Source organism: Saccoglossus kowalevskii, chromosome 5 (genome assembly GCF_978046115.1).
Source record: "Saccoglossus kowalevskii chromosome 5, keSacKowa6.1, whole genome shotgun sequence".
Lineage (NCBI taxonomy): Eukaryota > Metazoa > Hemichordata > Enteropneusta > Harrimaniidae > Saccoglossus > Saccoglossus kowalevskii.
Genome location: NC_140645.1, coordinates 34,027,815 through 34,169,924, shown reverse-complemented (window position 1 = coordinate 34,169,924; position 142,110 = coordinate 34,027,815). Strand labels below are relative to the sequence as shown.

At 36.7% G+C, this 142,110-nt stretch overlaps 1 protein-coding gene and 1 long non-coding RNA gene across 2 annotated transcripts in view; one reads left to right on the top strand and one right to left on the bottom strand.

Moving 5' to 3' along the window:
- Window positions 1–22,919: 22,919 nt before the first annotated feature.
- LOC100313559 (BBX-like transcription factor) lies at window positions 22,920–92,783 on the bottom strand. Its single transcript, XM_006821367.3, has 9 exons — window positions 92,735–92,783; window positions 87,747–88,067; window positions 83,017–83,188; window positions 38,474–38,664; window positions 35,176–35,963; window positions 34,465–34,634; window positions 24,204–24,338; window positions 23,871–24,014; window positions 22,920–23,255 (listed from the first exon to the last, which is right to left on the bottom strand). The coding sequence occupies exons 2-8, from the start codon at window positions 88,035–88,037 to the stop codon at window positions 23,878–23,880; spliced, it is 1,884 nt and encodes a 627-aa protein (XP_006821430.1). The 5' UTR covers window positions 88,038–88,067; window positions 92,735–92,783; the 3' UTR covers window positions 22,920–23,255; window positions 23,871–23,877.
- Window positions 92,784–141,410: 48,627 nt separating this feature from the next.
- Window positions 141,411–142,110, top strand: part of LOC146746085 (uncharacterized) — a 2,101-nt gene continuing 1,401 nt past the window's right edge. The window contains exon 1 of the long non-coding RNA XR_014929570.1: window positions 141,411–141,532. This is a non-coding gene — a long non-coding RNA (uncharacterized LOC146746085). The remainder of the gene's footprint in view (window positions 141,533–142,110) is intronic.

Here is a 142,110-nt window from a genome sequence, read left to right as displayed (position 1 = left end):
TTTTTGTCAAGGTTTCAATGGTCCAGTCAGATGTAGATGTAACTGCTCCATCTGATGGTAGATATACTCAGTTGCTTTCACTCCTTAGTGATATCTTTGCCGATGTCAGCAGGTTGGTTCTGTGATTTGATAACGGAAGTGAATATCCGCAATGCAGATTGGGGAATGGTCCTGTTCCTCATATCTCAGAACATGTAGAGAATGTGAACACCTCTATTGAAACTGAAAAGTCACACGTCATCATTTCCTAACATAGTGCTAACATTTAGTGCTTGGATTGTATAAATAGAAGCGTATTTTTTTATATACTTTTACTAGTTTGCCCCAATAAAAATACTTTCATGATTTATTTCTATGTGTCTAAAGAATCGGTCACTGATACGACTTGTTGACTGTTTTAGTTTACATTCCCATAACTTATCACTATTTAGGCTCATGTAGATCTTAGACGGAACTTGAGTCAGCGAATGGAACTAATTGCGATATAAACGTCGCCAATCTGACTACTAAATCTGACAGTTTAGTATGTGTAGACTTTTAATATAGCGAGTAATTAATCAATAGATATGACGTGTTAATTACTTCGTGTGATTGGCTATATGTGAATTGAATGTATGGAGGCTACGCCTTAAGCTCTTAAACTCCTCTGTAATTGGCTAAGAGTTAGAGAAGTGAATAAAGAGGTCTGTCGTGGGTGCTGAAAGACGAGGCGAGCCAACCTTGGGAGACAGTTCCCACCAGGCGGAGATGAGAAGTGACACGATTCCATTCTCTGTGCGTTTTGTTCAGTGAAAAGGTGGCGAATTCCCCAAACCCTGGTACCTCGCAATTGGTTTAATAATACGATAATTAAGCCTTGATAATACACTGAGGGTTTAGCTGGCACAACCGAAAAAATAATTCGATAGCTATATTGATGATCATCAGTAGAGATATATACAAGAAATACTGAATACTAGTCACCTAGAATGACATGCGAAATCTTACCAGCTAGTCACCTAGGATGACACTTGTGGAATTTATCAGTAGAGATATTTATATTTCAAGGGATTCACATATTTTGCATATTCTCCACCCTGTACTATTTCTAGCTTATGACTAGAGCACCTGATACAAGCAAGAGCCCGTTTTAATTTATCAATTCCTAAACAATACAAATATACTTCTGGATGAAATGAAGTTTTGATATTTCGATATGTCTGCAGCTTTTCTTTTGAGACAACACCCCCACCACTCTTGCTTAAATATATCAGACGCTCTGGTCATAAATAGGTGTAAAAATGCATCAAAGTCTCCTGGTCCCTGCCATAGCCATACCTCCCCGAACCCATGCACAGATAATAGATATTTAATTATTTACCGGTCACTGGTAGTATAGTGGTTGTCGCATCAGACTCATGATCGGTAGACCCAAGTTCAAATCCTACCTTAGGCTGAACATCAAAAGGGTCAACCCCTACCCTGGATGAGTATGCCATGGACTCAAGGGGATGGCCAATTCCCCTGGTCAACATTTATTCACTAACGAATGCGACTTTGGGGGGACCTAGATTAAGGTCAGGATAGCCCATTAAAATTGCCATATGACAGAGAGATGACCACACATCCCTGTCATGTAGTCCCAAACGTGAATATGACTTCTGTGGCAGCACTAGCACTTGCACTTACAAAAACATTTTTTTTAAATAGATATTTAGCCCTGTAGCTTAAAACCGGCCAAACCATACTATCAAATAATTCAAATCTGTCTTGGTATTAATCTTGGTAGGGCAAGCTCCCAGTTTTTCTTATCATGGTGTACGTGACCTTTCGCGCTTGTTGTTTAAGCGTTGTTACTGCTTTGACCCAAGTGTTTCTACTTGAAATAAGTAAAATCGAATATTTATAGTACCCAACAGCATTCACAGGATTGTCATTTACAAACCTTTTTTCACTCCCTTTTAAGTATCCTCACGTCTAAAAACTATAATTTGTGTTTTAGTCATATTTACTGCCATTTACCAAGTTAAACGAAGAGTCTAATATTGCGAAAAGTCTCTGCAGCCCAATAGGGGAGTCACTAAATATCGCAACATCACCAGCATATATAAGTGAAAATAAATTAATCAACTCATTTAATTTTCCAGCATGCTATTTAGGTCATTTACAAACAAAATGGGGCTAAGCACACACTCTTGTCTTACGCCCCCATTACATGGGAAATAATTTGTAATACCATAATGGTACTTCATACATGATTTGACTTCTTTATACATATATTTTACAAATATTCAACATTTTCCCACCAACGCCCTCAATGCAAAATATATACATAAGTATATTGTTATTAACTGAATCAAACGATTTGCTGAAGTCAACAAACACACAGTAGAATCGTCTTTTTGATTTACTTCAATATTTCTATACCATAACGTGAAGAGTGAAAATATTGTCAACGGTACAATAACCCTTTCTAAAACCTGCTTGGAACTTTGTGACATACCCAATAGAGTCTGCCCATTATACCAGCCCTTTATTCAAAATGTACGTAAAAATTTACTTAGGGAGTTTAGTAACGTGATTCCTCTGTGTGTTCGACAAAGTATTTAAGCTTTAAGCTCATTCGTCTATGTTTTTATACTTTTTAATCTTTTCTTTAAATGGTAACGGTTCAAGTATTATCAATAAAAATATATCTGTCGGCCTTCTCATTGAATTAGGAGGTGGCGAGACAATGAGTAATGGTAATTCAGAGAGCAGTCCCATGACCACATAAGAGACGAGTGACGTAATTTTTTTTGTAGAATGCAATATTCTAATTTTCTCTTTGTTACGTGGTCTGACACAATAGTGTTTCTGGAATGGCAGTAATACAGTATATATATATAATATAATGTGGTGTTGCACACTTGTAACTGTCAGTTTGGTATACACAGACTCACTTCAGACGTTGACATGCTACGTATACACATTCCTTGTGTGGTATAATGTACTGTGCTGAAGGTCAAAGCAACAACAAGAAAACAGTCTTGTCAGGAAAAATGAATTCATCATAACATCCAAAATATCTAACTACGAACATTCTACAAGTTATCTACAAGTTATGTATCCATTGTAGCATTGAATGGGTACAAGTATTCTAATTGACTTTAATGAAGAACATTGTGTAAACAAAATAGAAGCCATTACTCTCTGCCAAAGACGGAAAGAACTAAACCTACACCTACTTCAGAGTTGATATGTTCTAATAATAGTGGTAGCTGTGCGGAAGAACAAAGGGAACTACTATATCAATTTGACATGAATGAGAAAAACGATGTATTTGTCAAGTTTAACAAACACTTGAATCAAATAATGTGCTGAAAGAAATATGGATAGAATGCTTGAAGTTAGCGTACCCGGAAAACATTCATATGAATATAAAAACAAGAAAAATCAACACGGTAGGACAGTTACAATAAAAGTATACCAAATGGACCAAATATTGCACAGGAAAACATGAAATCGCCTGCAACGACAGTATCACAGTAGCACAAGAATAAACAAAATCAAGTATGGAGAAACAACAAGGTTCATTCAGCAAACTACAGCATGACAGTAAATTCATACACCAACAGCTACAAACAAGAGGAGATAGAACTCCTATAACAAGAAAACCGGAAATACTTCAGAAAATAACAGAGGAACAACCAGTTATAGTATATGACTTCCAATCTTCAAATCCTCATAAAAATGGGATTAATGACAAAAATGAATTCATTACTATATGTTGATGATTTGGTGCAATTGACAAAATCAGCTAACGGGTTACAAAATACATTAAATACTGCCAAAAATGGAAATTCAAAGTGAACCTGACCAAACCTAAAGTCATTATATTTAGAAGAAGAACACTACAAAATAATGACAATTTCTATTACCAAAAAGACAAACTTTGTTGTGTAAACTCATACAACTATCTTGGGATAATCTTTCAATCAAATCGAAATTCACTGAGGCTAGAGATAACTTGGTAGATAAAACTATCAAAGCAACGTATGTGCTAAAAAGGTCATTGACAAACATGTATTCATCTTTTTAACACATGTATTAACCCAAAACAGTTCTTCCGCCGATTTCTCGCAACCAACAACGTGATTTTTTATTTGGGATTTCGAGAAACATAACATGAATCGTTACGGCATTCATAAAACAACACCTCGCCATGTTTCAACTTTTAAGTAGTCAGTTAACAAGGTCTTTCATAGTAGCATTTCTATGGGATTGACGTACTAGCATGAATGGGTTCAATTATCAGTGTTCACTGATGACGTCATTTGACTGGCCCTCTAGAGGCGAAATGACGCCAGGAAAAGCGGAAGTTTGTCGTCTGTCTCACAGCCCGTTTTATACCCCGATATTTAGGGCATTTCGCAGCACATATAAGTTATTTTTATCGACAGAATTCATTCATAGATCTCAAATTTCATGTACAGAGTGTCAAAAGTCACACCTCTGCTCCCCTTTAATAAATGAGCATTCTTTTCATTTGTAATACTGACTTTGTCGCTTTTACTATTATTACTATATTCGTTTTATATACATATTGCTATTAACCGAGGTGAAATTGCTATAAAATGTTATTTCCAAGGAGGCAATAAAGATATTATTATTATTATTATTATTATTATTATAAAACGAGAACAGTAAAATTAACAATCTGTGTAAAATACAGTAAGCTCCATGATTTTCAAATATGCCTGTATACTTTTTTTCTATTATTTAATTTATTCAATGATGAGGTGTTTGGACGTATATTTGTTTCTTGTTGTTGTAAATGTGTATACCATGTGTTTCACATCTCAAAACTAATTTGACTTTATAACGTTTTTAGTAATCTATATTTGTTACTTCTCCTTCAAAATCATAATTCAGATTCAAATTGGGTGAACATTTCAGATTTGTTTATTTTATCGACAATTTCTCAATTATTTTTGTTTGGTGAATATTTCTGTCATTTTGGAGGTCAAAATTGTTATTGTTGAAATTTTACCGTAAATGTTCGGAATCGGCATACTTGAATCACCACATCTCCTCACTGATGACGTTTCGCCATCTTACATGACCCTTTTTTACAACCATTTGACAAAAACTAGGTTAGTCAAATGACCTTTCCCCTCTCTCAGGAGCTTTTTTTTACAATAAGTTGACGAAAACGAGGCTTTGAACTGGAAATGAGGCTCAACCCTCCTGTATAACATGCATTTTCGAAATAAACACCCCAAAATAAACCAAAAAAGGTCAATCTGTTAATTTCCCTGCTGGATGACACCTTTCCCTTGTCCACCGGGCTGTTCATCGATTTATAATAATACAACTATTAACATGTGTGCAATGATAATACCTGGCCCTATTATGATCTGTGTGACCTTTGGCTTGTTAATTTACAACTAAACATTTTGACTGGCAATTTAGAGTTTGAATAGAAAAAGGAGCGGTTAATAGAAGCATAAATATTAGAATTCTATCATCTTTGCGAAGCAAACTACAGTGACGCCAGAAATTTATAATTGTGTTTTCATGATTTTCTTATGGTGGTTTACGATTTCGTGAATTTACGGCATTCAAAAACGAGATAAGCTGTGTGGAAAGTTGAATGATTAGTAATTTTGTAACCGTGGAACTACTGACGATAGAAGACCTTATCGTAAATACTGTGTACTATTGATGATATATAGATTATATTATGTGACACTCGGAAGAGTGCCATGTTGTTTGATTTTATATTATTGGTTTTTACATTGCAAAATCGACCAATTCAAATCATTTCGCCAAATGTAATGTCGGCACAGAACTTATATATTCACATACTTCAGTTTTATGCGGTTACAATTTAGTAAAGTCGTTTGACAGCAATTCTATTATCAATTTTGCGATAAATAGTTGTATTCGTACAACGTAATACTAGTAAACAACACAAGAAACTAGTGTATTTAGTTCATCAAAAATTTAATTAAAGTTTTGAATTTTTTTTTTACTACTATATATTCAACTATTTATACACATCGCGTCGCAAAAACACATATTACGTGCTACAGCTACGTTATCTATGTCAATAAAGAGTATATGGATCGGTCTTACCAGGTATCCCCCCTCTCATTTTCGCAATCAAATACCTCGACGTATATCTGTGCAATCTGATAGTTCACAAGACAGGCGCAAGGTGATTTAAATATATATGTTTTCACCATAGTAGCTGATTAGTTCGCCACCCACAGATCTATAATGGTTCAAGCATGGTACATTTTGGTGATGACTTTGAGATTTATCTTATTAACTCACAATCAACTAAATCCAACTATATCCTCATTGGCGATTTCAATATTGATTATACATATGAAAAAAATTTATTAACACCCCTACCCGTACCGCTTTTTCTCCTTCAACTCCAATTGATCATGTATATTCAAATGTCTTTGATTATTTTGTCCATTTTAGGAGTATATATGCAGATATTACAGATCATCTTCTAATCTTTGCCTTCATTGAAAAAGGTGATAAAATTTTTCACAGAAATAAAGAACACTACATACGCGACTTTTCTAGGTATTATATTAATGATTTCCACCATCAACTCAACAACACAAATTGGGCGAATGTTTATAACACGGTTGATGTAGATACAGCTTATGATAATTTCATTGAAGTTTTTAACAAAGTTTGTGATAAAGTTGCCCCTTTAATGAAACGGCAACTCAAATCAACGAAACCAAAAAAAAACGTGGTTAAATAGAGAAATTATGAAGTCAATCAATCATAAGCATAAACTAAATTATAAATTAGTGAAATGTAATTATGATTCAACGCGTCTATAACAGCTACAAAAATATTTTAACTTCTCTTGCATTTCTCTAAGCAAATCAATGCCAACAAAAAACAATTCTAATAAACTAGATAATTAATGAAGTAACTAGAAGGGTTGCTGCTAGTAGTGGTAAATTGTCCAAACATCTTGAAACTGATAATCCTAACAATCTATCTGAATATCTGCATGATCCCCCCAAAATTAACTGATTATCTTAACAAGTTCTTCGCCAACAGTGGAGAAAAACTTGCTAAGAAAATCACAGCTATTTAACTTCTAGTTAATATTATATAATGTTTTCTTCTCGTAGTAACATAATATTATACGTAAACTGAATTACAATTATTAGATCCTCACAAATCATGATTACATTTCGCCCCATTTGTTAAAAGATGCTACCCAGTTTATAAAGAAACCCCTATGACATCTTACATTTACAACTGGAGTCTTTTCCAACCAATTAAAAATAGCCAATATTACCCCCATATTCAAAAAAAGGTTCTCCTTATTTACCCGGAAATTACAGGTCAATTTCGGTATTGCCCATATTAAGTAAAATTATTGAAAAAGCTGTTAATAATCAATAACTTTCATTTCTCAAAAAAATATAACATTCTCGATTCAATTTCATTTCTCTTCCTAGGAAATTAACTAGCTTGGGACAATTATTATTGACTACCAGGGAACTATACTTTGGAATAAGTTACTGTCACATTTAAAAATAATCGCAATCGTGTCTGTTTCAAAAAAAATATTTAATAACTGTGAACACATGATTTTGATGATTAGCTCTTATTTTTCTTTTGTTTCATTTCATTTATTTATTTACTTTTTTATTTATTTATTTATTTATTTATTTATTTATTTATTTATTTATTTATTTATTTATTATTATTATTGTACATCTGTCACCGTAACGCTGTAAGTTACAGCGTGCCGTAATTTTGCGATATTTTACGAGGTATTTTCATCCTACCATATTAGGAAATGCGAATTCCAAATATGGAATGATTACACGCGTAAGCGTCCTCTAATAATAAAAACAAACATGGCTGCCACTAGAGTTTGACCGGATTCAACACAAAAAAGTTCGCTGATTCTGTTCTAGCCATTTTGAATTTCAGCATTCCCATGGTGTATCCTTGGAAGTAAAAGATGTATAATAATATGATTATTACGAGGATACTTCAAAGTATGCACTGCGCGTCGGTCGATACTCCAGCTGTACTGTCTTGGTGTATACTTTGAGGTAGCCCTGCGTACATGGCTGTGTAGGGGTGAAATTTACATTGGGCTTCTTACGCCACCCCAACACAGCCATGTGAACGGTCACTATGATTTTCTAAAACCCCCACATCCCCAGCGGACGTGGCATGGAAAATTACATTTTTTTCAGAAACTTAACCATCCTCCATCAGTAAATGGCACCGATCGTTTCAATAACATTTAATGAACACTCGGTTTGTACCTTACGCATGTCTTGACAATTATAAAGTGGAAAAATTCACGTTTTGTCGTCAAACTCGCATTTGTCAACAAACTGTGGCAGCCATCTTGAATCACGCGTGACTTAATTGATTAACGGTGATCACGCGATACAACTTTTTCTTGACGTCACAGCCGCGAAAAAGAAATCTGCGTGTACTTTCATCGAATCCCGTTCAACGAACACTATAAAGAAACATTAATACAACTGTTCAATAAATATTTCATGAATTTATTATTCATTTATTGTGTATTTGTTTTGAAAATTAACATAAATAAATGATGTATTATAACTAAAATTTAATTTATTTTTATTTATTTTTAATTTTAAAAACCCATCATGCTGAGCAGTCTCCACCCATCTTTGATCACAGATGTTGTGTTGAGCTGTATATATTTGAGACACATCTGTAGCAGCTATAACCTCCATCATTAAGATTTAGTATACTTTTTCTGCCAAGCATGATGGATAACAACATAATATATTACTTTTTAAAATTAAAGTATTTTTTCTTGAAAATAACTGAAAATTTAAACATTTTAGTCAAAAACCACAACAATTATTTGTAAAAAAAGTTTTATATTGATTCTCCTCGTAGAAAACACGTTTTCGTCATTCAGCTCTGACGTCATAGTAAAAAGTTTTATCACGTGGTCAATCTCGCGTGACCAAAATGGCGTCTCTGTTTATATACTTAAATACCGTGTATACGCATTTTGGGCAATAAATAGTCTGTTTTAACATCCAAAACTCCCCTACACTACATCAATTCAACAACCGAGTGTTCATTACAGTATGTTAAGGTGATCGACGCTGCTTTTGGTGCAAAGAGGTACGAATTCGTCCCGAAATGAGACATTTTGTATGACATGTGTAGTGTTTTTGAAAATGCCTATGGTCGTTCACAGGGCTGTGTATTGGGGCGCAGATAAGGTCCCGATGAATCGGAGCGCCTCCACATTCACAGACCTGTACACAGAGCTAACTTTGAGGTATCTTCGTAGTAACCTCATATTATTATTATTTTCATAATTTACTTGTATTTATTTACTTTAGCTCTTTATTTATTGATTTCCCTGTAATATTTAAAATCTATGGCGATTAAAAATATAAATATATAATATATATTATAATCATTCACGTGGTAACAGAGCATGTATCTGCAGCACTCTGCGGTCGTTGTATAGAGTCAATCCAAAAAGTCAACATTGATATGTTGCTGACAAAGTCAAATACAACATTTAAATGACAAAAAATAATTTGACATATTGCCGATAATATTGTCCATGGAGCAATAATGAACGTGTTTTCAGTACAATACCCACCTACTACCTACATCATACTAGACTAACCTTTACCTGACTCAAGAAGATATTATTCCCCAGCCATGTATTTGTTAGAGAGTTACGCACATTTCCTTTTCAAAATGCAGCAATATAATTCCATTTTATAATGTCAGAATGAAATATTCCAAATAGGTAGAATCTTGTGTAGTAATCCGACACGGGGATCTATATACATGCCCAGTTGACCTACATAATGCACCAAGAGCAGCATGGCTGCAGATTCAACGTTAATTAGTGATGTATTATCAATATGCATATGACAGAACCATTATGCTGCATGGGGGTGTTAGACTAAAAAACGTGCGTTCGAGAAAATGGAGCCCAAGAAAAAACATATTGTTTTTACCAACTGTCTGTACTGACATGAATGTAGTGTTAATCATTTAGTCACGTCCAATAAACTGTTCACACTGACCACCCAGTTAGTTAAAAATCCCATTTCAGAACTCTAACATCATGGCTGTATTTTCAGTATTTCCATTTAGAGAATCACTCCAATTAATTGGTAAAATATATCACACTGAGAGAAGCATCATGGCAAACATAGTGCGCATATGACAAATTGCGAATTCATGAACTGAAATTATTTAGAATTATTTTATTTTGCCTGTTTAAAATTGATCTCCTTCCATGATCGAACATAGTTCATTTGAATAATAATGAAGATTAATAATAAATATATCAATGTTACTATAATTGTTGTTATAATAAGTTCCGATATTATGGTAGACAAGCGGCCATGTATAATACAGAACTCTAAATCGGCCAGACGTTGTGTTATGATGGAAAAACGGTCATTTCCAGCGTTCACCTAGCGTCATTGTTCCATTCCAGTGATGTCAAGTCTTCTTTCGCTGCTTAATAAATTGATTTTAATCATCGATTATGTTGATTCGTGTGTAATCAGATTGAATCGGGTCATTCAAAATCTAGCACATGAGAACTAGACACATGGCATGGGAAATTATTATTCATTTAATTTTTTTGCTTTTTGCAAAAAGTTAAACCTATGTTGGCCATCTCCTGCCTGGCATGGTGAGTATGTCACCATTTGTCGGGACCAGTATGCTGTGTCTATTAGACGCCAACAAACACTAATACATGACTACATTTCACGTTGGCCGAAGATAGATATTTGTTATTTAATTTTAATCGAAAATATATGCGATTGCTATGTAAACAACATTTATTTGAGTTATTGTATGAGTTTTACTTTGGGTGTGATAAGTATAGACATTGTTACATTTAAATATGGAATAGGTAGCGCAACTAACTCTTGTAAAATAATTGTGCCACGTATGATAAATTAAGAAGGTATCTTGTTGAGACATGTTGTTATTGTCAGAAAACGCTTTTCCGACACTGTTATATGCCAAAGTAAATGACCTCACACATCATTATTCATGCATTAATTTTATGTTTTTATGCTCCATCGTTTCATTAACGAGTATGCCATTGTATTTTGTCGATGAGGAAGTGCATAACTCTGTATCCGTTAACAACCTTCTACAAACAACACTTAAAACATGGCGTGATCTGGTATATATGTACTGGTGAACTCAAATGACTTACTTTGCTGTTGTGCAGTTATTAAAACGTCATTCGAAAAGATAGTAGTAAAAATAAAAAATAAATGTCTTTATAAATTACTATTTTGAATCAATGATTCAACGTTAATTAGTGATGTATTATCAAGATGGCATATGACAGAATCTATGCTGAATGGAGGTGATAAGACTAAGGCATTTTAGAAAAGTGGTAGATCATTTATGGCGGGAATTTTATTGAATGTATCTTAAACGCCGTCCGTGTAACACAAGATATTTTCACGTAAATAAGAGTAGTTCATTTGGCTAATATTGAAATAAGACACCGCAAAATATGGATTTATGAAAGAGGAGGCCGGCTTGTTTTGAATAATTTGTTATTAGTCGGTTTTATGCTTTCCCCATAACTTTTATCAATATTCATCTCCGTTTGCATTATTTTGTCTGGTGTACATACAACATGTTATACAGATGGTCAGTGATTCCGATCTGTGGTTTAGTTGAAGTTAGCATATCGTGGATAATCATGTAATTGGTTTCCCGGTGTGTATTTTAACCGTAGTTTTCTTCTTTCGCTGCTTAATAAATTGATTCGTGTGTAATCAGATTGAATCGGGTCATTCAAAATCTAGCAAACAAGAAATAGACACATGGCTTGGGAGATTATTATTCATTTAATTTTTTGGCAAGAAGTTAAACCTATGTTGGCCATCTCCTGCCTGGCACGGTGAGTATGTCAGCATTTGTCGGGACCAGTATGCTGTGTCTATTAGACGCCAACAAACACTAATAAAATCGATAATAACTCAGGATGACTACATTTCACGAAGGACAAAGATAGATATTTTTTATTTCATTTTAATCGAAAATATATGCGATTTCAATGAAAACAACAGTTATTTGAGTTTTTGTATGATTTTTCTCTAAGTTTTACTTTGGGTGTGATAAGTATAAACATTGTGACAATTACGGGTTCTGACATTTGAACATATTGATTCATGCATTATCTGAATCCTTAAATAAGGAATCTCTGTACTAATACAGGGGAAATTACCTTGAATGATTTGCTGACCGTAAGTCGTCGTTAAATATGGAATAGCAACTAACTGTTGTTTTTCTACTTGGTATAATAATGGTGCCACGTATCATAAATTAAGCAGGTAATCGATTAGCAAGTCTTGTTGAGACATGTTGTTATTGTCAGAAAACGCTTTTCCGACACTGATATATGGCAAAGTAAATGACCTCACACATTATTATTCATGAATTATTTTTATGTTTTTATGCTCTATCGTTTCATTAACGAGTATGCCATTGTATTTTGTCGACGAGGAAGTACATAACTCTGTATCCGTTAACAATCTTCTACAAACAACACTTAAAACATGGCGTGATCTGGTATATATGTACTGGTGAACTCAAATGACTTTGCTGGTGTGCAGTTATTAAAACGTCATTTGAAAAGAGAGTAGTAAAAATTAAAAGTGTCTTTGTATAGTACTATTTTGAATCATTGATTCAACATTGATTAGTGATGTATTATCAAGATTGCATATGACAGAATTCATGCTGAATGGAGGTGATAAGAATATGATAGATAAATGAATAAACAAAGTAAGTCGAGAGTCAATACAAGCTAGTTTCAACTGATGACAAGATATTAGAACACATCTTAAAATTTGAATTAGTAATGCCTACAACGAGCAATGCGGTAATGTTCTTGCGCGTAAAGGCATATGTGAAGAAGTCGTTTCTTTCCAATATAATATTACATTTCTTCCTTTTGGCGGAAACTATGGAAAAAATGCGCGTGCGGTCGTAAAGGCGAAATCTTTCCTTATGTACATTTGCGAAACGGTGATGGCGCTGTTCAATATTACTTACGCTGCTAATTCGTATATCACGGTTTTCTCGTTGAAAAGTTGAAAAAAAAAAACATTTCAGAACTGTAACATCATGGTCGTATTTTCAGTATTTCCAAGATATGTTTGCGTAAATGACAGTAGTTCACTGTATTTGGCTAATATTGAAGATTAATAATAATTGTTCGTGGACCCTTATTTTGATTGGAAATTTGTGGTTTGTTTCCAGAATTAATTTCAGTGTGAAATTACTCTCATTGGGATGTATTGAATGTTAGTGTAGAGTACAGTGTGAATAAATTACATAAATATCCCTTAAAATTAAATTTTTAAAAATTACTACTCGTATTTTTCTCTGATCGTTGTTTCTATTTAAATAGCATTTCCAAGCATCGACACAAGGGCGCAATGACGCAGTAACTTCAGGGACTTGAATAACAGGGATCCCAGGAACAATAATCAACTGTAGGCCGTTCATATGAGTGGGGGGCGGGGTAAATAGAATTATTTCTTACACTAGGTACCAGCCGATACCCCCCCCCCCCACCATCACCACCATCACCACCACCACCACCTGGTATCCCTGTCATTGACAGAGGATGGAGCCCAGACGGTTGAGTAACATCATAGACACTCCGACTAAAATTGTCAAATGCAACTTGAATTGTTTTAGTTCATACAAATATGAATAATAATTGTGTGTTTATGTCGACTCTGTGAGGAGGAGGGTGGTTATTTTTTAAATATTAAGAAAAAAACAGGTCGCCACTGATGCCATCTGAAGAAAAAAATACAGGTATGTTAATGTCAAATAGAGTGTGTTATTTGAAACGAATGGTGTAGAGATATCCTTATCTTCATGAAATGTTGCCCAGGTTCAGAGTTATTTAATAAAGTACAATTTTTTTTCAGAATGTATCATAGAGAAGTTGTCACTCCAATCTCTATTTTTTTCTGGCACATCACAAGGTCGCAACAGCGCCACCAGTGTCAGTTTTTGAGAAAATGTTGAACTGTGATAAAACACACATCGTACTCTTGAGAAGAAAAAAAACGCAAAAACACGGAAATGTCCAGTTAAGTTGTTCATTGGAAAAGCAGAAAATGCCAAGAGAAAAAAATACAATTTTCTATGAATATATTGTAAGCAATATTTTGAAGATAGGGGCAATATTGAGATTTCATTGAGAAGGAGGGCATTGTAAAACTTGAGGTTGAATTATTTAGATTTTTTACGGCACTCGTTTTGAGTGTCCATTTTGCCCATTTGGTTATACGATCGTGCAGTGTATATTTAAAATAGAAATCCTACACAAATTTTAGGTCAGAAGGAAAAAAATCACTGAAATATTTCAATGCCAGAGGAACACTTTCCATGAGAAAAAAAAAACACGTGGGGCGTGTGGCAGACCTCACCTGAAATGTGGAGTGTGGGCAAAAATAATCTGACAACTCTAAATGGGAGATAAAAAATATTTAGCCAGGGTCAGATTATGAACAGTAAATTGGTCAAGACAATAAAATAAATCACTTGTTGGTTGCTTTCCTTCATTATTGAATAGTTTTACTAATAATTCTAGAAATGTTGCAAAATCTACATCAGAAGTATTGAAAAGACTACCAACACAGGATGATAACATAAATAACATTTGGTGAAGTAAATGATGTAAAAGAAGAAAGTTTAAAGTAGCCAATTATAGTGCTTGATGTGGTGTGCTTGGGAAATACATTGTTTATTGCATACATCATGCCAATAACGCCTAGGTACGCTGTTAGTAATATCTCTTACAAATAGTCCTCAGTATATGTGAATTGCATTTTAGGCAATAAGGAAAGCTGCGTGATTTTCTCTAGTGGACGAGGTAGCACACATCCCACTTGATGCGTAGGCAGGTGTGAACCGATAACACATCACATGCTTTCTGGCCTTTCATGACTAGTGAATGTGTTCACCATTATCTTTTTATTCAATATATTGGTCAAGGTTCATACATGTATATTTAAATATTATCCAATCAAGTCAGGCCTTTTGAGTCACGTGACAGACAGAATTGAATCACATGACCTTGAACAAGAGACAAACAGAAATACTCAGAATGAAAGTGTATATGCTATGTAATGTATCCTTCATCTTCTCAATAAAGTTCTACAACAACAACCTTTCTACCTTAAGTCTTGATTCTCATCTTCTAACGCTGGTATTACACGGGATTAGACATATTACGAAACGACCCCAAAACGAGCCAAACGACCCAAAAACTAACTAAACGACCCCAAAACAAACAAAACGACCCAAAAACTAACGAAACGACCCCAAAACGACCCAAACGACCAAAAAATGAGCCAAAACGATCACAACAAATCGTCAAACAAAGACTGTCCAATTACCACGGTATTAATGCGACAGCCATTTTAAGGAGCACGTCAACCGATGAGGGCGCTGTTATCATCTGGATTGCCGCTGTCCCGAAACCAAACACAAATATTACATTAAAATCTGAATAAACAATAGCCAATAATAAACATATACGTAATTGATGAACAATAATAGTAAATAATGATAAATAAGAAAATAAATATATGTTTACTAGAAATAAATATTATTATAAAAAAAACAAAATAATTTATAAATAATAAATAAATAACAACAACAAACATACAATGTTTGACAACTAAATTGCTAGTCACTAAATTTATTCATTTGGTGGTTTATTATTAAGATACAACAAATTGTTGGTCTTAATTTGAATAAGGTATTTTTACTGATTTACATGTTAAACAAATCATCTGCCCACGTCAACCTCCTGATAAGTGCGTGTAATATGAATTTCGCATCATGCCCACTTTGAAACCAAGAACCTGTCTCATGATTTTCATTTTATGTACTGATTCGGATGAAATTTTGTGCCGACAGCATGGGATAAATGCAAGTTCTGATAATATTGTTGTGCCATTCAATCATACTAATTGTCTAATTTGCATAATAATTTACCATTTTCCCCGTCGGCGAAAATAATTTTATATTTTGAGAGCCACTTATTTGATTTGAACTTATACACTTATACAGACATTTGAGAAAAATATCAGTGATTGTCTTCTGGCGTGCATAAATTATGCATACAACAATGTCCCTCTCTCTTTCCGCAACACAAAGACAAGCTATGATTACATTATTGCCAACGCCCGAAAAAGACCCACTTCATATACATAACTGGAGACCAATCTCACTACTAAATACAGATTATAAGCTTGCAAGCCGCTGTATAGCAGCAAGACTAAAGAAAGTATTACCTATTATTATCCATGAAGATCAGTCCGCCTTTATAAAAGGCAGACTTATTACAGATAATATTCGTCTAATTTGTGACATTATTGAATGGTGCGAAGAAACTGGTAACCAAGGTGCACTATTATTCCTAGACTATATTAAAGCATTCGATTCAATAGAATGGTCATTTATGTATAAAACCTTAGACGCATTTAATTTTGGGCCTTCATTAATAAAATGGGTACAAACATTCTTTACAAACATTCAAAGCTGCGTTTTGAACAAAGGTGCCAGTACTGGGTGGTTTGAGGTACACTGAGGGGTCAGACAAGGATGTCCTTTGTCCACTGCTCTATTTGTAGTTTCGATAGAACTACTTTTAATTCATATTAGAAATAATGAACGTATTATGGGTATTACATTACCCTCTGGATACTAGCGAAAAATATCTGCTTATGCAGACGATACGACATTCATACTTAAAGACAGCTCATCCATTCAGATTTCCCTAAACATCTTATCTGATTTTAGTAATCAGTCCGGTTTGACTTTAAATTTAGAGAAGACAGAACTAATTCTAGTAGGCGATCAAACCTAGGTGCAATGCTAGTAATATCTCATTACCTATTCAGATTTATGCAAACATCACACACTATGGGATGTCATAGACATCTATGTGACATTCCACTCACTATATGCCTAGGTGCAATGCTAATAATATCTCATTACCCATTCAGATTTATGCAAACATCACACACTATGGGATGTCATAGACATCTATGTGACATTCCACTCACTATATGCCTAGGTACTATGCTAGTAATATCTCATTACCCATTCAGATTTATGCAAACATCACACACTATGGGATGTCATAGACATCTATGTGACATTCCATTTACTATATGCCTAGGTACTATGCTAGTAATATCTCATTACCCATTCAGATTTATGCAAACATCACACACTATGGGATGTCATAGACATCTATGTGACATTCTACTCACTATATGCCTAGGTGCAATGCTAGTAATATCTCATTACATATTCAGATTTATGCAAACATCACACACTATGGGATGTCATAGACATCTATGTGACATTCCACTCACTATATGCCTAGGTACTATGCTAGTAATATCTCATTACTTATTCAGATTAATGCAAACATCACACACTATGGGATGTCATAGACATCTATGTGACATTCCACTCACTATATGCCTAGGTACTATGCTAGTAATATCTCATTACCTATTCAGATTTATGCAAACATCACACACTATGGAATGTCAGACATCTATGTGACATTCCACTCACTATATGCCTAGGTACTATGCTAGTAATATCTCATTACCTATTCAGATTCATGCAAACATCACACACTATGGAATGTCATAGACATCTATGTGACATTCCACTCACTATATGCCTAGGTACAATGCTAGTAATATCTCATTACTTATTCAGATTTATGCAAACATCACACACTATGGAATGTCATAGACATCTATGTGACATTCCACTCACTATATGCCTAGGTACTATGCTAGTAATATCTCATTACCCATTCAGATTTATGCAAACATCACACACTATGGGGTGTCATAGACATCTATGTGACATTCCACTCACTATATGCCTAGGTACAATGCTAGTAATATCTCATTACCTATTCAGATTTATGCAAACATCACACACTATGGAATGTCAGACATCTATGTGACATTCCACTCACTATATGCCTAGGTACTATGCCAGTAATATCTCATTACCTATTCAGATTCATGCAAACATCACACACTATGGGATGTCATAGACATCTATGTGACATTCCACTCACTGCAAAAAAAAGTATAAAATGATACCAATGTATGACATTCTCAAATTTTGAATGAACACTGAATAAGAACATAACAAACTAAGAACACACACAAATCAATTTAAATTACATTTTATTGCCTTCAACAAGAACAACAAAACAATTTCTATCTTTCAAATACACACTTTTGTTTTACACTATACACAAAGCGATATAAGGTTCTCTGAGTTTAACACAGTAAAAGAATTAAAATCTTTTATAAAGATTATAGAGTTTATTATAACTGTCCTGACAAAAAAAGGGTGATAAATATTTCAACTATTTTCACAAAATAACAATAGTAAGCAGGTCAGAAAATTGGGCCATAGGCTCTAAAATATTGTTTGTTGCAAACAACTGATAGAGGGCGCCAGTCACCATGCAGCATATTATTGTTCATATAAGAAAAATATCAAACACAAGAGCCAATATTGTGCGTACATGGTATGCGACAACCGACAATTTTTATTTTTATTTAAGACTTCGTTAATTCAATGATGAGACAGAATTTGCTGGAATGATATATTAATATCCGAGCAATTAATTTATACATGTATCACGGGATCACAAAATACTGGATTTGACTTTTCATTTTCATTTATAGCAAATGTGCTCCATAACTTTGAAATGATATGGTGATGGGTGATTATGGACATAAATATTTGAAAAAAAACAAAAATCTCAAATGAATTGAAATCAAATAATCTATTTTAGTACTCTTCTTGTGAGTGGACTGAGGACTCACAAACTATGGTTTGACTGAATTTAACTTTCCCCTCCAATGACAATTGCATAAATAAAGATCCTGATATTGTCATTCTCCTGCGGTAACTGATATAATAAAGGTGACTGTCATGTAAATCTGAACATCCTTCTTGTCATTGTAGCGCCAATTCCGAACGATATCAACATGGGTTAAAACAGCTAAAGTGTAACAAAATGGCTCAAAAGAGGGGCAGCTACAACTATGTAGCAAAATTACAAATACATTAACCTTTCTGTGATGAAAACAGAATACACAACAATTTTGCAATTTCCTAAAAATAAAACATTCATCATAAAAATATTTCTCAATTTCTAATAGATAAAGATTTAAAAAAAAATTAAAATACATGAAATATTATTTGACAAAATATATATATAGATATATAATGCATTGTATGTAGCACCTGCCAGGGTCACAGAAGCATAGGAGATATCCCACAATGCACTGCAATTATTCATATTTAACTTATGAAGACATTTCTGGAATTAATAGCAATGCATCATGGGAAACCAATACAAGTCAACTAAAACCATCGCAATGCAGATACATTTCAAAAATAATTTTATAATAATAAAAAATATTATTATATCAATTCATTACTATTGTGGTATAGCACAAATTGAACAGTGTAATATTAGGAGGGAGTTCGGATCAGACACAAACAAAAATACACAGTGATTATGCGATAAATCATTAATATATTTAAATAAAGATTAACCTTTTCATCACCAGTTCTCTCTTTTCATCATAAATTCACAAAATACTGTAAAATCTGTATTAGAAACCGCAGCTTCTACTAAATTGGTACTATGCAACAGAGGGGGTGCGGCTTCTATTAGAGCATCTACACATAAGAGAAATGATGAATTTTTGGTTCTCATTTATTCAAAAAGAATGGCTGCGACTTCTATTAGGGATGTGGCTTCTAATACAGATTTTACGGTAGTATCGTTTATAGTCTACACTTTCCTTCAGAAGTTTGGAACAAAAATAGCTAATTTTTGAAGTAAAAATTGAGAATTGACTCAAATTCTGTCTGTTGGCTACAAAAATTTCAAGAAATATTGAAGAATACTGTAGAATACTTTATTTTCGCTTGGAATTTATTTTCGCCATTTTCGCTAGAAGGGATGATTCCATGAAAATAAAATCCAGCAAATATACTTTTTTTCCTATATTTCACATTAAACTCATCAAAGATCAGTGAAAATAAATTCCATACAAAACAGCCAAAAAAGCCTTTTCAGCGAAAATTAATTCCAGCGAAAATAAAGTATTCCACAGTATAAGCAATGGATGCTAAAAAATTTGGGCAAGAAAGTCTGGTGGTAAAAAGGTTAAAACACACATTTACCAACAACTGCTTTGGACTACGCCTATTTGACCCGAATTAAATTGCTACAAGAATGTAGAAGTGATGTAATTGGACTTTTATATAAATCTAATTTGGTGACAGTAAATAAGAGAACCACTTAGCTTCATTCAAATACATTGTCTATTTATACTAAAATTCAAATTATTAAAAAAAAAAAAACTATGGTACAACACTTATAAAATACGACATTAAAGATTTTGTTTTGTATATCACTTCCATGAATAAAGATTACTAATAAAATTTGTTTTCAATTGAAATCGTAAATTGGCTTGACAAATAGCCAAGAAAATGATTTGCCATAAATCACATGCAAATAAGAATTCATAGGAAAAGTGTATCTTCACTCAAAATCACTTCAGAAAAAATAAATTCCAAGTAAGAATAAAGACTTCTACATTATAGATTAAAATAAGACCCAGAAAAAAAGAAAGAAAACAGTTTTTGGTTGACTAGTTTCACAGAATTGATTTTTTATTTTAAAATGGTGCTTAGATTTTTAATGAAAAATTTTTCTTTCATTTTTTTTCTTCAAAAATTCTGTCAAAAAAGCACATAAAAAATGATGCATCCGGTAACTAAAAACATTTTTTCTGGGCTAATTTATTAATAAGACTTGTGCAAATGTCATACAATTCTGGAGATCCATGGCTTTCCAAATTCTAGTAGAACAAGGCACTTAACCCTTAATTGCACATCAAAAATTATGTCTAATTTAATTATTCATAGATTGCAAAAAAAACAAAAACAATTTAGATCAAATTATACTAAAAAAAGGATAAATTGTACGCCATAGAATTAGCAGTATACAGTAAATAATGGAGTGACCTTATAGGCCATGGAATATGAATAAGTTACAATCAATATGCATGTACCGGGTAATCTGAATAGAAATTTACTTGCATATTAAACATTGTACCTAATGCAATATAGATAAAAATAAAGATTGTTTTAATTTCATTACCAAGCAACACATGCAGATATTTAGGATATTCCACCCTAAAATCATTAGGCTAAAAAAAAAAGATTTATTCTGGTCGTGTCTGGAGATGTTCAGCAAAACATGCCTTGGTGCTTTTTTGACAAGAACTGCCAAACAGTTGTGAGCAGCTCCCTTTTGAATGATGACCCAAATAAATTTTTGCCTTATTGCATCAAAATGAATAAAACATTTTAAAATAGTAGAGGAGTATATAGTCACACAGAATGAGAATTTAAATTTGAGAACTGTACAATATAAAGTACTTCGACATATAATCGACAAATAATTGACAACAAATAATTATACAAATTTAATACATATGCAAGAATAAAACGGATGGCAGCAGAAAATTCACATAAATATTATGATCTTCAAAAACCTACAACTTTGGCAGTTCATAATTTTTTTTATATATTATTTCATTTTCCAAAATTCTGGAAGTTTTACAGCAAAATAATCTATCTGATATATGAATAAGTCTCACTTTCATAAATCTATGCAAATGAGTACATCACATGACCATCTTTGTCCAATCAGACAATAGAGATTCATGGATGAGTGAATAGGAAGGGAAACAATTATTTATGAATGAAATAGTGTCATATTGCATCTGATTACTAATGAACTGTTTAATTTTTGTGACAAATATGTTTGCAATTTTGTGCTTCATTAAAAAAGGCCAGGAGAGAAAACAGTAACATTTCATGTCTGGAAGTAGATAATCTGCACAAAAATATTTTTTTTTTTTTTATAAAAATTATCGTTCATTCCAAAACAGAATATTTTCTACAGGTAATCATAATTGTAAAATTGAGAACATAACCAAACAAATAAGGACATTAGCATTACTTTATCATCCTAGCACACAGGATTTTATAATTTAAATAAAACTATTTTAATGGCATTTTTTTTAATTTTAATTAGACACCAGTAAGATAATGTGACTAACCTCAAAAGATTAGAAAAGGGTAATGTTTTACACTATCCAGCGAGAAAATTTATGGAAAATTGTAGCAGGAAAGAAAGAAATGTCAAAATTTACAGGACTTGGTCTGGTGACTGAGTCAGGTGGCATAGTCAGGTGGCATGGTCAGGTGACTGGGTCAGGTGACTGGTGAGATATTTCATTTATTTACAGCAAATACAAGATATTCACAAGGTTTAGTTGTGGACTTGCAATAGTATGGGTAGTATAGAAAGTGTACAAGCAAACTAGATAGGGTTCATGGCTTTAAAAAACTAATCACACATGTTTTAATGGGTATTTATCTCAAATAAATTACCTGTACAAAATTGGAGGCATCAGCTTATTGGTTTGGAAGCACACTGCTCTAGATTGGGTTATGAAGTGTACTTTCTATACATATAAATAAACAATATATTGGAATAATAGATTGATCTACTCTTTTTAAAATCGTGTCTTAATTTGACTTTTTGGTGGGTCTTTTTTTTTCACTAGAAAAATGAAAGTAAGAAATCTTTGAACACCATAATTTGTTTGCCAACAGTTTTCACGTTTTTAAATATAATTTTGTGAACCCAATAGACAAAATTGTCTATTAACTATATGTCTTTTTCATTATTTTTGATTGAAATAAAGAAAATATTATGCAGGTTGTGACAACAATTTATTTTGGAGTTCAAAAGTTCGAAAAAAATTGAAGTGACACTGCAAAGTTGTGGGAATTCTTTCCCTAAATCTGCAGTAGACATTCAAAAATAATGCGGATATTTAGTTGTAGACATTTCCAACCATACCCCCAAGTCTGACTGAAATGACCAATATTGCTCCCTTTAGGACAGAAGTGTTCACTCTTGTCTAGTCTTCCTAGTTTCCTCACCAAACACAGATTTATTTTGCTTGGAATCCTCTTCAGAGTAAAACTTGGTAACAATCAAAATTAAAAATTAAAAAAACTTGATCCACTATGTTCTGTGTATCCTACCAAAAGTAAAACAAGAATTAAGAATTTAAAAGGCAAGTACGTACAGGTATGATTCGACTTTTATCAACAGGTGATTGAAAAGGAACTTGTATTTAGTTCATAACACTATTTTAGTCTGGTTCAAGATGTTTAATTTATAATTTACTTTATAAACCTAACAGTTCCTGCATGTTATGTAGATTTTATTGTACGAGTTCCCTGCTCAGACTATTGACATCCCAGAATGCCAAGCTTCTTGTTATGACTAATGAATTAACTTTTACAGGGATCAGTTTGATCAAAATAATGGAGGATCATGAATAATTGATTCTATTATACACAAATACTTGAGAACCCAACAACAACTGACACAAAAACTAATAATGTATTTAATACAAACCTTTCTCCTGACAAATCTATTATTAGTACTGTATTAAAATAACCTTTTTTGAACATCATAATTTTTCCAACCAAATTTTTGGTACAACACTGAATATTTTTATGAATTTTATTGTAATTAATTTTTAATTTTGAACATTATTTCTGATCAGGTCTTGATAAAACATGGAAAAAATGAGGTTTATTCTGTGAAGAACTACTTTAAAGTTAACAAAAGATTAGATCTCCTTTACCTTTCACTTAAGTTTTTTGTTGACTGTTTTGTCGTAAACTTTGTGTTTGTTTACAGATATCACCAGTACTATTACGTCTTTTGTGTGATCCAGTCGGGCCAGGGTCCGTGGTGGACGGAGTGGTTATCGTCACTTTAGAAAAACCTACAAAAACACAGTTTGAATACATGGAAGGGAGATACCATTATACATAGAGGGGTGTGTAGACTAAGTTCAGCAGAGGGATAGCATTATATGTGTGTGGGCTTAAGTTGCCCAACAGTTTACCAGCTAACAAAACATTGCTGATTGTATAATTTTATGAACTGCCACTAGAGGGCGCAAGTCACCTACCATCGGAAGATGTGGTCCTGACTATATGCGTTATGGACCGCTTCCTGGCTTTCCGTTTCTGACTTCCTGTTAACTGTGGCATCATTCTCTCTCGGTCACCGCTATCACCGTCATCATTAGCAAAGTGGTGTAAATCTAGTCAGGCATTAAACAAAGAAGATATTACCAAAGTTAGGGGCTCTTGATTATTAAATCTGACACAAAAGTAACGTGAGTCAATCATAACTGATGCATAAATGCAGGCACCACTGCAAATTATTAATTTGGAACCAGTCAGATGTCATTTTTATTTCCATAATATTTATGATGGAAGAATACATCATGTACCGTAGTTGTCCGAGTATAAACCCCTGCTCGAGTATAACCCCCCCCCCCCCCCAATTTACAGCATTTTACAACAAGTCATTAATCCAATTATAAACCCCACCTCCGGTCTGGCAAAATTATTTGGTATGTGAATAACGGTAGTTCTCTTTCTGAAGGATGTGGTCGCCATGAAAAAGGACGTTTCGATTTGCATTTGCACAGTATGCGCAAATGTTAATGTACTTTGAAATGCGTTTCATGTAGTGCCGGATTCTGACTAAATTCGCCCTGGGCCCTTGAATGGCAGTTTAGGGCGATTTTTCGGCAGTTTTTAAAGTTGTTTTTTAAATATTTTGGCGTCATTTTCTGGTCATTTCAATTTTTCTAGATGCCTAAAGTTTATTTAAATTTTTATTCAAGAGGGTGTTCATTGTGACTAGCATGAATGGGTAAGCTTCGTTTGGACAAAGAGTTGTTATCACTGTAAACAATGTTAAATTATTCTTCTAATGCTCAGTTCATCTTTTGAAAACAACTATTTTTAGATTTGAAAAAAAATCATACCATTTTCCCATCTAATTCCAAGCCAAAAGATCGTACTACAACATTTGCAAATGTTTTTCGCATTGTGTTCAATAACATTGACATATTTAAATGAGCTATGGAAATTTGAACACGTTGGCATCATACAGCATTTTGATTGGTTAATTAGCGATTCGACCTATTACCAGGTCAACTCGAGCAAGATAAAGAACATGGCGCATACCCGACAGCATCAAGCGTTTATATGCGACTGGAATCATTTGCTTACGATGAAACTTAGTTGAATTTTATTTGTATTTTATAACAATTTAACGAATTTATTTTTTTGTACGTTATTATAATCACTACTGAGTAATAATCAACAATTGTAAAACGCAGCATGACCGGATTGCGCAACCGTGATCATTTGCTGCTACGCACTCTAGTATCGAACACACTACGATTTGTTCATGAATAAATTAGCATAAACAAGTCATTGTCAATGACACGTCCCCGTTCCGTTCATATTTGAGTGACATATACATTCAAAGCAGATCATGACCGAAATGCACCTGCATATGTACAACACATTGTGCTAAATCTGAACAAAATCCATCCATGCATGACTGAGATCCGGTTCTGGAATTGTGAAAATATGTGATTTTGATGCATTTTCGGCCATAAAATGGCCATCATTCCGCTATTGTTAAGCAGATCATGAAACAAATGCACATATCTATTTGTGACATGATGTACCATGTGTGTGTGAAGTTTGAACTTGATCAATCCAGACATGTCTTGGATACGGATCCAGAACTGAATTCTTTAACAAAATGGCCGCCAGTCGGCCATTTCGAACTTGATCCGAAAAAAAAAAAGACGTGCATCAAGGTCCTATTATGTTTAATGTATGTACCAAATTTGAACAAAATCCATCCATGCATAACTGAGATACGGGTCCGGAATGGTGAAAATGTGCGATTTCAATGCATTTTCGGCCTTAAAGCGGCCCCCATTTGGCTATCGTTAATGAGATCATGAAACAAATGCACATACATATTTGTGACATGATGTACCTTGTGTGTGTGAAGTTTGAACTTGATCAATCCAGACATGTCTCGGATACGGATCCAGAACTGAATTCTTTAAAACAAAATGGCCGCCAGTCGGCTATTTCGAACTTGATCCGAAAAAAAAAATGACGTGCATCAAGGTCCTATTATGTTTAATGTATGTACCAAATTTGAATGAAATCCGTCCATGCATAACTGAGATCCGGGTCCGGAATGGTGAAAATGTGCGATTTTGATGCATTTTCGGCCTTAAAATGGCCGCTATTCGGCTATCGTTAATGAGATCATGAAACAAATGCACATACATATTTGTGACATGATGTACCTTGTGTGTGTGAAGTTTGAACTCGATCAATCCAAGCATGTCTCAGATACGGATCCAGAACTGAATTCTTTAAAACAAAATGGCCGCCAGTCGGCCATTTCGAACCCGATCCAAAAAAAAAATGACGTGCATCAAGGTCCTATTATGTTTAATGTATGTACCAAATTTGAACAAAATCCGTCCATGCATAACTGAGATCCGGGTCCGGAATGGTGAAAATGTGCGATTTTGATGCATTTTCGGCCTTAAAATGGCCGCTATTCGGCTATCGTTAATGAGATCATGAAACAAATGCACATACATATTTGTGACATGATGTACCTTGTGTGTGTGAAGTTTGAACTTGATCAATCCAGACATGTCTCGGATACGGATCCAGAACTGAATTCTTTAAAACAAAATGGCCACCAGTCGGCTATTTCGAACTTGATCCGAAAAAAAAAATGACGTGCATCAAGGTCCTATTATGTTTAATGTATGTACCAAATTTGAATGAAATCCGTCCATGCATAACTGAGATCCGGGTCCGGAATGGTGAAAATGTGCAATTTCAATGCATTTTCGGCCTTAAAGCGGCCGCCATTTGGCTATCGTTAATGAGATCATGAAACAAATGCACATACATATTTGTGACATGATGTACCTTGTGTGTGTGAAGTTTGAACTCGATCAATCCAAGCATGTCTCAGATACGGATCCAGAACTGAATTCTTTAAAACAAAATGGCCGCCAGTCGGCCATTTCGAACCCGATCCAAAAAAAAAAATGACGTGCATCAAGGTCCTATTATGTTTAATGTATGTACCAAATTTGAACAAAATCCGTCCATGCATAACTGAGATCCGGGTCCGGAATGGTGAAAATGTGCGATTTTGATGCATTTTCGGCCTTAAAATGGCCGCTATTCGGCTATCGTTAATCGGATCATGAAAAAAATGCATGTGCATATGTCCCATATAAGGTGTGATGTATGAGTGAAGTTTGAACTTAATCGGTCCATGCATGTTCGAGATACAGGTGATCACGGACGCACGGACGCACGGACGCACGGACGCACACAGGGCAAAACATAAGTCCCCGTTTTCGGACTGCGTCCGAACGGGGACTAATTATCACTCAGAGAAGTTTTAATCATTTATACATTTATAAGCCCCCCCCCCCCCCACAATTTTTCATCAATTTTTCATTTTCTCAGAGGGGTTTATTCTCAAAAAACTACGGTAATGTTTTTTTTTATTTTATTTTACAAACATTTTGGAATTTCAAAGCTCAGAAAACAAACCTTACATTTACCTGGTTTTAATGACAAATGGATGACATACTGTAATAGTACTAATTATTCACAGAGTTTAAAATTATACTATATTTGCTGGTAAGTGATAAGTGAAAACAATATAATAGAACTCGTTTTACTGGAAAATCAGTGAATCACAAACCCAATGAATACGATAAAATATCAAAATAGTGATAATTTTTAAATTTAATTTCAGTAAAAATTAATACCTCTACAGTATATGAAAAGTCACATAATTGAGTAATACTAAATGGTCTGCTGATGTACATCATGAATGTTTTGGAAATTTAAATACATTTATTGCCACTAGAGGGCGCTGTCACATATAACCTGGTAGACATTGTAATTCCCAAGTCTGCAAGTCGAGCACTGGGTCAGTAACCTCCACATCTAATGTGGTAAAAACAATATATTCTATAAAGCTTTTGGAATAAACAAGGAATATTTGGATGTGTGCCAGATGAGGGATTACAGTACCCGATAACCATAGCAACAGTGACATGAATGTATTAAAAAAAAAAAGCCCAATAGTGTTTTATGTTCTCCAGTTGCTAGGTAACGATGCACATGGTGGTGTTTATTTCATATGCATATTGATATGTTTGTGTGGGGGAGGGGTGTTGAGGCACTACCTGCAACCGTTTGGGAGGAGAGGTAAGGTGCTGCCTGCAATCATGTGTATTTTTCTGCATTTTATTTTTGACAATTGTACTAAAATCATGAGGAGAGAAAATACTGAAGTGAGATTTATCAACTAATTGACATCAGTTTCACATGAAAAATGTATGTAAAGCATTTTATCTCGTCAGAGAGAATATGTATGTTCAATTTGACAACAATCACATACTTTACAGTGCTGGTCATAAATTGCATTATATAAAATCATTGAGCTATAATTTCCATGACAACATAAAATAACATTATATTGTGTGTTACAGTAACATAATTTGAGAAACATGTCATAACATTTTTCAATCAAAGAAAGCTTAGAAAGAACTCCCGTGTGCTGAGAGTATTGGAGACACATTACAAATTAATTCAAAATTACTTGAACTTGAGATATTGATGGAATAGCTGAAAACTAATTATGCAAATGAGGTAACTAATATGAACAGATTTAAGTATAAAACTAATAAGGTCTGCACAATGTACCAAGTTCCATTGAAATGTGATTAGAACCAAAAAATTATTATTATGCTAATTAGAAAATTAATATGAACAGATTTTAACCCAAAATTAATCAGGCTGTCTATTGTCCTAGAGCATTTATGTACCAAGTTTTATTCAAATGTGATGATCAATACTTGAGATATCAGTATTAATTATGTTAATTAGGTGATTAAGAAGCATAAATATTTACCAAAAACTAATATGGTGTATAGTCCTAGGTTCATTGAAATGTGATGGGTACTCTTTAAAAGTTTCATTAAAATCCAATGAGTGGTTTTTTAGACATCAGTGCAACAGCCATAGAACAGCAAAAAAATAACTAATTATGCAAATTCGGTAATTAATATGCACAATTATTTATCCCAAAATTAAACAAATCTCTGCATAGTCTTAGAAGATCTATGTCGCAAGTCTCATTGAAATGTGATGATTAGTACTTGAGATATCAGGTGAAAAGCTGAAAATTAAGGTGATTAATATGCACAAATATTTACCCAAAAACTAATTAGGTCTCTGCACAGTCCTCAAGTAACTATGTACCAAGTTTCATTGAAACGTGATCATTACTACTCGAAATATCAAAAGCTGAAAATTATGCAAATTAGGTAATTAATATGTACTGATATTACCCTAAAAACTATCAGGTCTGTGCAGTGTCATATGACATCTATGTACCAAGTTTTATTGAAATGTTATGATTAGTACTTGAGATATCAGTGGAAAAGCCGAAAATTTATTAATCATTATGCAAATTAGGTAATTAATATTCATAGATTTTTACCCAAAACAAATCAAAACTGCGCACTAGTTCAGAGCATCCATGTGCCAAGTTTCATCAAAATCCAATGAGTGGTTCTTCAAATATCAGTGGAACAGTCATGGAACAGCTTAAAATCAGTTAATTATCATGAAAATTAGGTAATTAATATTCATAGATTTTTACCCAAAACTAATCAAATCTGAGCACTAGTTCAGAGCATCCATGTGCCAAGTTTCATCAAAATCCAATGAGTGGTTCTTCAAATATCAGTGGAACAGTCATGGAACCACTAAAAATTAGCTAATTATCATGCAAATTAGGTAATTAACGAGCATGGATTTTTACCAAAACCTAAACAAATCTGCGCATTGGCCCAGAGCATCTATGCACCAAGTTTCATCAAAAACCGATGTATGGTTCTTGAGATAGCAGTGGAACAGTCGGACACACACATACACAAACACACACACACAGACACACTAACTGCAAAGACTCCCATTTTGTGCTTCGCACATGGGAGTCAAAAAAAGTATGATATAAACAAGACCCAAGTAACGTCATTGTTGTCATGGTGACAATATCTTGTACACTTGTTACACACTCAGGTGTAACAAAGGATAGTTGAAAGTCAACTATGAGAACCAGTTTCAAGCTTGATTTTAAAATATTAAACAATGCCTGATATAGGCAAAACACAGATAACGACGTTGTTGTCATGGTGACAATAGCTTGTACACTTGTTACACACTCAGGTGTAACATAGAATAGTTGAAACCTAACTATGAGAACCAGTTTCAAGTTTGATTTTAAAATATTAAACAATGCCTGATATAGGCAAAACACAGATAACGACGTTGTTGCCATGGTGAACAAGGTTTGTACACTTGTTACACACCCAGGTGTAACGTAGAATAGTTGAAACCCAACTATGAGAACCAGTTTCAAGTTTGATTTTAAAATATTAAAAGATGCGTGATATAGACACAGCCCAGATACCGATGTTGTTGCCATGGTGAACATGGTTTGTACACTTGTTACACACCCAGGTGTAACATAGAATAGTTGAAACCCAACTATGAGAACCAGTTTCAAGTTTGATTTTAAAATATTAAACGATGCGTGATATAGACACAGCCCAGATAACAACGTTGTTGGCATGGTGACAATAACTTGTACACTCGTTACACACTCAGGTGTAACATAGAATAGTTGAAACCCAACTATGAGAACCAGTTTCAAGTTTGATTTTAAAATATTAAATGATGCGTGATATAGACACAGCCCAGATAACGACATTGTTGCCATGGTGACAATAGCTTGTACACTTGTTACACATTCAGGTCTAACATAGAATAGTTGAAACCCAACTATGAGAACCAGTTTCAAGTTTGATTTTAAAATAGTAAAAGATGCGTGATATAGACACAGCCCAGATAACGACGTTGTTGCCATGGTGACAATAGCTTGTACACTTGATACACACTCAGGTGTAACATGGAATGGTTGAAAGTCAGCTGTGAAACCAAAAACTATGTATATAGTATTGAGCAATGAGTAATGAGTACAAACATTGTTGCTACGGTGATAGTTGACACACCAGTTACAAACTTTGATGTACCACAAAAGGGTTGAATATCAACTACGGAATTAATTTCCAGGCATGGTTTTACACTATTAAACCATGAACAGAGTAGACAATACCCAAAGAGCTCGGACGTTGTTGCTATGGTGAACATAGCTGGCAAAATTGTCATACACATAACGGAGGATAGTTGAATATCGACTGCAAGAGCAATCTGCATGTTTGATTTTATAATATCAACGACTGAGCAGTATAGATAATACCCAAGAAGCATTGTTGCCATAGTGAACATACCTGAAAGACTAGTAGCAGAGCAGAGTTTCATTTCAACTGTGAAAACACTCCCAAAATAGATTTGATGAATGTGACAAATAAGGATATTAAATAGCACAATGTATGCAAGAAGACAGATGTTAAAAACTGACCAGTAATGACTATGAAGAACATAGATCCAGTTATTGGAATAATAAATAATATAATAAAACTAAGACTCACATATGGATGAATATGAGAACAACAAATAGACCATTGATACGTCACAAGTGGAGAGTCCATTATTGTAGTTGTCATGATACAATATACTGTTTATTTCTTTTTGACCTTCTACTACAGGTAGTAGAAATACCACGCTTTTTATCGAGGATTTCAATGCTCCGTATGTTTTCAACTGGTGTTCTTGTGATCCCAATATTTTTAGCGATTCTGCAGGATAGTCGTTGGATGCGGACCTTTTCCTTGGAAGGCAGGTCATTTTTTTTTGCGGAAATCAGTTAGCGATCTTATTAGTAAGCGGAGGTCAGGACAAAACTGGCTTGCTTGTTCCATAAGATGTTTTGAGTTGTAGGACTCGTCTAGAAATTTCTGCAAAGAGTCATGTAGAAGTAGAGAAATTTCTACATCAGCTGCACTCTCCTCCTGGAGAAATTGGGACACATCTGACACGTCAGAAGCGACAGACTCCACATCGTCCATGTCATGAAAGGGAAAGGATGATGAGGTCTGCTTCCTGTCAAAGACATCAATGGGCGTTGCAGTGACAGCAGCGTAAGAGAGAGGAAAAGCGGAGAGGGTTTGTACCTCCGTCGCAACAGTGGTAGTTGTTGAGCCGTTTGGTTCAGATTCAGTTGAGCGAGTGGTTGTGTCAATAGGTGATTTTCCGTACAATTGCGAGATGCATAAAAGACGCGCGTCGAACGTCTGCCGCAAAAATCGAACGATTTGATTTTGAACTAGAATTTCTTTATTTCGTAGCTTACATTGACCGGCCGATCTTCGACAGAGGAATATTGCTTCCAAATACCCTTACTTAATCGAATTTGCCTATCATCAAATGTGGACAGCACATTATTAAGCATGGAAATGTCCCCGAAATACTTTTGCGTTTGTCAAATCCCACGCGATGTTTGACGTGACTACGACGCTATGACCTTTGTTTGTCCTGTTTTTACGTTTGATTTCACGCATAACGCGTGATTCTCGCAGTGAACGGAAAATGGTCTATTGTTTCAGTGGAATGCGGGTCTGTTTGAATGAGTGACGGTGTGGGTGTATTGTCATTGACACACTCATTTTGATAGGCATCATTTGCATTAGAAAGACTGAAGGCGTGGCAGATTGTTTGTTTTGAGCTGGTTCAGATGACGTTGTGTCGATCGCTTCGTTCATATTTGTTTCTTTACTTATATTAACGTTTTGTATGGTATCGATTGTGCTGTTTTCACTATCTGTAACTTTATCGGTTTGCATATCATTTGGGGGAGTGTTATCGTTATGGTTTGGGTTTTGATTTGCGTTTTTGTTATCGTTTTGAATATCAGTTTGTGGGTTTGTATTGCTAGTGACTGCGGGTGTAGGTACAGGTGTTATAATCTGACTACAGTTACGTTGAGTGTGTCCTTTTTTGTGACATTTATAACAGATAATTTCGTCCGTTGACAAATAAATGCGATAAGTACGCTCCTCAAAAACGACATTAAGTACACCTTTTAGTTTATCCTGATCGCACAGCATGTATACTTGTCTGCGAAAACTTTTAGCGTGTCTCAAATTGGGACTTTTGCAGCCTCGTGGAATTGTATTTATTTTGCTGACTACTTTACCATACCGTAAAAGTTGTTCTTTTAGTAGGTAGTCGGGTATAAACAGGGGTACACCAGATAGCACGACTTTCGTTGCGGGTTTTACGAGTGATTGTACAGTAATAAATGTGTGCTCAATTCCACACCCAGATGCACACACAGATTCGGCAGATTCAAGTGAATTAAAGAAAACAATTACGCTGCCATTAGCACGAGAAGCTGCAACAATTTTTTCCGGACCACAAAGCTGTGAGAAAGCCTCAACATATTTTTCAATTTTACCGCCATCCAGTGACATGCATTTGACTCCATGCTTTCCTGTCAGCCCAGCAAAGGGGTTGACACGTGTACTCGTCGTGGAGGCGGCCATCTTGGCAGGCCTCTTGACGAGTAACACAAACAGAAAAAACTAAAACAACTGAGAACAAGGCAGATTTTTGCCAAAACAACCAAGAAATGCACCAACCAAAACGGGAAAGTATTTACAAAACTGGTGGAATGAAATAAAGTGTAATAACTGACCTATAAAAGGATTACCAGGAGAGCGATGTACCAGCGTGTATATGCTCATTTACATACATACATACAGACAGGGTAACTGCAAAGAATCCCTTTTGTGCTTCACACACGAGAGTCAAAAATCATTATTTTCAGAACAAATTCACAATGCTAAAAAAAAAGCATTTTTTGACACTTTTCAAAAACCAGATTTTTGAATGTCAGGAAAAATAATTTTTTCAACCCATGTCACCAGCTAGCCTACAATGTGAGACATGGCATCGTATCTGGCACATAGACCTATGGTAAAAGTGTTACAAAATTGCCAAAATGGCAACTATCCACTAAAATACAACCATCCTTTTTTTGAAAATTAGCAACTTTTTTCAAGTCAATATACTTATATCACCCTGGAGTACAATTTATTGCGAAATAAATGAATTCTGGGTATTTTCATTTATGAGTAGGCTTCTACTTTAACAGGCAAAAGGGGGAAAAAAGGAAGGAAAGGCACTATACAGCCCAATTATTGAGTGACCTTTACTCTCGCTAATTATGTTGATATTTCAAAGACAGTAAACTTTAAAAATTATGAATTGTTACCTGCAACAAAAATTCAAATCATAATTATGCGACAGTATGTCTTTACTCACCTTTATCAAATACGATGTCATCTGAATTTCCTTTTCTGACAAACACTGCATTTTTATACATATTGGTGCATTTTTTCCTGGTCTGTGATTTACTCTTTGGTTTGAATTGATCTAGTGTAAATTGTGGAAGACTATCTAACTTGGCTTTGAAATCAAAGTCTGCATAGTCTCTGAAATAAATCAATAAATCAATACATATTGATCTAGTATGAATTGTACCAATGCTTTTCATGAATATTCAAATCATAGTTTCCAAATACAGGCATTCACTCATGAATATTCAAATCATAGTAACCAAATACAGGCATTTACTCATGAATATTCAAATCATAGTTTCCAAATACAACATTTACTCATGAATATTCAAATCATAGTTTCCAAATATAGGTGTTTACTAATGATTATCATTTGTGAAATATGCAATCCTTCCCACTGTGAAATCAGATAAAATTATAAAATTAAAAACTTGGCTTTGAAATCAAAGTCTGCATAGTCTCTGAAATAAATCAATACATATTGATCTAGTGTGCATTGTACCAGTGCTTTTCCCAAATATTCAAATCATAGTTTCCAAATACAGGCATTTACTCATGAATATTCAAATCACAGTATCCAAATACAGGCATTTACTCATGAATATTCAAATCATAGTTTCCAAATATAGGTGTTTATTATATTATTCCAACATCTCTAATGATAAAATCAACTTACAATACATCTAAACTCCTCCTTTCTCCTTGACTCCTGCCTTCTCTACTTCCTCCGACACAACTCTCACTCACTCTCCGTCTCCTAGCAGCAGCTGCCCGCCTCCTCTTAGCGGCTTTGCTTTCCAAATCAACAGTCGGGTCATCTTCGTCACTGTAACTTGTGAAGTCCGCCTTCCATGGCCGTTTACAGTTAAACGGTCTCTCCGGCCGCTGTAAATCATGTAACATTCCGCCTGACACAAATTGTTTATATCGTTGTCCTTTGCATGATCGGCTTGATTTTCGACAGCGGTTTCCTGATTTTGAATCCTCAGGCTCGCTTTCATCAAGTTCATGTTCTGGTTCACTTTCAGCTTTTCCAGTTTTCAAGGCAATATCCACTGATTCCTCATTTGCACTTTCAGAGTCATCCATCTTGTTTTCTTCTTGTTTGGTTGTCTTCTTTTTTTTCATTTTTTCCTCGGGTCGGTTCTTTTTCCGTTTCTTTGGTTTTTCAGTTGATTTTTCCTCAGATTCCGAAGATGGTTTTAAATGTTTGTTCTTCTTTCGCTTTTTTTCTGTGTCTTTATTTTGTTTACCATCATCGCTATGCTTTTTAGATTTCTTTTTCTTCTTTCGTTCAGTCCTTGTTTCAGAGTTAATCTTACTCTCATTGGCCGATTCAGTAGGGCTAACAGTGCCCGCTTTCTTGTTACTGGATGCTGAGTTCTGATTGACTGTTTGTTCTCCTGCCTTATTGGTCGTGCCATCCTTAGGTTCTTGCTTGTAAGAAGCCTGCTCTGAACACATCTGTAAAACAAGTCAAAGAAAGCTTAGAACTATGTTCTGTGTGCTGAGAAAACTGGAGTCACAAAGTACAAATAAGGAATACTGTATTTACTTATATTAGAAGAATATTTCCAATGCACATAGGACAAAAAAGTGTTTCTTGCATGCATAATCACCATAGACTTTGACGTTTACATTTGAGCAGATGTGAATCTAAGTAAGCAAAAATGGCATTCAGAAATATAACTGCAAGAAGCAATCAAGGCGGTTCCAGGTGACTATAGTATAGCAATTAAAAGTATTCACTGAAATCATGACTTGATATATTCTGTCCGACAACAATTATAGTACTAGTTGTATGTCCCTATCTGCAACAGTACTTATGATATTACAGTTATGCATATTAATGAGGTTACATATATGTTCATAACACATATGTTACTGTAAAAGGGTTTATTATTCACTTGGTTTTAATTTTGCTTATTTTGCTGACTGGAAAATGCGCTAAATTAAAACCCAGTGAATATGTAAAATTTAGCGTAGAACACGTTACCTAAATGATAAAACTGTGAATTTAAAACACAACGAATATGCCTGAAATGCTAAATCAGTGAAATTTAAACCCAGTGAAAATGAGTCATTGAGTAGCTCTGTCAAATGCCTCCATTATAGCACTAGTTTCATGTCTTTATCTGCAACAGTGCTTGAGATATTACACTTGCACATATTAATTAAGTCACATGAACTCATTTATACATCTATAAAATTGATTTATGCTGATTAGGTAATTAGTAAGCACTAAATTTAAACCTAAACTAAACACAATATGGCTTATCCTAGAGCATTTATGTACCAAGTTGCATTGAGTTCTGATAAATGGTACTTGAGAAACATTGGCCAATTATATGCAAATTAGGTCATTAATATGCACACAATCCAACTGAAAACTATGCATTATCTCAAAGCATTTATGTACCAAGTTTCATTAAAATCTGATGAATGGTACTTGAATGAAACAAGTAAAAATGATTAAAGGGTGGTGGTTGTTACGTTGCGCATGTGTGACATTTGTGTTGATAAACATTGATTTCCCCCACAATCCAATGCTCTCTTTTAATGGAACTCACAAGTATAAGTTTTGACCTGAGCACGAAATGTACTAATTACCGCCGATGACTCCTTCAATACCTTCCAATCACTTAAAAAATACCTAATTAAAGCTTGGTAACGTCTGCCCAACAGTCAAAGTCGCCATCTTTGTTCATATGTGACCCATATATCTCACGCATGTGTGGCGTGATGACTACCACCTTTTAAAATTGGCCAATTAATATGCAAATTAGGTCATTAATATGCACATAATTCAACTGAAAACTAATCAGGTCAATGAATTATTCCAGAACATCTATGTACCAAGTTTCATTGAAATCTGATAATCAGTTCCCGAGATATCAGTGGAACAGACACACACAGACTGACATACCTACAGACGCACTAACCCCAAAGACTCCCATTTTGCGCTTCTCACAATTACACATCAATTTATAGATATTGTCCTGATAGTTTAAGAAATTGATCCCGCCAAGTAGATTTCAGAAGTTCTAGTTAGTCAGCCTAGTCTCCATAGAAACTGGATATTTTTGCAATAACTTATTAAGTAATGTAAATTTGAGCTGCATATATTGAATCAAATTTATAATTTCATACCCTTGATTTAAATCGAGGTTACAAACCTTCCATGGTAGCAACAATTTATGGCGCATGTAGTCAAGAATATTTGATTGAAGTTAGTATCATGTGACCCAAATCCTTTGTGTGCTGAAGTCAACTTTGGGCACTATCTACAGAATAGGCCGATTTATAATCTTCTTATTTCCACATGAAATGTTGCTAAAATTTCAAATGTTTTGATCAATAACTCATTTTGACTGTTTTGTCTAAAATTAAGATTGAATTTAGTGAAACTTACAGAAAATGTGAACAAATTCACCCAAAATTAAGCAGGGACAAAATTTTGCACTCAAATGGTTAATGTGATCATGTGAAGAAACTTGTACATGTATGTTTAAAAAAGTTACATACATGAATATCTCTTCATCTACCTTTGTTAAAATTTTAATCTTATATTGACACCAATTGTCATTATATATAATACATCTACCACATAGAGTTTAGAAAATAGCATTCCGTATGTATATACACACTCAATCAAACATTAAAAATGAGTTATATTTACTGTAAAATACTTTATTTTTACTTGGAATTAATTTTCGCTGAAGGAATAATTCAGTGAAAATAATATCCAGTGAATATACCTTCTTTCCTATATTTTACATTTTTTACATCAAAAATCAGTGAAAATAAATTTGATACAAAACACCCAAGAAGTCTAATTCCAGTTAAAATAAAGTATTTTACAGTATGTCATGTATAAACAGCGCTTTCAATGTGGTATTCTCGTGATTATTTCAGATGTTTTTTTTCTTTTTTTGTATGATGTCACTGTTCTGTTTTGACAAGCAAGCCCTTACCTGTGCAAACTCAAACAATGTACTCTGGTTACCACGGTAACTACTACTTGTATTATTATTTTCGTTTTTTGCACTGATCTCCGATTTCTTGGACTCTGGAGAACTGTTATTAGATGTGTTTTGTGATGACGGTGAAAGTGCTTGTTCTCCAGCCATCAGGAGTAGATTCAACCCACCCATGTCGGCAGGATCTAAAAACAGAAATCATTTAATTATTACACAACTTAAAATACATGTCTGTACTACTGTAAAAGCATTGTCGTGACATGTCCAGGTAATAGATCAGTGTTTGTGTTCATGTTTTTGGAAAAACAAAACGATTTTCCTTGCACATATAATGGGTTAATACCCGGTAATCAAACAGAGTCGGCAATTGATTAATGTCAGTAATCGAACAGTGTGAGTAATCAAACCATGTGATAAAATCAATTGATATGTAATCAAACTGAGTGAGTAATCAAATCGAGTGATTAATCAAACCGAGTAATTAACCAAGCTGAGTGAGTAATCAAACCGTGTGGGTAATCAACTGATATGTAATCAAACTGAGTAATCAAACCAAGTGAGTAATCAAACCATGTGAGTAATAAGGGAAGAGTAGGAAATCAAACTCGCGGTTTACCGCGGTCATTACCGCGGTGGTGGTGGGTGCTCGCCGGTCGACGGCATTTTATGCAAATTTATGTATAGATTCCATGACCCCGGTTTACCGCGGTCGTGTGCGGTAGGCTCGCATGGCAATTTACACCCTATTGTTAAGACTATGAACGGACACGATAGACTGGGAAACTAAAGGTTACTTGCCGCCAAGTTCAAATAATAAAATCGAGTGGTACCAGAAGATTGGAAAAATCGTCTATATTAGTTCGCAGAAGAACACTATTTTATTTTCACGAGTCTTGGTATAACATCGCAAAGCAACCCAGAATAATGTTGACCCCACATAATGTAAAATATTATCACATTATTTTGAATTTACATCATGTATAGTCTCAGGATTTATTTTAAAAGATTAATGTTTCGCGTATACCAATATAATCGGGCGAAGTATAAATTCCGAGTGTAAAACACTCGATGAGAGGCCGCAGTTTACGTTACCTCGAGACCATGCACTAAGTAGGAAAAGCAAGCCGAAGTCGAAGAGGGAGTGTCACACACTTGGTGCTACAATATATACTACAATAACTGGGTGATCAGCGAAAAAAATAGCGCACTTCTTGGCGAAACTGACTAATCTAATAAACCTTGGCCCAAGTTTAACCCCAAGTCACGCGCTGAACAAGTGGGTTGTTACCTTGGTGACCATTCGCGCTCCGCGTGTTGATCTTTTTATTATTTATTTATTTTTTATTTATTTATTAACACACAACATCCCCCGGAGGGGATGAAAAGGGTTACAAATCAGATATTAGTAAAAGCAAAATAACCACATAAAAAGTAATTATACACATTATACATTATGTGTAATTATACACATCCCATTACGCAAATTTTTACTGGCTCTGCGTTGCCTACGTAAAAATTGTTACCGTTCTGGTTGTGAATATTTCACCATTGCCGACTTGATAATGCGTTGCCTTTGCAATAATTACGCAAACTTATTTTTTATACCCCTGTCGACCCCTCGAGTCAGGCTGCTATCACCTTTTCTATTTCAGTAATTGACGGTCTGTAGGTGTTAAGTTGTCACCTCCAACTGATTGAGCGGGCAATTAAATACGCGATAATACCAGACTTAGTTTGTCTACTTTAAAACTGACGGCAAAACACAATACAATCGTCCGGAGCCATCGAACTACGCAACTTAGTCGAAACCGCGACTTACTGCCTCAGAGACGGGGCCACTGAATAACTGTTGTTGATAATGATATTGTAAACAAACACGCACACACAAAACATTAAAGCCAGAAAAGTCAAGTCAAGAAACAACATTTCAAATAATAATTATGGTTTGACATCTATATCATTTTGAAATAAACTAAATTTCATGTAAATAAAATCCATGCGTTACAATTTACTGTAATTTCAAACTCGGGGCAGCGTACTTTGAACGCTGAGTATTCGATCGCTTACATTTCCAGTGAAAAAACAAACAAAACAACGTCAGGTGCTTTTGAACTACGTGCGGTTGGCACAGTAACGGGCAATGACCTCAGCGGTTCACACGCAATGAAATTCTAATCAAGCCAGCTAGCGTTATCGTACGATATCATAAACTCAATAATTATTCATTCAAAATGCCTTTCACAATCACGAGTACCATGGAACACGAACATGTAACAGAAAAATAACGTCTTTTGTTTAAAAAATACATGCGCAAGGCAAGATTTGTGAAACGAAACAGAAAATAAATAATCGTGTCAGTGCAATGCAGACAGCCTGATCTGTTTTGATTAGTTCGCCCGTTTCTCGTTTGCTGGCCATTTTTTCTGGAGTGTGACACAAATGGTGAACATGATACTGCCAAATCAATCAAGAACCAGGATACGGCTTGGATACGTTGAAACTTTGTAAGTCGTCCTCTTTTCAATTGTAAACTTTATTCCAGTGTTACGCTAAATACATGTACATGTACTAAATACTAAACAAGCACACATATCGTATTCATTTACAGCATTGGATTTTAAAACAATGACTCGTGGAATCACAAAGAAACTGTTAAGTACGTATTTCACACATTACCGAGGACCGCGGTAGAGACCGGTACAGCGGAAGAGACCCCTAATTATAAGCAGTCCGCGGCTCTCCCCGGCATTCTGCGGTACACCGCGGTAATGACCGCGGTGCACCGTCCGTTTGATTTCCTACTCTTCCCTAAACCAAGTGAGTACTACAGTCCAGTTTATGAAGCTGGCTTAAAGCTACCTTAGTTAGCTTTCAAAACAACCATACTGTACATGTAAATTTTACTAAATAATCTGTCTCAATAATGAATCAAATGACAGTTAATCAAAATCTAACAGCACTGGTTCGTCACACCAAGGTAATAGATCAGTAACATTCATATATTTGGAAAAACAAAACAATTTTCCTTGCACAGATTTATAATGGGTTAGTACCCAGTAATCAAACAGTATCAGCAATTGATTAATTCCAGTAATCGAACAGTGTGAGTAATCAAACCGAGTAATCAAATTGATTAAGTAATCAAATCGAGTGAGTAATCAAACCAAGTGAGTAAACAAACTGAGTCAGTAATCGAACTGTGTGAGTAATCAAACAAAGTGAGTAATCAAACCAAGTGAGTAATCAAATCGAGTAATCAAACCAAGTCAGTAATCAAACTGTGTGAGTGATACAGGGTAACCAAACTATAAATTCAAATCACAAAGTCATTGTATCTATAAAAATAAGTTTGGGTAACCCGACCATTTATTTCTTTGATTATCTATTTGACAGAATCATTTACTCAGTTCACCTTGGTCCACACATACAAAGATAGATTTAATTATTCAAATTTTGCTACCTTTTACAAAACAAATCCACATAATTGTTTCCATGGTTTCCTTAAAACATGTATTCAAGACCTGTTAAGCCTGTTGTAAATTATTTCCATTTAGACCAACAAATTCATGAAAATGTGCAAAATGAACTACTAAATTTTGTTGACATTAAAATATTTGCCTAACATTATTAAGCTGTCTTTAACCTTTTCACCACCAGTTCCCTATTTCCATCACAAATTCACAAAATAGTTCTGTTTATAGTCTGCACTCTCCTTCTGAAGATTAAAAGAAAAATAGTCAAATTCTTTGACTAAAAACTGAAAATTGACTTAAATTTTGTCTGTTGGTTTCAAAATTAGACTTCTTCTCCAGAAATATGGAAGAATATTAGAAAAAAATGCAGAAAAATTGGGATAAGAATGTCTGGTGGTAAAAAGGTTAATAATATCCAATCCCCAAACAGGTTGATATCGAAAACAGTCAAAACCTCTAGATTCAATCAAAGCCAGTCTTGCATAGAAATTAACATGACCCAAAGTGCATGTTATATTAATACGTATTTGTCAAAATGAAATCTATATTTATATCAAGCTGCGTAATCTAGTGTATGAATACAGTGACATTTAACAAAAGCACTCATTCAAATGTCACATGACTCGTGTTTATACTCTGTATTCCAGACACACATTCAATTCATCTCATATTCAGTAAATCGGTTTTAATTTCACAAATTGAAAGTCAGTGAATATGAGTAAATTTTGTACCAGTGACAATTTCTCCAGGATTTCAGTGACTTTAGCGAAATGTCATCTTCACTGATGCAATAAAATGAGCAAAGTGTGAAATTTTCCAGCAGGGAAAATTGATGTTTACAGTTTACATACAATATTACAAAGTACTGTAATGACAAGTATTACAAGGCTGCTTTAAAAATAAACACATCTTGAGAAAAAATATTATACTTCCCTTAGTATTAGAAGTAGAGACAATAAAAGTGACTGACACTAATAAATTACTGTAATTCCCCCTATGAGATGCAAATTTGAAATAGACAAAGCATGTGCACAAAGCACAAACAGTGCGACAATTTAATATATAGACTGAGCTCACTATCAAAATGATTGGATCACAATTACTGGTACACACTGTCATACTATGACATCATTTGTTTACATTTTGCCAACCAGCATGCAAATGTCGGATAACACTGATCAGTACTAACTCAATATGCTTTGACAAAGTAGCACATAAGTTGTTTTATTATTATTAATTGGTCTATTAAATATACAGTCTCTCAGCTGAGATAGCTCTGCTGTTAGTAATGCACATTTCAAGAACCGAAGATATCATTAGAAAATGAACAAATCTAAGAGAGGTTTACCTGAGGTACTTATATGTACATGCATAGTATCAAAGCAATCTGACTTGCGTTTTTCAACGAGAAGTCAAAAATATCACTTTTTACCAAAAATGTCCAAAATATTCATCACAACAAGTCATTGTCAATGACACATCCCCGTTCCATTCATATTTGAGTGACATATACATTCAAAGCAGATGATGACCGAAATCTCAGACCACTTTCAGTGGTCTGATCCGAAATGCACCTGCATATGTACAACACATTGTACTAAATCTGAACAAAATCCATCCATGCATGACTGAGATCCGGTTCTGGAATTGTGAAAATACGTGATTTTGATGCATTTTCGACCTTAAAATGGCCATTATTCAGCTATTGTTAAGCGGATCATGAAACAAATGCACATATCTATTTGTGACATGATGTACCATGTGTGTGTGAAGTTTGAACTGAATTCTTTAAAACAAAATGGCCGCCAGTCGGCCATTTCGAACTAGATCCGAAAAAAAATGACATGCATCAAGGTCCTATTATGTTTAATGTATGTACCAAATTTGAACAAAATCCGTCCATGCATAACTGAGATCCAGGTCCGGAATGGTGAAAATGTGCGATTTCAATGCATTTTCAGCCTTAAAGCGGCCGCCAGTTGGCTATCGTTAATGAGATCATGAAACAAATGCACATACATATTTGTGACATGATGTACCTTGTGTGTGTGAAGTTTGAACTCGATCAATCCAGGCATGTCTCAGATACGGATCAAGAACTGAATTCTTTAAAACAAAATGGCCGCCAGTCGGCCATTTCGAACTTGATCCGAAAAAAAAATGACGTGCATCAAGGTCCTATTATGTTTAATGTATGTACCTAATTTGAACAAAATCCGTCCATGCATAACTGAGATCCGGGTCCGGAATGGCGAAAATGTGCGATTTCAATGCATTTTCGGCCTTAAAGCGGCCGCCATTTGGCTATCGTTAATGAGATCATGAAACAAATGCACATACATATTTGTGACATGATGTACCTTGTGTGTGTGAAGTTTGAACTCGATCAATCCAGGCATGTCTCAGATACAGATCCAGAACTGAATTCTTTAAAACAAAATGGCCGCCAGTCAGCCATTTCAAACCCGATCCCCCCAAAAAAATGACGTGCATCAAGGTCCTATTATGTTTAATGTATGTACCAAATTTAAACAAAATTTGAAGCATTTTCGGCCTTAAAATTGCCGCTATTCGGCTATTGTTAATCGAATCATGAAAAAAATGCATGTGCATATGTCCCATATAATGTGTGATGTATGAGTGAAGTTTGAACTTAATCGGTCCATGCATGTTCAAGATACAGGTGATCACGGATGCACGGACGCACAGAGGGCAAAACATAAGTCCCCGTTTTCGGTCTGCGTCCGAACGGGGACTAATTAGAGAATTGAAGATATCATCATGAAATGAACAAACCTGTGATAGGGGTACCTATAGTACCTATATGTATAATATGAAAGCAATCAAACTTGCGGTTTTACCAAAAGTGCCAAAAATATTCACCAAAATTAGAGAATTAAATTGTATCAAATCCAAGGCTTGTAATTTTCAAGAAAAAGTTGATGCAGATGATGGACAATCACTCATATGATAAGCTTTTTTTGACAAAGTTGACTGCGGAGCTAAAAACTAATGCTTCAAAACTATTTTCAGGGGCTGCGGGTGGTAAAACAAAGAACTATGGCAGTGTCCGACCAGTGTGGTGGTAAAACAAGGTACTGTGACAGTGTCAGACTGGTGTGGTGGTAAAACAAAGCACTGTGACAGTGTCACACCAGTGTGGTGGTAAAACAAAGCACTGTGGCAATGTCACACCAGTGTGGTGGTAAAACAAAGCACTGTGGCAGTGTCACACCAGTGCGGTGGTAAAACAAAGCACTGTGGCAGTGTCACACCAGTGTGGTGGTAAAACAAAGCACTGTGGCAATGTCACACCAGTGTGGTGGTAAAACAAAGCACTGTGGCAATGTCACACCAGTGTGGTGGTAAAACAAAGCACTGTGGCAATGTCACACCAGTGTGGTGGTAAAACAAAGCACTATGGCAGTGTCACACCAGTGTTGAGGTAAAACAAAGCACTGTGGCAGTGTCACACCAGTGTTGAGGTAAAACAAAGCACTGTGGCAGTGTCACACCAGTGTTGAGATAAAACAAAGCACTGTGGCAATGTCACACCAGTGTGGTGGTAAAACAAAGCACTGTGGCAGTGTCACACCAGTGTGGTGATAAAACAAAGCACTGTGGCAGTGTCACACCAGTGTTGAGGTAAAACAAACCACTGTGGCAATGTCACACCAGTGTGGTGGTAAAACAAAGCACTATGGCAATGTCACACCAGTGTGTTGGTCAAACAAAGCACTGTGGCAGTGTCACACCAGTGTGGTGGTAAAACAAAGCACTGTGGCAGTGTCACACCAGTGTGGTGGTAAAACAAAGCACTGTGGCAGTGTCACACCAGTGTGGAGATAAAACAAAGAACTATGGCAGTGTCACACCAGTGTGGTGGTAAAACAAGGTACTGTGACAGTGTCAGACTGGTGTGGTGGTAAAACAAAGCACTGTGACAGTGTCACACCAGTGTGGTGGTAAAACAAAGCACTGTGGCACTGTCACACAAGTGTGGTGATAAAACAAAGCACTGTGACAGTGTCACACCAGTGTGGTGGTAAAACAAAGCACTGTGGCAGTGTCACACAAGTGTGGTGATAAAACAAAGCACTGTGACAGTGTCACCCCAGTGTGGTGGTAAAACAAAGCACTGTGGCAGTGTCACACAAGTGTGGTGATAAAACAAAGAACTATGGCAGTGTCACACCAGTGTGGTGGTAAAACAAGGTACTGTGACAGTGTCAGACTGGTGTGGTGGTAAAACAAAGCACTGTGACAGTGTCACACCAGTGTGGTGGTAAAACAAAGCACTGTGGCAGTGTCACACAAGTGTGGTGATAAAACAAAGAACTGTGGCAGTGTCCGACCAGTGTGGTGTTAAAACAAGGTACTGTGACAGTGTCAGACTGGTGTGGTGGTAAAACAAAGCACTGTGGCAGTGTCACACCAGTGTGGTGTTAAAACAAAGCACTGTGACAGTGTTACACCAGTGTGGTGGTAAAACAAAGCACTGTGACAGTGTTACACCAGTGTGGTGGTAAAACAAAGCACTGTGGCAGTGTTACACCAGTGTGGTGGTAAAACAACGCACTGTGGCAGTGTCACACCAGTGTGGTGGTAAAACAAAGCACTGTGGCAGTGTCACACCAGTGTGGTGGTAAAACAAAGCACTGTGGCAGTGTCACACCAGTGTGGTGGTAAAACAAAGCACTGTGACAGTGTCAGACCAGTGTGGTGGTAAAACAAAGCACTGTGACAGTGTCACACCAGTGTGGTGATAAAACAAAGCACTGTGACAGTGTTTGACCAGTGTGGTGGTAAAACAAAGCACTGTGGCAATGTCACACCAGTGTGGTGGTAAAACGAAGCACTGTGGCAATGTCACACCAGTGTTGAGGTAAAACAAAGCACTGTGGCAGTGTCACACCAGTGTGGTGGTAAAACAAAGCACTGTGGCAGTGTTACACCAGTGTGGTGGTAAAACAAAGCACTGTGGCAGTGTCACACCAGTGTGGTGGTAAAACAAAGCACTGTGGCAGTGTCACACCAGTGTGGTGGTAAAACAAAGCACTGTGACAGTGTCAGACCAGTGTGGTGGTAAAACAAAGCACTGTGACAGTGTCACACCAGTGTGGTGATAAAACAAAGCACTGTGACAGTGTTTGACCAGTGTGGTGGTAAAACAAAGCACTGTGGCAATGTCACACCAGTGTGGTGGTAAAACAAAGCACTGTGGCAATGTCACACCAGTGTTGAGGTAAAACAAAGCACTGTGGCAGTGTCACACCAGTGTGGTGGTAAAACAAAGCACTGTGACAGTGTCAGACCAGTGTGGTGGTAAAACAAAGCACTGTGACAGTGTCACACCAGTGTGGTGATAAAACAAAGCACTGTGACAGTGTTTGACCAGTGTGGTGGTAAAACAAAGCACTGTGGCAATGTCACACCAGTATTGAGATAAAACAAAGCACTGTGGCAATGTCACACCAGTGTGGTGGTAAAACAAAGCACTGTGGCAGTGTCACACCAGTGTTGAGGTAAAACAAAGCACTGCGGCAATGTCACACCAGTGTGGTGGTAAAACAAAGCACTATGGCAGTGTCACACCAGTGTTGAGGTAAAACAAAGCACTGTGGCAGTGTCACACCAGTGTGGTGGTAAAACAAAGCACTATGGCAGTGTCACACCAGTGTGGTGGTAAAACAAAGCACTGTGGCAGTGTCACACCAGTGTGGTGGCAAAACAAAGCACTGTGGCAGTGTCACACCAGTGTTGAGATAAAACAAAGCACTGTGGCAGTGTCACACCAGTGTTGAGATAAAACAAAGCACTGTGGCAATGTCACACCAGTGTGGTGGTAAAACAAAGCACTGTGGCAGTGTCACACCAGTGTTGAGGTAAAACAAAGCACTGTGGCAATGTCACACCAGTGTGGTGGTAAAACAAAGCACTGTGGCAATGTCACACCAGTGCTGAGGTAAAACAAAGCACTGTGGCAGTGTCACACCAGTGTTGAGGTAAAACAAAGCACTATGGCAGTGTCACGCCAGTGTGTTGGTCAAACAAAGCACTGTGGCAGTGTCACACCAGTGTGGTGGTAAAACAAAGAACTATGGCAGTGTCACACCAGTGTGGTGGTAAAACAAGGTACTGTGACAGTGTCAGACTGGTGTGGTGGTAAAACAAAGCACTGTGACAGTGTCACACCAGTGTGGTGGTAAAACAAAGCACTGTGGCACTGCCACACAAGTGTGGTGATAAAACAAAGCACTGTGACAGTGTCACACCAGTGTGGTGGTAAAACAAAGCACTGTGGCAGTGTCACACAAGTGTGGTGATAAAACAAAGCACTGTGACAGTGCCACCCCAGTGTGGTGGTAAAACAAAGCACTGTGGCAGTGTCACACAAGTGTGGTGATAAAACAAAGAACTATGGCAGTGTCACACCAGTGTGGTGGTAAAACAAGGTACTGTGACAGTGTCAGACTGGTGTGGTGGTAAAACAAAGCACTGTGACAGTGTCACACCAGTGTGGTGGTAAAACAAAGCACTGTGGCAGTGTCACACAAGTGTGGTGATAAAACAAAGAACTGTGGCAGTGTCCGACCAGTGTGGTGGTAAAACAAAGAACTATGGCAGTGTCCGACCAGTGTGGTGGTAAAACAAAGCACTGTGGCAATGTCACACCAGTGCTGAGGTAAAACAAAGCACTGTGGCAGTGTCACACCAGTGTTGAGGTAAAACAAAGCACTATGGCAGTGTCACGCCAGTGTGTTGGTCAAACAAAGCACTGTGGCAGTGTCACACCAGTGTGGTGGTAAAACAAAGAACTATGGCAGTGTCACACCAGTGTGGTGGTAAAACAAGGTACTGTGACAGTGTCAGACTGGTGTGGTGGTAAAACAAAGCACTGTGACAGTGTCACACCAGTGTGGTGGTAAAACAAAGCACTGTGGCACTGCCACACAAGTGTGGTGATAAAACAAAGCACTGTGACAGTGTCACACCAGTGTGGTGGTAAAACAAAGCACTGTGGCAGTGTCACACAAGTGTGGTGATAAAACAAAGCACTGTGACAGTGCCACCCCAGTGTGGTGGTAAAACAAAGCACTGTGGCAGTGTCACACAAGTGTGGTGATAAAACAAAGAACTATGGCAGTGTCACACCAGTGTGGTGGTAAAACAAGGTACTGTGACAGTGTCAGACTGGTGTGGTGGTAAAACAAAGCACTGTGACAGTGTCACACCAGTGTGGTGGTAAAACAAAGCACTGTGGCAGTGTCACACAAGTGTGGTGATAAAACAAAGAACTGTGGCAGTGTCCGACCAGTGTGGTGGTAAAACAAAGAACTATGGCAGTGTCCGACCAGTGTGGTGTTAAAACAAGGTACTGTGACAGTGTCAGACTGGTGTGGTGGTAAAACAAAGCACTGTGGCAGTGTCACACCAGTGTGGTGTTAAAACAAAGCACTGTGGCAGTGTCACACCAGTGTGGTGGTAAAACAAAGCACTGTCGCACTGTCACACAAGTGTGGTGATAAAACAAAGCACTGTGACAGTGTCACACCAGTGTGGTGGTAAAACAAAGCACTGTGGCAGTGTCACACAAGTGTGGTGATAAAACAAAGCACTGTGACAGTGTCACCCCAGTGTGGTGGTAAAACAAAGCACTGTGGCAGTGTCACACAAGTGGGGTGATAAAACAAAGAACTATGGCAGTGTCACACCAGTGTGGTGGTAAAACAAGGTACTGTGACAGTGTCAGACTGGTGTGGTGGTAAAACAAAGCACTGTGACAGTGTCACACCAGTGTGGTGGTAAAACAAAGCACTGTGGCAGTGTCACACAAGTGTGGTGATAAAACAAAGAACTGTGGCAGTGTCCGACCAGTGTGGTGTTAAAACAAGGTACTGTGACAGTGTCAGACTGGTGTGGTGGTAAAACAAAGCACTGTGGCAGTGTCACACCAGTGTGGTGTTAAAACAAAGCACTGTGACAGTGTTACACCAGTGTGGTGGTAAAACAAAGCACTGTGGCACTGTCACACAAGTGTGGTGGTAAAACAAAGCACTGTGACAGTGTCACGCCAGTGTGTTGGTCAAACAAAGCACTGTGGCAGTGTCACACCAGTGTGGTGGTAAAACAAAGAACTATGGCAGTGTCACACCAGTGTGGTGGTAAAACAAGGTACTGTGACAGTGTCAGACTGGTGTGGTGGTAAAACAAAGCACTGTGACAGTGTCACACCAGTGTGGTGGTAAAACAAAGCACTGTGGCACTGCCACACAAGTGTGGTGATAAAACAAAGCACTGTGACAGTGTCACACCAGTGTGGTGGTAAAACAAAGCACTGTGGCAGTGTCACACAAGTGTGGTGATAAAACAAAGCACTGTGACAGTGCCACCCCAGTGTGGTGGTAAAACAAAGCACTGTGGCAGTGTCACACAAGTGTGGTGATAAAACAAAGAACTATGGCAGTGTCACACCAGTGTGGTGGTAAAACAAGGTACTGTGACAGTGTCAGACTGGTGTGGTGGTAAAACAAAGCACTGTGACAGTGTCACACCAGTGTGGTGGTAAAACAAAGCACTGTGGCAGTGTCACACAAGTGTGGTGATAAAACAAAGAACTGTGGCAGTGTCCGACCAGTGTGGTGGTAAAACAAAGAACTATGGCAGTGTCCGACCAGTGTGGTGGTAAAACAAAGCACTGTGGCAATGTCACACCAGTGCTGAGGTAAAACAAAGCACTGTGGCAGTGTCACACCAGTGTTGAGGTAAAACAAAGCACTATGGCAGTGTCACGCCAGTGTGTTGGTCAAACAAAGCACTGTGGCAGTGTCACACCAGTGTGGTGGTAAAACAAAGAACTATGGCAGTGTCACACCAGTGTGGTGGTAAAACAAGGTACTGTGACAGTGTCAGACTGGTGTGGTGGTAAAACAAAGCACTGTGACAGTGTCACACCAGTGTGGTGGTAAAACAAAGCACTGTGGCACTGCCACACAAGTGTGGTGATAAAACAAAGCACTGTGACAGTGTCACACCAGTGTGGTGGTAAAACAAAGCACTGTGGCAGTGTCACACAAGTGTGGTGATAAAACAAAGCACTGTGACAGTGCCACCCCAGTGTGGTGGTAAAACAAAGCACTGTGGCAGTGTCACACAAGTGTGGTGATAAAACAAAGAACTATGGCAGTGTCACACCAGTGTGGTGGTAAAACAAGGTACTGTGACAGTGTCAGACTGGTGTGGTGGTAAAACAAAGCACTGTGACAGTGTCACACCAGTGTGGTGGTAAAACAAAGCACTGTGGCAGTGTCACACAAGTGTGGTGATAAAACAAAGAACTGTGGCAGTGTCCGACCAGTGTGGTGGTAAAACAAAGAACTATGGCAGTGTCCGACCAGTGTGGTGTTAAAACAAGGTACTGTGACAGTGTCAGACTGGTGTGGTGGTAAAACAAAGCACTGTGGCAGTGTCACACCAGTGTGGTGTTAAAACAAAGCACTGTGGCAGTGTCACACCAGTGTGGTGGTAAAACAAAGCACTGTGGCACTGTCACACAAGTGTGGTGATAAAACAAAGCACTGTGACAGTGTCACACCAGTGTGGTGGTAAAACAAAGCACTGTGGCAGTGTCACACAAGTGTGGTGATAAAACAAAGCACTGTGACAGTGTCACCCCAGTGTGGTGGTAAAACAAAGCACTGTGGCAGTGTCACACAAGTGGGGTGATAAAACAAAGAACTATGGCAGTGTCACACCAGTGTGGTGGTAAAACAAGGTACTGTGACAGTGTCAGACTGGTGTGGTGGTAAAACAAAGCACTGTGACAGTGTCACACCAGTGTGGTGGTAAAACAAAGCACTGTGGCAGTGTCACACAAGTGTGGCGATAAAACAAAGAACTGTGGCAGTGTCCGACCAGTGTGGTGTTAAAACAAGGTACTGTGACAGTGTCAGACTGGTGTGGTGGTAAAACAAAGCACTGTGGCAGTGTCACACCAGTGTGGTGTTAAAACAAAGCACTGTGACAGTGTTACACCAGTGTGGTGGTAAAACAAAGCACTGTGGCACTGTCACACAAGTGTGGTGATAAAACAAAGCACTGTGACAGTGTCACACCAGTGTGGTGTTAAAACAAAGCACTGTGACAGTGTTACACCAGTGTGGTGGTAAAACAAAGCACTGTGACAGTGTTACACCAGTGTGGTGGTAAAACAAAGCACTGTGGCAGTGTTACACCAGTGTGGTGGTAAAACAAAGCACTGTGGCAGTGTCACACCAGTGTGGTGGTAAAACAAAGCACTGTGGCAGTGTCACACCAGTGTGGTGGTAAAACAAAGCACTGTGGCAGTGTCACACAAGTGTGGTGATAAAACAAAGCACTGTGACAGTGTCACACCAGTGTGGTGGTAAAACAAAGCACTGTGGCAGTGTCACACCAGTGTGGTGGTAAAACAAAGAACTGTGGCAGTGTCCGACCAGTGTGGTGGTAAAACAAAGAACTATGGCAGTGTCCGACCAGTGTGGTGTTAAAACAAGGTACTGTGACAGTGTCAGACTGGTGTGGTGGTAAAACAAAGCACTGTGGCAGTGTCACACCAGTGTGGTGTTAAAACAAAGCACTGTGGCAGTGTCACACCAGTGTGGTGGTAAAACAAAGCACTGTGGCACTGTCACACAAGTGTGGTGATAAAACAAAGCACTGTGACAGTGTCACACCAGTGTGGTGTTAAAACAAAGCACTGTGACAGTGTTACACCAGTGTGGTGGTAAAACAAAGCACTGTGACAGTGTTACACCAGTGTGGTGGTAAAACAAAGCACTGTGGCAGTGTTACACCAGTGTGGTGGTAAAACAAAGCACTGTGGCAGTGTCAACCAGTGTGGTGGTAAAACAAAGCACTGTGGCAGTGTCACACCAGTGTGGTGGTAAAACAAAGCACTGTGGCAGTGTCACACCAGTGTGGTGGTAAAACAAAGCACTGTGACAGTGTCAGACCAGTGTGGTGGTAAAACAAAGCACTGTGACAGTGTCACACCAGTGTGGTGATAAAACAAAGCACTGTGACAGTGTTTGACCAGTGTGGTGGTAAAACAAAGCACTGTGGCAGTGTCACACCAGTGTGGTGGTAAAACAAAGCACTGTGGCAATGTCACACCAGTGTTGAGGTAAAACAAAGCACTGTGGCAGTGTCACACCAGTGTGGTGGTAAAACAAAGCACTGTGGCAGTGTCACACCAGTGTGGTGGTAAAACAAAGCACTGTGACAGTGTCAGACCAGTGTGGCGGTAAAACAAAGCACTGTGACAGTGTCACACCAGTGTGGTGATAAAACAAAGCACTGTGACAGTGTTTGACCAGTGTGGTGGTAAAACAAAGCACTGTGGCAATGTCACACCAGTGTTGAGATAAAACAAAGCACTGTGGCAATGTCACACCAGTGTGGTGGTAAAACAAAGCACTGTGGCAGTGTCACACCAGTGTTGAGGTAAAACAAAGCACTGCGGCAATGTCACACCAGTGTTGAGGTAAAACAAAGCACTGTGGCAGTGTCACACCAGTGTTGAGGTAAAACAAAGCACTGTGGCAATGTCACACCAGTGTGGTGGTAAAACAAAGCACTGTGGCAATGTCACACCACTGCTGAGGTAAAACAAAGCACTGTGGCAGTGTCACACCAGTGTTGAGGTAAAATAAAGCACTATGGCAGTGTCACGCCAGTGTGTTGGTCAAACAAAGCACTGTGGCAGTGTCACACCAGTGTGGTGGTAAAACAAAGCACTGTGGCAATGTCACACCAGTGTTGAGGTAAAACAAAGCACTGTGGCAGTGTCACACCAGTGTGGTGGTAAAACAAAGCACTGTGGCAGTGTTACACCAGTGTGGTGGTAAAACAAGGTACTGTGACAGTGTCAGACTGGTGTGGTGGTAAAACAAAGCACTGTGGCAGTGTCACACCAGTGTGGTGTTAAAACAAAGCACTGTGGCAGTGTCACACCAGTGTGGTGGTAAAACAAAGCACTGTGGCACTGTCACACAAGTGTGGTGATAAAACAAAGCACTGTGACAGTGTCACACCAGTGTGGTGGTAAAACAAAGCACTGTGGCAGTGTCACACAAGTGTGGTGATAAAACAAAGCACTGTGACAGTGTCACCCCAGTGTGGTGGTAAAACAAAGCACTGTGGCAGTGTCACCCCAGTGTGGTGGTAAAACAAAGCACTGTGGCAGTGTCACACAAGTGTGGTGATAAAACAAAGAACTATGGCAGTGTCACACCAGTGTGGTGGTAAAACAAGGTACTGTGACAGTGTCAGACTGGTGTGGTGGTAAAACAAAGCACTGTGGCAGTGTCACACCAGTGTGGTGTTAAAACAAAGCACTGTGACAGTGTTACACCAGTGTGGTGGTAAAACAAAGCACTGTGACAGTGTTACACCAGTGTGGTGGTAAAACAAAGCACTGTGGCAGTGTTATACCAGTGTGGTGGTAAAACAAAGCACTGTGGCAGTGTCACACCAGTGTGGTGGTAAAACAAAGCACTGTGGCAGTGTCACACCAGTGTGGTGGTAAAACAAAGCACTGTGGCAGTGTCACACCAGTGTGGTGGTAAAACAAAGCACTGTGACAGTGTCAGACCAGTGTGGTGGTAAAACAAAGCACTGTGACAGTGTCACACCAGTGTGGTGATAAAACAAAGCACTGTGACAGTGTTTGACCAGTGTGGTGGTAAAACAAAGCACTGTGGCAATGTCACACCAGTGTGGTGGTAAAACAAAGCACTGTGGCAATGTCACACCAGTGTTGAGGTAAAACAAAGCACTGTGGCAGTGTCACACCAGTGTGGTGGTAAAACAAAGCACTGTGGCAGTGTCACACCAGTGTGGTGGTAAAACAAAGCACTGTGACAGTGTCAGACCAGTGTGGTGGTAAAACAAAGCACTGTGACAGTGTCACACCAGTGTGGTGATAAAACAAAGCACTGTGACAGTGTTTGACCAGTGTGGTGGTAAAACAAAGCACTGTGGCAATGTCACACCAGTGTTGAGATAAAACAAAGCACTGTGGCAATGTCACACCAGTGTGGTGGTAAAACAAAGCACTGTGGCAGTGTCACACCAGTGTTGAGGTAAAACAAAGCACTGCGGCAATGTCACACCAGTGTTGAGGTAAAACAAAGCACTGTGGCAGTGTCACACCAGTGTTGAGATAAAACAAAGCACTGTGGCAATGTCACACCAGTGTGGTGGTAAAACAAAGCACTGTGGCAGTGTCACACCAGTGTTGAGGTAAAACAAAGCACTGTGGCAATGTCACACCAGTGTGGTGGTAAAACAAAGCACTGTGGCAATGTCACACCAGTGCTGAGGTAAAACAAAGCACTGTGGCAGTGTCACACCAGTGTTGAGGTAAAACAAAGCACTATGGCAGTGTCACGCCAGTGTGTTGGTCAAACAAAGCACTGTGGCAGTGTCACACCAGTGTGGTGGTAAAACAAAGCACTGTGGCAGTGTCACACCAGTGTGGTGGTAAAACAAAGCACTGTGGCAGTGTCACACAAGTGTGGTGATAAAACAAAGCACTGTGACAGTGTCACCCCAGTGTGGTGGTAAAACAAAGCACTGTGGCAGTGGCACACAAGTGTGGTGGTAAAACAAAGCACTGTGGCAGTGTCACACAAGTGTGGTGATAAAACAAAGAACTGTGGCAGTGTCCGACCAGTGTGGTGTTAAAACAAGGTACTGTGACAGTGTCAGACTGGTGTGGTGGTAAAACAAAGCACTGTGGCAGTGTCACACCAGTGTGGTGTTAAAACAAAGCACTGTGACAGTGTTACACCAGTGTGGTGGTAAAACAAAGCACTGTGGCACTGTCACACAAGTGTGGTGGTAAAACAAAGCACTGTGACAGTGTCACGCCAGTGTGTTGGTCAAACAAAGCACTGTGGCAGTGTCACACCAGTGTGGTGGTAAAACAAAGAACTATGGCAGTGTCACACCAGTGTGGTGGTAAAACAAGGTACTGTGACAGTGTCAGACTGGTGTGGTGGTAAAACAAAGCACTGTGACAGTGTCACACCAGTGTGGTGGTAAAACAAAGCACTGTGGCACTGCCACACAAGTGTGGTGATAAAACAAAGCACTGTGACAGTGTCACACCAGTGTGGTGGTAAAACAAAGCACTGTGGCAGTGTCACACAAGTGTGGTGATAAAACAAAGCACTGTGACAGTGCCACCCCAGTGTGGTGGTAAAACAAAGCACTGTGGCAGTGTCACACAAGTGTGGTGATAAAACAAAGAACTATGGCAGTGTCACACCAGTGTGGTGGTAAAACAAGGTACTGTGACAGTGTCAGACTGGTGTGGTGGTAAAACAAAGCACTGTGACAGTGTCACACCAGTGTGGTGGTAAAACAAAGCACTGTGGCAGTGTCACACAAGTGTGGTGATAAAACAAAGAACTGTGGCAGTGTCCGACCAGTGTGGTGGTAAAACAAAGAACTATGGCAGTGTCCGACCAGTGTGGTGGTAAAACAAAGCACTGTGGCAATGTCACACCAGTGCTGAGGTAAAACAAAGCACTGTGGCAGTGTCACACCAGTGTTGAGGTAAAACAAAGCACTATGGCAGTGTCACGCCAGTGTGTTGGTCAAACAAAGCACTGTGGCAGTGTCACACCAGTGTGGTGGTAAAACAAAGAACTATGGCAGTGTCACACCAGTGTGGTGGTAAAACAAGGTACTGTGACAGTGTCAGACTGGTGTGGTGGTAAAACAAAGCACTGTGACAGTGTCACACCAGTGTGGTGGTAAAACAAAGCACTGTGGCACTGCCACACAAGTGTGGTGATAAAACAAAGCACTGTGACAGTGTCACACCAGTGTGGTGGTAAAACAAAGCACTGTGGCAGTGTCACACAAGTGTGGTGATAAAACAAAGCACTGTGACAGTGCCACCCCAGTGTGGTGGTAAAACAAAGCACTGTGGCAGTGTCACACAAGTGTGGTGATAAAACAAAGAACTATGGCAGTGTCACACCAGTGTGGTGGTAAAACAAGGTACTGTGACAGTGTCAGACTGGTGTGGTGGTAAAACAAAGCACTGTGACAGTGTCACACCAGTGTGGTGGTAAAACAAAGCACTGTGGCAGTGTCACACAAGTGTGGTGATAAAACAAAGAACTGTGGCAGTGTCCGACCAGTGTGGTGGTAAAACAAAGAACTATGGCAGTGTCCGACCAGTGTGGTGTTAAAACAAGGTACTGTGACAGTGTCAGACTGGTGTGGTGGTAAAACAAAGCACTGTGGCAGTGTCACACCAGTGTGGTGTTAAAACAAAGCACTGTGGCAGTGTCACACCAGTGTGGTGGTAAAACAAAGCACTGTGGCACTGTCACACAAGTGTGGTGATAAAACAAAGCACTGTGACAGTGTCACACCAGTGTGGTGGTAAAACAAAGCACTGTGGCAGTGTCACACAAGTGTGGTGATAAAACAAAGCACTGTGACAGTGTCACCCCAGTGTGGTGGTAAAACAAAGCACTGTGGCAGTGTCACACAAGTGGGGTGATAAAACAAAGAACTATGGCAGTGTCACACCAGTGTGGTGGTAAAACAAGGTACTGTGACAGTGTCAGACTGGTGTGGTGGTAAAACAAAGCACTGTGACAGTGTCACACCAGTGTGGTGGTAAAACAAAGCACTGTGGCAGTGTCACACAAGTGTGGCGATAAAACAAAGAACTGTGGCAGTGTCCGACCAGTGTGGTGTTAAAACAAGGTACTGTGACAGTGTCAGACTGGTGTGGTGGTAAAACAAAGCACTGTGGCAGTGTCACACCAGTGTGGTGTTAAAACAAAGCACTGTGACAGTGTTACACCAGTGTGGTGGTAAAACAAAGCACTGTGGCACTGTCACACAAGTGTGGTGATAAAACAAAGCACTGTGACAGTGTCACACCAGTGTGGTGTTAAAACAAAGCACTGTGACAGTGTTACACCAGTGTGGTGGTAAAACAAAGCACTGTGACAGTGTTACACCAGTGTGGTGGTAAAACAAAGCACTGTGGCAGTGTTACACCAGTGTGGTGGTAAAACAAAGCACTGTGGCAGTGTCACACCAGTGTGGTGGTAAAACAAAGCACTGTGGCAGTGTCACACCAGTGTGGTGGTAAAACAAAGCACTGTGGCAGTGTCACACAAGTGTGGTGATAAAACAAAGCACTGTGACAGTGTCACACCAGTGTGGTGGTAAAACAAAGCACTGTGGCAGTGTCACACCAGTGTGGTGGTAAAACAAAGAACTGTGGCAGTGTCCGACCAGTGTGGTGGTAAAACAAAGAACTATGGCAGTGTCCGACCAGTGTGGTGTTAAAACAAGGTACTGTGACAGTGTCAGACTGGTGTGGTGGTAAAACAAAGCACTGTGGCAGTGTCACACCAGTGTGGTGTTAAAACAAAGCACTGTGGCAGTGTCACACCAGTGTGGTGGTAAAACAAAGCACTGTGGCACTGTCACACAAGTGTGGTGATAAAACAAAGCACTGTGACAGTGTCACACCAGTGTGGTGTTAAAACAAAGCACTGTGACAGTGTTACACCAGTGTGGTGGTAAAACAAAGCACTGTGACAGTGTTACACCAGTGTGGTGGTAAAACAAAGCACTGTGGCAGTGTTACACCAGTGTGGTGGTAAAACAAAGCACTGTGGCAGTGTCAACCAGTGTGGTGGTAAAACAAAGCACTGTGGCAGTGTCACACCAGTGTGGTGGTAAAACAAAGCACTGTGGCAGTGTCACACCAGTGTGGTGGTAAAACAAAGCACTGTGACAGTGTCAGACCAGTGTGGTGGTAAAACAAAGCACTGTGACAGTGTCACACCAGTGTGGTGATAAAACAAAGCACTGTGACAGTGTTTGACCAGTGTGGTGGTAAAACAAAGCACTGTGGCAGTGTCACACCAGTGTGGTGGTAAAACAAAGCACTGTGGCAATGTCACACCAGTGTTGAGGTAAAACAAAGCACTGTGGCAGTGTCACACCAGTGTGGTGGTAAAACAAAGCACTGTGGCAGTGTCACACCAGTGTGGTGGTAAAACAAAGCACTGTGACAGTGTCAGACCAGTGTGGCGGTAAAACAAAGCACTGTGACAGTGTCACACCAGTGTGGTGATAAAACAAAGCACTGTGACAGTGTTTGACCAGTGTGGTGGTAAAACAAAGCACTGTGGCAATGTCACACCAGTGTTGAGATAAAACAAAGCACTGTGGCAATGTCACACCAGTGTGGTGGTAAAACAAAGCACTGTGGCAGTGTCACACCAGTGTTGAGGTAAAACAAAGCACTGCGGCAATGTCACACCAGTGTTGAGGTAAAACAAAGCACTGTGGCAGTGTCACACCAGTGTTGAGGTAAAACAAAGCACTGTGGCAATGTCACACCAGTGTGGTGGTAAAACAAAGCACTGTGGCAATGTCACACCACTGCTGAGGTAAAACAAAGCACTGTGGCAGTGTCACACCAGTGTTGAGGTAAAATAAAGCACTATGGCAGTGTCACGCCAGTGTGTTGGTCAAACAAAGCACTGTGGCAGTGTCACACCAGTGTGGTGGTAAAACAAAGCACTGTGGCAATGTCACACCAGTGTTGAGGTAAAACAAAGCACTGTGGCAGTGTCACACCAGTGTGGTGGTAAAACAAAGCACTGTGGCAGTGTTACACCAGTGTGGTGGTAAAACAAGGTACTGTGACAGTGTCAGACTGGTGTGGTGGTAAAACAAAGCACTGTGGCAGTGTCACACCAGTGTGGTGTTAAAACAAAGCACTGTGGCAGTGTCACACCAGTGTGGTGGTAAAACAAAGCACTGTGGCACTGTCACACAAGTGTGGTGATAAAACAAAGCACTGTGACAGTGTCACACCAGTGTGGTGGTAAAACAAAGCACTGTGGCAGTGTCACACAAGTGTGGTGATAAAACAAAGCACTGTGACAGTGTCACCCCAGTGTGGTGGTAAAACAAAGCACTGTGGCAGTGTCACACAAGTGTGGTGATAAAACAAAGAACTATGGCAGTGTCACACCAGTGTGGTGGTAAAACAAGGTACTGTGACAGTGTCAGACTGGTGTGGTGGTAAAACAAAGCACTGTGGCAGTGTCACACCAGTGTGGTGTTAAAACAAAGCACTGTGACAGTGTTACACCAGTGTGGTGGTAAAACAAAGCACTGTGACAGTGTTACACCAGTGTGGTGGTAAAACAAAGCACTGTGGCAGTGTTATACCAGTGTGGTGGTAAAACAAAGCACTGTGGCAGTGTCACACCAGTGTGGTGGTAAAACAAAGCACTGTGGCAGTGTCACACCAGTGTGGTGGTAAAACAAAGCACTGTGGCAGTGTCACACCAGTGTGGTGGTAAAACAAAGCACTGTGACAGTGTCAGACCAGTGTGGTGGTAAAACAAAGCACTGTGACAGTGTCACACCAGTGTGGTGATAAAACAAAGCACTGTGACAGTGTTTGACCAGTGTGGTGGTAAAACAAAGCACTGTGGCAATGTCACACCAGTGTGGTGGTAAAACAAAGCACTGTGGCAATGTCACACCAGTGTTGAGGTAAAACAAAGCACTGTGGCAGTGTCACACCAGTGTGGTGGTAAAACAAAGCACTGTGGCAGTGTCACACCAGTGTGGTGGTAAAACAAAGCACTGTGACAGTGTCAGACCAGTGTGGTGGTAAAACAAAGCACTGTGACAGTGTCACACCAGTGTGGTGATAAAACAAAGCACTGTGACAGTGTTTGACCAGTGTGGTGGTAAAACAAAGCACTGTGGCAATGTCACACCAGTGTTGAGATAAAACAAAGCACTGTGGCAATGTCACACCAGTGTGGTGGTAAAACAAAGCACTGTGGCAGTGTCACACCAGTGTTGAGGTAAAACAAAGCACTGCGGCAATGTCACACCAGTGTTGAGGTAAAACAAAGCACTGTGGCAGTGTCACACCAGTGTTGAGATAAAACAAAGCACTGTGGCAATGTCACACCAGTGTGGTGGTAAAACAAAGCACTGTGGCAGTGTCACACCAGTGTTGAGGTAAAACAAAGCACTGTGGCAATGTCACACCAGTGTGGTGGTAAAACAAAGCACTGTGGCAATGTCACACCAGTGCTGAGGTAAAACAAAGCACTGTGGCAGTGTCACACCAGTGTTGAGGTAAAACAAAGCACTATGGCAGTGTCACGCCAGTGTGTTGGTCAAACAAAGCACTGTGGCAGTGTCACACCAGTGTGGTGGTAAAACAAAGCACTGTGGCAGTGTCACACCAGTGTGGTGGTAAAACAAAGCACTGTGGCAGTGTCACACAAGTGTGGTGATAAAACAAAGCACTGTGACAGTGTCACCCCAGTGTGGTGGTAAAACAAAGCACTGTGGCAGTGGCACACAAGTGTGGTGGTAAAACAAAGCACTGTGGCAGTGTCACACAAGTGTGGTGATAAAACAAAGAACTGTGGCAGTGTCCGACCAGTGTGGTGTTAAAACAAGGTACTGTGACAGTGTCAGACTGGTGTGGTGGTAAAACAAAGCACTGTGGCAGTGTCACACCAGTGTGGTGTTAAAACAAAGCACTGTGACAGTGTTACACCAGTGTGGTGGTAAAACAAAGCACTGTGACAGTGTTACACCAGTGTGGTGGTAAAACAAAGCACTGTGGCAGTGTTACACCAGTGTGGTGGTAAAACAAAGCACTGTGGCAGTGTCACACCAGTGTGGTGGTAAAACAAAGCACTGTGGCAGTGTCACACCAGTGTGGTGGTAAAACAAAGCACTGTGGCAGTGTCACACCAGTGTGGTGGTAAAACAAAGCACTGTGACAGTGTCAGACCAGTGTGGTGGTAAAACAAAGCACTGTGACAGTGTCACACCAGTGTGGTGATAAAACAAAGCACTGCGACAGTGTTTGACCAGTGTGGTGGTAAAACAAAGCACTGTGGCAATGTCACACCAGTGTGGTGGTAAAACAAAGCACTGTGGCAATGTCACACCAGTGTGGTGGTAAAACAAAGCACTGTGGCTGTGTCACACCAGTGTTGAGGTAAAACAAAGCACTGTGGCACTGTCACACAAGTGTGGTGATAAAACAAAGCACTGTGACAGTGTCACACCAGTGTGGTGGTAAAACAAAGCACTGTGGCAGTGTCACACAAGTGTGGTGATAAAACAAAGCACTGTGACAGTGTCACCCCAGTGTGGTGGTAAAACAAAGCACTGTGGCAGTGTCACACAAGTGGGGTGATAAAACAAAGAACTATGGCAGTGTCACACCAGTGTGGTGGTAAAACAAGGTACTGTGACAGTGTCAGACTGGTGTGGTGGTAAAACAAAGCACTGTGACAGTGTCACACCAGTGTGGTGGTAAAACAAAGCACTGTGGCAGTGTCACACAAGTGTGGCGATAAAACAAAGAACTGTGGCAGTGTCCGACCAGTGTGGTGTTAAAACAAGGTACTGTGACAGTGTCAGACTGGTGTGGTGGTAAAACAAAGCACTGTGGCAGTGTCACACCAGTGTGGTGTTAAAACAAAGCACTGTGACAGTGTTACACCAGTGTGGTGGTAAAACAAAGCACTGTGGCACTGTCACACAAGTGTGGTGATAAAACAAAGCACTGTGACAGTGTCACACCAGTGTGGTGTTAAAACAAAGCACTGTGACAGTGTTACACCAGTGTGGTGGTAAAACAAAGCACTGTGACAGTGTTACACCAGTGTGGTGGTAAAACAAAGCACTGTGGCAGTGTTACACCAGTGTGGTGGTAAAACAAAGCACTGTGGCAGTGTCACACCAGTGTGGTGGTAAAACAAAGCACTGTGGCAGTGTCACACCAGTGTGGTGGTAAAACAAAGCACTGTGGCAGTGTCACACAAGTGTGGTGATAAAACAAAGCACTGTGACAGTGTCACACCAGTGTGGTGGTAAAACAAAGCACTGTGGCAGTGTCACACCAGTGTGGTGGTAAAACAAAGAACTGTGGCAGTGTCCGACCAGTGTGGTGGTAAAACAAAGAACTATGGCAGTGTCCGACCAGTGTGGTGTTAAAACAAGGTACTGTGACAGTGTCAGACTGGTGTGGTGGTAAAACAAAGCACTGTGGCAGTGTCACACCAGTGTGGTGTTAAAACAAAGCACTGTGGCAGTGTCACACCAGTGTGGTGGTAAAACAAAGCACTGTGGCACTGTCACACAAGTGTGGTGATAAAACAAAGCACTGTGACAGTGTCACACCAGTGTGGTGTTAAAACAAAGCACTGTGACAGTGTTACACCAGTGTGGTGGTAAAACAAAGCACTGTGACAGTGTTACACCAGTGTGGTGGTAAAACAAAGCACTGTGGCAGTGTTACACCAGTGTGGTGGTAAAACAAAGCACTGTGGCAGTGTCAACCAGTGTGGTGGTAAAACAAAGCACTGTGGCAGTGTCACACCAGTGTGGTGGTAAAACAAAGCACTGTGGCAGTGTCACACCAGTGTGGTGGTAAAACAAAGCACTGTGACAGTGTCAGACCAGTGTGGTGGTAAAACAAAGCACTGTGACAGTGTCACACCAGTGTGGTGATAAAACAAAGCACTGTGACAGTGTTTGACCAGTGTGGTGGTAAAACAAAGCACTGTGGCAGTGTCACACCAGTGTGGTGGTAAAACAAAGCACTGTGGCAATGTCACACCAGTGTTGAGGTAAAACAAAGCACTGTGGCAGTGTCACACCAGTGTGGTGGTAAAACAAAGCACTGTGGCAGTGTCACACCAGTGTGGTGGTAAAACAAAGCACTGTGACAGTGTCAGACCAGTGTGGCGGTAAAACAAAGCACTGTGACAGTGTCACACCAGTGTGGTGATAAAACAAAGCACTGTGACAGTGTTTGACCAGTGTGGTGGTAAAACAAAGCACTGTGGCAATGTCACACCAGTGTTGAGATAAAACAAAGCACTGTGGCAATGTCACACCAGTGTGGTGGTAAAACAAAGCACTGTGGCAGTGTCACACCAGTGTTGAGGTAAAACAAAGCACTGCGGCAATGTCACACCAGTGTTGAGGTAAAACAAAGCACTGTGGCAGTGTCACACCAGTGTTGAGGTAAAACAAAGCACTGTGGCAATGTCACACCAGTGTGGTGGTAAAACAAAGCACTGTGGCAATGTCACACCACTGCTGAGGTAAAACAAAGCACTGTGGCAGTGTCACACCAGTGTTGAGGTAAAATAAAGCACTATGGCAGTGTCACGCCAGTGTGTTGGTCAAACAAAGCACTGTGGCAGTGTCACACCAGTGTGGTGGTAAAACAAAGCACTGTGGCAATGTCACACCAGTGTTGAGGTAAAACAAAGCACTGTGGCAGTGTCACACCAGTGTGGTGGTAAAACAAAGCACTGTGGCAGTGTTACACCAGTGTGGTGGTAAAACAAGGTACTGTGACAGTGTCAGACTGGTGTGGTGGTAAAACAAAGCACTGTGGCAGTGTCACACCAGTGTGGTGTTAAAACAAAGCACTGTGGCAGTGTCACACCAGTGTGGTGGTAAAACAAAGCACTGTGGCACTGTCACACAAGTGTGGTGATAAAACAAAGCACTGTGACAGTGTCACACCAGTGTGGTGGTAAAACAAAGCACTGTGGCAGTGTCACACAAGTGTGGTGATAAAACAAAGCACTGTGACAGTGTCACCCCAGTGTGGTGGTAAAACAAAGCACTGTGGCAGTGTCACACAAGTGTGGTGATAAAACAAAGAACTATGGCAGTGTCACACCAGTGTGGTGGTAAAACAAGGTACTGTGACAGTGTCAGACTGGTGTGGTGGTAAAACAAAGCACTGTGGCAGTGTCACACCAGTGTGGTGTTAAAACAAAGCACTGTGACAGTGTTACACCAGTGTGGTGGTAAAACAAAGCACTGTGACAGTGTTACACCAGTGTGGTGGTAAAACAAAGCACTGTGGCAGTGTTATACCAGTGTGGTGGTAAAACAAAGCACTGTGGCAGTGTCACACCAGTGTGGTGGTAAAACAAAGCACTGTGGCAGTGTCACACCAGTGTGGTGGTAAAACAAAGCACTGTGGCAGTGTCACACCAGTGTGGTGGTAAAACAAAGCACTGTGACAGTGTCAGACCAGTGTGGTGGTAAAACAAAGCACTGTGACAGTGTCACACCAGTGTGGTGATAAAACAAAGCACTGTGACAGTGTTTGACCAGTGTGGTGGTAAAACAAAGCACTGTGGCAATGTCACACCAGTGTGGTGGTAAAACAAAGCACTGTGGCAATGTCACACCAGTGTTGAGGTAAAACAAAGCACTGTGGCAGTGTCACACCAGTGTGGTGGTAAAACAAAGCACTGTGGCAGTGTCACACCAGTGTGGTGGTAAAACAAAGCACTGTGACAGTGTCAGACCAGTGTGGTGGTAAAACAAAGCACTGTGACAGTGTCACACCAGTGTGGTGATAAAACAAAGCACTGTGACAGTGTTTGACCAGTGTGGTGGTAAAACAAAGCACTGTGGCAATGTCACACCAGTGTTGAGATAAAACAAAGCACTGTGGCAATGTCACACCAGTGTGGTGGTAAAACAAAGCACTGTGGCAGTGTCACACCAGTGTTGAGGTAAAACAAAGCACTGCGGCAATGTCACACCAGTGTTGAGGTAAAACAAAGCACTGTGGCAGTGTCACACCAGTGTTGAGATAAAACAAAGCACTGTGGCAATGTCACACCAGTGTGGTGGTAAAACAAAGCACTGTGGCAGTGTCACACCAGTGTTGAGGTAAAACAAAGCACTGTGGCAATGTCACACCAGTGTGGTGGTAAAACAAAGCACTGTGGCAATGTCACACCAGTGCTGAGGTAAAACAAAGCACTGTGGCAGTGTCACACCAGTGTTGAGGTAAAACAAAGCACTATGGCAGTGTCACGCCAGTGTGTTGGTCAAACAAAGCACTGTGGCAGTGTCACACCAGTGTGGTGGTAAAACAAAGCACTGTGGCAGTGTCACACCAGTGTGGTGGTAAAACAAAGCACTGTGGCAGTGTCACACAAGTGTGGTGATAAAACAAAGCACTGTGACAGTGTCACCCCAGTGTGGTGGTAAAACAAAGCACTGTGGCAGTGGCACACAAGTGTGGTGGTAAAACAAAGCACTGTGGCAGTGTCACACAAGTGTGGTGATAAAACAAAGAACTGTGGCAGTGTCCGACCAGTGTGGTGTTAAAACAAGGTACTGTGACAGTGTCAGACTGGTGTGGTGGTAAAACAAAGCACTGTGGCAGTGTCACACCAGTGTGGTGTTAAAACAAAGCACTGTGACAGTGTTACACCAGTGTGGTGGTAAAACAAAGCACTGTGACAGTGTTACACCAGTGTGGTGGTAAAACAAAGCACTGTGGCAGTGTTACACCAGTGTGGTGGTAAAACAAAGCACTGTGGCAGTGTCACACCAGTGTGGTGGTAAAACAAAGCACTGTGGCAGTGTCACACCAGTGTGGTGGTAAAACAAAGCACTGTGGCAGTGTCACACCAGTGTGGTGGTAAAACAAAGCACTGTGACAGTGTCAGACCAGTGTGGTGGTAAAACAAAGCACTGTGACAGTGTCACACCAGTGTGGTGATAAAACAAAGCACTGCGACAGTGTTTGACCAGTGTGGTGGTAAAACAAAGCACTGTGGCAATGTCACACCAGTGTGGTGGTAAAACAAAGCACTGTGGCAATGTCACACCAGTGTGGTGGTAAAACAAAGCACTGTGGCTGTGTCACACCAGTGTTGAGGTAAAACAAAGCACTGCGGCAATGTCACACCAGTGTTGAGGTAAAACAAAGCACTGTGGCAGTGTCACACCAGTGTTGAGATAAAACAAAGCACTGTGGCAATGTCACACCAGTGTGGTGGTAAAACAAAGCACTGTGGCAGTGTCACACCAGTGTTGAGGTAAAACAAAGCACTGTGGCAATGTCACACCAGTGTGGTGGTAAAACAAAGCACTGTGGCAATGTCACACCAGTGCTGAGGTAAAACAAAGCACTGTGGCAGTGTCACACCAGTGTTGAGGTAAAACAAAGCACTATGGCAGTGTCACACCAGTGTTGAGGTAAAACAAAGCACTGTGGCAGTGTCACACCAGTGTGGTGGTAAAACAAAGCACTGTGGCAGTGTCACACCAGTGTGGTGGTAAAACAAAGCACTGTGACAGTGTCAGACCAGTGTGGTGGTAAAACAAAGCACTGTGACAGTGTCACACCAGTGTGGTGATAAAACAAAGCACTGTGACAGTGTTTGACCAGTGTGGTGGTAAAACAAAGCACTGTGGCAATGTCACACCAGTGTGGTGGTAAAACAAAGCACTGTGGCAATGTCACACCAGTGTTGAGGTAAAACAAAGCACTGTGGCAGTGTCACACCAGTGTGGTGGTAAAACAAAGCACTGTGGCAGTGTCACACCAGTGTGGTGGTAAAACAAAGCACTGTGACAGTGTCAGACCAGTGTGGTGGTAAAACAAAGCACTGTGACAGTGTCACACCAGTGTGGTGATAAAACAAAGCACTGTGACAGTGTTTGACCAGTGTGGTGGTAAAACAAAGCACTGTGGCAATGTCACACCAGTGCTGAGATAAAACAAAGCACTGTGGCAATGTCACACCAGTGTGGTGGTAAAACAAAGCACTGTGGCAGTGTCACACCAGTGTTGAGGTAAAACAAAGCACTGCGGCAATGTCACACCAGTGTTGAGGTAAAACAAAGCACTGTGGCAGTGTCACACCAGTGTTGAGATAAAACAAAGCACTGTGGCAATGTCACACCAGTGTGGTGGTAAAACAAAGCACTGTGGCAGTGTCACACCAGTGTTGAGGTAAAACAAAGCACTGTGGCAATGTCACACCAGTGTGGTGGTAAAACAAAGCACTGTGGCAATGTCACACCAGTGCTGAGGTAAAACAAAGCACTGTGGCAGTGTCACACCAGTGTTGAGGTAAAACAAAGCACTATGGCAGTGTCACGCCAGTGTGTTGGTCAAACAAAGCACTGTGGCAGTGTCACACCAGTGTGGTGGTAAAACAAAGCACTGTGGCAATGTCACACCAGTGTTGAGGTAAAACAAAGCACTGTGGCAGTGTCACACCAGTGTGGTGGTAAAACAAAGCACTGTGGCAGTGTTACACCAGTGTGGTGGTAAAACAAGGTACTGTGACAGTGTCACACCAGTGTGGTGGTAAAACAAAGCACTGTGGCACTGTCACACAAGTGTGGTGATAAAACAAAGCACTGTGACAGTGTCACACCAGTGTGGTGGTAAAACAAAGCACTGTGGCAGTGTCACACAAGTGTGGTGATAAAACAAAGCACTGTGACAGTGTCACCCCAGTGTGGTGGTAAAACAAAGCACTGTGGCAGTGTCACACAAGTGTGGTGATAAAACAAAGAACTATGGCAGTGTCACACCAGTGTGGTGGTAAAACAAGGTACTGTGACAGTGTCAGACTGGTGTGGTGGTAAAACAAAGCACTGTGACAGTGTCACACCAGTGTGGTGGTAAAACAAAGCACTGTGGCAGTGTCACACAAGTGTGGTGATAAAACAAAGAACTGTGGCAATGTCCGACCAGTGTGGTGTTAAAACAAGGTACTGTGACAGTGTCAGACTGGTGTGGTGGTAAAACAAACCACTGTGGCAGTGTCACACCAGTGTGGTGGTAAAACAAAGCACTGTGACAGTGTTACACCAGTGTGGTGGTAAAACAAAGCACTGTGGCAGTGTTACACCAGTGTGGTGGTAAAACAACGCACTGTGGCAGTGTCACACCAGTGTGGTGGTAAAACAAAGCACTGTGGCAGTGTCACACCAGTGTGGTGGTAAAACAAAGCACTGTGACAGTGTCACACCAGTGTGGTGGTAAAACAAAGCACTGTGGCACTGTCACACAAGTGTGGTGATAAAACAAAGCACTGTGACAGTGTCACACCAGTGTGGTGGTAAAACAAAGCACTGTGGCAGTGTCACACAAGTGTGGTGATAAAACAAAGCACTGTGACAGTGCCACCCCAGTGTGGTGGTAAAACAAAGCACTGTGGCAGTGTCACACAAGTGTGGTGATAAAACAAAGAACTATGGCAGTGTCACACCAGTGTGGTGGTAAAACAAGGTACTGTGACAGTGTCAGACTGGTGTGGTGGTAAAACAAAGCACTGTGACAGTGTCACACCAGTGTGGTGGTAAAACAAAGCACTGTGGCAGTGTCACACAAGTGTGGTGATAAAACAAAGAACTGTGGCAGTGTCCGACCAGTGTGGTGGTAAAACAAAGAACTATGGCAGTGTCCGACCAGTGTGGTGTTAAAACAAGGTACTGTGACAGTGTCAGACTGGTGTGGTGGTAAAACAAAGCACTGTGGCAGTGTCACACCAGTGTGGTGTTAAAACAAAGCACTGTGGCAGTGTCACACCAGTGTGGTGGTAAAACAAAGCACTGTGGCACTGTAACACAAGTGTGGTGATAAAACAAAGCACTGTGACAGTGTCACACCAGTGTGGTGGTAAAACAAAGCACTGTGGCAGTGTCACACAAGTGTGGTGATAAAACAAAGCACTGTGACAGTGTCACCCCAGTGTGGTGGTAAAACAAAGCACTGTGGCAGTGTCACACAAGTGTGGTGATAAAACAAAGAACTATGGCAGTGTCACACCAGTGTGGTGGTAAAACAAGGTACTGTGACAGTGTCAGACTGGTGTGGTGGTAAAACAAAGCACTGTGACAGTGTCACACCAGTGTGGTGGTAAAACAAAGCACTGTGGCAGTGTCACACAAGTGTGGTGATAAAACAAAGAACTGTGGCAGTGTCCGACCAGTGTGGTGTTAAAACAAGGTACTGTGACAGTGTCAGACTGGTGTGGTGGTAAAACAAAGCACTGTGGCAGTGTCACACCAGTGTGGTGTTAAAACAAAGCACTGTGACAGTGTTACACCAGTGTGGTGGTAAAACAAAGCACTGTGACAGTGTTACACCAGTGTGGTGGTAAAACAAAGCACTGTGGCAGTGTTACACCAGTGTGGTGGTAAAACAAAGCACTGTGGCAGTGTCACACCAGTGTGGTGGTAAAACAAAGCACTGTGGCAGTGTCACACCAGTGTGGTGGTAAAACAAAGCACTGTGGCAGTGTCACATCAGTGTGGTGGTAAAACAAAGCACTGTGACAGTGTCAGACCAGTGTGGTGGTAAAACAAAGCACTGTGACAGTGTCACACCAGTGTGGTGATAAAACAAAGCACTGTGACAGTGTTTGACCAGTGTGGTGGTAAAACAAAGCACTGTGGCAATGTCACACCAGTGTGGTGGTAAAACAAAGCACTGTGGCAATGTCACACCAGTGTTGAGGTAAAACAAAGCACTGTGGCAGTGTCACACCAGTGTGGTGGTAAAACAAAGCACTGTGGCAGTGTCACACCAGTGTGGTGGTAAAACAAAGCACTGTGACAGTGTCAGACCAGTGTGGTGGTAAAACAAAGCACTGTGACAGTGTCACACCAGTGTGGTGATAAAACAAAGCACTGTGACAGTGTTTGACCAGTGTGGTGGTAAAACAAAGCACTGTGGCAATGTCACACCAGTGTGGTGGTAAAACAAAGCACTGTGGCAGTGTCACACCAGTGTGGTGGTAAAACAAAGCACTGTGACAGTGTCAGACCAGTGTGGTGGTAAAACAAAGCACTGTGACAGTGTCACACCAGTGTGGTGATAAAACAAAGCACTGTGACAGTGTTTGACCAGTGTGGTGGTAAAACAAAGCACTGTGGCAATGTCACACCAGTGTGGTGGTAAAACAAAGCACTGTGACAGTGTCAGACCAGTGTGGTGGTAAAACAAAGCACTGTGACAGTGTCACACCAGTGTGGTGATAAAACAAAGCACTGTGACAGTGTTTGACCAGTGTGGTGGTAAAACAAAGCACTGTGGCAATGTCACACCAGTGTTGAGATAAAACAAAGCACTGTGGCAATGTCACACCAGTGTGGTGGTAAAACAAAGCACTGTGGCAGTGTCACACCAGTGTTGAGGTAAAACAAAGCACTGCGGCAATGTCACACCAGTGTTGAGGTAAAACAAAGCACTGTGGCAGTGTCACACCAGTGTGGTGGTAAAACAAAGCACTGTGACAGTGTCACACCAGTGTGGTGATAAAACAAAGCACTGTGACAGTGTTTGACCAGTGTGGTGGTAAAACAAAGCACTGTGGCAATGTCACACCAGTGTTGAGATAAAACAAAGCACTGTGGCAATGTCACACCAGTGTGGTGGTAAAACAAAGCACTGTGGCAGTGTCACACCAGTGTTGAGGTAAAACAAAGCACTGCGGCAATGTCACACCAGTGTTGAGGTAAAACAAAGCACTGTGGCAGTGTCACACCAGTGTTGAGATAAAACAAAGCACTGTGGCAATGTCACACCAGTGTGGTGTTAAAACAGAGCACTGTGGCAGTGTCACACCAGTGTTGAGGTAAAACAAAGCACTGTGGCAATGTCACACCAGTGTGATGGTAAAACAAAGCACTGTGGCAATGTCACACCAGTGCTGAGGTAAAACAAAGCACTGTGGCAGTGTCACACCAGTGTTGAGGTAAAACAAAGCACTATGGCAGTGTCACGCCAGTGTGTTGGTCAAACAAAGCACTGTGGCAGTGTCACACCAGTGTGGTGGTAAAACAAAGCACTGTGGCAGTGTCACACCAGTGTGGTGGTAAAACAAAGCACTGTGGCAGTGTCACACAAGTGTGCTGATAAAACAAAGCACTGTGACAGTGTCACCCCAGTGTGGTGGTAAAACAAAGCACTGTGGCAGTGTCACACAAGTGTGGTGATAAAACAAAAAACTATGGCAGTGTCACACCAGTGTGGTGGTAAAACAAGGTACTGTGACAGTGTCACACCAGTGTGGTGGTAAAACAAAGCACTGTGGCACTGTCACACAAGTGTGGTGATAAAACAAAGCACTGTGACAGTGTCACACCAGTGTGGTGGTAAAACAAAGCACTGTGGCAGTGTCACACAAGTGTGGTGATAAAACAAAGCACTGTGACAGTGTCACCCCAGTGTGGTGGTAAAACAAAGCACTGTGGCAGTGTCACACAAGTGTGGTGATAAAACAAAGAACTATGGCAGTGTCACACCAGTGTGGTGGTAAAACAAGGTACTGTGACAGTGTCAGACTGGTGTGGTGGTAAAACAAAGCACTGTGACAGTGTCACACCAGTGTGGTGGTAAAACAAAGCACTGTGGCAGTGTCACACAAGTGTGGTGATAAAACAAAGAACTGTGGCAATGTCCGACCAGTGTGGTGTTAAAACAAGGTACTGTGACAGTGTCAGACTGGTGTGGTGGTAAAACAAACCACTGTGGCAGTGTCACACCAGTGTGGTGGTAAAACAAAGCACTGTGACAGTGTTACACCAGTGTGGTGGTAAAACAAAGCACTGTGGCAGTGTTACACCAGTGTGGTGGTAAAACAACGCACTGTGGCAGTGTCACACCAGTGTGGTGGTAAAACAAAGCACTGTGGCAGTGTCACACCAGTGTGGTGGTAAAACAAAGCACTGTGACAGTGTCACACCAGTGTGGTGGTAAAACAAAGCACTGTGGCACTGTCACACAAGTGTGGTGATAAAACAAAGCACTGTGACAGTGTCACACCAGTGTGGTGGTAAAACAAAGCACTGTGGCAGTGTCACACAAGTGTGGTGATAAAACAAAGCACTGTGACAGTGCCACCCCAGTGTGGTGGTAAAACAAAGCACTGTGGCAGTGTCACACAAGTGTGGTGATAAAACAAAGAACTATGGCAGTGTCACACCAGTGTGGTGGTAAAACAAGGTACTGTGACAGTGTCAGACTGGTGTGGTGGTAAAACAAAGCACTGTGACAGTGTCACACCAGTGTGGTGGTAAAACAAAGCACTGTGGCAGTGTCACACAAGTGTGGTGATAAAACAAAGAACTGTGGCAGTGTCCGACCAGTGTGGTGGTAAAACAAAGAACTATGGCAGTGTCCGACCAGTGTGGTGTTAAAACAAGGTACTGTGACAGTGTCAGACTGGTGTGGTGGTAAAACAAAGCACTGTGGCAGTGTCACACCAGTGTGGTGTTAAAACAAAGCACTGTGGCAGTGTCACACCAGTGTGGTGGTAAAACAAAGCACTGTGGCACTGTAACACAAGTGTGGTGATAAAACAAAGCACTGTGACAGTGTCACACCAGTGTGGTGGTAAAACAAAGCACTGTGGCAGTGTCACACAAGTGTGGTGATAAAACAAAGCACTGTGACAGTGTCACCCCAGTGTGGTGGTAAAACAAAGCACTGTGGCAGTGTCACACAAGTGTGGTGATAAAACAAAGAACTATGGCAGTGTCACACCAGTGTGGTGGTAAAACAAGGTACTGTGACAGTGTCAGACTGGTGTGGTGGTAAAACAAAGCACTGTGACAGTGTCACACCAGTGTGGTGGTAAAACAAAGCACTGTGGCAGTGTCACACAAGTGTGGTGATAAAACAAAGAACTGTGGCAGTGTCCGACCAGTGTGGTGTTAAAACAAGGTACTGTGACAGTGTCAGACTGGTGTGGTGGTAAAACAAAGCACTGTGGCAGTGTCACACCAGTGTGGTGTTAAAACAAAGCACTGTGACAGTGTTACACCAGTGTGGTGGTAAAACAAAGCACTGTGACAGTGTTACACCAGTGTGGTGGTAAAACAAAGCACTGTGGCAGTGTTACACCAGTGTGGTGGTAAAACAAAGCACTGTGGCAGTGTCACACCAGTGTGGTGGTAAAACAAAGCACTGTGGCAGTGTCACACCAGTGTGGTGGTAAAACAAAGCACTGTGGCAGTGTCACATCAGTGTGGTGGTAAAACAAAGCACTGTGACAGTGTCAGACCAGTGTGGTGGTAAAACAAAGCACTGTGACAGTGTCACACCAGTGTGGTGATAAAACAAAGCACTGTGACAGTGTTTGACCAGTGTGGTGGTAAAACAAAGCACTGTGGCAATGTCACACCAGTGTGGTGGTAAAACAAAGCACTGTGGCAATGTCACACCAGTGTTGAGGTAAAACAAAGCACTGTGGCAGTGTCACACCAGTGTGGTGGTAAAACAAAGCACTGTGGCAGTGTCACACCAGTGTGGTGGTAAAACAAAGCACTGTGACAGTGTCAGACCAGTGTGGTGGTAAAACAAAGCACTGTGACAGTGTCACACCAGTGTGGTGATAAAACAAAGCACTGTGACAGTGTTTGACCAGTGTGGTGGTAAAACAAAGCACTGTGGCAATGTCACACCAGTGTGGTGGTAAAACAAAGCACTGTGGCAGTGTCACACCAGTGTGGTGGTAAAACAAAGCACTGTGACAGTGTCAGACCAGTGTGGTGGTAAAACAAAGCACTGTGACAGTGTCACACCAGTGTGGTGATAAAACAAAGCACTGTGACAGTGTTTGACCAGTGTGGTGGTAAAACAAAGCACTGTGGCAATGTCACACCAGTGTGGTGGTAAAACAAAGCACTGTGACAGTGTCAGACCAGTGTGGTGGTAAAACAAAGCACTGTGACAGTGTCACACCAGTGTGGTGATAAAACAAAGCACTGTGACAGTGTTTGACCAGTGTGGTGGTAAAACATAGCACTGTGGCAATGTCACACCAGTGTTGAGATAAAACAAAGCACTGTGGCAATGTCACACCAGTGTGGTGGTAAAACAAAGCACTGTGGCAGTGTCACACCAGTGTTGAGGTAAAACAAAGCACTGCGGCAATGTCACACCAGTGTTGAGGTAAAACAAAGCACTGTGGCAGTGTCACACCAGTGTGGTGGTAAAACAAAGCACTGTGACAGTGTCACACCAGTGTGGTGATAAAACAAAGCACTGTGACAGTGTTTGACCAGTGTGGTGGTAAAACAAAGCACTGTGGCAATGTCACACCAGTGTTGAGATAAAACAAAGCACTGTGGCAATGTCACACCAGTGTGGTGGTAAAACAAAGCACTGTGGCAGTGTCACACCAGTGTTGAGGTAAAACAAAGCACTGCGGCAATGTCACACCAGTGTGGTGGTAAAACAAAGCACTGTGGCAGTGTCACACCAGTGTGGTGGTAAAACAAAGCACTGTGACAGTGTCCGACCAGTGTGGTGGTAAAACAAAGCACTGTGACAGTGTCACACCAGTGTGGTGATAAAACAAAGCACTGTGACAGTGTTTGACCAGTGTGGTGGTAAAACAAAGCACTGTGGCAATGTCACACCAGTGTGGTGGTAAAACAAAGCACTGTGACAGTGTCAGACCAGTGTGGTGGTAAAACAAAGCACTGTGACAGTGTCACACCAGTGTGGTGATAAAACAAAGCACTGTGACAGTGTTTGACCAGTGTGGTGGTAAAACAAAGCACTGTGGCAATGTCACACCAGTGTTGAGATAAAACAAAGCACTGTGGCAATGTCACACCAGTGTGGTGGTAAAACAAAGCACTGTGGCAGTGTCACACCAGTGTTGAGGTAAAACAAAGCACTGCGGCAATGTCACACCAGTGTTGAGGTAAAACAAAGCACTGTGGCAGTGTCACACCAGTGTGGTGGTAAAACAAAGCACTGTGACAGTGTCACACCAGTGTGGTGATAAAACAAAGCACTGTGACAGTGTTTGACCAGTGTGGTGGTAAAACAAAGCACTGTGGCAATGTCACACCAGTGTTGAGATAAAACAAAGCACTGTGGCAATGTCACACCAGTGTGGTGGTAAAACAAAGCACTGTGGCAGTGTCACACCAGTGTTGAGGTAAAACAAAGCACTGCGGCAATGTCACACCAGTGTTGAGGTAAAACAAAGCACTGTGGCAGTGTCACACCAGTGTTGAGATAAAACAAAGCACTGTGGCAATGTCACACCAGTGTGGTGTTAAAACAGAGCACTGTGGCAGTGTCACACCAGTGTTGAGGTAAAACAAAGCACTGTGGCAATGTCACACCAGTGTGATGGTAAAACAAAGCACTGTGGCAATGTCACACCAGTGCTGAGGTAAAACAAAGCACTGTGGCAGTGTCACACCAGTGTTGAGGTAAAACAAAGCACTATGGCAGTGTCACGCCAGTGTGTTGGTCAAACAAAGCACTGTGGCAGTGTCACACCAGTGTGGTGGTAAAACAAAGCACTGTGGCAGTGTCACACCAGTGTGGTGGTAAAACAAAGCACTGTGGCAGTGTCACACAAGTGTGCTGATAAAACAAAGCACTGTGACAGTGTCACCCCAGTGTGGTGGTAAAACAAAGCACTGTGGCAGTGTCACACAAGTGTGGTGATAAAACAAAAAACTATGGCAGTGTCACACCAGTGTGGTGGTAAAACAAGGTACTGTGACAGTGTCAGACTGGTGTGGTGGTAAAACAAAGCACTGTGACAGTGTCACACCAGTGTGGTGGTAAAACAAAGCACTGTGACAGTGTCACACCAGTGTGGTGATAAAACAAAGCACTGTGACAGTGTTTGACCAGTGTGGTGGTAAAACAAAGCACTGTGGCAATGTCACACCAGTGTGGTGGTAAAACAAAGCACTGTGACAGTGTCAGACCAGTGTGGTGGTAAAACAAAGCACTGTGACAGTGTCACACCAGTGTGGTGATAAAACAAAGCACTGTGACAGTGTTTGACCAGTGTGGTGGTAAAACAAAGCACTGTGGCAATGTCACACCAGTGTTGAGATAAAACAAAGCACTGTGGCAATGTCACACCAGTGTGGTGGTAAAACAAAGCACTGTGGCAGTGTCACACCAGTGTTGAGGTAAAACAAAGCACTGCGGCAATGTCACACCAGTGTTGAGGTAAAACAAAGCACTGTGGCAGTGTCACACCAGTGTGGTGGTAAAACAAAGCACTGTGACAGTGTCACACCAGTGTGGTGATAAAACAAAGCACTGTGACAGTGTTTGACCAGTGTGGTGGTAAAACAAAGCACTGTGGCAATGTCACACCAGTGTTGAGATAAAACAAAGCACTGTGGCAATGTCACACCAGTGTGGTGGTAAAACAAAGCACTGTGGCAGTGTCACACCAGTGTTGAGGTAAAACAAAGCACTGCGGCAATGTCACACCAGTGTGGTGGTAAAACAAAGCACTGTGGCAGTGTCACACCAGTGTGGTGGTAAAACAAAGCACTGTGACAGTGTCAGACCAGTGTGGTGGTAAAACAAAGCACTGTGACAGTGTCACACCAGTGTGGTGATAAAACAAAGCACTGTGACAGTGTTTGACCAGTGTGGTGGTAAAACAAAGCACTGTGGCAATGTCACACCAGTGTGGTGGTAAAACAAAGCACTGTGACAGTGTCAGACCAGTGTGGTGGTAAAACAAAGCACTGTGACAGTGTCACACCAGTGTGGTGATAAAACAAAGCACTGTGACAGTGTTTGACCAGTGTGGTGGTAAAACAAAGCACTGTGGCAATGTCACACCAGTGTTGAGATAAAACAAAGCACTGTGGCAATGTCACACCAGTGTGGTGGTAAAACAAAGCACTGTGGCAGTGTCACACCAGTGTTGAGGTAAAACAAAGCACTGCGGCAATGTCACACCAGTGTTGAGGTAAAACAAAGCACTGTGGCAGTGTCACACCAGTGTGGTGGTAAAACAAAGCACTGTGACAGTGTCACACCAGTGTGGTGATAAAACAAAGCACTGTGACAGTGTTTGACCAGTGTGGTGGTAAAACAAAGCACTGTGGCAATGTCACACCAGTGTTGAGATAAAACAAAGCACTGTGGCAATGTCACACCAGTGTGGTGGTAAAACAAAGCACTGTGGCAGTGTCACACCAGTGTTGAGGTAAAACAAAGCACTGCGGCAATGTCACACCAGTGTTGAGGTAAAACAAAGCACTGTGGCAGTGTCACACCAGTGTTGAGATAAAACAAAGCACTGTGGCAATGTCACACCAGTGTGGTGTTAAAACAGAGCACTGTGGCAGTGTCACACCAGTGTTGAGGTAAAACAAAGCACTGTGGCAATGTCACACCAGTGTGATGGTAAAACAAAGCACTGTGGCAATGTCACACCAGTGCTGAGGTAAAACAAAGCACTGTGGCAGTGTCACACCAGTGTTGAGGTAAAACAAAGCACTATGGCAATGTCACACCAGTGTGGTGGTAAAACAAAGCACTGTGGCAGTGTCACACAAGTGTGCTGATAAAACAAAGCACTGTGACAGTGTCACCCCAGTGTGGTGGTAAAACAAAGCACTGTGGCAGTGTCACACAAGTGTGGTGATAAAACAAAAAACTATGGCAGTGTCACACCAGTGTGGTGGTAAAACAAGGTACTGTGACAGTGTCAGACTGGTGTGGTGGTAAAACAAAGCACTGTGACAGTGTCACACCAGTGTGGTGGTAAAACAAAGCACTGTGGCAGTGTCACACAAGTGTGGTGATAAAACAAAGAACTGTGGCAGTGTCCGACCAGTGTGGTGTTAAAGCAAGGTACTGTGACAGTGTCAGACTGGTGTGGTGGTAAAACAAAGCACTGTGGCAGTGTCACACCAGTGTGGTGTTAAAACAAAGCACTGTGACAGTGTTACACCAGTGTGGTGGTAAAACAAAGCACTGTGACAGTGTTACACCAGTGTGGTGGTAAAACAAAGCACTGTGGCAGTGTTACACCAGTGTGGTGGTAAAACAAAGCACTGTGGCAGTGTCACACCAGTGTGGTGGTAAAACAAAGCACTGTGGCAGTGTCACACCAGTGTGGTGGTAAAACAAAGCACTGTGGCAATGTCACACCAGTGTTGAGGTAAAACAAAGCACTGTGGCAGTGTCACACCAGTGTTGAGATAAAACAAAGCACTGTGGCAATGTCACACCAGTGTGGTGGTAAAACAAAGCACTGTGGCAGTGTCACACCAGTGTTGAGGTAAAACAAAGCACTGTGGCAATGTCACACCAGTGTGGTGGTAAAACAAAGCACTGTGGCAATGTCACACCAGTGCTGAGGTAAAACAAAGCACTGTGGCAGTGTCACACCAGTGTTGAGGTAAAACAAAGCACTATGGCAGTGTCACGCCAGTGTGTTGGTCAAACAAAGCACTGTGGCAGTGTCACACCAGTGTGGTGGTAAAACAAAGCACTGTGGCAGTGTCACACCAGTGTGGTGGTAAAACAAAGCACTGTGGCAGTGTCACACAAGTGTGGTGATAAAACAAAGCACTGTGACAGTGTCACCCCAGTGTGGTGGTAAAACAAAGAACTGTGGCAGTGTTCGACCAGTGTGGTGTTAAAACAAGGTACTGTGACAGTGTCAGACTGGTGTGGTGGTAAAACAAAGCACTGTGGCAGTGTCACACCAGTGTGGTGTTAAAACAAAGCACTGTGACAGTGTTACACCAGTGTGGTGGTAAAACAAAGCACTGTGACAGTGTTACACCAGTGTGGTGGTAAAACAAAGCACTGTGGCAGTGTTACACCAGTGTGGTGGTAAAACAAAGCACTGTGGCAGTGTCACACCAGTGTGGTGGTAAAACAAAGCACTGTGGCAGTGTCACACCAGTGTGGTGGTAAAACAAAGCACTGTGGCAGTGTCACACCAGTGTGGTGGTAAAACAAAGCACTGTGACAGTGTCAGACCAGTGTGGTGGTAAAACAAAGCACTGTGACAGTGTCACACCAGTGTGGTGATAAAACAAAGCACTGCGACAGTGTTTGACCAGTGTGGTGGTAAAACAAAGCACTGTGGCAATGTCACACCAGTGTGGTGGTAAAACAAAGCACTGTGGCAATGTCACACCAGTGTGGTGGTAAAACAAAGCACTGTGGCAATGTCACACCAGTGTGCATGGTGGTAAAACAAAGCACTGTGGCAGTGTCACACCAGTGTGGTGATAAAACAAAGCACTGTGGCAGTGTCACACCAGTGTGGTGGTAAAACAAAGCACTGTGACAGTGTCACACCAGTGTGGTGGTAAAACAAAGCACTGTGGCAATGTCACACCAGTGTGGTGATAAAACAAAGCACTGTGGCAGTGTCACACCAGTGTGGTGGTAAAACAAAGCACTGTGGCAGTGTTAGGTACACTAGAATTTGCTATATATGCATATTAGACTCAGTTACAGTTTCCTACCGATGCGCTACTGTGACTCACCCTCAGGTGCCAGAAGGGTGTCTAGCGAGCCACTTGTATAGAGCATGGAAGGTACTAACGGAAGGAGCCACGACGCCTCTCACGTGGCCACTTAAGCTTCTTAACAGGCATATTTTCTTTTGTTTCAACCCAAGTTAATATTGATGAGGACATTGTCTAGCTCATCTTTGATGTCCATGATAGTTTGCAATTGTTTACACAAGTAACGAGTTAGCGGAATATGATACAACCCCGCCGATTTTTAAATGTGATCATAAAATATATGCGCATTATGAAACTACGGTCATCACACATGCGCACTCGGTTTGTTTAGGTGTGAAGGGTCAAAATACGTATTTCACAACTGGAAATTCAACATAAGAACGTTTGACTTCACAGATTTCACATGTTTTAGTTATTAGCAACTGCAACAAGAACAAGATTTCGAGTGGCTACTAAAAAAAATATTATCACAGAGAAAGTGTCTAGGCATGCCCTTCTTTTGATAATATCTTTTCTGGTGGTGTTCGCCAATGCCCGGTGGTCGAAAATTTCAATAGTTTCGGGCGTCAAACCCACAGAATGACAATAGTTCCATTGAATAATGCAATCGTTATTGTCACAGGCAATCGTTGATTAAGTCTGATACAAAAAGATTCACGATAGTTCATCAGTTCTTCTTCAATCAATGTTATATTTGACAATTTTTCATTAAAGTTCACAAAAATTTCAGGAAACAACAGCATTCAAAATAGAACATGTACATGCGAGGTTCGGCTATCGCTTCCAAACATGCTCCGAATATTACTGAATGCTCGAGACTAGCGTAACCCATTGTTGAAGGTGTTAAGAGCTAACGAGGACCATGCAATCACGGGGCTAAAACGTTGTGGCTCCTTCCGTTAGTACCTTCCATGTATAGAGAGACTTGGGGAAAATTGGTCATAGTGCTATGTTTGTCTAACATTCCAAAGTGTGAAAAAACATGTTATAAAAAATAACACATATATGTTACTGGAATGAGACAACGAGTCTCCGGTGGGTTTACTCTGCACTGCATAGATGTTTAATGCATGACAAGTGGACACACAAATTTACAACTACTATTAATATTTACTGAAGAAAGGACGAAACCTCCATGCACTAAGTTGAAACAGTTGAAAGATGTAACAAAATCATGAAATATAGTCTTTGATCACAAATAATCTATGTTTAAAAGTCATAATTAATCAAATGTATATAGTTGTACATGTACGATTTACAGGTGTTTGAACTGAGTCAGGTGTTAGATGGAGCCAGTTGAGTGTCGCGCAGTGACTTGATGAAATGAAAGAAACTTATGGTGATGATGCCCCATCATATGACCTTGTAAAACGTTGGCATCGTGAATTCAAACATGGCCGGAAGTCTGTGGAAACAGCTCCCAGACCTGGTAGTCCCTCTTCTGTCATTGATGAGGCATCTGTCCGTCAAGTTGAGGCAGTCATTATGGAAGATCGACGCATTACTGTTAGCCAAATAGCCCAAGAGGTCAAGATTAGTACAGGGTCTGTGGAAACTATTATTCATGACTATTTGCATATGCATAAAGTGTCTGCCAGATGAATTCCCAGGTTGCTCACACCTTTCCAGAAGCAAGAAAGCGTGAAAGTGTTTGAGGATGAATTTGGAGATGTGCCAAGAAGATGAGTCAAAGTTTGTCAAAAGACTGATTACACAGGATGAAACTTGGGTTCATCACTATGATTCAGAGACCAAAGCCCAGTCAATGCAGTGGAAGCACTTGGACTCACCACCTCCAAAGAAGACAAGGGTGCATCCCTCCGCTGGCAAGGTCATGCTCACAGTCTTCTGGGACCAGGACGGAGTAGTGATGACAGATTTCCTGGCAAAGGGTACCACAATTACAGGAGCCTATTACGCTTCACCTTTGATGAAATTAAGAGAAGCTATCAAAATCAAGAGGCGGGGCAAGATCAGCGAAGTTATCCTGCAGGACAACGCTCCGGGCCACAACTCGCATGTCGCCAGATCAGAAGCACAGGCGTGTGGCTATAAAATCCTCCCCATCCCCCTTACTCTCCTGACCTTGCACCCTCTGACTTTCATCTCTTCCCAGCCATGAAGTTGTTTTTTAAAGGAAAGCATTTGCCAGATGATGCAGCTCTGAAGTTACGACGTGGTTGGAGGACCAGCCTGGAGTGTTCTACAAAAACGGTGTCCAGAGCTGCATCAAACGATGGGAGAAATGCATAACTCTAAGTGGTTCCTGTGTAGAGAAAGACTAATAACTGTGCCAAGTTTCATTAATCTCCTGCTATGGGAAATGGGTCAGGGGCATTACTTATTGTACGCCCCTCATCTATGGTGATTAAATCCAAACAAAACGCTTTGTGTCTTATGAGTTGCCTGGCTCGGATGATTCACACATCTTTTCTTCTGATATCTATGTGAGCAGTTATATTGAATGTTACCCTGGCAAACACTCCACAGAAAAAAAGTACTATTCTTTTTTACCAAGTGGCCTCAACCACTGATGATTATATTCATAATGCATTGCAATCAAGAAATGAAAATGCCACCTGATATGTAACCTGCTTTATCCCATATTACCAACTCTTTTTTGTTTATATTGGTACTTATCACAAGTAACTTTTATTGCTAATAACTGATAGAAACTTTGTATGTATAAGGAAGCAATAAAGTTAGTATTATTGTGACAAAAACGTTTCGGACGTAAGGATTTTTTGGACCCTAAGATAATACTAAGATTGACAAATCAATACAAGATACAAGATGTATTTGCCGAAATGAACATGAGAGAGCACTGAAAAGGGTAACTGGGCTAATATAATTCAGAAAAAATAAAAAGTTTTTGATTACAATTTACACACATACCTGCCAATTTACCGGGCGTGATAGAAGCGTCTTTACAACCCTTATCATCGATGGTTGAGTCTGCCTGCATTTTTCGTGTCGTGACCGTTGGACTTGATGGAGTATTGATTTGGGTTTTACTCGTACCACACCATTTATAATCGGGATACGCTTTCAAAAACGCCGCTTTACACTACAATAAAAAAAAAAAAAATGTATAATTATGATTAATTAGACTGCATTTTAGCTGAGAGAAACAGGATTTAGTACTTTCTGTAGTTATATAATAGCATTTAATCGTAAGATTTAGTAGTCAAAGAGATAATTTTTCTACCAAATGATTCTACCAAATTTACGTACAAATATTCCCTTGGAATATTGAACAAAAATTGAACAATTGAATGAACACCAAATAAACAGATTTGCTACAGTCACTGGCACGGCTTAGTGGAAAATTTGGAAGTCAGAGCGACTCCTAAAGACTAAGCATTTAGAAGTAGCCAGTCTAACAAGAAGCCCAGGCAGTATTTAAAATCAAAGAAACCTTAGAAAGAATATTTTCTGAGCGTATTGGAGACATATATTAAAAATTAATTCAAAATTTAAGATTAGCCTTTCACACAAGAAGCTTGGCAACTAATATTTGTCCTCTATTTTAGATGCAAAGGTGAAAACAATATTCTAATACAAATAGAAAATGAATTTGTTTGTATATCTGTGGTTTGTAGTCCCTTTTATTCCAGAGCACAAGTTCTAGTGAAATCAGATTTTTTGAGATATGTTAAATTGGCCAATAGTAATTAGATAGTCAATATGAATGCTTTTCATTATACATGTTATATGATGATTAATTCTTAAAAAAAATCAGTGAAAAACATAAAATTAATTATTATTATTAATTATTATACAGATATATATACTACAGTGTATAAACCAAAAACTAACAAGCCATGCATGGCACAGTCCCTGTTAGTTATCAAATTTAAGATATATAGTTTTGTTTATAGTAATATAGCTGGAATATAACCATGTCAGGAATATGATTATTGTTTAACATTAAAATGATTGACATTTTTATCTGATCGTCAAACTCGTACATGTCCACAATGAGAAAATCAGCCATTTTGAATACATGTATTTATCTATAACATTATCACGATGTATAATGAATATATAAAATTTGAACATAATCAGCCAAAGGAAGTTAGTCAGAGATATGGTACTAGAACCACTTTTATTAAAACAAAATGGCTGCCAGTCGGCCATTTTGAATCTCATCTGAAAAACAAAATGATGTGCATCAAGGTCCTATAATGTCCAATGTATATACAAGGTTTGAACAAAATCCATCTGTAAACAGCCAAGAATTGCTTAATTTTGATGATTTTTAGGTACAAAAATGGCTGCCATTCGGCCATCTTGAATCAGATCATGAAACAAATTGGTGTGCTTATTTAATATCATGTATGATGTATGTGTGAAGTTTGATTGTGATTGGTCCAGGCATTTCTAAGATACAGGTCCAGACTCACGGAAGCACGAAGGTCAAAATATAATTAGGTCTTCACGTTAAAGTATTTATGTATAAAAATTCTTTGAAATAAGATGATAAGTACTTGAAATACTGATGGGAAAACTGATAACTGATTATCATGCAAATCAGGTAATTAATTAATATTTGCAAAATTTAACATAAAACAAATAGCATCAGAACAATGAGGCAGGTCTATCCATGTACCATTGAAATGTAATTAGAACTTTAGATATCAATGAAAAAGCCCCAAAAAGAATTATTAAATTAGGTAATTAATATGCAAGGATTTTTACCCAAAACTAAACAGGTCTTCGCATTGTCCCAGAGAAACTATGTTCAGACATAGGAACAGACATACGTACGTGTACGTACATAGAGACAGACAGGGTAACCACAAAGACTCCCATTGTGTGCTTTGCACAGAGGAGCCAATGACACTATCATCAAATCTGCACAATGTGCTTCGGGAATGCTTACACAATGATTGCTGCAGAAAGCCTGTTGCAGATTCACAGGAAATCTATACAAGCAGCCTGTCGGCTGAGATAGCTCCGCTGTTAGCAATGCACATTGCAATTAAAGAACAGAAGATATCATTAGAAAATGAACAATATGTATAGTATCAAAGCAACAGGACTTACTTTTTTCAACAAAAATTCAAAAATATCACTTTTCACCAAAAATAATCATCAAAATTAGATAATTGAAGATATCACCACGCAGTTAAAAAAATTTGAAAGAGGTCCACATGTAGTACCTATATATGTAATATCAAAGCATTTGCACTTGCGGTTTTTAACAAGAAGTCGAAAATATCACTTTTTACCAAAAATGACAAAAATATTCACCAAAATTAGAGAATTGAAGATATCATTACAAAATGAACAAATCTGAGAGAGGTCCACATGTAGTACCTATATATGTAATATCAAAGCAATTGGACTTGCGGTTTTTAACAAGAAGTCGAAAATATCACTTTTTACCAAAAATGGCAAAAATATTCACCAAAATTAGAGAATTGAAGATATCATCATGAAATGAACAAATCTGAGAGAGGTCTACCCAAGGTACATATACACCAAGTATCAAAGCATTCAGGCTTGTAGTTTTCAAGAAGTCGAAAAAGTAAAACATTAACACGGACGATGACGACTGACGACGACGGACAATCACTCATATGATAAGCTCCGCTCGACAAAGTCAACAGAGTTAACTTCTTGAGTGTCAGATATTTTCACATTTTGTAAAATTTTCACTAAAGCAGCCGACTTTGAAGGAGAAGTTGCAGACTGGCAAACACAGTGTAGCATTGATGAATATCTCAACTTTGATAAATGTATATCGCACGACGCATGGGGATGTGCTAGACATGTTGACGAGATTACTATCCATGATCTTAAAACTCTAGCGGAAAACAAAATCGTTGAAAAAAAAGCAGTCAACACTTGACAATTTTGAGATCGTAATTTGATTCATTCACTAGATAGCAAAATTAGCTCATGTGAAATTACATTGTGATGTCATTCAAAATGAATGCCTTCAGATACAATACGCAACGCTTACCTTGTCTGTTCAAACAGTGATCTTAATCAGTAACTTTTTTTAAACAAGAGAACAGAGGCGCAGCGCCCTCATGCCATGGCCATGCGCCCCCTTACCATGGGAAGCAAATCCTCTAGCAACCATAAAATTCTGATTGACCAGGGATCACATGTGACCATAGTCTTCAACTGTCTTCAACTGCCCCAAGAAGGCCATAGAACGCTCCATTTTAACTTAGAATTATCAAAAACGCCCTGGTAGGGAGAACCCTATCTCCCCCACTTGGTGGCGCCGCTGAATAGCAGTGCTCCTTCTTGCAGTTTTTTTCTAGAAAAACCCCTGTTAATGTTTATTAATTTCATGTACATCCCATAATATTCATAAATGTAAATATAATCACTGGAGGCAAACTTCGCTGTTGTTTACCCATACAGCACATGTAATTGTTGTTTCAATCAAAGTCACACCCACCCTCAGTAAACTAACTCCCTCTGAAAACCGACCATAGATCCCTGTCATGGTCAATTGTGACAGGTTTTATTGCGTTCGATTTTATTTGAGATGGGCTTTTGATACAGTATTTGTCGCGAACATCAATATTGTGATTAATTTCAGAGTTATTATTATTATATTCAATGTTACGGTGATACTGCCGATATCCAAGTGAAATGCAGAAATTATGTTAATTAGGATCAATCTACGTCTGCACATGGTCGGTATTGACCAATCAGTGTTTGTTTAACTTCTGCTCGCGTGCAGTTCAATTTCTGTTTTTACCGCGTTCCTGTTCCAGTCGAACATTTTCTTACCACTGTATTTTACTGGAGTCGTTTTGGAATAAATGGTTGTGATTGTATAATTATCAGAAAACATAACCAAGTCTGTATTTCTGTGACGCTACTCACAGTATTCAAAATAAAAATATCCGGAGTATTGAATTTGCACAGTATTTAGCAGTGCACATAAACCAATAATTGAATTATGTACTGTATGCTAAATCTTTGAAATACTTTGACATTAATGTTTTATTTACATAAGTGCATGTGGTTTTAATAAAGCAAATACAGTATTGTAGAGCATGAAGTACGTGTATATGTTTGTTTCTCTTGGTAAATGTGGATGCCATTCTAAGATATTAGCAGTAAATCTTGGGGGCGTAGCTACGTCACAGAACATTCCATGTTGCAAAGATGTGTACCACTGTACCAGTCTCCTCGACAGAGTTCTATTTCTACGAATATATCTCTGCCACGAGATCTTATGCTTGACGTTCATTAGTCGATGCGTCACAGTAGTACTACTTTCAAAGATGCCCACCAAAACATTGCCATGCAGGTGTTCAATTTTCGAACCTGACGAAAGCGTATATGTTTTTTTGTACATTCTGGCAGTTTTCAAAGTGAAAAGCTAATTTTTTTTACTTTCCAAAGAAATAATTTTCTTTAGTAAATTATAACTTTTTATGAAAAAATCATTATCAGCTATCAATAACATATTTTATAAGTCTTGTGGCGTTCCACCACAAAATGGTGGTGTTTGGTGGCAGATATACTTTCGGTGTTCTGGCTGCAAGGATCTCTGGGAAGGAGAATGGCACTGTACATGTATATATTTGCGCTCTGCACGAGCTTCTGTGGTTGCCAGGCGATGAAAATATAAGAATACAGATACCTACCTGTCTGGCCAGCTCTAGATACTTCTCTTTTTCACCTCCTTCCAAGACAGCCCACATGTCTGCTAACATTTTAGTTGCTGACCGATTGTCTAACCATGGATGACGCTCTTTTACCAAGCTACGATGACGCTTGCAAAATAACAAAAAAGCATTCATCGGTCGTCTGACAGGACGATCGTCATTCAAGTCGTCATCATCATCTTCTTCTAGACTCACGGGCGGTGGAATCTCCTCCTTGATGCTGATTGGCTGGATGATTTCAGTAGCCATTATTTGGCTATAACATTTCATCGATTAGCAACGTCATACATGTAGGTGGACCTGTCGAATAAACAAGTCATAAAAAAAATGTTGTATTATTATTTAAATTTTGGACACCTCAACTAGAGACCCTGGAATGTGTGAAACATTGCATTATAGAATAAGTCATTGTCAATGGTATAGTTCTCGACCAGTTTTTAGTTTTTTATAATTAATGAAAGATATTTAATTAAATGTTTATATAATAGTGCACTACCCACTAAGTAAACATAATTTTCATGAACAAAATCGGTCAAAGTATGTGAGAAATGATAAAACCAATATTGCCACTAGTCGGCCATTCATATCAACTCACAACACAAAACATCATGTGACTTGCTTACTGTATGTTTGAAAGAAATCTGCCAAGACTTGCCTAAGAAGCAGTTGACGATGGGTTCAAATGGGAGGATGGAGGGGGAGTTACAAAAATGCCATCAGCCAAAGTATCAAAAAAATCGAATTGATGTGTTTTATTACGACTTGCCTTTGTACTAACTTTGAACAAAATTGATCTAGTCATGACTAAGAGATGATATCGGATGCAGGGACTCCAAGTCTTTGATGCAGTCCTTATCTGACAGGGACTAAAACGACCAAAAGCAAAGAGATAAACACCACAAAGCACCTAGTATAGAAATGTAATTCATGTCATAATTTCATTGTCTAAAACACAATACACAGAATCACAGACATAATACGACCAAATCTAAACTGCATTATCGCAATTGCTTTCTATGTTAACCCTGGAAGTGTAAAAGTCACATGATTGAAACCAAGGATTTCATTCAAAACCGAATCATATTCTCACCCTCGCTTAGTGAAAATAAAATATGTTTGGGGTTGCAATCACCGTAATTATCACAGCGGTAAGTAGTCTCTCACCTCTTGGTTATTATTGTCGTCCAAGTAATTTTAGTTCCCCGGGCGCCTCCAATAAATAAGCTATATAACCACTGGGCTGCATCAATTATATATCACCCAAAAAATGGAAGATTGTGCGAACATTTGAAATGTTGATCGTGATATTGCATTACTTGCATTACATTGCGTTTTTGTCATGCCATAAATTGCGTTTTTAGAGTCCCTGAAGTTTGTTTCAAAGACTGCAGTCGCTCAGAGATAACCAAAACGTTGAAATGTTCGTGCAATAAATTATGTTTTCGGGGTCCTTCAAACTTGTTTTTGAGCTTTGCCACCTATTTCCCCCTAGAGTGAATCACAGCACTAATATTTGTTCCCCCAGGGTGTGTTACTATCGGTATCGAATTTTCAAACTGTAACTTTACATTTACAAAACATTTATTTATGCTTTCTAAGAAAGTTTCCCAATTTATTGATCAATAATGTTCACGTTGACGTATGTAAAGACACTCTTAAACTTTACAATATTCACTCTCAGACCACTGCTCAGTTACATCACTAATAAAGACTGATGAATTCTGGCCAGGATAGCTGTATTCATTTCTATGCAATTGCGATTCTCAATTTCTATGTGTAAAATCATATCACTGGTGTGGACGACGACAGATTGTTTTGGTTCTGTGGCTCTCTGACGTTTTCTTGGTCGCATTTTGTATATACCAGACACTGATAAGTAAGTAAAAAGTCCAGGGCATAGTCAAAATAATCAGATATTTATGCTGGAGAACACAGTATACAAGGACTGGAAATTAGTAGTACACACAAAGTACACAGTGTAGTCAAATCAGTAAGCCAAAGATACTATGGACCCTATGGTATACATGAAGATGTAAAAAAAAATTAAAAAACCTGCAGCTCCCATGGCAAGTTGACAATCGCTAGTAAAGTAGTATTGCAAAACTGCCAGTTGTCAGTTTTAAATCTCATTTATTAGGATTTCTGCATGAAGTCACATGTTATCGTTATAATGAGGAAAAATAATGATTTCTTTTGACCAGGTTATATAATAAATTCTTTAATTAATATTTCATGGGTATTTTTGTTAATGACATGAAACTCTCAATTCTCAACTCTGATGAAAAATACCAGTTACTGTGACAAAGCTCTCCTCACTGAGAAAGCTAATCACTACGAAAGACACTCACAGCAAAAACCACTTATCGCTAATCTACTAGTTCATTACGTAAAAATTAGTCACATTAATTTTTAAGGATTGGTATTTGTGGTATTTGTGGCTCGAGGTTGTATGGCGAAATGACTGGGAGGGTTAGTTAGTCGTACGACAATGGGCACTAAAAGCTGTATCTAGTCTGTAATAGTTTTAGCATATACTTCATAGGGTTCATTGAAAATAAATGCAACTGTTTTCAGCTACTAGTGTATCATTTATCTCTGTTATTAATTTAATTCTAATATTTATTTAATTGTTCATAATGCAGATTGATATTTCTGTGCCTGACGTCACAACATCAACAAGACATGTGAGCATTCAAACAATTGGTCGTCCTTGCAATTATCACGACCCATGGGTAATAGAAAATAATGTCAATTTTGTCCGAATTAACTATGAATTTAGACAATGAACCAATTCTTGCATTTTAAAAAATAATTATAAAGTTCATGATTAAAACTGAATTAAGCAAAGTTTATAAGCAAAGCATTTGTAGATTCTAAATTTACTTATTGACGTTGAGTATCGGCATTCTATTTTTTTAATTAAGTCTGCTCACCACGCTTATTCATTGGCTGGTTGGATTCAACAGCCATTGAAATTTTAAATTATGATGGTAATGGGTTTGTTGCACTGATAGTAAACATATAAAACATGCAAAAAGTTGCAGTAAAGTTTCAGTGAGAAAAATTTGGCATTTAACGAACAGTGTTTGGTGCAACTACAGGTGTTCATATTTTGTGAAATAAACATACTACACTTGCATATGAATGTGGTTTCTTTCCTAATATTTTGTGAGTCGTTCGGCCCATCTCCATACTAATCTGGTAATGTTGCCTCAATTTTGCTTGTACTGTACGGTCACTGGTTGATGGCAACATTGATCGGTGGATAAATATAGCATGCTACTAATCTGAATATTCTAACGTAACGAACAATGAAATTGACAGTTATACCAAATGCACTATTATCATAGTTGGAACAGAGACGATAGTGTGACTGTCGCTATTTTTCCCACGTTGAAATAAATAACACGGTTTTGAGTAAAATCAAAGCAAGGATTTCAGACTAGAATGAAGTGGGTCGAAGTACCCATGAAATAACAGAAACGTAACCAGGCTAGCAATTATGTAGCTAGATGTAGAATGGGACCCACGCTGCATCATCAAGATTACATCATTATGACACAACTGTACCATCAGAAGGTACTGTATTGTATAACAACAAGAATTACATAGGTTCGTATAAATGCTATAGAATTGCATCCCCTAATCGTGAAAATTTCAAGCAGCAAAAACGATTGACAATATGACAATAAAACTGGATATGTGCAAAAATATAGCTTGTAACAATATCATGTTCAAGTTGGTGTCAGTCAGTGGGTTTCCATTGGCAACAAGCAGTCCAGGGAGCTAGGACATGAAGCAATATTTGAAGCCCAGGCACAAAAATTTTATTCAAAATTGGAGTGTAAATGGCACAGCTAAAATATAATTGGTATCGTCTCACAATAGATTCTGTCTACACACAGACACTGACATGAAAATTATTCATTAACGTTTTGATTCTAATCCAAAAATATTATTGTTCAATTTTATGTCACAGATCGTCGAGTGATCACACAAAGCTGACATGCACCCTGGCAGCCGACATGTATGCAAGGAACAATAATTGAAAAAAATTGGACTGATTAAAAATTAACATTTTGACAATGCATAATTATTTTACCCGGATCAGCAGATGAAAACAAAACAAGGGAAAAAATGACAACCGTTTGATCGACGACCAGCTGATGCAGAGTACTGGACAAGCGTTCGGTCTCAGGGTATATTTTTGATAAAGACGTGACGTTTATGGTTAAAATAGTGTTAATAACGGGGTTCCCATAACAGGTGCCGACTGTTGGACTTCTGTGTGACGATTCGATTGAAAAAAATAAATAACAAACACTGTTCGTGACCCAGGCTGCCCCAGAATGCCCATAGCCAAGGACAGAGGCCACATTTCTTTCCTCCAATTGCTGTGACAACATGGTACGGCGAGTTAACAGTATAGTATGAATCATTTCAAAATTATCACAGTCAACCATCTGGCTTGCTAATGTAGATAATTTCTGTCGCGAAACATAACATAATTTAACGGTGAAGCAGTTTCGTAGCCGGCCATATGTTAAGCATATAAAATTATGCATGCATTGTACCACTGTGTTTGGATAAAAAAAATGACGGATTTGTGTCGTAATTTCGACTCCGAGACACACTGACAGCAACAGAAATAGGCAATCGCGAATGAAACTATCTCTAAAATGTCCAAAATTGATCATTTTTGTGGAAAATACGCGAAATACTTCATCCTGATCGGTTCACATGGAGTGAACTTCCAATCGTAAAATACGACAACATGGATCTGCGGACCAATTTCGTAGGAATTTTCAAACTCGCCAAAGTAGGCAAAACAGAGAGAAAATGTTAAAATTTCCGGCGTGACATCACCAGATAGTCTTAATACTATCCCAATTTGTGCGGATTGCTTATTGTTGAAAGACTTTTCATTAACGATTTTGTTAAAACATGTTGAAAATAGTCAATTTTACCTGATGTCGATTTCAACGTGCCTGCAAACACAGCTAACTCATTAGCTATGCAGTATGTAAATGAGCACCAAGGTACCCTGTTTTTAGAGCCTATCGTACCTCGATATGTCAAGTGAAGAGAGAGAATCTTCTCAAATGAGCCCTAAGTCATCAAAAATATACACCAGGATTCTAAAATATACCAAATGTGTGAAAACTGTACGATTCTACCGACTCCCACTGTCCCCCGCGACACTCTAAACATGGCGGAAGTTTCAAACTTTATAAACGTAAATATTATTTATTTTTCTACCACGCACTAAAAATCTCTCGGTGACAAACTAGCTTGCGGAACACAGATCAGTAAGGGATAGTTAAAGATGTATTACTCATATAAGTGCACATTTTGAAACTGTAATTGACAGTGAAAATTGAAAAAAATGTATGTAGATTAAATATACTATTCCTTATCAGTCAAGCCCTTGGATGGTGTATGGCTGTATACGGTAGAGTGGGATTTTCTGCAGAAATTATATTGAAATCTGCACCACGAAAAACGTTGTATTTGACGTCTGTTCTTTTACAATATACGTGTATTGTGCAATATTTTTTTCTCTATTCTTGACAATTTGTTATTCACCAGCCTATCCTCAACAAATGTTATCCCTTTGGTCCGGCCATGGTGGTAACCCTATGATGCAAGTCGTGTGCACTGCTTCCTGACTGCATGAAAGACAAAAACAAAATTAATCACCTCAAAATGACAAACTGTGCAAACTACAGCATTGGGTTTTATTTTTACTTATTTCTCTGATAGGTGAATTTAAAAGCCAGTGAATATGCAGAGTAATCAATAAAATGGATTGTTTTCTTCACAAACCAGTGAATTTAAAATATTATATCCCTGAAACATCAAATCTGCTAAAATTTAACCCACTGATCAGTTCCACTTCTACAATACTGTGGAATACTTTATTTTCGCAGGAATTAATTTTCCCTGAAAGGTTTTTTTGGCGTTGTGTATGGAATTTAGTTTCACTGATTTTTGATAAGTTTAATGTGAAATATAGGAAAAAAAGTATATTCACTGGATTTTATTTTCACGAAATCATTCCTTCAGCGAAAACAGCGAAAATAAATTCCAAGCAAAGATAAAGTATCTTGTTTTTTTTAATCCTGGGTGCTAAAGTCAACTATCATCATCATTTGAAAAATATACAAATTACATTTTCAAAGATGTTTTTGAAAATTATGATTATGGTTCAAAATGATCAAAACAATTGTAGAAAAAGTACTAAAAAAATAAGAAAAATGGTTCACCAACATTTAACCTGGGAAAAACTAGTCCTTCCATTGTTCACATGAATGCACCATAAAAGTACCACACACAATACTGCAATTCATTTAATTAAGCAGCAGTAAATTGCGATTTATACAATTTTTCATATTTCTGTTATCTTTGATTATAATGTTTCCAGGATTCAATCACATTGGTAAAAAATGTTATGTTCTTCTTCAATAAAATTTTGAGAAAGGCGATTTTACTAAATAAACTCCTTTTTTCACTGATCATGAAATAAAAAAAATGTAAAAATTTAATTTAAAATCTGAAGAGTGTTGAGGTTTGCTTACATGAATGGAAATGGAAGTATTTTAAAATGATTTTTAATGCAGGGCAGGTCTTGATACTTTCTGGCAGAACTGGTGAAAATTGAAGGTTACTAGTACCTGCCCTGGTGTTTGGTACACAAATTTGAGAAATTTCAAACACTGACATAATTTCTGTAGCTGAATCCGAAAAAAGGTTTGTCATATCTATCCAAATATGGTATTGTCATATTTATCAATATAAGGTATTGTCATATTTATCCATATAAGGTATTGTCATATTTATCCAAATAAGGTATTGTCATATTTATCCAAATAAGGTATTGTCATGTCTATCCAAATAAGGTATTGTCATATTTATCCAAATAAGGCATTGTCATGTCTATCCAAATAAGGTATTGTCATATTTATCCAAATAAGGTATTGTCATATTTATCCAAATAAGGTATTGTCATATTTATCCAAATATGGTATTGTCATATTTATTCAAATAAGCTATTGTCATATTTATCCAAATAAGGTATTGTCATATTTATCCAAATAAGGCATTGTCATATTTATCCAAATAAGCTATTGTCATATTTATCCAAATAAGGTATTGTCATATTTATCCAAATAAGGTATTGTCATATTTATCCAAATAAGATATTGTCATGTCTATCCAAATAAGCTATTGTCATATTTATCCAAATAAGGTATTGTTATATTTATCCAAATAAGGTATTGTCATATTTATCCAAATAAGCTATTGTCATATTTATCCAAATAAGCTATTGTCATGTCTATCCAAATAAGGTATTGTCATATTTATCCAAATAAGGTATTGTCATATTTATCCAAATAAGGTATTGTCATATTTATCCAAATAAGCTATTGTCATATTTATCCAAGTAAGGTATTGTCATATTTATCCAAATAAACTATTGTCATATTTATCCAAATAAGCTATTGTCATATTTATCCAAATAAAGTATTGTCATATTTATCCAAATAAGCTATTGTCATATTTATCCAAATAAGCTATTGTCATATTTATCCAAATAAGATATTGTCATATTTATCCAAATAAGCTATTGTTATATTTATCCAAATAAGGCATTGTCATATTTATCCAAATAAGCTATTGTCATATTTATCCAAATAAGGCATTGTCATATTTATCCAAATAAGCTAATGTCATATTTATCCAAATAAGGTATTGTCATATTTATCCAAATAAGGTATTGTTATATTTATCCAAATAAGGCATTGTCATATTTATCCAAATAAGGTATTGTCATATTTATCCAAATAAGGCATTGTCATGTTTATCCAAATCAGCTATTGTCATATTTATCCAAATAAGGTATTGTCATATTTATCCAAATAAGCTATTGTCATATTTATCCAAATAAGATATTGTTATATTTATTCAAATAAGGTATTGTCATATTTATCCAAATAAGCTAATGTCATATTTATCCAAATAAGGTATTGTCATATTTATCCAAATAAGGTATTGTTATATTTATCCAAATAAGGCATTGTCATATTTATCCAAATCAGCTATTGTCATATTTATCCAAATAAGGTATTGTCATATTTATCCAAATAAGCTATTGTCATATTTATCCAAATAAGCTATTGTCATATTTATCCAAATCAGCTATTGTCATATTTATCCAAATAAGGTATTGTCATATTTATCCAAATAAGGTATTGTCATATTTATCCAAATAAGGTATTGTCATATTTATCTAAATAAGGTATTGTCATATTTATCCAAATAAGGTATTGTCATATTTATCCAAATAAGGTATTGTCATATCTTCCTAAATAAAGTATTGTCATATCTATCCAAATAAGCTATTGTCATATTTATCCAAATAAGACATTGTCATATTTATCCAAATCAGCTATTGTCATATTTATCCAAATAAGGTATTGTCATATTTATCCAAATAAGGTATTGTCATATTTATCCAAATAAGGTATTGTCATATTTATCTAAATAAGGTATTGTCATATTTATCTAAATAAGGTATTGTCATATTTATCCAAATAAGCTATTGTCATATTTATCCAAATAAGGTATTGACATATTTATCCAAATAAGGTATTGTCATATCTTCCCAAATAAAGTATTGTCATATTTATCCAAATAAGGTATTGTCAGAATTATCCAAATAAGCTATTGTCATATCTATACAAATAAGCTATTGTCATATTTATCCAAATAAGGCATTGTCATATTTATCCAAATCAGCTATTGTCATATTTATCCAAATAAGGTATTGTCATATTTATCCAAATAAGCTATTGTCATATTTATCCAAATACGCTATTGTCATATTTATCCAAATAAGCTATTGTCATATCTATCCAAATAAGCTATTGTCATATCTATACAAATAAGCTATTGTCATATTTATCCAAATAAGGTATTGTCAGAATTATCCAAATAAGGTATTGTCATATTTATCCAAATAAGCTATTGTCATATTTATCCAAATAAGCTATTGTCATATTTATCCAAATAAGCTATTGTCATATTTATCCAAATAAGCTATTGTCATATTTATCCAAATAAGGTATTGTCAGAATTATCCAAATAAGGTATTGTCATATTTATCCAAATAAGCTATTGTCATATTTATCCAAATAAGGTATTGTCATATTCATCCAAATAAGCTATTGTCATATTTATCCAAATAAGCTATTGTCATATTTATCCAAATAAGGCATTGTCAGAATTATCCAAATAAGGTATTGTCATATTTATCCAAATAAGCTATTGTCATATTTATCCAAATAAGTTATTGTCATATTTATCCAAATAAGCTATTGTCATATTTATCCAAATAAGCTATTGTCATATTTATCCAAATAAGCTATTGTCATATTTATCCAAATAAGCTATTGTCATATTTATCCAAATAAGCTATGGTTATATTTATCCAAATAAGCTATTGTCATATTTATCCAAATAAGCTATTGTCATATTTATCCAAATAAGCTATTGTCATATTTATCCAAATAAGGTATTGTCATATTTATCCAAATAAGCTATTGTCATATTTATCCAAATAAGCTATTGTCATATTTATCCAAATAAGCTATGGTCATATTTATCCAAATAAGGTATTGTCATATTTATCCAAATAAGCTATTGTCATATTTATCCAAATAAGCTATGGTCATATTTATCCAAATATGTTATTGTCATATTTATCCAAATAAGCTATTGTCATATTTATCCAAATAAGCTATTGTCATATTTATCCAAATAAGCTATGGTCATATTTATCCAAATAAGGTATTGTCATATTTATCCAAATAAGGTATTGTCATATTTATCCAAATAAGCTATTGTCATATTTATCCAAATAAGCTATTGTCATATTTATCCAAATAAGCTATTGTCATATTTATCCAAATAAGGTATTGTCATATTTATCCAAATAAGCTATTGTCATATTTATCCAAATAAGCTATGGTCATATTTATCCAAATAAGCTATTGTCATATTTATCCAAATAAGGTATTGTCATATTTATCCAAATAAGGTATTGTCATATTTATCCAAATAAGGCATTGTCATATTTATCCAAATAAGCTATTGTCATATTTATCCAAATAAGGTATTGTCATATTTATCCAAATAAGCTATTGTCATATTTATCCAAATAAGCTATTGTCATATTTATCCAAATAAGGCATTGTCATATCTATCCAAACAAGCTATTGTCATATTTATCCAAATAAGGTATTGTCAGAATTATCCAAATAAGGTATTGTCATATTTATCCAAATAAGCTATTGTCATATTTATCCAAATAAGGTATTGTCATATTTATCCAAATAAGCTATTGTCATATTTATCCAAATAAGGTATTGTCATATTTATCCAAATAAGCTATTGTCATATTTATCCAAATAAGGTATTGTCATATTTATCCAAATAAGCTATTGTCATATTTATCCAAATAAGCTATTGTCATATTTATCCAAATAAGCTATTGTCATATTTATCCAAATAAGCTATTGTCATATTTATCCAAATAAGCTATTGTCATATTTATCCAAATAAGGTATTGTCATATTTATCCAAATAAGCTATTGTCATATTTATCCAAATAAGCTATTGTCATATTTATCCAAATAAGGTATTGTTATATTTATCCAAATAAGGCATTGTCATATTTATCCAAATCAGCTATTGTCATATTTATCCAAATAAGGTATTGTCATATTTATCCAAATAAGCTATTGTCATATTTATCCAAATAAGACATTGTCATATTTATCCAAATCAGCTATTGTCATATTTATCCAAATAAGCTATTGTCATATTTATCCAAATAAGCTATTGTCATATTTATCCAAATAAGGCATTGTCATATTTATCCAAATAAGCTATTGTCATATTTATCCAAATAAGGCATTGTCATATTTATCCAAATAAGGTATTGACATATTTATCCAAATAAGGTATTGTCATATCTTCCCAAATAAAGTATTGTCATATTTATCCAAATAAGGTATTGTCAGAATTATCCAAATAAGCTATTGTCATATCTATACAAATAAGCTATTGTCATATTTATCCAAATAAGGCATTGTCATATTTATCCAAATCAGCTATTGTCATATTTATCCAAATAAGGTATTGTCATATTTATCCAAATAAGCTATTGTCATATTTATCCAAATACGCTATTGTCATATTTATCCAAATAAGCTATTGTCATATCTATCCAAATAAGCTATTGTCATATCTATACAAATAAGCTATTGTCATATTTATCCAAATAAGGTATTGTCAGAATTATCCAAATAAGGTATTGTCATATTTATCCAAATAAGCTATTGTCATATTTATCCAAATAAGCTATTGTCATATTTATCCAAATAAGCTATTGTCATATTTATCCAAATAAGCTATTGTCATATTTATCCAAATAAGGTATTGTCAGAATTATCCAAATAAGGTATTGTCATATTTATCCAAATAAGCTATTGTCATATTTATCCAAATAAGGTATTGTCATATTCATCCAAATAAGCTATTGTCATATTTATCCAAATAAGCTATTGTCATATTTATCCAAATAAGGCATTGTCAGAATTATCCAAATAAGGTATTGTCATATTTATCCAAATAAGCTATTGTCATATTTATCCAAATAAGTTATTGTCATATTTATCCAAATAAGCTATTGTCATATTTATCCAAATAAGCTATTGTCATATTTATCCAAATAAGCTATTGTCATATTTATCCAAATAAGTTATTGTCATATTTATCCAAATAAGCTATTGTCATATTTATCCAAATAAGCTATTGTCATATTTATCCAAATAAGCTATTGTCATATTTATCCAAATAAGCTATTGTCATATTTATCCAAATAAGCTATGGTTATATTTATCCAAATAAGCTATTGTCATATTTATCCAAATAAGCTATTGTCATATTTATCCAAATAAGCTATTGTCATATTTATCCAAATAAGGTATTGTCATATTTATCCAAATAAGCTATTGTCATATTTATCCAAATAAGCTATTGTCATATTTATCCAAATAAGCTATGGTCATATTTATCCAAATAAGGTATTGTCATATTTATCCAAATAAGCTATTGTCATATTTATCCAAATAAGCTATGGTCATATTTATCCAAATATGTTATTGTCATATTTATCCAAATAAGCTATTGTCATATTTATCCAAATAAGGTATTGTCATATTTATCCAAATAAGGTATTGTCATATTTATCCAAATAAGCTATTGTCATATTTATCCAAATAAGGTATTGTCATATTTATCCAAATAAGCTATTGTCATATTTATCCAAATAAGGTATTGTCATATTTATCCAAATAAGCTATTGTCATATTTATCCAAATAAGCTATGGTCATATTTATCCAAATAAGCTATTGTCATATTTATCCAAATAAGCTATTGTCATATTTATCCAAATAAGGTATTGTCATATTTATCCAAATAAGGCATTGTCATATTTATCCAAATAAGCTATTGTCATATTTATCCAAATAAGGTATTGTCATATTTATCCAAATAAGCTATTGTCATATTTATCCAAATAAGCTATTGTCATATTTATCCAAATAAGGCATTGTCATATCTATCCAAACAAGCTATTGTCATATTTATCCAAATAAGGTATTGTCAGAATTATCCAAATAAGGTATTGTCATATTTATCCAAATAAGCTATTGTCATATTTATCCAAATAAGGTATTGTCATATTTATCCAAATAAGCTATTGTCATATTTATCCAAATAAGCTATTGTCATATTTATCCAAATACGCTATTGTCATATTTATCCAAATAAGCTATTGTCATATCTATCCAAATAAGGTATTGTCATATTTATCCAAATAAGCTATTGTCATATTTATCCAAATAAGCTATTGTCATATTTATCCAAATAAGCTATGGTCATATTTATCCAAATAAGGTATTGTCATATTTATCCAAATAAGCTATTGTCATATTTATCCAAATAAGCTATGGTCATATTTATCCAAATATGTTATTGTCATATTTATCCAAATAAGCTATTGTCATATTTATCCAAATAAGCTATTGTCATATTTATCCAAATAAGCTATGGTCATATTTATCCAAATAAGGTATTGTCATATTTATCCAAATAAGGTATTGTCATATTTATCCAAATAAGCTATTGTCATATTTATCCAAATAAGCTATTGTCATATTTATCCAAATAAGCTATTGTCATATTTATCCAAATAAGGTATTGTCATATTTATCCAAATAAGCTATTGTCATATTTATCCAAATAAGCTATGGTCATATTTATCCAAATAAGCTATTGTCATATTTATCCAAATAAGGTATTGTCATATTTATCCAAATAAGGTATTGTCATATTTATCCAAATAAGGCATTGTCATATTTATCCAAATAAGCTATTGTCATATTTATCCAAATAAGGTATTGTCATATTTATCCAAATAAGCTATTGTCATATTTATCCAAATAAGCTATTGTCATATTTATCCAAATAAGGCATTGTCATATCTATCCAAACAAGCTATTGTCATATTTATCCAAATAAGGTATTGTCAGAATTATCCAAATAAGGTATTGTCATATTTATCCAAATAAGCTATTGTCATATTTATCCAAATAAGGTATTGTCATATTTATCCAAATAAGCTATTGTCATATTTATCCAAATAAGGTATTGTCATATTTATCCAAATAAGCTATTGTCATATTTATCCAAATAAGGTATTGTCATATTTATCCAAATAAGCTATTGTCATATTTATCCAAATAAGCTATTGTCATATTTATCCAAATAAGCTATTGTCATATTTATCCAAATAAGCTATTGTCATATTTATCCAAATAAGCTATTGTCATATTTATCCAAATAAGCTATTGTCATATTTATCCAAATAAGGTATTGTCATATTTATCCAAATAAGCTATTGTCATATTTATCCAAATAAGCTATTGTCATATTTATCCAAATAAGGTATTGTTATATTTATCCAAATAAGGCATTGTCATATTTATCCAAATCAGCTATTGTCATATTTATCCAAATAAGGTATTGTCATATTTATCCAAATAAGCTATTGTCATATTTATCCAAATAAGACATTGTCATATTTATCCAAATCAGCTATTGTCATATTTATCCAAATAAGCTATTGTCATATTTATCCAAATAAGCTATTGTCATATTTATCCAAATAAGGCATTGTCATATTTATCCAAATAAGCTATTGTCATATTTATCCAAATAAGGCATTGTCATATTTATCCAAATAAGCTATTGTCATATTTATCCAAATAAGGTATTGTTATATTTATCCAAATAAGCTATTGTCATATTTATCCAAATCAGCTATTGTCATATTTATCCAAATAAGGTATTGTCATATTTATCCAAATAAGCTATTGGCATATTTATCCAAATAAGACATTGTCATATTTATCCAAATCAGCTATTGTCATATTTATCCAAATAAGGCATTGTCATATTTATCCAAATAAGGTATTGTTATATTTATCCAAATAAGGCATTGTCATATTTATCCAAATCAGCTATTGTCATATTTATCCAAATAAGGTATTGTCATATTTATCCAAATAAGCTATTGTCATATTTATCCAAATAAGACATTGTCATATTTATCCAAATCAGCTATTGTCATATTTATCCAAATAAGGTATTGTCATATTTATCCAAATAAGGTATTGTCATATTTATCCAAATAAGCTATTGTCATATTTATCCAAATAAGGCATTGTCATATTTATCCAAATAAGCTATTGTCATATTTATCCAAATAAGGCATTGTCATATTTATCCAAATAAGGTATTGTCATATTTATCCAAATAAGGCATTGTCATATTTATCCAAATAAGCTATTGTCATATTTATTCAAATAAGCTATTGTCATATTTATCCAAATAAGGTATTGTCATATTTATCCAAATAAGCTATTGTCATATTTATCCAAATAAGGCATTGTCATATCTATCCAAATAATGTTCAACACTATAATAATAACTGTACAGTAAAGACAAAAAATAAATACATTACAAAACCAAAAACAAGCAGCCTATCGGCTGAGATAGCTCCGCTGTTAGCAATGCACATTTCAATTAAAGAACTGAAGACATCATTAGAAAATGAACAATATGAATAGTATCAAAGCAATCGGACTTACAGTTTTTAACAAGAAGTCGAAAATCACTTTTTACCAAAAATTACAAAAATATTCACCAAAATAAATTAATTAGAGAATTGAAGATATCATCACAAAACGAACAAATCTGAGAGAGGTCCACATGTAGTACCTATATATGTAATATCAAAGCAATCGGACTTACAGTTTTCAACAAGAAGTCGAAAATATCACTTTTTACCAAAAATGACAAAAATATTCACCAAAATTAGAGAATTAAAGATATCATCACAAAATGAACAAATCTGAGAGAGGTCCACATGTAGTACCTATATATGTAATATCAAAGCAATCGGACTTGCGGTTTTTAACAAGAAGTCAAAAAGATCACTTTTTACCAAAAATGACAAAAATATTCACCAAAATTAGAGAATTGAAGATATCATCACGAAATAAACAAATCTGAGAGAGGTCCACATGTAGTACATATATATGTAATATCAAAGCATTTGCACTTGCGGTTTTTAACAAGAAGTCGAAAATATCAGTTTTTACCAAAAATGACAAAAATATTCACCAAAATTAGAGAATTAAAGATATCATTACAAAATGAACAAATCTGAGAGAGGTCCACATGTAGTACCTATATATGTAATATCAAAGCAATTGCACTTGCGGTTTTTAACAAGAAGTCGAAAATATCAGTTTTTACCAAAAATGACAAAAATATTCACCAAAATTAGAGAATTGAAGATATCATCACGAAATGAACAAATCTGAGAGAGGTCCACATGTAGTACCTATATATGTAATATCAAAGCAATTGCACTTGCGGTTTTTAACAAGAAGTCGAAAATATCAGTTTTTACCAAAAATGACAAAAATATTCACCAAAATTAGAGAATTGAAGATATCATCACGAAATGAACAAATCTGAGAGAGGTCCACATGTAGTACCTATATATGTAGTATCAAAGCAATTGCACTTGCGGTTTTTAACAAGAAGTCGAAAATATCAGTTTTTACCAAAAATGACAAAAATAATCACCAAAATTAAAGAATTAAAGATATCATTACAAAATTAACAAATCTGAGAGAGGTCCACATGTAGTACCTATAGATGTAATATCAAAGCAATTGCACTTGCGGTTTTTAACAAGAAGTCGAAAATATCAGTTTTTACCAAAAATGACAAAAATATTCACCAAAATTAGAGAATTAAAGATATCAACATGAAATGAACAAACCTAAGAGAGGTCTACCCAAGGTACATATACACCAAGTATCAAAGCATTTAGGCATGTAGTTTTCAAGAAGAAGTCGAAAAAGTAAAACATTGACACGGACGACGAACGACGGACGACGACGACGGACAATCACTCATATGACAAAGTCGACAGCGGAGCTAACAAACAATATATTATGTGTTCATATTTTAATAACTTAATCTACATATAGTTATGCCAAGTGATATCAACTTACTACAGTAGACCAAAACAGAAACATGAAAACAGTATTTAGACAGCTACAAGTGTGGGATCTAGGATGTCTTAAGATTATCCTCAATAGGGAGCTGTGAGCTGCCCTAGTTTCATTGTTATTTTCAAGAATATGGCAGCCTTTAGCTGACTATCCAAAACCATGTATCAGAAAGTTGATAACCAATCTAATCTGTCATTATTAATTATTGAAATATCATATTTGCTCTAATAGAAGCCAATCTCCAATTGAATCACACATAAACCAAAAATTATGTTTATTCACTGGATCATGAAAATATGACTTTTTCATATAATTCATTGCTTGCATCAAAATAAAACCATATTCTGAGAATGGGTCTACATTTTTATTGAAATTGTCTGAAAATGGGTATCCTCTTGTAATTTTAAGCTATCACATACTTGCATTGTGGTATCCCATGGTGCAACTCATTGAACAATAGAGGGATTATCTTCCTGGCGTTGAACCATTTTTACCGAAGCTTTAAGCTCCCAAGATGATGTTCATGTAAAACCGTATTTGCTCTATTAGTAGCACATACAGTTGTGTCAATGACTGCTGTATTCGATGTTCAAAATACCAGGCAAGTCAAAAACTAAATGATTCTGCACCTCATTTTTCAAATACATTATTTTCATACTCCTGAATTTTTTAATTTACATTTTCCCCAGTTCCACATTATGTATTCACACAATTTAATGTTTTCTCACCATCCATTGATAGGACACATGGCAAGAAATTTGATGTCAACACCAGTATCATAATAAGACTCCTTCCCTCCCTCTGTAGCAACCAAATTTCCCCAGTTGACAAGAAGATATGTAAAGTCAACAAAGACACACCACATGATAATTAATAATATAATAATCTGTTTATTTTCATAGAATAAACAACAACAATATGAGGTAGAATCTGGTTTTCAAACAAAAAAGTTAAAGTTCACAAGAAATGAAATTGATATCAGAAAGTTCAATAAAATTCAATCACACATAGAGGGCACTAATTTCCTGGCACCTGGCACACAATGACTACAAATAACGTCAAAAAAAAACACAATCTTTTTTTGCAGCCATCATGTTCTACCTCCATTGGGTCAAACTTTCAGATGATAAGTACATAACAAGATCAACTTATAAAAAACGTTTTGTAACGATGCATGTTCCTCTTTCTTTGAAACCAGGAAAAAAAGTGCCCTCAAGTCACAAATCAGTCAGGAATGCAACGAGAGAAAAAAATAAATTGTTTTCATTAAAACCTGAGAAATAAAATAACAGGCAAGAAGTGGCATGCTCAATATTGCCCAGCAAAAAACAAAACAAGTGTTAGAGTGCTATCAGGGGTTTACTTAGAAGGCTGCTACGGGGCTAATTAGCCTTCTACATTCGCTTATGACTCAGTATAGTCATCCACTTAATACTGTGTGTGGAAGAATACGTTATAGCAACCTACATTTTTAATTGAGTCTTTTGATTAAAATTTAAGAAGAAAACCCTGAGGAAAACAAATATGTATTTTGGTCAAATAACTCATAATATTATTAAGTGTGACGTACATGGTATTCACCTGAGACAGACAACTAACAGATTAATTAGTTTTGATATCCCAATAGTGCAAGTTTCTTTGCAACAAACACCTGGTGGTCACTATAACAAAGCTTTGGTTGACAATTTTCGCTAAAGAGACATGTTTTACAGTATGTTTAAAGTGGCGCTCTTTGCCATTTAAATCAAAATAGTAAATTATAAAGACCTGATAAAATGCATAACATTAGAAATGTTAGTATGTCAGTTACATGGTGGATGGAAACTAGCTAGATAAGATAAAATTATGTGCAGTGGTCGTAAAAAAAGAAAAATATATATAAAATCTCAAAAATACAATTTTTAATATTAATATGAACAATACAAAATATTTTTCTTATAAACAGAACAAAACTACATTGAAAAAATAGACAAATGTAAACAAATTGAGATTTAAGTACATGAACATTATTCCATTCTGGAATGAAACATTAATCTAATACATGAATGAGTGTAGATTGGCTGTATAATTGTAATCCACATTAACGGTGAAGAATAAACACAATTGATGTCTCGCAATATAATTCCAGTATACTGACTTATACAGATACTCCTATTACTGTAAAGTCTGTATTAGAAGCTGTGGCTTCTATTAAAATGTTACAATGCAACAGAGGGGATGCAGCTTCCATTAGAGCATCTACACATATGGAAAATTCTGAATGTTTGGTACTCAATTGCTCAAAAAGAATGGGTGCGACTTATATTAGGGATGCGGCTTCTAATACAGATTTTACGATAACTGATAGAAAAAACTTATTTCTAAGGATGCAATAAGGACATTATTATTGTTCTATACGGTTCATTTGACATACTCAATTTTCACAGTTTGATGAGTTCGGATAATGCGCAGGGCCAAATTTTTTTGAAATTAATCACAACATTGCATTTCTAAAGAAATGTCAACTGCTACAAAATTCTGCAATTTCCTCGACCACAACAAAAATTATCTCATGAAATTAAAGCAGAAAACAATATATGTAAATTATGTTAGTTTCCATGACTACCAGTATGTTGCTAGGTAGCACAAGAACCAATAGTCTTGTTCTGCCAGATGCACTACTACGACTACTACAGAACAGTTTCTGCTAGCATGATATTTAAAGGGCGGTGGTCATCGCGCCGTGTCCTGTTTGATATGGGATTCATAGTGATGTAACACATGTAAAATAAATTGTTTGTTTTCAGAAAATCAATACACACGCTACGCGACGACCACCGTTCTTTAACTTATTTAAGGTACAAATTATTTTTGTAGTCTAAACCAACATACAACATGGTAATTTCTTGAGGTACAAATTCAATGAGAATTTAAAAATTATTTTCCCCTAAAAATGCAAGCAGTTGTCATGACAATTCAAATAAAGTTAAACATTGCAAATATAAACATATTGGAAATCGTTGCAGTTAATAGGACTATATACCCATAACAGTTCCAGGATGTGTGACCTTTAGGAGGTCATGCATAATTTTATGCCTTAAATAAAATCCTCCTAACACCACATATCTGTATGTCAAAGAGTACACCACATTTAGCATCTAGGTTAGAATCAACTTGAATTCATATGCCCTAATTGGCAAATTAGACATTATGTTGACACCCAAATAAGGTAATTATAATAGGAACGATGGTGTTACCACTGTACAATCATTTTCTGCATTCTGGACAGCCCCCACCTATTAATTGGAAGATGTCCGTCTAGTAGTTAATGATTTACCATGAATCAAACTGGTGAGGGTTGATATAAACTATCAGCATGTTGCTGATAAAGATGAAGCAAACACTACTATTGCAGTGAAGTTTTGCAGAATAAAACTAAATACTGTAAAATATTTTATTTTCGCTTGGAATTAATTTTCGCTGAAGGAATGATTCAGTGAAAATAAAATCCAGCGAATACATTTTTTTCCCTATATTTTACATTCAATTTGCCAAAAATCATTGAAAATAAATTCCATACAAAACACCCGAAAAGTCTTTTCAGCGAAAATTAATTCCAGCTAAAATAAAGTATTTTACAGTATGGCTGGATTACCAGTACTGAGGAGCTGTAGTGCATATTGGTGGATTTAAATGGAGTTTTGTCAAACAAAGGTTGGTATTTTGTAAACCTTTGTAATTTTATATAGTTACCGTAATGTCATTCACAAGGAAAATAACATTTTGCCAAAGTCACGTAGATTCAGTGTCTTGATAAGGCACCCAGGGAAATTTTTACTGCTACCAAATTGAACCACAACATTCAGGAAAAAATTATTCTATCATGAAATTATAAAGGCAAGTACACAGATATGAAATATCATATGGGGAAATGAATTAGTATTCATTCAAATTTAATTATTTTTTAAATGAAAACCTAGTGAAAAATTCAGCATTAAAGGGTAATACCAATCTGATCCATGTTAAGTACATGTATAACTATTTTTTTATTCCTTATTGCAAAAAAATGAATAATATTATTATATTATACATATGATATTAATAATTTACATTATTATATCTCTTTTTTTGCAATATTTAAAATATTTTTGAATTTCAATGAACCGCTTACCTCTTGATGAATCTGCAAGTGCCAAAGTTGACACTTGCCACCTTTCACAAAGCCAACATAATTTGTTTTTCATATTTTTGCTAAAATTTGGATCAAGAATTGTATGTAGCCATTTTGATCAAACATAGAAATATATAAAAAATAAACAAAACGTTGCATCTAAAATGCTGGCAGGAATTTTTCTGGAGCTCAAAGTGATCAGGGAGGGTCACAAAGCAGCAATTAAAATCAAACCAAGTCAGTTTTCAGAATAAAAACTATCACACTCGTACACTGTAGTAAAATTAATATGCATTATCTTATAAAATAGGTTTAATGAAACCAAACAATCATGTTTACTCAGACTATGCCATCAAACATATATCCCAATTTAACACTAAAGCTACTTATTTATAAGTAAAACAATATTTAAATCAAAATAGTTGAAAAAATATTATATAGTTAATAATGATCGAAAACATGATACCAATCATATTTTGATCAATAAAAAAACATATTTGGTAAAAAGCTGCAATATTATGTCTAACACTGATAAATTGTATCAGTTAGAACAAATCAGATCAAAGTAACAGTACTACTGGTGAACCTAACTCAGTATTTGTATTTTTTGAAAAGTTAGCTATGGGGAATAAACTTGTCCACATGATGTTATTTTATTTATAATAACTGGAGTGAACAAATCAGTTAAAATAGACATGCATGGTCTGCAGAAGCAACTATAAGAATATGTTGCCAGTCAAAAAAGACAAAGTATCTTGTATTTTAATATGCAGCAACACAGTTGTCAATGTGCCATGGTTGTCACCTTTTAATCACCATACATAAAAGTATTACATGTTACGTAACAAGACGAGATGTTCCACAGGTAATATGAATGGGGATGTTTGAAATGAAATAGATGACAGACCTCTATACTACGCTATGTTGAGGTATATTTTTATCTGGTCACTTACATTAATACAATGTTATTGAACCCCTTGTGTAATAATAACACAAAACTGATACTATGTAAGTCATAACAGTTTTGAATTTAAGGCACTTGAAGAGATATTTGTGATGAATGCTAATGTGATTGTCAAAAGCTGTTGTGACGTCTTAATGCATATTACTGCCACCTGACTCTCACAGAATAATGTTATAAAAACCAGAACAATATCTGGTTAGAGCCAGTAAATTATCCTGTTAAAGCAAGTATGTACCAGTACATTAACTGACTACATCCAGTATGTGCAGATACAAGATCTGGTTAGAACCAGTATGTACAAATACAAGATCTGGTTAGAAGCAGTATGTACAAATACAAGATCTGGTTAGAACCAGTATGTACAAATACAAGATCTGGTTAGAACCAGTATGTACCAGTACTAGGTTGTTTGGAAAATGTTAGTCACCTTGCCCTATATATAAACTCCGATATAATAGGAATTTTATATAATATAGTATAATATCAATAATGGTAAAAAGTTTTTTCATGTTGCTGAAAAAATTATATACATAAAGCTTTTTTTTTAAAATATTTGGTCTTGAATGTCATGGTATCAACAACAACAAGTGTACAATAATCACAAACAGGAAGTTAAAATCAGTAAAATATTAAATATTACTGCTGGATGGAAAATATTTAAAAGGATTGCACAAAAGGCACTTTTTGATAAAAATGATAAAATTGTTAATATGACATGTTACTAGGTCCTGGTAAAACAATGCTACCAGACATGTGGTTGTAAGGCATGTATGGATTGGTTGGATATGTTGTTGGAGCGCAAGCTATGTTACCTAAGCTGCCATTAGTTGTTGAGCTCACTGGTTCCACCTCACATGGTGATCTGACAGATGCGACATTTGACCTTTCATATATAAATCTTCCCTGCCAGTGTTTGTAACCTGAATCCTGATTGGGTGAGGCAATGTGAGGCACCATGGAAGATTGTTCCTGATTGGTTGGCTTTGCAGACTCATTTGGCGTTGACCTCATATTCACCCTTGTCAAATTCTTTTCTGCATCAGTGTTATTTACAAAATTATTCCAGTTGACTGGATTGCCGTGGTCTTCGGGTTTTGAAGCAGGATTGTCCTTGGTGACGGCTGTTAGCTGTTCTTTGCATTTGTAGCAGGTCTCGTTGTTAATATTCTCAGCACACAAGTAGGTCTTTTTACATGTCAAACACTTCAGTACTTTGGAACCTACAATAAGAAATGGAGAAACAAGGGTCAAACACATGAACAGTAGCATTTTTACACATTAAGTATGAGGTTGTAAGATCAAGTTATTTGATTATAGCATTCACGTAATACGTATTCAGATACATTGTAGAATACATTTTCACTGGAAGTGTGAATTTACAAAAATTTAATCTAGTGATATCACTATTCCCCCATTGTATATTAGTTATGGTAAATCAGTGAAAATGAATGTTCACTCAAGTTTTCAGCCATGTGAAAATAAAGTAAATGAAAATGAATGTTCACTCAAGTTTTCAGCCATGTGAAAATAAAGTAAATGAAAATGAATGTTCACTCAAGTTTTCAGCCATGTGAAAATAAAGTAAATGAAAATGAATGTTCACTCAAGTTTTCAGCCATGTGAAAATAAAGTAAAATCACACCGTCACAGTTGACAGAGTTTGGAAATAAGAACAATTATTTCTTTAACTCTTAAAATTTTTCATGGTAAATTTTTCGTACATTTTAAGTATTTCTGTGGTAATTAATATAGGACTTGCACCAAATGAACAAAATATCCCATTAGCTACAGTGCTTGTCTTGTGCTGTAAGCATGCACAGTGAACATGCATGTAAGTAAGGGCAGACAAAAAAAGACAAAAAAAAGTCAATGTTAATCAACCCATACTGCCCCCCCCCCCCCCCACCAAGCACCTGCTAGATTGTATTTTGGATCTACCCACTGTTTTTTTTTGTTACTGTTTTCAAGTTTCTCTGTGTAGGAAAGTATATTTAAATTTTTTTTATTTTTGCTTTTGGGCAAAAAAGTTTGCTTGCTGCCTCAAGGATTTCACAAGAAATATCTTCTAAACAGGATTTCTTTTTTTGCTCTATTAGAAATGCACATAAACTCAAAATTGCGTATGCTGGATGATTAAAATATGAATTATTTTGAACATAGAAATATCTGTTATATATGTGTATACCCTACTAATGGAGCAAATATGACAGCTGTCTCCACCTTGCATTATATGCTTGCCTGGTACATGACATGCATATTAGCCACAGAAACCACACTTCAATAATAGAAATATACAACTATAAGCTATGTATCTCTGTATACTGTAAAACATGTCTTTTTCGCGAGCATGTCTTTTTCGCGAATTTAGCGAGAAAACTGATTCGCTATTTCAAGATGTCGCTGATGACTTTATTATCAATTCAAAATGGCCGCTAAACAAAGAAATCAACAATGACAAGAGAGATTCGCTAAATCAACATTTCGCTATTACGTCATTTTACTACAATTCACTAAAATTGCATGCCGCTTTTTTCAACATGTTTTACAGTAATCAAATTACACCTTGATGCGCTAACCTAATGTCAACCAAAATATGACCATGCATAATTACTTGTACACCTTTCAATGCACCCTGAAAATAGAATCCTGCAAGCACCAGAACCTTATTTTCATTAGTGGGGATTGCATGTCTATTTTTTCTTTCCCACAGGAAGCTTGTTTTGTTTCTGTGTGTTTCTTTCTTGGAGCTCATTCGTTTTCATTGTTCAGAGTTCTGGAGGCTACCCTCACCCTCCCAAATATAATGGTTCACTCCAAAAGAGAAACTGCTTTGGCAGAATCCAACTGTAGAATGTACACTCATAATGATCAGCTGTCGACGGCAATGAGACCAAATACTGCAGATTACTTTCACTTAGAATTGATTTAGAATTAATTTTAAAATGAATCAGCCAAGTACACATATACTTAAATGATTTTTCTGTGTCTGAAAAAAGATATTTTATGGATATACAAACATAATAATAGTATGTGTTCCAGAGTAAATTAAATTTTCCTTACCTTCATGTGTTTTCATATGAGCTTTCAAGTTACAGGGCAAGGCAAATCTTTTGCCACAAAGTGTACATTCGTACGGTCGTTCACCTGCAAAAGGAAAGTATTGTTAAAGGCGATAATAATGGAACAGGTTGTTTATTGTTGAATGATATGGCTGTGATTTGTTGAATAATGTATTTGCTGCATTACAAAGCAACTATCCAACAGAATTGCATACACACCAAAAATCTGTATACAAAATCATTAAAATTTGATTTATTTTGATCTTAAAAATGCCTCTGAAATTTAATGAAGTGCATGCGCTATACATGTCCTATACAATATGGACAAATTACATCGTTATTTACATCTAAAACAAGCATGGGGTAAAATGTTTTGCCCTGTATACTATCTATTTAATTTCATGAGACATTATATTTCATGAGTCAGTGATCATTTTTGTAGCAGGACCTAACTTGGCTAGACATGTGCATCATTATTCCATATTTTGAATTTGCATAATTCCTAATATGGTACAATGCAGATACAATGGTTGATATAGTACATCGTAACTTTTGGAAATACACTGATGAATTATATCAAGAATTTATAAGATAAAAGAATGCAGCTTTCATAATCATATATGGTGATATGCAATGAAGATCTTACAAGAAGCGTTTTGTGTTTGAAAGCGATGCCATTTCATGTTTATCATTCAAACCTGGTTCTAACCAATAGTGTGTCACAGAATGCAGTGGGTACTTGGAAATGTTTGATCGTACAAGCAGGAATGTGCGAAATTTATGGTGTTACGGTGACAGATGTATAATAATAAGTTTTAATAACAGAATAACTTACCAGTATGTAGCATCAAATGATTTCTTAGATTTGTTTGTTTACTGAAACCACGGTTACAGAGTCCACATTTAAATGGCCATGATCCGTTATGTACATACATATGGCATTTCAAATCACCAGGTGTTGGGAAGGACTTGGAACACAGCGTACATTTATGTGGCTTTTCCTACGGATAGAAAATAAATAAACTTAACTTTGGTTATCAGAAGAAAGGAACACAAGTGCTTTGATGACATAAATGGGTATAGGGTTTTCAGTATCTATAGTTTTTTCATCTAAGGTTGTACAGTGTTTATTTTTTTCATTTAAAAGACTTGCTAGATGCAATATTATGAAAGATTACACAACCAGACTTGTCTATTTGAATGACATTGCTTATACCATCTACCTTTTTTAAGCTTCACATAAATGTTTTGCTAATAGAATTTTTTCTGCCTCACAGCAGCTCAAACACAAAAAAAAATCTATTTTTTGAGAGTACTGAAAGTGTAAATTTCAGTTCCCAAAATATTCGAAGCTAATTGCTGTAGGGGAGTTAAAACTTGGGTTAGGTTAGTTTATAAAAATGTTCAGAGAACTCATTTTAACACCTCATAGATTGAGAGTGTATTACATAGTATGTTGTTTATTCAGTGTTATTTACTGTAGAAAATGTTGAAATGGCTGCATGCAATTTTAGCGGATTTGATGCTTGGCATGAATTAACAGAATCTTAATTTAGCTAAAGTGTCGACTATCACCCTGTGAGAATATACCTTCTGTTAAATTAGCTACATCTTGAATTAGCAAAATTACAGATTAGCTCAAATAACATGCTAGCTAAAAAGACATGTTTTACAGTACTTTCTTCACTTTATAGTGTTGTGCAGTTCATCATCAAATTTTGCATATATAATGTATACTACATGCATTGTATACATCGCATGGGACTCACATTTAGCATGAGCTTGCATGACAACTGCAGAACTTTAACGATTTAAAATGCACAGAAAAATGAATTTATTCCAGACTCTGCTAGTATGAACAAACATACAGTGGATCATATAAAAATAAGATAAATAAAATAAATATAAAATAAATAACATGGGATTATCTCCTTTGGGAATGAATTGTCTTGTCTTACCTTTTGATGTGTCATTTTATGATAGTAGAGATTGGAACTTGCAGTGAATTTTTTAGAGCATATTTTACACTGGTGTGGTTTCTCACCAGAATGAATCCTTTGGTGTGTATTTAAAGAACTGGACGTACTGAATGCTTTACCACACACATCACAACGATGAGGTCGTTCACCTTTAAAGGAGAAAATCAATTACTAAATTGTATGAGCCATACAAAAATATCTAACTACTAGTCTTGGTGACTGTAGAAATGTCAACATATTCTAAACTGTTATTTTAAATAAATTTAAAACATATAGAGGGCAGTAGTTTCAATTATTATCGATTCATCAAAAGAGTTGAGTATTGAACTCCTACATTCCATCTTTTGACTTTGAGGGCGCTGTTCAGCAACCTGAAAACCATTCGTTTTTCAGTTTTTGCTATGGAACCTAGAGGGCGCTATATCATTAAGTCGGTGTATTGAAACTTGAGTTTGAATATTTACATCTATACAAACAAATGTATACCTAAAAATTAAGAAACTTTGATAAGCTTACCAGTATGTGTTCTCATGTGTCGTTTTAACAATGATGGTCTGTCAAATACTTTATTACAGACTTCACAAGGTAACATAGATCTTTCTTTGTTTCTTCTCAACAAATGACCGCTTCTGTTATTTTTATCTATGATCTAAGTAAAAACGAGAATATAAAATATAATTTTAATATATCCCACTGTCATTGAAATGAATTTGCAATGGTTGATAACAGCTAACATAATGTATAAACATGATCAAATATACAGAATATTTATTTTCAACTACATAGGTTGTCCATGTTTGACTGTAAAATGACTAATTTTTAGCGCATTTTTCAGTCAGCGAAATAAGCAAAATTAAAACCCAGTGAATAATTAACCCCTTTACAGTACTTCATTTGAGAGCTGTTCAATGTTACACAATGTGTATTTTACTAAGTTCAACTGGTATAAGTTTTCGCTAGTTTTACACTGGTTTTGTCTGGCTTACTTACATGTTGTGTGTAGCGTTCCCTGCTATTATGGTACGATGTGTGTTTCCTGTCATCTTCAGGTGGTGGAGTGATCAAATTCAATGCAGTGGGTACATGTAACAGTGGTGGTGGTGAAAACTTCATTGGAGAAGTAGGAACACCATGGCAATAATCTATAATCAATCAATCAATCAATCAATCAATACAATATGAACTAGTTACATTCTTCTTTGCAAACCTGTGAGGTATATTCTCTGATATATAGACCATAAAATGTTCAGATTGTCGATGGGTAAAAAGATATTTACTGCAAATTATGAATTAAGCTCAAGGTATCTTGAATTTAGTTAGATTTGTAAACTGTAAACAACAGTCAGTCACATTTAGGTATGTCTCAGCACAGTCACTCTACTAGGAGTGACTGTGGTATCAAGGATAAGAATCGCCAGTATTCAAAAAATTAATTTTAATATTTCAGTTTTTTTTAGAAATTTTAAGTTTGGGTCTAGTGATGTGAATGTAAATTTAAAATTCATGGAAAATAATTTTTCATTAATTTGAAGAAATCATGATAAAATTTGACAAACCTGGTATAGAATGTGTAAGAGGCATGGGTGGTGATTGTACAGGTGGTGACACAGGACTGGTATCCTTCAATATTGAACTCATACTGTGATCTGTAGTTGAGAAGTACACTAATATCTCCGAGTTAGATGGGATTACTTTGGTTACATTGTATACTGGTTGTCCTGCAAAATAAAACAATCAATTTGTATTAATCTTTGTTGTATATCTTTAGAATAATTAAATGCTCTATTAGTGGTGCTTATAGTTAAAGGGCGACAGTCGTCGTGCCACGTCCTGTTCGATATGGAACTCATAGCGACTTATACAATGCGTGTAAAAGACATTGTTTATTTACATGACACGCGCTTTAAATGACATGTGACTCTGCTAGTTCTACATGCATACAGACATTCCTAGATCAAGTCACAGTCGCACATGCTTTTCATCGATACAAATATCTTAATGTGCAGTGTTGTCACGATGTGAGAATTGAGTCCTATGCGACAATAAGAACACACTAAAATGCAAAAGCTTATGGGTAGACACACTATGGCCGTCTGAACAGGTAATGACTCTCTTGCTTTCATATGACTGAACATATAAATAATATATATTTCAGGCCAGTAAGAATGTTAGTTCAAAAAGGACAACTCACAAAAATACTTTCTGGTTTCTGCCAAAATAATGTAATATTTTTAGCTATAAGATCTAGGTATGAATACCTAAAATATTATCCACAAACCAAAAACCTCTGTAAAAATGAAGTTAAGAGATATTATATTGCTTACCTTTAATTTTCATAGCCACCATGTTGGCATTTTCTATTTTATCCACATTTCTTAAATATCTTATCCAGTTACAGTGTCTTATACTGAATCCATTCAGCCAGGTTACATCTTCATAGCAACCGAATCCATTCCTTACCTGGACAAATACAGAATAAGTGTATGTTAGTAATTTTAAATCGTGGTTAAACCATGGTAACAACTAATATTAGGTTCAGCAGCTGAGAAATTTACTTAGCATCATTACAAGTCATCAACACATGGTATTTTAATCAATGGTGTTGAAATTTAGAACTTGCAGACTGCCCTCTAGAGTTTATAAATTTTGAACATAACTACTAGTATGGGAAAAACTTGTAAAATAAACTGGTAACAAAAAAATGGAAACTAGTATCACTGGTGTTTACTTTCATTTTAAGCTAGTGTATATTTTTAACATTTTAACCTTTTCACCACCAGACTTTCTCGCCCAAATTTTCCTGCACTTTTTTTTTTCATTTATTTTTCAATATTTCTGGATATGAAACCTAATTTTGGAACCAACAAAAACAATTAATTTTCACTCTACAATTTGGCTATTTTTGTCCCAAACTTCTGAAGAATATAGAAGAGTGTAAACAGGACTATTTTGTGATAAAACTTTGCTAGTAATAAATTTTCATGATTTTCGTGAGACAGTGAAGATCAAAGAATCAAAGAATGGTATAAAATTAACAAATCATGAAAAATCTTAGCAACATGAATTAAGCAATTCACTGTGATTGTATTTTATTTTATTCATAGATTCGTTCCCTTACCACATACTAATATTAGTTGCATTATACCAATTTTGTCTTCAAGTGAACCAGAACGAAACGTTGCCCTCAAGAGGCCATCTTGAGAAATTCAACACAAGCACCCAGACGCAATTGAGCAATTTAAAATTTGTTTGTAACAAGTTCTCACTCAGATTACTGAAAACAAGCCAAGTTCAGCAAGGTTTATGAGATAATGACTTTCAGAGTGTGTGTAATTCAATCTGCACCAATATCAGTTAATTTGTGATGTTTATTTTCACCCTGTGTATTGTTACATGTTGGGAGGTTTAAACAAACAAGTCTGTCACTTAACCCTACTGACCTGCAAGCTATGATAGATTGTACAGTGATCATCTTTGGATGAGAGTGCAATGTGCAAGCTTTTCTCACTCACTAGTGCATGTCGTTTCTCATTCCTAGTATCAGACTCAAAACTTACTCTCTTTCTAAAACCAATGAACCTGCTCAGAAAGTTCATAGGTCAAAAGGACAATTAGGGATTTAAATAGCTTGTACAAAAAAAAATCCTGAAAACATTCATCATCTATGTGGCAGTAGCGCATGATTCCATTTTAAAAAAGCAGTTTATTGAAACAATTTTGAATTCTAATTTCGTTTTTAATTTCAACATGCAGAGATTCAGGGTATGGTGATTCAATTTTCTGAGTGTGTATGAACTCATGAATGGTTTATTAGGGTGTTCAGTCAAATGTTTACCTGTATACATTTGATTGGTGATAAAATAGACACAGCATGTGACACAAACTCCCAAATGGTTGGCTGACATCTACAAACTCAGACAGATTCTAATAATTCATCCAATAAAACAAATTCATTTTAATTTTTCTTTTAATAATTGCTATCTGCAAAATAATGGCCTATGTATATATCTTTCTAAGGTCAAAGCTAAGTTCAGACTTTTGACCTATCAAGTTTGATTTTTTTTCGTATTGATTATTTCATGGTATCTCACACTTATAAACACATTTTGGGTTCACTTTCAAGTTCTTATCACTGACTTCAAATTAAACCCAAACTGATAATTAATGTTATTATTTAAAGTAAACACAGTAATGGATAGTTCATTTCCAAATGCAACTTTAATGTAAACATTTTTTTCAAGTTCATCTACCATTGAAGTAGAACTAATTAAACTTCAACAAGATTGAATTCAGGTATCCAAGATTTTTGTTTAAGGAGTTTCTTAGCATGGTTTACCTCTTGTATTATGCAGTAGCTTGAAGTATATGGTTTCTATGAATGTAAACAATATCCAGTACAAACAGCATGGGGGAGGTACAGAATTTTCTTGCCATATATGCTCTATTAGTGGTGCATGTTCTTAAATGATGAATTCGCTCTATTAGAATTGCATACATTTATTGTATGCAAAATTATGTATATGATTTCTATGAATGTAAACAATATCCAGTACAAACAGCATGGGGGAGGTACAGAATTTTCTTGCCATATACTGTAGAATACTTTATTTTCGCTTGGAATTTATTTTCGCTATTTTCGCTGAAAGAATGATTCCGTGAAAATAAAATCCAGCGAATATACTTTTTTTCCTATATTTCACATTAAACTCATCAAAAATCAGTAAAAATAAATTCCATACAAAATGCCCAAAAAGCCTTTTCATGAAAATTAATTCCAGCGAAAATAAAGTATTCCACAGTATGCTCTATTAGTGGTGCATGTTCTTAAATGATGAATTCGCTCTATTAGAATTGCATACATTTATTGTATGCAAAATTATGTTTTATTGTTACCTCTGTCAGGGCTCATTTCTGGAATGCCAGGTGGATTAGTCAGAAATTGTCAACACAAACAGAACTTCAAGTCCTGTATGTCACTTACTAACATACACACTACTAATACAGGATATTGCAAATGGTTGAAAAATATGTATCTGGTATGTGTATTTATTGAATGATTACTGGCTTTGACTCAAAGAGTAAAATAAAGATGTACTGATGGCAAAACAATGACTCATGTAAACTTTCATGATCAACTTCACACAACAAACAAATACATATGAATCATGAAAATCAATAACCAGTGAACACTTGGCTAGTCTGATAGATGACAGTCAGAGTGACAGTATTAGTGACGCTCAGACAGTGTCTGTCATACAATTTGGTCCAGAGCTATGTCCCAAATTCATCAAATCCAGAAAATGTCTAATAAATAACACAGCTTTTAAAACACAGCTGCAAATGCAAACTTTAAAACCATTCTTTTTACATCATGGTTTTTCATTCCTTGATAAATTGACATCAATTCAATACAGCTCTACAACATTTTGAAAGCAAATATTTATTCCAGGTGGCCAATCATTTACATCTAGACATTAGAATGTATAGAAACTCAGTGACATCAAGTTAATTGACTATGAACATGAATTTACCAGTCAGGAAGTACAGGTTCACACTTCTTTACAATTTAAACCAGCAATTAACCTTGACTTTGTGATTAATGGCCATTAAGGCAGGACACTGACTACTTAATTACGTTTTTTTTTTAAATAACTCAACAAGATCTAGATAGAGCCAGCTATATTGGTTTCATCTCACTCTTTCATTAAATTTTGACATTCTGCTTTCTTGACTTTCTTCATTAATAATATCGATGGACACTAACCTAACAATGATGATGTAAACACGTGTTCCCCTCACAGAGGAAATATGGTAACATACAATGTACCATTATTTGCCCTATAGTAGTACTAGCAACATAAAGGACAAATATATGTCTATGGGTCAAAATAAGTTATATTATTATATATCTGTCACGGTAACGCCATAAGTTACAGCTTGTCGTAATTTTGTGGTATTTTCATCCTACCATATGAGGAAATGCGAATTCCACACAAAAAAAGTTCGCTGATTCTGTTCTAAACTTTTTGGATTTCGGCATTCCCATGATGTATCCTTATAAGGAAAAGATTTATATTAATAAGGTTATTACGAGGATACCTCAAAAGTATGCACTCAGACAGTACGGCATTGCATTGACCTCTGCTGTGTGTCGGCCCGCTGTACTGTCTTCATGTATCCTTTGAGGTATCCTTGTAATAACCTTATATTATGATGATCCAGCATTACCTGGATGTATCTGAAACCTTTTGTTTACACTTTCTTTTTTTGATATAGTGATACCACATTTTAAAGAACTCACTGATTAAATTTTCTGCCCACCCCCATTTAGTTCAAAGCCTATGTCCTTATTTATTTTGGTAAGCAAAATTCTGCTGACTTGCAAATTTTTCTCACTAAAATTTTTCTCAACATTTACTGACCCCCTATTTCCCATGCAAGTTGCAACATTGTTGTAGTTGTAAACACTTGATTTATGAATGGGGTGACTATCAACAGCTGACATCCACCCTACTTTGTTGAATATCAAAGTAAACTTAACAAATTCCTTTCAATACTGTCTACTAAATCACTCTGGACAAGTGCAAGTACATCACACTACTGTATCATGAATCAAAGTCAAGTTTAAACTTTGAAATTTACCAAACGCTGTCAAACTACAAAAAGATTCTGTATCTAAAAGAGAAGCTGAAGTAAACAAAGTGTGCTGAAGTTACAAACAGCCATGTTTTATTCATTCATATGAAACAACTTTGAGAAAAATAAATACACATGCTCAAGTTTGATTGGACCAGGTTGACGCCAGGATAACACATTAAATTTGAAATCACTTTATTACTGTTCAAGTACCATCTGAAAGTACTTTACATTCAGACAAAACATAAATACATAATGCCATTTTTTGATTATTGTTATTTAGTATTAGTTATTTAGTTTTTGTTTTATGAAAAGCTTTATAGACTTAATATGTTTACTGTGACAAAATTTACTAATGATGAATTAGAAAAATTAACATCAGCTTTCTTTCTCAATTATGAATTTTCCTAACACTTTAAACAATCAAATTATTCAAATTTTTAATGTAATATTTGTTCTATGGTGTCACATACACATATTCTTATTATGAAAGGAAGTTGATAAATAATCTATGGTTACTTTTCAAGTATGTAATCTTGTATTAGAAGTTCATCTCAAAAGGACGCATACACAAAATAATTGTGTTTTGGGTGATTTTTTTTTTAAGTACCCCAAAGTCATGGTGATCCATTTATACTTACAATAACATGAATGCTTCTAAGCTTGATCAATACAATTTCCTGAAACATGGGAATGTTCAAAATGATGTGCAGAAGTTTTCACATGAGAACTTTTTCTACCACCCATGTATTATCATAGGACAAAGTACGATACCTTTTGTATCTTCACAAATAGATCTATTTGTGAAGATACAAAATTCACCGTACTCCACCTTCTATTATATAGTGTCAGACAAATTGTGTCATTATTTATTAGTCTCAAAAAACCACACAAAAAAAAAAACATTCTAATTGATGGGCCATTTTGCTCAGTAAAGTCCCATAAATTAACTCTAATCTATATACTACAATTAATATTACATTTATCTTAAAAATTTGGCCTATTACCCCAATTTTTGTTTTCACATATGACCTGGCAAAATATCCATGTACCAGTATCTCGAGATTCTTATGAAACTGTATAGAGCATTCTTTATGGAACAAATACATTATGAATTACATATTTAGGAGCTACAAGGATGATGAGTACCATAAAATCTGTATTAGAAGCCGCATCCTAATAGAAATCGCACCCATTTTTTTTTTAACAATTGAAAACTTGAAAATCAACATTTCTTATATTTGTAGATGCTCTAAATAGAAACCGCATCCCCTCTGTTGCATTTTACCATTTTAATAGAAACCGCAGCTTCTAATACAGATTTCACAGTACATATGCCCTAATCAAATAAATGTCAGATTTCTCACAAGAAAATCACTATTTTACTTGTATTGCTTGTACTTTGCCTAGTTGTCACATTCACTTACAATTTACATGTACAATAGAATCTTCAATCCAGCTGAGATGGAATGATAAAGCCTGGGTGGTACACTCAAAGGATATATAATAGGCGGAATTTGATAGGTCGAAAAATACCTGTCAACAAACAAGCTGCTCTCTGATTTGTCTGACTGTTATTTGAATTATTAGAAGTTCTGAATTGTCTCCAACTGTTTTAACACCAGTCAACTTTGGTCAGTATTCCACAATAAAACGTGCAAAAAATTGTTCATGTTTTTTTGTTTGTTTTTTTCAAAACTAGTTGCAAATAGTTCCAAAATTATTGAAAAATACATAAAAATGTTATAAATGCAGGAGAAATAATTATGGCTTTCAAAGAGCCATACCACCCACCTACTGAGCCTATATAAATGATACTGACAGTGGACATTAAGACTGACCATGACAAGACTACTTATACCATTATCTGTTTTGTTTTGAGAGACAGATTACCACATCCTTGTCTTTACCTGCTGTGAAGTGCCTTACTTGGTTTCATTTTAAAGAGCTGTCTCCATCCAGTATTATTTGAAAGAATTCACTTTCACAAATAGAATTATCATAAAAAAAATTACATCTCAAAAATGAGCGGTTCAGTTGTAGGACTACTGTAAAGGGGTTAATTGTTCATTGGGTTTTAATTTCGCTTATTTCGCTGACTGGAAAATACGCTCAATTAAAACCCAGTGAATATGTAAAATTTAGCATAGAACACATTATCTAAATGATAAAACCATGAATTTAAAACCCACTGATTATGCCTGAAATGGTAAATCAGCAAAACTTAAACCCAGTGAAAATTAGTCATTTTACAGTACTTGATGTAATTTATCCCAATTGACCATTCTCAAAGAGCTTATTTTTATTACCGGTAGTTATCAATAGATGTCAGATGAAGACTGGCTGAGCCAAATTCAAATTTATATGCAATGCATTATGGGAGAGAACAACCCACTGTAGGTAATGTAAAACTACTATCATACTGAAAAATATTATTAGGATTGATATCAAAACATTTTTCTATTTGTGTTAGTGTGCAAATTCATGATAAAATAATTTCACTATAGAAACTTGTTTTGAACAACAATTTTCCATGACAATTCGAACTTAAAAAATTAATCAGCGTTTTTTTTTCATTTATTGTATTTTGATGGCATGAAAACATGAAAATGAAAGCATGACGGAAACTTTAGTTTTCAATTTGATTCAAATATCTTCAACATATTTTAGGAGTTGGTCATATTATGTTGTGACCAAGCACTGGTGTTTTACATGGCACATGTACATCATTAGTAATACCAGTAGTGGTTTTAAAATTGTTAATAAATTCTAATTCTCAGACAAACAAAACAGAATTTGACATTCCTCACAAGTTTTGAATATTTTCATGACAAATATCTTTTCAAGAAATAGTATGTAGTAATAGATAGTACAGCATAATACCACAAATATTTTCAAAATGCAACTTTGTGTGGGAGGACAAAGTGATGAAACATGTGTGTTTTCCCAGTAGCTAACCAACCATGTAAAGTACTGATGACAAAATGTCTCAAGCTAAAACATCAGGTGTAGAGTGATGCCTACTATTCCTGTAGATCATTTTGTCAAAATAAGGGACTTATCATTATAAACTCTGGGTTGAACAAATTATCCTTCACTTTCTCCCAGGGTGATGTAGTTGATGTCAGCTTGTCTCTATCACACGTGTGTGTTTTTTTTAAACAAGCAGCTTGTCGGCTGAGATAGCTCCGCTGGTAGCAATGCACATTTCAATTACATACTGTAAAATGACTAATTTTCACTGGGTTTAAATTTCGCTGATTTACAATTTCAGGCATATTCAGTGGGTTTTAATTGTACAGTTTTATCATTTAGATAATGCGTTCTATGCTCAATTTTACATATTCATTAGGTTTTAATTTAGCGCATTTTCAGGTCAGCAAAATAAGCAGAATTAAATCCCAGTGAATAATTAACCCCTTTACAGGTACTGAGGAAATCATTAGAAAATGAACAATCTCTTTACCGGTAGTATCAAAGCAATAAAACAATAAGTCGAAAATATCCCTTTTTACCAAAAATATTCATCAAAATTAGAGAACTGAAGATATCATCATGGAATGAACAAATCTAAGAGAGGTCTACCCAAGGTACATATACACCATGTATCAAAACATTCAGGCTTGTAGTTTTCAAGAAGAAGACGAAAAAGTAAAAAGTTGACACGGACGACAGACAAAGTCGACAGCTGTGGTAAAAAGTTAAAACCTGCACTGATCTATCTACCCATCCCTATTTATTTTAAGTGAAAGAATAATGATTTGCACAGATGCATTGTGGGAAAGAAATGGCAGTAAATAATTAAGTCAATGTTTTCCCAGCTCTAACAAATACTGATGACAAATTGCTCCAAGAGAAGTGCAGAGAGAAATATGGTGAGTAGTAGAGAGGTAGTAAAACAAGCAAGTATATAACATTGGGGGAAGGGAGGGTTCAAAAGAAATGAGTCATGGGTGTCTGTGAAGTTTCCAGTATCTACCCAACCATATACTGACAAACTCTCAAGATTAGGAATGCAATTAATTTCTGAAAAGTCAAATAATAACTGATAGATTCAACACTGAAGACAAACATTCAGATCTGGTATCAAATCACTGTTACTGTGATCACCATCTGGTTCAAGTTACTGATTAAAGTATTAAAAGCTGTGAAACCAGGATATTGTCATTTTTTGATTATTTAGGTAAACCTGTCATTCACATGCTGCACTTGCTATACTTTACAGTATCTCATATTTTAAATCCACTGTGAACTGTTGCGTAACATTGGGAGGTGTTGATGTAAACTGGAAATGCCATCTGCATTTTTTTTAAACATTTCCCTGCAGAACATTGACTATGAACTATTGTAACCAGAAGGGGGTGATATACAATGGAATGACAATCAGTGTTTTCAGATCAATTGTGAAAACTTAAAGAGCAGTGGTTGTCACACATGCTGTGTGACATGGGGCTCATAGCAACATATACACTGTGGTTACAATATACATTGTTTATTTACATGAAATTCGAACATGCTCTGCTCTGCATGATGTCTACTGAAACTGAAACTTAATTACGGAATTTATTTGAACATTGACAAGAAAACCAGTCTTACAATTTTTTTTTTTTTTTTCAACCGCATACACTTGAAATAACTGTTAAGCAGTGCTTGACATAAATGCCAAGTTTAACATAAAAAATGATTGGTGGTGGAATGGACTCAAAGCAAGTTTCAACTGAGATGTATACATCATATATGTATATTCTGAATAGTAAATCATGAAATTTTTTAGAGTGTTGAAATCAAATTTTTCATTGGGTTTCTGAAGAGGCAGAGTCACAGCGGCTTACACAAAATTACTAGCAGCAAAAATTTACGTTTTAACAGGAATATCTGTTAAACAAAAAATGTTGAACCACTTACATTCTGACTTTTGTAATTCCGAAAATACTCTGCCAGAAGTTGTTAAGAGTAAGTGCCAATTGATTTAATAGTATTGCCAGTGAAGGGTTAAGTAGTGTACAGTAGCTTGGTGCAATATTGGTTGAAGTGAAGAGAGTTACATTCCATATGACATTATCTCATAAACAGACTGTATAACAATCATCTTACTGGTTTCTTAGCATGTGTATGCAACTACAAGAGTTTCTGGTCAAATGCTTTTAACATACTCAACAGCTGCACATGAACTTCATGCAGTGTTCCTTCTAAGTTTTGGTAAAATCTAGTGAGGGACATTTCCTTTATTTTTGATTTCAAATACAACTCATTCAAAGTGTTTTATGAGATGAAATCACAACATTTCTCAGCATCAAATTTACTACTGACATTAGGGTATATCTGAATTATTCACATATCAGCTGCACTGTTACAAAATTTGATTTACAAGGATAGATCAGTCCTAATATGGTTCACAAAGGACAGATTAGGACTGACACTAAGGAGGCATATTTTTACTTTTTGGTTGTATTGACGTTTATTTTAACTATTTTGATGTTTTGAGCAATTTCACAAACATGGCAAGGAAACAATGAGTTTTATTGCTATTTCACATAGGTCTAATTTAGCGAATTTTGCTTATATGCGAAAACAGTGAAATTAAAAACCAGTGAAAATTGAATGAGTTCATAGTACATGTATATTGCTTAAAATTCCATGTTTCAGTTAACGTTACAGGTTAAAAACATCATACAGTGTACAGTTCACTCAAGTATTGTAACATTTGAAAGCAGTTGCAATGAGAAAACAGAGCCTACAACCTTTTCTCAGTATCCATCTGTCACTTCAACACAATATGAAATAAAAAAAATCCAATATAAGTTTTCAACTTATGACAGAAGTCAGCAAAGTTTACGACTCGCTAAACCAATTATATCTCAAAGCAAAAATTCAAAGTTTTATTTAATGTTTTTCTTTATTGCAACTAAAACTAATACTATACTAGCTGGACACCTGCTACCAGAAATGACACTGAATTTTACAGCAAATTTTTGAATGAATACACAGAACAGATTCAACCGCAGAACAAAAAGATGTATGGGTTTTATGAGATTGAGGGAATGATATGAGCAAATCGGACAATGGAAGTGAATTCAGAACCAATAGAGAATTCAGTAACTGAGAGTTTTTAAAGTAACAGCCACAAATTTTACGAGTTGGTTCATTAAATTACGCCTTATTTGATGTTCCACTTCATAAATTTAACAAAACTTTAAAAAGTATTTTTTCTTTTCACAAAAAAATCTCATTTTTCATATTTTTTCAAATTAAATTTACAAATACATGACAAACTTAGAAAGCTCTTACAGATTTGGATTAGAAGTTTTGGGGATTGTTATCAATATATTTGACTAAAGCTACAATATATAACATGTGTAACATGACAAAAGTAAGCAGACTTGACAATGGCAGGGGTGGAGTAAAATGGTTGACTGAGAGAACACAATGTGGTATGACAGCTAGGGTTCCGCTTCAGTTGATATAACTACATTTGTTGTTTTTTTATGGCTACAATTTTGATCTTCCCATATATCCCCCCCCCTTTCTCAAAACATATACATTTACCCCCACAGGGTGGGGACAATGCAGTTTATCATAACCTGCATAACGACCACTGGGGAATGAGGTCTGAGCCTATTCTGTGCTTGTTGTGGGATAATATATTACATTTCACTGCCCACTGCCACCTCACCCAGGAAGGTCTGCTGATACGATCAGTAACAGTATTCATCAGTGCCATTTTAGTGGCCCCATGAAGTCCCAGGATTTGGGTTAAAAATTAAATATTTTCCTTCTACAGTACAATTTTGATGGTGCTGAAAGCTTGTAGCCATTGCAATAAAAACAAAACAATAATTTACCATCAACTTTCACAGGTTTGCAGCAGATGGAAGGGATGATTTTAATAGATTATAACAATCAAGGTTTAATAAAACATTATGCCAGTCATTAAAACAAGTTTTATATTAAAATGTATCTTCTATCTGGATTATTAACTTTTATTTCATGAAAACCCCTTATGCGTGAGTGACACGCTTAAACTACAATTCAGGTTAACAAATTATTATAACCTGAACTTATAATAAATGCTTAACTTTGTTAATCATCCAGATTCTGCACAAGCTTAAAAACACACACAAACTCTAAGTGACATTGAGAAGAAACAATTTCACAAACCAATCATATCTGGGGTTTCTAATAATCACTCAAAACTTTTTTAATCATCCAGATTGCGCATAAGCTAAAAAAAAACACAAACTCTACGAGATTGAGAAGAAATAATACCAAAAAGCAATCTAATAATTTCTAATAAATGCTTTACCTTATTAATCAACCAAACCTTGCACAAGTTTAATAAAAACACATACTATAGCTTTTTAGGGAGTTGATCCAAGAGTTTGATGAAGATCAATACTTGTATGCTTAAAACATAATGAATAGAAATAGTACAGCAGTATGGTTTCAACAATTAGACATGATCTACTTTCATAATAAAGTTGATATATTTTGAAAAACTAATAGTAAGATTTTCGTCTGAACCACTGAATAAGTAAACTTGCATATATTATTCAATTCTTCAAAATCATGGGAAGTTATTACAAAAAAAATTACATTTTTTTTTAGTAGTGCACAAGTTTATGTAACTTATGTAAGAGGAGTTTTTCTGGTCAAAATAATTAATATTTCAATGATTCAGTATACAAGAAACTGGATTGTTGGTTTATACAAGCTTCTATTCGAGATGAGCTTTTAATACAGTAGATCAAATACAGTGTTTTATAAATTGCTTGTTATTCTAGAAGCTAACTGGAGTCAGTTTATCAGGGATGACAATATTTAGATAATCACACTGAGGTACAGCAAGCTGTTTTATGCGAACACTGTAGACAGGCAACATCAGTGGGTTTTATGACACTATTACGTAATATAGGAATGTCTGGCTAACATACCAGCCTCTGGAGGGGTGCATCTACCACAGACTAGTCGGCACCGATTCTTTCAGCACATTTATGATTATCTTTTGAACAGATTGATATTTGTTAAATGTTAGAATTTTCAATGAAAATGTATTTCTTATGATTTGTACCAGTTATTCTTTTCACCGATTCCTGATAAAGTTTAGGTTAGTTGTTTTCAGTTTTTGCTTTATCTTTTTGTGCAAAACAAGAGTGAAAACATTCCGTAGTTGCGTACATCACCAGAATGGAAACATTCTGTAGTTGCATACGTCGCCACCACATTCAAAATACTGTAGAATACTTTATTTTTGCTTGGAATTTATTTTCCCTATTTTCGCTGAAAGAATGTTTCCGTGAAAATAAAATCCAGCGAGTATACTTTTTTTCCCTATATTTCACATTGAACTCATCAAAAATCAGTAAAAATAAATTCCATACAAAACGCCCAAAAAGCTTTTTCAGCGAAAATAAATTCTAGCGAAAATAAAGTATTCCACAGTATCTAATTGGCTCTGTTTGTAGCATACTCAGTATGTACACACATGTAAATGGCAGATGTGTCATAATTCTAATGATACAGTTTATTGGCGATGGTGATGTGATAGAGAAAATACAATACTGAGAATTTAATACAGTAAACCATTTTTGTTACTGCACACTTTGTGGTTACACTTGTCCCTTTATTCAAGTTCCTTTGCAACCTTGACTGGAATGCCAAGAGAGCAATACCAAGGTTTATCCACATCTGGTTGTCTCATTACATGCCAAGAAAATTTACAGCCTTAATTAGAAGCCAAGTACACCATAAACAGTACATCAGTCACTGTCAAGACTCACAGGAGTCAGGAGAAAATTTGGAGAATTTTCCTTTCAATTGTATCATTGAGCTAACAGATGAGTGTCAACTGTTTGAACACAAACCGGAATTTCCTGCCTGGTGTAGAATATTACTGGAAACAAATATAATGTGAACATTTTATTAAGGGATAGAACATTTATTTAAGGGGTGAGGAGTTAAATACAAATCAATTGATGGTTATTGGACATCCCTCACTAAATTTTTTTTTTTTTTTCAGTATTCATTTTATTGTCCATGTGACAGTATTATGTAAGCTTTTATTTCAAAGACATTCCAATTAAATACGTGAACAATTTATCCTTAGATAATTATTTTCTCTAAAGAAACGTATTTAGCGTTTGCACCTTTTGGGGGGGGGGGTGTTAAATTTACTGAGACCCAATAAAGTGTGAACATTTTTTTAAGGAATAGAACATTTATTGGGGGGGGGGGGGTATTGGCCAATGTTGTGTAACCAAGCTACAAAATTCTCTATACTAATTTGTCACATAAATACATTAAATTTGTGTGTCTATTACAATCATTTCACTAACTAGCCTTGGATTTTGGAGTTGAGGGGATACACATCTTCAAGGCAAACTTTCACACAATTGACTGATTTTCAAAGGTGCCAAGGCAAACTTGGACATTGGGAAAATTGGCTTTAATGCCTCATGAAGTTCAAGCCATGATTGTATACATAGTTTTTGTCTTCTTTTTCTAGCTACAATGTTTTTGGCTGTGTAGAAATAATAGTTACAAACCATATTCTGCTTTTTTATGATTCTCTTAAAAAAAAAAAAAAAAAAAAAAATCTGTCACACTGAAGCGACACAGTCTTCTCCATGAATGGAAACCCCCCCCCCTCCCCATATCAGTAAGAGAATAACTCTCATATTGTAAATCCGAAAGCAGGAGCGTAGTTTTTTATCATCAAGCATTACATTTTAAACATTGTTTGTACCATAAACCTTTGATCTTATACAAACCATATTTCACAGTAAAACCAAGTAAACTCTTAAACCCTGGACCACACTGGTTGGGTGTCATTAAAACATAAGTGAACTCAGAGCAAAGAATCGAGTTTTGAACTTATCATTTTTTTTTGCAAATTCTATTTTCATTGAAGCACTATTTTAATGTTAAAGGGCGGCAGTCGTTGTGTCGCGACTGTTCGATATGGGACTCATAGCGACGTATACAACGTGTGTAAAATACTTTGTTTATTTACATGAAATTCGAACATGCGCTGCACGACGAATACCAGGCTTTAATTTCAAAATCAAAATATACAAATTGACAACAGTGGCATATCGATTTTGAACATTTTTAACTCACTACCATATTTGCTCGATGTAAATTACAGAGGTGTTTATATGAGCAAAATATAACATAATATTTCAATAATTCAGCATACAACAAATGAGATTTTTGTTTTGTATATGCAAATACAGTATATGTAAGTTCATTGTGGTTAAAAGAAAAACAAGAACAAGAAATTGAAAACTTGTTTTTCCCTATCCAAGAATGTCAACTGGTTTATACTTATCGTGCTCTCAAAGCTCACCTCATGGTGCACTGTACATTCTTGTCTTTGTCAAGTGAGATTGATTTATTTTCTCTGGAAACTACATTTCATGAAATATCTTTTAAATTTATTCAACTTTCCCAAGTGATTGGAATTTCAGCAAACAGATACATAACTCATACAGCGTAAATAAATGCAATATAGTTTATACTAAACACTGCTGTCGTGTGTTCATACTTTCTGTAAATTGTGAATTCATTGAATTCAGTTACAATTTATGATAGTTTGTGAGTTATATTTTGACCATCATTGTGCGGGTCAATCTCCAAAACATACTTAGATTTTGTCAAATATTTAGATTTCTGTAGATCTATCTGAAAACCAAACAGCTTGAATTGAACACTTCTATAAACCGAACACCTTTATCAACCAAACACTTCTATAAACTGAACACTTCTATAAACCAAACAAACATCTTTATAAACCAAACGCTTCTATAAACTGAACACTTCAATAAACCGAACACCTTTATAAAATAAACACTTCTATAAACCGAACACCTTTATAAAATAATTACTTCTATAAACCGAACACCTTTATAAAATAATTACTTCTATAAACCGACCACCTCTACAGGTCTCGTTATAATGTGCAGGAAACACTTGAATGATATGGTGTAACAGAAGATAGCTAGGTGCATTTATGATTTATGAAGGAAAGTCAGTAGTGTGTGACCAAGGAAGTATACACTGGGGGTCAAATGCTATTCAAAGGGCAAGCGTCTTCAAGCACAGGAAATTACTTTTCAAGTTGTTTTAGTTCAGGATATGCTGATTAAATTGCCTGGGACAGCATTCAATAAGAAAAAGACGAGTACACATAATAGGCTCGAAACATCCGCAGCCTCCTCTGTTTAAATTTGATAACAGTTCTTTTATTTTTCCTTCTGTATTTTTTCGTCGTGTACCACATCAGAGGTTCAAATATGAAGACTGTTATATTTCATGGGGGAAAAAAAAAAACTCTTACAGCAGCAGACAGTAACGGTCTATTGTGGTACCATTATTTTTGGAGGGATTTTTTGGTGTAACTTGTAGATTATTTTTGCTATGGAATGTTAATTAACCAAACCTCAACATTAAACCACAGTTGCAGCAACTTTCAACATAATTTTTCTATAACACATAGATGTACTTTTTTAAAAAAAAATCATTTCAAAAGACAACAATCAGTCAATCTCACATCATAGGTCATTGACCTCTTAGAGCATGGCCATGTTTGTCGATATATGTTTTTCGATTGCTTGCTCTGACATCAATTTTGTCACACATTAACACACACATTCACAAAAATATTTTTTTATTAAAATTAATTAACATTAAAGCGACTGCCCACCCACATTAGGAACTAAATTAATTTTTAAGTTGCATGAAATATCCAAAATTATATATCAATTTCTCTATTTTTCTTATTATTAATGTACTTCTAGTGCTACCAAGGAGGTATTTTTTTTTTTGGTCAATTGAATATTAGAATCTGGGCCAAAATGGTATGTTGATGTTTTCCAGTTTTTAAAATGCTATAAAAAAGGTTACATGTGTTGAAAGAAAAAAAACAAATTTAAACCAATAAACAATATATTTGCTCAACTGCTCTATTAAATAAAATACACCCCCACTTCATCTCCAATGAAAGACCACAAAAATGAGAAATACATTTATTGTAAGCCGAATCATTAAAATATGACTTATTTTGAGGTGCGTGTCCATGGTTAAAATAAGTTAGATTTTAATGATCATATTCATAATGAAAACAAATTTTAATTTTTAAGAACTTTTAGATATATCTTCAATAGAGCAGTCATTACAGCAAATATGACATACAAAGTTAGCTGCATGTATCAGCCTGGTGTCACATTGCAACTTGTATATATTTCTGATAATTACATGCCCTCTGATAAAAGAAATACATATGCAGTAGTTTCTCATGCTAAAGTTATTGAACTTTACAATGACCCATGTGGTACTGTCATCAACATCAGCTATATAATAATTCTTAGTAAGTTTATTGATCTGTACTGTGTTTTTTGTTAGGATAAGTCACAGTACAAGTCAGCTACAAACTAAACACTATAAACTTTGGAATGTATCTGTCACCAATCACCATATAAACTATGTACATGAGGAGACATTATCAGGTTTGATACTTTGATGATATTTAAAGTGTTTGTAGAGATGGTGCATTTATTAAAATAGTCCAACTCTCCGTCAACTTAGAGGGGGTGTACCAGCATGCATTCCCACATAAACCTTCTTTACACATACATGTATATCTTACAATGGGATTCAATAATGACATTGTTATGTGTATACACACACACACACACACACAGATAACACCCACCACCAAGCGCCCCCACCCCCCCACTCCCCAAAAAATCTGTCCATACATGGCTTGTCAAATTTTGCAGGAACCCAATTTCTGAAAATACCTGAGACTAAGTGAAATATCTAACTAAAGAAAAGAAACATTAATGGTCATTATTAATCCTGCAACTGGCTACAAGAAATTACTACACAATTTTTAATAAACAAACTGTATGCGAACTTAAAAACTAAAATCTACATGCAGTTCTTCAACTTATTCAGCATACCACACTGGTTAAGAAAACCAAATAGCCCAAGGAAATGCTGAATGAATCAATTGTGAATATATAAAACACAATTCATACTATATCTCAATAATATTTTTATGTTCACTTACGTGGGGTACCAGTATTCCCAAAACTACAATAACGTTATCAGAGACAAGAGAATAGAAAGTAAGAGGGACTTCCGATATGACAACATGACCTGTGCTCCCTTGTTGAACGTTCAATACAACTCCATTATTGTACTCATCGTAAAAACATTTGTTCATTTTATAGTAAGCTTTTGTACATTTTAATAGTCATCAATATCCCTTTCACTTTTTACACTTCGTTATTGTACAATACATCGTAAAAGTCTGTTTTAAAAGCACCATGGGGATGCACACATCAAGCTGTCATTTGATAAAATTTGTACATCTACGTCCAAAAGACTATAATAATAAATTGAATGATGAGTAAGTGTGGTTTAATTTTAAGTTTTCTTATTGACTGAGTTTTACTATCTCTGTGCCATCTTCTAACCTTAATTCTCCATTTTCTGGGACATATGGTCCTCTAAGATCTTCTCCACATTCCCGCCCTCATTCGTTCTTTCAAGCTGCCACAGTCTGTTTGTTTTAATTTTTAGATATTTCTGTGCAGGTGACAGTTTTACTATTTTATTACTATTTTCACTTGCGTTTTTTTATGTTCATATTACAAATGCTGATGGCAACCTTTGCCACAACCATACATACAACTGTGTAACCTCTGTCCTATCATAATAAAGTAATTACGGCAATCTGTAATTATGCACTGTAGAATACTTTATTTTAGCTGGAATTAATTTTCACAGAATTTATCTTTAATGATTTTTGATGAGTTGAATGTAAAATAAAGAAAAAAAGGTATATACGCTGGATTTTATTTTCACTGAATCATTCCTTCAGTGAAAATAGCAAATATTAGTTGCGAGCGAAAATAAAGTATTTTACAGTATTCTATTCAGTGGGAAGTGTTCTGCAAATGATACAAAGTAGGAATGCAACAATAAGTTAATGCAAACATCAAAGCGTTTTAAATCATCTTGTGTTTCAAGTTATTTTGATAGAACAACTATGTAAAATGATAAATCAACATCAGTAGTAATATTTATATGTTGTTGGTGACCTGTGAGAAACATGTTTTATACTCAATATATCACCATGGTAATTTATGAGTTTTATTTAACATACAATTCTACCATACTCTCGCTTAACTGAAACTGCCCTAACATATCCTATCCTATCCTATCAACCATGCCATATTTGTTCTATTCAAAGCGCATTTCTAATTAAACACATATAAATCAAAAATCTCAGGATATTGAATCATTTAAATGTGTACCTCTGTAATGTACATAAGCACATATACTTCTATGAAAGGGGCACTTCCAGTTAAGCCTAATCTCACAACAAATTTACTTTCTGGATTAAAATTACAATGGATAACAAAAGATAGATTAACTTTGTAAATAACATAAACAATAGTGTCCCATGATTTTTTGGTGCAATCCCTGGGATTGGAAGTTTCCTTTTTAAGCAAATACATTAAACTACCGGTGACCCAACTCTGCCAAAACCAACTAACCATACCCTACCTACAGACTCAATCCACCTTCACCTGTTTGTATCCAGTTTTGTCATACTCTATCCTATCAACCATACCCTACTCAACAAATTTAATCCAACTCTACATACTGTAATTCAATCAATTATTCACTGGTTTTTAATTAAGTTATTTCTTCTGATGAGAGAAATTTGCCAAATTAAATCCATATGTAAAATAATTTTTGTACTTTTTGTTTCTCTGTCAAATTTGTGAATTTACCGGGTATAATCAGGTGAAATTGCTCAAAACGTTAAAATAGTCAAATTAAATTCCATTGAAAATAGATGGTTTTACAGTATGCGTGCTACCACTATTTTACAAAGTAAAGCCCTGCCCTGCTCTGCTCTACTTGATTCAACTTGTCTCTGCTCTGCTCTGCTCTGCCCTGCTCTGCCCTGCTCTGCTCTACTTGATTCAACTTGTCTCTGCTCTGCTCTGCTCTGCTCTGCTCTGCTCTGCTCTGCTCTGCTCTGCTCTGCTCTACTTGATTCAACTTGTCTCTGCTCTGCTCTGCTGTGCTGTGCTGTGCTGTGCTCTGCTCTACTTGACTCGACTTATCTCTGCTGTGCTCTCCTCTTCTCTACTTGACTCGACTTATCTCTGCTGTGCTCTACTTGGCTCTACTTGACTCGACTTATCTCTGCTATGCTCTACCCTATCCTATGTATACTGAAAATAATCCTGTTCTGCCCTACACTGCCTTCCTCTGGGTATCCTACCCTATACTACCACATCTTTCCCTACTCACATTTTTGCCACCTCCCCTGACCCTAACACGTACACCAAAACCCCAAACCACCCACTCTACTCATTAACCAATAACTGTTTATCAGCAATATCTTCTTAGAAACAGGTAACAATAGAATTGACTCATCCGCGGCCACATTGTCCACAACACTGTTTATAACAGCAACAACATTTGTTCATCCCTGAAAACAAGCATCTCTCCAAACTAGCCACACCAAGTCAGTTTATCACAGTCTAAACATTATCACAATCACTACTGATTTCCTTTATTTTTATATTACTTCCTATTTCAATCACACCTGCAATAGTAAGAATTAACTTTATAACTCTATCGCTGTCAAAGCCTAACATTGTTAAATGCGTCAATTTCCTTTACGCTATTGTATCAGTTTATGAGGTTAGACTAAGGTAGCGTGAAGCAACACCCTGTAGGTCGGTCTAACCACAAGTTACGATAAACATAAAACATGTTATTACATTTTAGGTGGAAAGTAGAAATAAAATCTCTTTGATGGTGTACCGGCATTGTAGGATTTTTATCATGGATAGCTTTTTTTTTGTAATCACTACAATATCAAGTTTTTGGTACACCATTTAATTCATTAGAAGCACAGAAGTACTTGAAAACTCAAAACTGCATTTAGAATGTTGGATCTTTATATTATGAATTATTTCAATTTTACACATAACCATTTACATAAGTGTATAATAACTAATAAAGAAAATACAGTAGTTTTAATTCACAGCTCACACAATTTTCCTTCAGCATGATTTGGGTAGTTTCAAAAATTGGAACCAAAATTTTAAATCTATGTTTTCTCAAGCTGAATTGGGTTCACCACACGTATCTGAACAGTGATTGAGTGAATCAATATTAGTTCTGTTACAAGATCAAGTAATTCACAGCTCACACAATTTTCCTTCAGCATGATTTGGATAGTTTAAAAATGAAACCAAAATTTGAAATCTATGTTTTCTCAAGCTGAATTGGGTTCACCACACGTATCTGAACAGTGATTGAGTGAATCAATATTAGTTCTGTTACAAGATTAAGTAATTCACAGCTCACACAATTTTCCTTCAGCATGATTTGGGTAGTTTCAAAAATTGGAACCAAAATTCAAAATCTATGTTTACTCAAGCTGAATTGGCTTCACCACACGTATCTGAACAGTGAATCAATATTACCGGTAGTACTGTTACAAGATCAAGTAATTTTTAATAAAATGTTGTTGTTTTTTCTAGAACCAGAAAGGTCTTCAAACCAATTGAATTGATTATTTTATGGTTTTTCTATCCTATCTGAAGTGAAACTATTTCATGGTATAAATGAAAACAATGTTATGTAAGTGGCTTTTTTCTCTTGAATTGTCACATACATGACAACACATCCATTCTTTAGGATGCCATTAATGCAAACAGCAGTCAGGTACACTCCCAAGTACATCACAAATGAAACTTTTATCAACTGGCATTCTTGAGTCTGAGATATCAGGTAGGGAGCGCTTCCTAGGTGATCTCTAACATCAGACAATGGTGTACAGTATCATTACAAGTTTGGCACTGTGACAGCATTGTGACCAGCATTGTGACGCCAAGGTGATGTTGTTAACATTTAACAGTAAGGAACATCACTGTTATGTCACCAACTTGTATACATCATTTAGCTTGGCATGTTTCCCCTGCCCTTGGATCATAATTGGATGGCTGTCAGTAACATTTACAACAACCTCTATTCAATGACATAGGAAGACCCCAAGTTAGTCAAAGTGTGCCGCTATGTTATAGAGGTAAACAGGAGTAACCTGAGGCTATTTGATTTCTATCAACTTGTTGTGGCACCAAACCAATATGTAGCTCCTGGAATGCAAATCCTAACTGCTGGGGTTGTAATAAAATGAATCAATGCCTACCCTGGAAGAGTGTGACATATCAATGAAAAAATGGGGGGGGGGGGGGGCTGAGATTCATGAATAAATTAATAAATTAATACGCCTTTGGGGAAATGTTGATTATATCTTCAGTATAAATTGTATTAGTTCTTATAGTAACACAATTACATAAATTACAGAAGTACTTATATGATCAAAATAAGTCGTATTTTAATAATACAGCATACATCAAATGCAAGTTCAGGTTCATATGTGCTTCTATATATGATTCAATGGGATACGCAATTCAAATAGAGTAAATACAGTACATGTAATCTAAGTAAACAAGAGAATCTTGGGGATAGTCAGGTTTTCAGTTTGAACATGTCAGGCCACATGAACGGACACAAGGTAAAGGCAACAATGGAATTAAGAAAAATGCTAAATTTTGTGGTAATACAAATTTCTCTGGGGTCTGCAAGTTTCACAAAAATGTTGTCTTGGTGAATGCCATAGAATCATTAAATTACTAACATTTCTAGCAGAAGTTTGAAGACAATGAGGACACAATGACAACTGTTTAGTCAACCAGCAAAAATCTATTCCCTAATTACCCAACCGTCTGGTACAAATCAAGACAATAACTAACAAGTCTCACACCATCCCAATTATTCCTCCATTCTTCCATTTATCTTGTTTTGACCTTCACTCATAACTGCAAACAAATTAAAACAATCAACCTCAATTAAAAGGTAACCATAGAAACTGATGGACAAGTGAAAAAATCCAATTTGCTGCATTCCTATATGTGACAAAAGAACTTGTTTTCTAATTTGTTTTATTTTTCATGATTCCTGTAGCTAATTAAAGGGGGGAGGGCTAAAACTCTTGACAATATTAAGACAGAACACTCATCAACTTTAGATTATTATTTTGACAGAAACAACTTTTTTTCACATTAATTGTTTCTTATTTCTACAGAAAACAAACTTTACTGATAACTATTCCAAATATGGTGAGTATATTGCACACACCTATCTGCATACTAGAGTGTTAACTGTTTTTATAACACTTGTTCTCTATCTTTCAGTACTTTATAAGGTCTATGGTAAAACCGCTATTACATATTTCTCTAAGTTGGTTACATAGGAAATAGATACTCTATTTGCGTTATTAGAAGCATCCATAAACCAAAGGTTTTATTTATTGCATCCAGTATGTAGTATACTGGGACAGTGTTCTCACCAGACATGAGACATTTGCCTCGTTTTTATATTTTTGTACTCAGGTTTATTTTTCCTAAAAATGTAAATACAAGTGACAATTTATAAATTAAAAAAAAATCAACAACTGTTTTCATAGAAAAATTCTAAACACTATAAAGGAAACAAAATACATTTTTTTGTCTCATGGATGGGAAGTCTTCTCATACTTTCTAAACTGATGGAACAATTTTGCCTCACACATTTGAAACCTGGTGAAAAAACTGCTGGTCATTGAAATATAATCTATTGTGACCAGAGAAAAAACACCTATGTTGTTTATATAAGTGCATGCACTACTAATAGAGTAAACATAGTACTCTGATTTGCATACAACTTTCAACTTAGTTGGTCAAATTTGATTTAAAATAATCAGTTAATTGGATTTTTTCCAGCCTTATTTTTTTCCCATGTTCTGAAATCTGCTCTTAATAGTACAATAATAATACATCACAGAGATAATACTATGGAAGAACTGAGAATTGGAATTTATGTTCGCTGAAGGTATAAAAAATCCCAAATCCTATCCTACTAATTTATGACAAATTCTGAATTGTGTCCAAATTCAATCCAGTGAAAATAAAGCACAGTATGACAAAACTTTGGTCAAGAATGTGAAACGAGTGACGACATGAATCACAGACACAACAATGACTTGTAGATACGATACTGGCTATTGTCTGTTTTTGTTTTGTTTTTTAAATGACCACAGTGCTAATAATGGTGCATATATGGGAGGATTCAAGCTAATTAACATTGTAATGCATTTCATGTATTGTACTGTACTTTACTAATCACAACATTCTGAGCACACACTGAATGCTTATAACTGTTCATCCCGTAACCTGGGTGCTAGGGTTCCAGACTGCAAGGTGGCCACTGGTGTCTACCTTGTACCATTTGGGTCAGAGCCAATAAATTAATGTAAACTGTTTTTAAGTAACAAGATGTACAATATTCTGTGAGTCAAGGAAAATAATGATTTCTGTTGCATCATACATGTGGATGGAACGCCTGCCATAAAAAATCGAATGACTCCATTTTTAACTTGAGTTCTTACTTTTTTATGGTGCAACGAGGAACTTTCAGATGAGAATATAGATTTGAGATATCCCTACTTCATCAAACAAATATGTATAGCACATTATTTATTAAGCGTCAGAATAACTCAAAATACTTTCACTTTCATCCAACCCCATCCCATGCAATGCTATGACCTTTGTCCTGTTTTTATGTCGCAGTGTCTTGCAGTGAACAGAAAATGATCTGTTGCACTGGTGTTCTTCCAATGGAGATACAAACCCTGTGATTTGGAACAGCTATGCTGCAAATCTTTCCATTAATGTGGTCCAGTTCAATTTCTACAAAACTACAAAACTCAAATGCTGTAGCATTGCAGTACATGTTAACAACTTTAGTTATCATGATCCACACACAATGTTCAATGTTGCTGATATCTTGGTGGAGATTTCGCAATCAATCATTGCAAAACAACCCTGTCAGCAAATAAAATAAGAATGTAGAAAGATGACTCACAGTCAACACAGTAGATTTTATTTCCACTAGGCTTTCTTCATTTACTCCTCCTACATCTCATACTATATTCTGTTTGTATTTTTGTTTATTCACTTATCAATAAATTTATTCTTTCATCTCCCACTTTGTTTTCAGAACACGCCTACTGACTACTACCTATATGTATTAATGCTATCCTGGAAATGGCAGTTTTTTCTTGATCATATTGTTCTCCCTCACCTCTGAAGTTCAAACCCTGCTTTCTGAATGAAAACTAGGTAAATTTAAAGCGGAGGAGTTGTCACCTGAGCATGCTTCAGATGGCCATTCTCACAGACTGACCGGAACAGGAAATCAGTAGAAGACAAAAGATTTTTATCTTTAACATGGGGAAAAGTTGATTAGCTTGGGGGAAAACAAAGGTGTTAATTCAGAAATTTTGTGATTGGTCTTGGCAACGTTTGGGGGGAATCGTGATGTAGCTCTGACTGTGAGAATAGCATGTTATTGTTTACAAACAAGTGTCTACCCAAGTGCCTTTGCATTGTTAGCATGCATTGTTATCGTTGCTTGAGACTCAATTCCCATGCCTACACAGGTGACGGCCCTTCCGCTTTAAACACAACTGCACACTGCATCAAAGCAAAGGTCCTTACTAGATTCAAGTGAAGATACATGCATACATCACCACTCTGGTATCCTTCCACCCCTAACAAAATAATGGTTTCAACTTGAAAAACAGATCATATGCATGTTTGTTTTCATAACAAAGTGGTTTAAGAAGTCAAACCACCTAGAAAAGATTTGGCTGTATTAGTCCTTGCATTACATCTCTTTAAAGTTACCATGTAAGCTG

Bases quoted from the DNA above. Each gene is read 5' to 3' on its own strand.
- LOC100313559 (XM_006821367.3), bottom strand. From the start codon at position 88,037: ATGAAATGTTATAGCCAAATAATGGCTACTGAAATCATCCAGCCAATC. The intron at 35,964-38,473 runs GTAAGGGCTTGC...CTTGTTTTACAG, and splicing joins CATTGTTTGAGTTTGCACAG to ATGTGTTCAGAGCAGGCTTC. The intron at 34,635-35,175 runs GTAAGTTGATTT...GATTTATTTCAG, and splicing joins AGGAGGAGTTTAGATGTATT to AGACTATGCAGACTTTGATT.